Source organism: Hibiscus syriacus, unplaced genomic scaffold (assembly GCF_006381635.1).
Source record: "Hibiscus syriacus cultivar Baekdansim isolate YM2019G1 unplaced genomic scaffold, ASM638163v2 tig00110059_pilon, whole genome shotgun sequence".
Taxonomy (NCBI): Eukaryota; Viridiplantae; Streptophyta; class Magnoliopsida; order Malvales; family Malvaceae; genus Hibiscus; species Hibiscus syriacus.
Window position 1 is genome coordinate 1,044,688 of NW_024062582.1, and position 144,179 is coordinate 1,188,866.

Below are 144,179 nucleotides of genomic sequence, written 5' to 3' on the forward strand. Positions count from 1 at the left end.
AATTAAAAATATTATCTATAAATTATTTATAATATATTTTTTTGAAATATTATATATTTAAATATATTTAAATGTCACTGCCGCTTAAAATTAGACTTTTATTCAAAGCTGAGGCGTTTAGTGGATAAGATTGTCATCCATATTTATAGTCGAACTAGAGCTCGACTTGAGACCTTAACGAGTTGAGTCAAATAAAGTCCACCTCAACTTCCCAAAAATCAAACCTTATTTGTTATTTTAATGTATTTGTGGATTGTTACTTTAGAGCTTAGATCACTTTAAAATTATTTCATACACTCTTTTAAAAAAATGGTAATTTTTTAATTTATATTTATATTAAGTTCTATATAGTATTAGTAAATTTTACCTATAGTTAAGAAAATAATTTAAAAATTTCGGTGAGCTTAACGAACAACGAGACAAGCAATGAACATCAAGCTTAACGAGTAATGAGCTTAACGAGCAATGAGTCGAGCAATGAGTTTTCTTAACGAGCAACAATTTTTTTTAATAAGCACGAGTCAAATAAAATTTTAATGAGCTTAACGATCAACGAATCGAGTCGAACAACAAAATTTTTTAACGAGCACGAGTTGAACAATACTAACTCGTGATCGACTTACTCGATAATCACCCTAATTGGATGCAACCAATCCATGAACAAGAGTCGTAGGCTTTCGTCGATTATAGTAAAAAAAAATCGATTATGATTTATATTTTCCACTTCAAATCTCGAAGGTAACTGTAGAATCAATGGACTTTCAATTTGACAATCCAAATCAAAATCAAAAAGGAAAAAAATGATTTTTCAAAGCAAGGGTTTCATCATGCAAACCCTAAACCAATAAAGGATATATTATTTGACCTGCCTGCTCTTGTCTCATGGTGTTCATCTTAAATGGACCTTTATAAGTTATATATATTACTTTTACACAAACCTTATGGTTATGATTAGCTCATTTCTCTATTTAAGTAGGTATGTGTCGAGTTTTAAAACATTTTATATAATAAATTTATTAATTTATGACGAAATTTTTATATGACATCATAAATAATGTCACAAAATATACTCTAAACGTGACGATTTTTTGTTTTCATCACATTTAGTTATTAATGATATATCATTTATGATTATTTTAAACAATGCCATTGATTTTTGTCACTATATATTTGGAGCCAAAATTTACCTCCAAAAAATTTTGTTGGAAACTTTTCAATGACTTTTAGACAAAAATGTGACGTTATAAAGTCATCTCCAATAAACTAGAAATATTAGAGATGATTTGTTATCATGACAATTCGATTAAAAATAATGACATCACATATGTGTCACAAATAAATTTTATTCGTGACAATTTGAATCGTCATTATCGTTACCGTCCTTTGGGTGGGCCTGGATTTGGATTTCGACTTAAATAAATGTGTTAGAGTCACCACTGATCATTTATTTAAAAAACAAAAATATTAAACAAGTTGATCGGACACCTCAATTTATTCTCTTACCTGATCTACGTTTTACCAGAAATATGTCGAGTTCGGGAGTCGGTTACAGTCAAGGAAGGATTAGCATCCTTGTACTGCCCTTCGGTACTAGTTTAATTTCTCGGTTGTCTTAATTGCGAACAATAAAAGTAAAATTAAAATTCAATCCAAATTTACTTACCATTGAAGAATTAAAAAATGACCTAAAAAGAAATAAATTGAATCAATATTAAATATTAAAGCAAAGCAAAATTAAATTAAGTAATAAAAATAATAAATTTAAACTAAAAGGATTTAACTGCGAAAAAAATTCAAAATTGATGATCAAATTGATATTATTTGAAAAATGCAAGAAAAATAACAAGATATGAGGGATTAATTTGCAAAATATGAAAAATTTAAACATGGATTAAATTGAATAACTTTGAAATACAAGGGAAAATTTATAACAGGTGACCAAAATGAATTACGCATCAAAACTACAGGGACTAAGGAAATAATTTAAATATTTCATAATTACACAATAGCCCTCCTTATAAATAGCCCTTAAAACCCAAAATATCATCAATTTCTCTCATTTCTCAAATTCAAAACCCTCTCTCATCTCTCTAAACTCTCTCCACACTCCCAACCGGTATATGGTCGACCGTCCTCCGGTGAAGCCCTACCACCGCCAGCCGCCAGAGAAAAACCAAACTTCCCCAACATACTCCTCCCGACCTCCTAAACACCATTCTGTAGCCCGATTGCTCAACAAAGTACCAAATCAGCGTATATCTACAAAGAAACGTCAGGGTTCTTATATTTTCGGCGAGACTCTTCTCTTTTCCAATGACCTTTGGCTTTCCCCACCGTGCTTCCTTCAGTGCGATTCCGACATCAAATATATTTTTTTGTGATTTTTTTACTTTCGAATACTTTGCTTTGCTTGCCTTGTTTTCTTTGTTGGCTTGATTATCCCCTTGTTGTTTCTTGTTGTATGCTTCGCTGTATGCTTCATTGTGTTTCGTTATCTCCTTCACTGTGGTTCATCGGTGGCCTTTTATAGCCTCTGGAAACTGGTTGTAACCCCGATTTTGTCAAGATTTGGGTGTGACCTATTCTCTTAACGTGGTGTTCGTGGTTGTTTATGGGTTAACCGAATACCTCGGGATGGTGCAATCCCAGGTTTTTCGGTCGGACATCTCGGTCGATTTCTGTTGTGGTCGGCGGCACTGCTTGCTTGGTGTTGAAAACCCTAATAAACTTGTGGGTTGGGGTCAGGCTTACATGTTCAAACGGGTTCACCTGCTGCATTGTATTTGGATATGGACCCTGCCTAATTGGACCGAAAATAAGAAAAATAAATAAATAAATAAATAAATTATAAATAAGTAAAATAAAATAAAACAGAAAATAAAATAAAATAAAATAATATGTATATTTCAAAAAATATGTTTCCAAAACTATATGTTTTCCAAAAACAATCATTTTAAAAACTATATATTATATGTTTTCAAAAAAAAAACTATATACTACATGTTTTTAAAATATTTTTAAAAACTATATATTATATGTTTTCAAAAAAACGTTTTCAAAAACTATATTATATATACATTTCAAAAATATTTTAAAAACTATATATTATATGTTTTCCAAAACCGATTTTAAAAACTATATATTATATACGTTTTCAAAAATATGTTTTCAAAACTATATATTATACGTTTTCAAAAATGTGTTTTCAAAACCATTTATACATATATTTTCAAAAACTGATTTTTAAAAAAACTATATATGTTTCAAAAAAAATTCTTTCAAAAACTATACTATATTATTATATATATATATTGAAAAAACCCCGAACGAAAATGAGTGTCTACAGCTGCCCCTCTTTGCCCATTATTATGTAACAAAAATAGGGCAAATACAAAAAAGACACAAATTTCGTTCGAAGCGCGTAGACTTGGAATCAAGAATGTTCCTATGAGGGTTGTCGGTCCCTGAGTCTAAATTCCTACTCAGTGTTTTAGTCGACTTTTTATTGAATATCCTCCATTGTGGAGTTAAAGTTCGACTTAAAAATAGAAGATGACTTCCTATTGTTGTTGAATTACGGGCGACTCGTTCGTCATGTAGTTGAGTCGGTCTGGGATGTTTCAAGCATGATATCTTTCACTGTGAAGATGAAATCTAGCCCGAAATCTGAACTGGAAAATGGCTTCTTGTTGCCAAATCATAATCAACCTTGGCCTTCTTCTTGGCTTGAAGATCTTGTTTTGAAAATTTGACTGAAAAGTAATTCCTCACTGCTACTACACGATTAATAGGCCCTCGAGCTGAATGGAATCGAACACGAAAGTTCTCGTTGAAAGATAACCCTTCTCGCCTTGAACTATGTTGTACTAGGCTGGGATATAGCCCCATGTTGTTGCAGATGACTTATTTGCTGTGAAATTAAGTCGATCCATTGGGCATGATATCCTTCTTCGTGAAGTTGAAATCGTGGGTGATTCATTCATTGTGAAGTTGAGTTTTGAGTGTTGAAGTTGAAATCCAATCTCGAGTAAGTTATATCGCTTCATCAAATTAGCTTTAAGTTGGATATTCTTCATTGTAAAGTTGAAATCCAATATTGTGTAAGTTGTATAGTTCCGAGTTCAATATCTTTCACTATGAAGTTGAAATTGACTCTGACAAAAATCTGCAAAACTATGCATATATGCAATTCTATAGATGTAATGCTCTTATGTGTGTCTAAATGCGAAATATGTTATTTTAGGATTTAAAGAGAAAATCTCAATCTATCCCGGTTATTTCGGATAGCTCTTGAATTTCTGATTCTTGATCTTGGATTCATCAATAGACCTTAATCCGGTATACATTCTGTGACCTTGCAAAAGGAAGGTTTATTTTTTGTCTTGATTTAAACAATGCCTTGCAATGTACTAGAACCCATCATCTCGAGTATGGTGCAAAAACCTTTATCAGCTTCCGAACACATATACCTTTCGGAAAACCTTTTTACAGTAATACATAATTATCTTTTCAGTAGTGAATAAATCATTCTCATTTAAACTCAATCTAAGATACTTGAAAGGAATTGATTTTCAGAGAAATGACCATATTTATTCATGAGGAAAAAGATTAAAGAATACATGGTAAGCGTTCTAAAAAGAAATACAAATAGATGCTCTAGATCTCAATGATGTGAACGTCTTTGAACTAACACACCGTTAGATGACTTTTAAGTGCAATTTTTGTCAAAGGGATTTCGAAAATATGACAATACTCGGGAGAGTGCACGGTTCCTTCGAATTATTGAGATTCCCTTACGCGTGTATTGAATTAATATTTAAGCTGCCTTTTCAGGTTTTCAACTTGGATCTATCCTTGGTTTTGAGATTCCCTTTGCAGATTTTCATCTTGGACCCACCTTATTTTTTTCTTCTTTTTCATTTAGAGCGCCCTTTTGGGTTTTCACTCTAAAACTTTTTTTTTAACTTAGGGCGTCCTTTTGGGTTTTCACCCTAAGTGAAATATTTCTTGACTCCGTCCAAATTAACGGGATTATGTAGTTCTGGCCCGTCCATCTCAGTTAAGACTAGTGCTCCTCCGGACAAGGCCTTTTTCAAGACATAAGGCCCTTCCTAATTTGGCATCCATTTTCCTCTGAAGTCTTTTTGAATTGACCAAATCCTCTTTAGCACAAGATCTCCCTCACCGAATACTCTTGGGCGCACTTTCTTATTGTGTGCTCGGATCATTCGTTTTTTATAGAGCTGGCCATGATGAATGACTTTCAACCTCTTTTCTTCTATTAAATTCAATTGATCATATCGAGATTGCATTTATTATGCATCATCTAGTTTAACTTCTACCAAAACCTAAAGTGACAGAATCTCTACTTCGAAGTTCGTATTGAAGTTCGGTAAGCAAACAAAGCAAAAGGAAATTTCTCGTGCCAATCCTTGTATGTCTTGGTCATTTTCTCCACTATTTTCTTGATATTCTTGTTTGCTACTTCTACTACTCCATTCATCTTCATTCTATAAGCAGTAAAGTTGTGATGCTTTATGTTAAACCATTCACAAGCAATGTTCATCATCTTATTGTTCAGGTTTGTAGCATTATCAGTAATGATTCTTTCAGGTAAACCATATCGACATATGATCTCCTTTTTCAAGAAATTACAAATAGTAGACTGAGTGACATTGGCATATGATGCAGCTTCCACCCATTTTGTAAAGTAGTCAATTGCCAAAAGAATAAAACGATGACCATTTGAATCCTTCGGATGGATTTTCCCCGATGACATCCATGCCTCATATAGAAAAGGCACACGATGTCGTCATCACGTGAAGATGGCGAGGCAGAACATTTATTTTATCCCCATATATTTGGCACTTACTGCATCTTTTAGTATAGTTGACGCAATCTCCTTCCAATGTAAACCATAAATATTTGCATTTAATAATTTGCCTTAACACCATATGTCCATTTGCGTCGGTTCCATAAACTCTGTCATGCACCTCTTCCAAGATCATCTTTGCATCTTCTGTATCTACACATCTTAACAAGACTTGATAATGACTTTTCTTGTATAAGACTTCCCCATCAAGATCATATTCAGCCGCCATCCTTCTGATGGTTCTTTTATCAGTTTCGGTGGCTTTCTCTGGATAACTTTGGGTTTTGATGTATTTTAGAATATCATGATATCAGGGCTTAGTGTCTTTTACTTCTTCGATTTGGTAACAATGAGCGGGTACTCATATGACTGCATGTTAATTAGCATCATATCAGACTCCCCGCCAGCCTTGAATGTTGTTACCAAGGTAGCTAAGGAATCGACCATTTGATTCTCTTCTCTAGGCACGTAATGGAAAGTTACTTCATCAAACTCTTCGAGTAGATCCAATATGAGCTTTATGTATTCTACCAACTTTACATATTTTGTTTCCCATTCCTCTTGGAGCTGATAGATTACTAAGACAGAGTCTCCATATACCTACAAGGTCTTTATATTTTGTCCAATAGTAGCTCGAATCCCTAAGACGCAAGTTTCATACTCTGCCATATTGTTGGTGCAATCCAAATTCAATCTACTAGTGAACGGGTAATGATTTCCTTTAGGGGATACCAATATTGCCCAAATGTCATGTCCTAATGCATTTGATGCACCATCAAAATGCATTTTCTAGGAATCACATGTGGAAGTACTCGCTTCTTCTAGAGATATGGCCATCAAGTCTTCATCTGGGAAATCAAAGTCCAGTGGCTCGTAATTTTTAGCCGCTTTGCTTTCCAATAAGTCATATATGGCACTTCCTTTTATAGCTTTATGGCTACGTATTCGATATCAAATTCAGATAATAACATCTGCCATCGGGCTAACTTTTTGGAGAGAGCAGGCGCACCCATCATGTACTTTTGCTGATCTAACTTGGAAATCAACCAAGTGGTATGATATAACATGTATTGTCTGAGCCCTCGTGTAACCCAAACAAAAGCACAATAAACATTTTCAATTGGTGAGTATCTAACTTCACAATCAGTGAACTTCTTGCTCAGGTAGTAAATAGCTTTCTCTTTCCTCCCAGACTCATCATGTTGGCCCAGGACATATCCCATTGAATTCTCAAAGATGGACAAATACAGGAATAAAAGTTTGCCCGGGATGGGAGTCATTAAGACATGAGTATGAGATAAATACTCTTTTATTTTCTTGAATGTAGTCTGGCAGTCCTCATCCCATGTTCCAGAGTTATTTTTTCAAAGCATATGGAAAATTGGGTCGCACTTGTCAGTCAGCTGAGATATGAACTGTGCCATATAATTGAATATGTCTAGAAAACCTCAAACTTCTTTTTATTTTCATGGGGGAGATAAATTCTGGATGGCTGTAACTTTATCTAAATCAATCTTGATGCATTTCCTGCTAACCACAAAGCCTAGACTCTTTCTAGATGTTACTCCAAATATACACTTGTTGGGATTCATTCTCAACTGAAACTTTCTCAATCTCTGGAAGAGTATTCTCAAATTTTGGACATGCGCATCTTCAGTTTGTGCTTTGACAATCATGTCGTCAATATAAACTTCAATCTTCTTATGCATCATGTCATGAAATAAGGTTACCATTGCTATTTGGTATGTTGCCTCATCATTCTTTAATCCGAAGGGCAACACCTTATAGCAGAATGTTCCCTACATTATGACAAATGTGGTTTTTTCCACGTCATCAGGATGCATTTTAATCTGGTTATATCCTGAGAATCTGTCCATGAATAAAAAGAAAGTGTTCCCTGCTGTATTATCCACCAAAGTGTCTATGTTAAACAAAGGAAAGTTATCTTTAGGACTTGCTTTATTAAGGTCACGGTAGTCGACACACAAGCGCATTTTCCCGTCATTCTTTGGAACTGACACAATGTTAGCCACCCACTCCAGATACTTGGCCACCTGAAGAAAGCCGACATTGAACTTCTTCTTTTATTTTAAGGAGCATTTCAGGTCTCATTCTCCTTAGCTTTTGTTGTACAGGTTTGCATTCTGGCTTGATAGGTAGCTTGTGGCCTACCATATTCGTATATAGTCCAGGCATGTCCTGATACAACCATGCAAACACATCATTGTATTCTCAAAGTAAGTCTATCAATTTTTGTCTTGTTTCAGCCGAAAGAGTTGTGCCAATTTTAACCTCCTACCTTTTCTCTTCTGTACCCAAATTCAAAACTTCAATTTCCTCTTCATATGGCAATATTTGTTTGTCTTCTCTTTCTATCATCCTTGACAATTCGGAAGGTAATTTGCAATCTTCTCCATTGTACATTCATCAATTTCTCCAAGATAATTGAACTCTTCAGAATCCACCTCCGGGTTAGAATCATCAATGCCTGCATCATTAATATCTTGGGACTTGAAAGGGGAAGGAGAAAAGAAATGTGTATATGCGAGAAGTAAATATCCCACACAGAATGAAAGAAAATTAAATTCAAAAGGAAATAAAATGAAGTAGGAAGAAACGTTTGCCGGGAAGAAACTGTATCTTTTATTGAATGATAGTGAAAACCATTTATTAACCCTTACAAAAGATCACCTATTGCCCCAAGTACAGGCAAATAAGGAGAGTTTGAGTATTACTCATAAAGACATTTGAAAACCACATGTAGTTCTTCAGCCGTCCATTTGTTAAGCACAAACCCATGTGACAATAGGCGGATTTCGGATCTATCCGCATATTCAATATTCTCTATGATTATGGCATTGATACTTAAATCTTTCAAAGCAACTTCCAAATCTAGTACGGTAGTCTCAAACACATAACCACCAGATTTAAATATGTCATAAAGAGGTGGGAAGCGAAATTCATTCCTGATCAATCTGGCCAACCTTTTTTCATGACACTTCTTAATTTCCTTCCTCTTCTATTATTGATTGGGCTAAAAACCAAGCCCGAATTGGTCTAAATTTGTTATAGGAAGAATGGGGTCGATCATTCATTGCAAAATACTCCTAAATCTTCTTCCTACCTTGGCATATCTTCCCAAAGTCTGCTTGATCTCTATTTTGGTGCATTCAGAGAGCATGGGTTTAGAAATCTTTAATCCTTCAGCCACAAATGTGGTATTCACAAACTCTAGAGAATAAAACGAATACTCTACCGCTTCATCGTTCACTTCTATATAAGGGGCATCAGTGGCCACACTCGCCACTATATCTTCTTTAGCATTAACAATTACAAGAGCCCCATCAATGACAAACTTGAGTTTCTGTGCAGCGTAGATGGTACTGCTCCAACTTGATGGATCCAAGGCCTTCCCAAAAGGCAATTGTAGGAAGGCATAATGTCCATTACCAAGAATTTGTTGTTATAAGTAGCAGGTTTAATGGTTAAAGGTACCTCAATCTCGTCGGTTACCTCCCTCTTAGTTCTATCAAATGGTCGGACCACACTCTGGCATGCTCTTATGTGGAAAGTATCCATTGGAAGCCTTTTCAAAGTAATCATAGGCATCACATTAAGGGCATAACCATTGTCGATTAACATACTAGGTAAGGTGTGCCCCTGGCAATTAGTAGTGATGTGTAATGCCTTAGCTTGACCTCTTCCATCAGACAGAATCTCATCATCAGAAAATGAGATAAGATTATCAGCTTGGATGTTGTTAACCAATTGATCCATCTTGTTGACTAGTATGTCTTATGGAACAAATGTCTTATTTAAAACCTTCAGATGTGCTTCTCTGTGTGCCTCTGAACTCAGCAGTAGTGCCAACATTGAAATACGTGCTGGCAGACTATGTAATTGTTCCATGATATTGTACTTGATGTGTTTAAAAAATTTCAGGAATTCTATAGTTTCTTCCTCTTTTATTGGTTCGTTTATTGCCAGCTCGTCCCCTTTGAATAGTTCAAGTTGTCTCTAGGGTGATTTAGCCTATTGGGAGCAGTATTTCCCCACAGTATGCCCCACTTCGTTGTCATCTTCTTTCAAAGCGCTTACTTTGCATCCGTACTTCCAAGGAACTTACTTGTTATCCTTGTAAGGAAAAGGTCTGGGTGATGTGATTACCACCTTTGTGGGTGCCTTTTCTATTGGTTGCATTGTAAGGGTGATTAATAATGGACGAATCCTTCTATATCCTCTATTGGTTGACTCTACAGTCGCACAAACATCAACTTCTGGAGTGTCTTGGACTTCTTCGTAGAATTCCAGCTCCTTCCTATCCATCATGAGCTGGATCAAAGCTTTAAAATCTGAGCAATATTGTACATCATGCCCTTCTTCATTGTGGTAACAACAGTTGTTACCACCTTTATGTTTTGATGTATCAGAATGGGGTACAAGAAACCCTGCTTTCACTATCTGTCTCCATACCCAGGCTAGGGGAGACGTTATTTCAGCAACACTTGTTTTAACTTTTCTGCCTTTCTATTTAGTGACTGTATTAATCCTAATCTCTTGATGATTAGGCAAAGGATTTTGTGCAACATTTGGTGCTCCTGAGTTGAAGTGGATCCAATTCTTGTTGCACATTCTTTGCACAATCCTATTGAATGCTAGGTAGTTCTCAATAGTGTGCCCTCGAACACCATCATGATATTCGTAATGAGCGTTCTCATCATACCACCTAGGGTATATGGCTTTGTAATGCCCCAAATATTGGATAAGGGACTTTAATGAAAAAGATTTCAAATTTAGGGATTTATTTGTATAAATGCTAAAAGATGAGAAAATGATTTGGAATAGTATTTTGAACTAAATTATATAGATAGATGAATATAGAGGGTATTTTGGTCTTTTAGAGGAAATAAATTTAAAATTCATTTTCTTTGGTATAGTATTAAAGGAAAAAGGGAAAGGGGAAAACTAAGTCATAAAAGCTTTCTCCCTCTTTTCTCTCATTTCCTGTGGAAAAGGCTCTCCCTCATAGCTCAAATGTGAGATTTCAAATGGCTAGTTTATCCTTTCATTTTTGGTTGGTTATTGAAGCCTTGAGTATGATAGAAGCTTGAAGAAGGATTAGATGGGATTAAAACTATGAGATAGAAGATATAATGGAGATTTTAGAAAATGGGTTTTGAAATGATATGTTAATATATGAGTGTTTATTGATGTTTACTGGTAGATTTGACTTGTCAGAAAGGTAAATGAGATATTAGAAGCATTGGATATGATTAGGAACATATTAGAAAAAGTGGTGTGATTCTTAGAATTGAATGTTCTTGGAAGATTTTAGATGTTTTAAGAAGCTAAATGAAAGAAAAATAGTATGGATAGGTAAAGAAGAGTTTAATAGTATTGTTGGGTGTAAACATAACAAAGTTTGACCTCATTTGGGTAATAATCGGGTTAAAAATAGGAAAATATGGGTACAAGTATCGATACTGATATAAAAATACCGATACTATAGGCTTAAAATGAGAAAAATAACGGGGTAATATCAATATTGATTCAAGAGGTATCGATACCGAAATGGGGCATCGATATTTTGAGAAAGGTATCAATACCATTGATAACAGAATGTAAAAATGGTATCGATACCGTATAGTAGTATCGGTACCATGGTATAGTAGTATCGGTTCTATAGTGGGGTATCGGTCTATTGGGCCAGAAATATTAAAAATAGGCTGATATTGTTATAGAAAGTTAATAATTTATAATTTTGAGTATTGTTTAAGTATAATTGTTAGGAAGTATACTAACAATTGACGTTGTACATATCTTTAATGGATGCTTAAGTAGATTGAAATCAAGCTCCCGAGACAAGCAAAATGAAGGGCAAAGGCAAAGTACCTGAGTAATCAACTTTGCATTTTAGATACAGTAGCGAGGAAAGCCATTTGAGTGCATTTAATTGTGTAACTATATATATTGTGTAACTATATGTTATACTAGTCATATATGTATGATGGCTTAATATGTGTGTGGTGATTACCAAACATGCACTAAGTGTGCAATTCACGGAATTCATCATATGTTGATGAATAACCATTTCAGCACTAAGTGTGAAAAGCAGAGAATTCATCATATGTTGATGAATAATCGTTTCGGCACTAAGTGGCACATTCACGAAATTCATTATATGTTTATAAATAACCATTTCGGCACTAAGTGTACAATTCACGGAATTCATAATACGTTGATGAATAACCATTTCGACATTAAGTGTGCAAAGTACGAAATTCATCATATGTTGATGAATAACTGTTTCCGCACTAAGTGTGAAAAACACTAAATTCATCATATGTTGATGAATAACCGTTTCGACACTAAGTGTGCAATTCACGAAATTCATCATATATTGATGAATAACCATTTCAGCACTAAGTGTGCAATTCACAGAATTCATCATATGTTGATGAATAACCATTTCAGCACTAAGTGTACAATTCACAGAATTCATCATATGTTGATGAAAGTACGGAATTCATCATACGTTGATGAATAACCGTTTCAGCACTAAGTGTGCAAAGTACGAAATTCATCATATGTTGATGAATAACCGTTTCGGCACTATGTGTGCAACCCACAGAATTATAATGAGTTTATGAATGACCGTATAGGCACTACGTGTGCATCGTAATGAAAATATATTAACTTGGAATTAATGAATTGGTACTTGATCAATATGAAATAAGGAAATGATATGTTCATTGTATTATTAGTCTTGCCTCACTAAGTAAATACTTAAAGTATGTTTATTTCACGTGTAGGTTATAATACAAGCGGAGTAAGGAGATTATCGGACATCAAAATAAGGGGTCAGTTCGTCAGTAACAGTGTAACATACATGTCTACTTTTTGATTTATTTAGTTGGCATGTAAAATATTTAGGAAAACGCTCTGAAAATATTTGATTTACCATTTTGTAAAATGATGAAATATTCCAATGATACTTTTTTATTATGTAAGTAAGTTTAATGTATGTTTTATATTAGTTTTAATTAAAGTGTTTTATAGAAAGAAATAAAATATTAGGGGTTTTTAAAGGAATAACTGTTTTAAAAGTGATGTGACATCCATATCTCATGTATGGAAAGGTATATGGGAGATGGGTGTTACAGGCTTCATAGGTTCCACCGGGTATGGTGACACTACATGAGTGTCAAAGAGTTGTTGATACAGTTCTTTGTAAGTCATGGGAATATGATCGAAATGTTCTCATTCTCTTTCCTTCCTAAGTTCCCTTGAATCTTGTCTATAAGTACCTGACGATACAACAGCTGTTGATTTTGGGTTGGAGATTGTAACACATTTGTTGTTGTAGGTGTTGATGTTATTAACCTATCCATCCCTCTTCTTCATAGGAGGTTTCTTATTGGTCTCCCCTCCCTCGATCTTGCTTGCTTTATGGCCATTTCTATCATCTCTTCGGCCATAACCAAGTCAGAAAAATTTCCATATGTGATTGCAACGAGGTGCCCAAAGTAAGGAGCCTTCAGTGTTTACACAAAGAGCTTCCTGGTTTCATTGTCATCCAAAGGTGGATGAAGTTGCACAGCTAAATCCCTCTATCTATGTGCATATTATCTAAAAGTTTTGTTATGCTTCTTCTCCATACTCTGCAGCATAACTCGATCTGGTCTCATATTATTTACATGTTTGTATTGTTCCAAGAACGACTTGGCCAAATCCTTCCAGGTCTTGATATGAGATCGGTTAAACTGGTTGTACCACCGGATGGCTGAACCAGACAGACTCTCCTGGAAGCAATGAATTGGAAGTTTGTCGTTTCTTACGTATCCTGTCATCTTTCGACAGAACATGGTAATGTGGGCTGACGGGTAGCTGTTCCCATCGAACTTCTCAAACTCTGGGGATTTGAATTTTGGATGAAGAACCAATTCTGGGACTAAACTTAGTTTCGGACATCGACTCTATAGTAGTCATTATCTCCTTTAACCTCCTTAATTTGGTCTTCCAATTGTTTGATTTTTTCTTCCATTTTCTTTGCCTTGTCATCTTCATCAAAATCCGGTATATGGTAATCACTTGAATTATTCTCAGGGTTGGATACAGAAGGTTTTACTTTTACAGCAGACGAGGCATTCGCTTTTGCAGAGGATGAGTCCCCTTAAAGTCCTGGTAAGATTCCAAGTGAAATAACCACTTATGGGGTAGGTGGCATAGTTACCCTTTCAGATGTTCCTGCCCTAGGTGCACTTGCTTGATTCAGGCCAGATAATTTTGTAACAATTTGGTCAACCAAAGACTCTTGGCTTTTGGTGATCGACTCCAGAGTGTTTTGATTATTCTGACTTTTTTTCTCTTCCAGCTCCTTTTGCAACCTTAACATGTTCTCCTCGAGTTGAGCTATCTTTGCTTCCATCTTCTTCTTTTTTGAATGAGGTGTTATGAAGATGAGGCGTGTCCAATGCTTGGGGTGGTATGTCCAGTGTTTGTTCCTTTTTTTATGAGACATTTTCTGTTAGTTAATGTGAATGTAAAGAAATTAAGAGAAAAAAAATGAAAAATATGTATGAATGCATAATGTATGAAATGTTCGAGGCATTGATAAAAAAACGCGTATGTTATTATAAATAATCTTTATTGGACAAAAGTGTTATTTCTTAAGAGACAAAAAATATTAAAGGTGTATTTTGACTAAGTCCTCTAGACCCCGAACAACTTCTAATAGGTTGACAATTCTTCTTCCTTTATCTTTCACTGGCTGAATACCTTATCGGACCACTCCAGTTTCTCTCGTCAAACCATGCAGGTAATATGCTACTTTCTGTACTTGTTCCAAGAAGTCTCGAATGACCGTGTCTTTGGCTTTTACTCCTTGTTGAGCATGTTCCCAACGAAAATGCCATTGAAATCCTCAATCAAAGGGAACTATCTGAAGCTCACTCGTTTGTTTCTTGAATCCATCCACAATGGCCTCTAACTCATCTATGGTTTTGTTATCCTGTTCTTGTTGTCTTTGAAGAGACTTCCCCAGATCAATTACCTTGGTCTTTAGACGTTTGTTCTGGTGCTGACTGTCTAACAAACGTATTTGGGAAGTCTTTAGTTGTTCTTTTAGGTCTTCTTTTCATCTTGTCATTCTAACTTCCTTTTCAGGCTAAAGTTTCATTTTTCAAGTATTCAAAGATCTTTTCAGGCTGGAATTGTTCTGAACTTGTTCTTGATACCCCTTTCTCAAATCTTCTGATTCAAAGCAATATTTCTTTTGTTCTTTTTCTAATCTGTTTGCCCGATCCTTCTGAGTGTCAGCATTTAATTTTCACTAGAATCTTTTAGCCTCAAGTTCTCTTAGTCTTTATTTCAGTTCCTCCTTTTTAGCTTTGAACTCTTTCTTTACTATCTCAAGTTTGGAGGGAACTGATTTAAGATGCTCTTCGATGGTTCGAGTATCTTCATGCTCTGGTATAGGAACAGAGTCATTTTTCTTACTCTCTGTCACTCCAAATAGTTTGGAGTAAGCATGTCTTTAGAGGCTACGACATCCATACGAAATATCTTCTTCCATGAATCAATTACATCTTTAACCCTTTTCTTGTAGTTATCCTCATGGTATGCGAATTTCGATCCAAATATCCCATGTGTAATTGGGACAAACTGGCGTGCCCCATACTGGTGAAGTGCCAAAAGTGGAGAATATCTTACTCATCCCCATAGTCTAAGTAACATTATGGTTTTTGAGCCTCCACACCGATAAATGATGTCACTATGGGTCAACCAAGAGGCTCTCCAGACAATATCCTTATCTTGAAGATGTGTGAATACCTTCAACCATTTCTCTTTTGGGATGCCTTCTTGCCATTTCAGTGTGAGGAATTCCCCCAAAGGAGAGTAAGTGGTGATGAATCGGCGGTAAGAAATCCCGTCGGTCTTCCAAAAGTGATTATGGATCCAGACCTGAAGAAGCTGTGTGCATCCTATAAATCTTCCTCCACCAGTTTTTCTAGAATGATTGAGTGAACGAAAAGTTTCGGCCAATATTATCGGTGTCAGGTTCACTTGCTTCAGTAGTTATTCGAACAGCTCCACCACATCTGCCTCAATGTATCCTAAAGTTTTTGGGAAAATAACTAAGTCGTAGATACCCAATGCGAAGAGATAAACCACCTTTCATTCGTCAGGAAGATTCTTCATTTATTGTTTGATGTAGGTCCAAGCAATTCTTTCTCCTTTACCCTTGTGTTGAGTCTGGTCAATTACCCACTTTTCATCTACCCCTGCAAACCCATTCTTGAAAGGTTGACTCTTGATGAACTTGGTGTAGACCCGGTCTATTTTGGTTCCTTCACAATGCAGCAAAGTAGTATATTCTTCAATGGTGGGTACCGTGTCTTATTGCTTAAATGTGAAACAACTGTACCCCGGATTCTATAATTGCACTAAGGCTCAAATTAGGGGCTCATCAATCTTGACACGGAGTAGAAGTTTGATATCACCATATCGCTGACATAATTTCTGTTTCTGGTCACTTTTCCAACTGTCCCAAATGCCTAGTAGTTCTTAAACATCATTCTGCTTAAGGCTGAAAGAAGCATAACCAACTAGTTCCGACACATAACTGCCTTGCAAACTGTCTCCCTTTTCCTTTTGAGCCTTCTCTGACCATAGTCGGACATCTACATTTTTCACCTATTGCATTACAATCCCTTTGTCCAATAATGTGAATTATTTGTGTTTAACAAACACTTTCTGTGGATCAACACCTTTTTTATGATGCAAATGATAAGTTAAAGGAAAACAAAAGATGAAAAGAAAACAAGCCAGTAAAATAATAATCAAAATAATACTGAAAGTAAAAAAGAATCCTACCCCGCATGATATCTAACTATCATGCTTTAATTCTTATTCATTCATGATTTCTACCCTGCATGTTAACTTTTTGAGCAAATCCTAACCGCATATTTTCTAGCTCACATGCTTTGAACAGAAAGTAAAACAGGAAATAATTCAAACATCCTAGGTTTTGAAATGGAGTTTCGGGGTGGGCTCTAATTCACTATAGTCTCCCGGTTTAGGTTCTAAAGAAGGGTACCCGAGTTCTCCTTGCTGGTGCCCAATTGGGCTTGCCAGACCCTCTGTCCTAAACCCATTACAAGCTTATGTGGACCAAGTTAAACTCAAGATGATACATTCCCTTATGTCTATACGGAGAATAAATTCACACAAGGACATAAGGTATATGAATCCCGAAGGTTACTTGCCAGGCCTATACAGAGAATAAATTCCCACGAATGCGTCACTTTCACCTCCACTTATAAAAGGGTTTGGAGCTCGGTATAGAGCCTGAGATGAAAAGTTTAAAAAACTGAAATCATTGAAAAAAACGTCAGTACAACTATTTAATTGAAAAATAATAAAAGATAAGTAATAAGGATCGAATAAATAAATTAAAATTTAAACTTATAATTTTCACTTAAAAATACAACCCGAAATTAATTTTAGCTTGGCTCACTTACATGTCCCCAACAGAGTCGCCAAGCTGTCGTTACCATCATTTAGGTGGGCCCTAGAGTAGCCATCAATCATTTATTTTTAAAAAAATAAATAAATAAACAGGTTGATCGGATACCTCGATTTATTCTCTTACCTGATCTACGTTTTACTAGAAATATGTTGGGTTCGGGAGTCGGTTACAGTCAAGGAAGGATTAGCACCCTTGTACTGCCCTTTCGGTACTAGTTTAATTTAACAGTTGTCTTAATTACGAACATTAAAAGTTAAATAAAAAATTAAAATTCAATCCGAATTACTTACCATTGAAGAATTTAAAATTGACCTAAAAAATAAATAAATAAAATCAGTATTAAATATTAAAGCAAAACAAAATTAAATTAAGTAATAAAAAATAAGAATTTTAAACTAAAAGGATTTAACTGTGAAAAAAATTCAAAATTGAGGATCAAATTGATATTATTTGAAAATTGCAAGAAAAATAACAAGTTAGGAGGGGTTAATTTGCAAAATATGACAAATTTAAACATGGATTAAATTGAATAAATTTGAAATACAAGGGTAAATTTATAACAGGTGACCAAAATGAATTACGCATCAAAATTACATGGACTATGGAAATAATTTAAATATTTCTTAATTGCACAATAGCTCTACCTATAAATAGCCCTTAAAACCCAAAATATCATCAATTTCTCTCATTTCTCAAATCCAAAACCCTCTCTCCTCTCTAAACTTTCTCCACACTCCCAACCGACCTATAGCCGACCGTCCTCCGGTGGAGCCCTACCGTCGCTAGCCACCGCTCTGGCAGTCGAAAAAAACCAAACTTCCCCAAAATGTTCCTCCGACCTCCTAAACACCATTCCGTAGCTCGATTGCTCAACAAAGTACCAAATTGGCGTAGATCTACAAATAAACGTTTGGGATCTTACATTTCGCGAGACTCTTTGCTTTTTCGATGACCTTTGGCTTTCCCCACCGTTCTTCCTTCCATGTGGTTCCGACGCCGAATATATTTTTTGTGATTTTTTTACTTTCAAATGCTTTGGTTTGCTTGCCTTGTTGGCTTTGTTGGCTTGATTATCCCCTTGTTGTTTCTTGTTGTATGCTTCGTTATATGCTTCATTGTGTTTCATTGTCTCTTTCATTATGGTTCATCGGTGGCCTTTTATAGCCTCTGGAAATCGGTTGTAACCCCGATTTTATCAGGATTTAGTTGTGGTCGATTCTCTTAGCGTGGTGTAAATGGTTGTTTGTGGGTTGACCGAAAACCCCAGGATAGTGCAATCCCGAGTTTTTCAGTCGAAAATCTCGGCCAATTTCTGTTGTTGTCGGCTGCGCTGCTTGCTTGGTGTAAAAACCCTAATAGACTTATGGGTTGGGTCAGGCCGGCATGTTCAAACGGGTTCACCTGCTGTATTGTATTTGGATCTGGACCCTGCCTAATTGGACCGAAAATAAGAAAAATAAATATAATAAATAATAAATAAAATAATTAAAATAAAATGGAAAATAAAATAATATGTATATTTCAAAAAATATGTTTCCAAGACTATATGTTTTCCAAAAATAATCATTTTAAAAACTATATATTATATGTTTTTTAAAAAACTATATACTATATGTTTTCAAAATATTTTTAAAAACTATATATTATATGTTTTCAAAAAAACGTTTCAAAAACTATATTATATATACGTTTTCAAAATATTTTAAAAACTATATATTATATGTTTTCCAAAACCGATTTTAAAAACAATATATTATATACATTTTCAAAAATATGTTTTCAAAACTATATATTATACTTTTTAAAAACTTGTTTTCAAAATCATATTATACATATATTTTCAAAAAAATCTTTCAAAAACTATACTATATTATTATATATTAAAAAAACTGCAGACGAAAATGAATGTCTACATTCATCTTTTATAAAAAAAATGACATTTTATTATTTTCATAAAAAATAAGTTTAACATGACTAATACAATTATTTGTCACACATTATTATGTCTCTTGCTTTTGTATGACAATTTGATATCATACGCTTATGTCACTTAATGTTTAATAATAAACATAAAAAATAGTCAATTTTTTTAGCAACGTGTTGAATTTGTCACTAATTCAAAATAATATTAATAACAAACTTTAAAATATTTTTAGATTTTAAACTCATAATTCCAATCGTTCCATTTAGTTTTCCACAAATTGTATGCTCTTATATATTTTATAATATATATATATATATATGAAGGATCCAAAAACCCTAATCATATGAATTAAAATTAATTCAATCCTTAAATGTTTTTCACCCAATTGAACCTTTAAACTAAGAAATTAAATTAATTAAGTCATTAATAAAACAATAATTTAATTAAATCATCAAACTATAAAATTAAATTAATTATTATTGTCCCCTTAAACTATATCTCTTTTATAGGGGGTTTTATCGAAATATCACCCTCAGACCCATTAATTACCTATTAGGCACCCTCTCTCCTAATATTATTGATCTAGTATCATTTCTGATAAAGTGACAATAAAGCGCGGATCACCATCCGTGCCTTCGCGTGGTTCTTTCCGAACTAGAACCACGTAAGGATAGACGCGGATCATTATTTGCACCTTCACTGAACCTCTAACATATGCAGAACGCACGGATCATGAAGCGCGCCTTCCGTGGGAAATGTTGACATGACGTCACGTGAGGGAACGTTTCAAGGGGTTCGCCTTCCGAAATACACATCATCCCTTAAAGCATTTAAAAAAAATATTTTTTAAAAAAAATTAAAAAAAAATTATATAGAATAACATCGTAATTTAATACATATTAGTTCCATGAGTTGAAGAGCTTAATGGGGCTAGCTTATATAGACATATTGAAGTGTTTATGTTATGTTTCTTGACAATATGAGATAAAAGCTAAAAGGTGTATTCCTTAACTTTTTTTATCTTTATATCTAATGAATCTACTTATGCACTATTATTAAATTACATTAGGTTAATATTTATTATTAAGGTTTATATTAATTAAGATTATATATTTTTATATGTTAATATATTTAAATAATTATGTTAGGTTAATATTTATTATTAAGGTTTATATTAAATTAAATTTTAAAGTTTGTATATATTAAAGGGGAAATTGTATACTCCTGTAAAATCAAATATAAGATTAATTATATTCGGACGGCTCAAACACCTTAAAATATTGTATGTTCTTTTGTTTTAAATCTAGATTATGAGATAATGGGTAATTTTCATGTAATTTATTTAATTATATGTTTTTGCTATTGTAATTTGAGATGAAATAAGCTACAAGATGTTCTTCCTTATTAAATTGGCAAGCTTAAGAGTCTAACACATCTGTAAGAAGCAATTGGAAATATTTTTTTCACATTATGATAATCAAGATCATTCTTTCCTACTAAATGAAAAATTGATTAGGTATCTGAGCTTCAACAATTTTAAAAGGGAGATCCCGGAGAAGTTAACAATAGTGTATAAGTAGATTCATTGTATATAGAGATAAAAAAAATTATAGAATACACCTTTTAACTTTTATCTCACATTGTCAAGAATCATAATCTAAACACTCTAATATGTCTATATAAACTAACCCCATTAAACTTTTTAACTTATGAAACTAATATGTATTAAATTATGATGTTAATCATTATAGTTTTATTTTTTTTAAAATAACTATTATAATTAATAATATTTATATATTACTAAAATATATTAATCTTAATATTATATATATATAACTATAAAAAATAAAACTTTATGAAAAACGAAAGAGAACCGTTTCCATTCCCAATATAATAATTATCAAAATATAATAATTATTATAATAATTGTTTTATGGGAAAATAGAACTCATTTCATCTTCAAAAGGGAAAACCCTAAACTACCATTTAAGTTTCCATCGTGGCCATCGCCGCTCAGGTGTTTTGCCTAATTTTTTTCGATTTCTTCATCACCAACTTGAGGTCGGTATCTCTTCCCCCCCCCCGGCCCGAAATTTTTACCCTAAACTACCACTTTTCATTCTCGGTTTCTTGGAATTCAAAAGTCGCCGGAGAAAGAGGGGATGTTGTGTCTGTGTGGTTGTTAAAGCCATTCATCATCACCGGAACACACGAAAGGTTGATAACAACTGTTTATTACTATTTTATTTTCAAATATTTGTTATGGGTTCTATGTTGGTTCTGTCGATTTTTGCGTGTGAAGGTTCCTGATGGATACGACGTTCATCGGAAGAGAGATGTGATGCTGGTGACGAGCCTGTTCATTCGTTGGCTGCCTGTCTGGTTGAGGATGCCATAAACTGTGAAGATTGGGAGATTAGGAGGAACATGTGCTGATTGTGAAGCTTTGCTTCAACAAAAGCTTCAACAATACTGAGCATATTGCATTTTATATATTTTTTACTTCACAAGGCTAACGAAAAAGTGTTGGATAAAATATCAAACTATTATTTTGTTCAAATATGTAGTTAGATAGATGCCAATAAAATAACTTTAGCAATATAAGCATGAAAAATAAAATAGCAAAAATCCCAGTATGATTGTACAAAATTTTCTTGTTTCCGACTAATAAAGAGTAATTTTGTTCATGCAGGAAACCCAATATATCATTCGATGTATGATGACTAATATGGATAATTTTTTTGATGTCAAACAGAAACGATGATCAAGAGGGTGTGGTGAAATCGTGGCCAAAATTTGACTGTTGGTTTCGGGTATTTTATAGGGAAGGATCAATTTATAATAATCATATAGTTTTGAAAGTTTATTGTAATTAATAACGATATGGGTTGTTATTGTGTAATTTGTAAAAAGTATGTCATTAGTAATTTATGAGATGTTTTGATATTTATTGTAATTTATAGAAATGTTTGTCTTTTATATCATTTATAAAAAAAAGTGCTGTCCTTAAATGTAATTTACAAAAATATTCTTTTATTGTAATTTATAAAAATTTATAAATTTGTTTATTATATTTTAATTGTCACCTAATATTGTTGAATCGAGGATAAACCAAATATAAAAGAAAATTATTTTTCTAGTGTACTGTAGCATTAATTATTATTGAAGGGACATAAAGTTGATATTTAACCATTTGGGAGGTGGGCATGACCTCTACTAACTCCCTCACTCTAACCCTATATAGATATTTTTCTAATTTTATATTTTTAATGGATCATGTGGAACGATGTGAGGAACATTTGCTTACGAAATCATGAACTACAAACAGAAACGATTTGTTTATTATATTTTAATTGTCACCTAATACTGTTGAATCGAGGATCAAACCGAAAATAAAAGAAAATTATTTTTCTAGTATAATGTAGCATTAATTATTATTGAAGGGGCATAAAGTTGATATTTAATCATTTGGGAGGTGGACATGACCTCTACTAACTCCTCGGCTCTAACCCTGAAAATGATATAGATATTTTTCTAGTTTTATATTTTTAATGGATCATGTGGAACGATGTGAGGAACATTTGCTTACGAAATCATGAACTACAACAATTGCTTCCATCTTCTTTGTGTTCTGTCGGTACAATGTTTCATAGTTTCCTTAGCTGTAGCTGTCAGGAGTCTAATGACCGATCAGTTTGCACTGCTTGAGTTTAAAGATCGCATCATCGATCCTCAAGACGTGTTGGCAAACAATTGGACGACCTCCAACTCTATCTGCAACTGGGTTGGTGTTTCTTGTGGAGTCATCCATGAAAGAGTTGTAGCTTTGGATCTCTCAAACATGAATTTCACGGGTACCATACCCCCACACCTCGGAAACCTTTCGTTTCTACTTTCTCTTAAGTTGAGCAACAACAATTTTCATGGCCATCTGCCAAATGAATTGGGGCACCTGCATCGTTTGAGGCTCATTCAACTAAGTTTCAACGACCTTCATGGGGAAATCCCTCAAACGCTTGCTAACATGTCCAAGCTAGAGATCTTGAACTTGAGACACAATCAACTATCTGGTCGTCTGTCATCTTCCATCTTCAAAATTACAACTTTGAAGCATATTGACTTTCGTGATAATAGCCTTTCTGGTTCTTTGGTCCATGATTTGTGTGTACAGCTTCCTAATCTTGAGCAACTTAGCTTAGGTAGAAATGAATTATCAGGTTCTATTCCATCAAGTATGGGCAAATGCACAAACCTTCAAATCTTGGAATTAACTGATAATAAGTTCAGTGGGGTCATTCCAAAAAGCATTGGGAATTTGACACAACTCACTGAAATATATTTAGGGTTAAATAACCTGGAAGGTACCTACCAATTTTCCCTGGATTCTTTAGTCTAAACATATTTGTGATATATATATATATATATATATAAAATTGGCTAACAACTAGGTTTTTTTGTTTATGTTTGTAGGTAAAATTCCTGAGGAAATGGGCAATCTTACTAGTTTAGAGGAGCTAAATATTCAACTAATTGAAGGTCTTACTGGTCAGATTCCTGCTTCCATCTACAACATTTCTTCTCTGAGGTTTATTGTTCTGGCCAACACTAGTTTATCAGGTGGTTTGCCAAATGATTTGTGTCGTCATCTTTCCAAGCTTGAAGGACTTTATTTGGACACGAATGAATTATCCGGTAGTATTCCTTCGAGTATAGGTGAATGCTACAACCTTCGACTTCTACAATTATCGAAAAATCAATTTTCCGGGACCATTCCAAAAGGTATTTGGAATTCAACCATGCTCCAAGAGATAAATCTAGGTGCAAACAAATTAGAAGGTATGTGCTTTTCCAAGTCCAAATGAAATCTATTTAATTTGTTTACTCCTTTTATTTAAATTCTAAACAAATAAATTCTTATAGATTATATTATTTTAAAATTTACTATTGGATGCAATTTTAACAGGTGATTTACCGCCCATGATCAAGGTTCCAAAGCTTGAGTTGCTTTTGTTATGGAAAAATAAATTTAGTGGAAACATTCTCAACTCTGTCTCCAATGCTTCCATGCTCAAGAGTCTAGACATAGGAGATAACTTCTTCTCTGGCCTAATTCCTGATACGCTCGGAAACTTAAGACAGCTTGAATGGTTCCGAATCTATAACAATTATTTTACGACTAATTTTGAGTGGAGCTTTCTTTCTTCTTTGGCTAATTGTAGGAATTTGAGTCGAATAGGTGTCTCAAAGAATCCATTGAATGGCATTCTTCCCACTTATATTGGGAACCTTTCAACATCCCTTCAATATTTTGATGCCATGAACTGTGAGCTTAAAGGTGATATTCCTATTGAAATAGGCAACTTAAGTGGCATGTACACTTTAGAACTTGGCTTCAATAAATTGAGTGGATTTATTCCAGCATCAATAGGAGGATTGCGGAACCTCCAAAGTCTAGGTCTTTCCTCTAATAGATTAGGAGGGTCCATCCCGGAAAGTATTTGTGGTTTGAGAAGGTTATATGCCTTGTTTTTGGCGCTGAATAAGCTGAATGGATCCATACTCTCATGTTTAGGTAATGTGACTTCTTTGAGACATCTCAACTTATATTCTAACAAATTGAGTTCTGCAATACCCTCAACTTTGTGGAATCTTATAGACATCTTAGAAATGGATTTATCTTCCAATTACCTTAACAACTCACGTGCTCTTGATGTTGGAGGTATGAGGAGTGTGATATATTTGAATTTGTCGACGAATCTGCTCACGGGTGATATATCATCTTTCATTGGTGCTCTTCTAACTTTGATATCATTAGATTTATCCAATAATAAGTTACATGGTCATATCCCTGAATCATTTGGTGGTTTGGTTAGTTTGGAGTTCTTGGACTTATGCAATAATAGTCTTTTTGGAGTCATTCCCAAGTCTTTGGAAAAACTTCCACATCTAAACCATTTTAATGTGTCTTTCAATAGACTGGAAGGAGAAATTCCCACCAATGGATGTTTCCGAAACTTTTCTAGCTCATCTTTCATGAATAATTATGCACTTTGTGGTCCACCTAGATTGCTAGTCTCACAATGCCAGAATAACGTCCACAAAAATCGCAAGATGACAATATTGCATGCCCTAGGGTATGGTATACCAACGATTGGTATTGTATTGGTAATAATAGTCTTGACTATCATGTACAGAAAATGTCGAAATAGGAGTACAACTCTATCAATTAATGATGATTTGTTACCTTTGGAAACATGGAGAAAAATTTCACAAGATGAACTTTCACGCGCAACTGATGGATTTGACGAAAGGAATCTGCTTGGTTCAGGGAGTTTTGGATATGTATATAAAGGGAGGCTTTCAGATGGAATGGAAGTTGCAATAAAAGTTTTCAATTTGCAGAGAGAAGCAGCATTTAGGAGTTTTGATGTTGAATGCGAAGCTTTGCGTAATATAGTTCATCGTAATCTTGTCAAGGTCATTACTTGCTGCTCCAATGTTGATTTTAAAGCCTTGGTGCTTAAGTTCATGTCTAATGGAAGTCTTGAGAAATGGTTACATTCTAAAAAGTGTCCCCTTGATATCTTACAAAGGGTTGACATAATGATAGATGTTGCAGCAGCTCTAGAACATCTCCACACTGGACATCCTACGCCTACAATTCATTGCGACCTAAAACCGAGTAATATTCTACTTGATGAAGACATGGTTGCACATGTGGGAGATTTTGGTATTGCCAAATTGTTGGGAGAAGATGATGGAACGACACAAACCATGACTCTTGCAACTATTGGATATATGGCACCAGGTGAGTCTTTAAAGTTATTTTTTTTATAATCCCCCTCCCCCTTTTTACATTTTAGATATTGGTTCCATAGATATGCGAATATATTTGGATTTTAAAAATATTTGAGGATTTATGATGTTTTAATTATGTTTGAAATGCAGAATTTGGATCAATGGGAATTGTTTCTGTGAAATGTGATGTCTATAGTTATGGGATTGTCTTGATAGAAACTTTCACAAAGAAAAAGCCAACTGATGAAAGCTTTGATGAAGAAATGACCATAAGGCATTGGGTGAAAAGTTCATTATCTAAAGGAATAACAAATATTGTGGATGTTGATTTATTAAGAATAGAGGATGAGTACTTTGCTGATAAAGCAAATTGTATTTCGTCCATCATGGAGTTAGCTTTGGATTTGTCAACTGAGATAGCAGAAGAGAGAAAAGATATGAAGGATGTTGTAGTTGAGCTAAAGAAGATCAAGCAAAGGTTTCTAAACAGCATCAACATGTTGGATAAAGATGGTAAGCAAATAGTATGATTATGGTTGTCTTGATTTTGTCATTAATCCAACCTTTTAATTATTTATTGTAAAACGACCTTAAATTTCTATTGTCACGCTGCCTTCACCATGAAATTTCTACATTTTATACTTTGTAGATACTCATCAGAGGAAGTTTACATTCTGCATTATATGTTTTGTATACATTGTATTTATATAGTTATCCAGTTTATTTTATATGTTCTTATTTTGTTTTTATTTTAAACAAGTGTTTGCATGATGTTCCCCACAACCGAATGATGAGCTTGTATGGGAACGCCATAATAGGGGCTGTTTCAATACAAAATCATGATATAATTGGCTCCCGATACAAGCTGGTATTGAGAGGGATCATCGTCTATTTGGACAACCCTGACAAAACTTCCCACACTCCCCAAGATTAAAATTTTTGGATGAAGAATTGGCCTCGATGCGTTCCTCACAGGATCTCGACTGGATGTTGCTGGGATTGGAAATGGATTATGTCGGATGTGTAAACAAGAAAACGAGACACCCTTGCATGCTCTCAAGGATAGCTCGATGTCCAAGGAAGTCCTCACCCTCTCGGGATTGGACGTTTCAATCATTACAGCTCAAAATTCTTCCTTCAAAGAATGGCTGGAAAGAGTGGCCTGATCACTTGATCGAGAAGGTCTAACCAGGGTATCAAATTGTTGCGGAAGACGGCTATCGGATAAGAAAAATCGCAACTGATAATTTGAGAAAATAAAAATGAAGATAAAAGATACACAAAATTTACGTGAAAAACCCCTAAATAATATAGGATAAAAACCACGGACAACGGTAGAAGAATTTCACTATGAGAAAATAAGAATTGCAACTTCTCTCGATCTACCAAGGAGAAAACAATGATAATTCTCTCTTGATAAATAGGAGAAAACAACTCTCAAGAAACTCTCTAAATTCTCTGTAGTATTGTAAGAAAGCTAGAATGCTTTGGGATGGTTTTGAAGCTAAATGAGCTATGGTATTTATAGTTGAAGCTTAAGAACTAATTTGTAAATACCCTAAATTACAATGACTAAAATTTTTATTTTTCCCTTTCGTTTTTTCAACAAATTCCAGCTTGAATTCGGTGCAATAAATGCACCACTTTCACCGAAAGTTTCCCAACAATTTCCACCGAAATTAGCCTACAAATGTTGACTTTTCAACAATCTCCCACTTGAAGATTTGATTGGAACAATCATATCTTCACACCATTCTTTCTACCTTGTACCTTCATGTTGCTTACGTCTCTGACAGGCCACAAGAGGATCGACACCAGGTAAATTTTTCAGCATTGATTGCCTTTGTCAAGAAATCTGCTATGTTATCTTTGGTATGGATTTTCTACATATCTACCGTTCCTTCTTCCACCTTTTCTCGAATGAAGTGGTATTGTACTCGTATGTGTTTTGTTCTTGAATGAAATGCTGGATTCCTTGCTAGATGCAAGGCGCTTTGACTGTCACAAAATAGAGAGACATACTCTTGATTGTGCCCAAGCTCCTCCAATAGCATCTTCAACCAAATTGCTTCTTTATTGGCTTGTGTAACTGCTACATATTCTGCTTCTGTTGTGGATGTAGCCACAACTGACTGCAACTTAAAAACCCAGCTTACAGCTCCATCAGCAACTTTGAACACATATCTTGTTGTAGATTTGCTTTTATCCAAATCCTCTGCATAGTCAGAATCGACATATCCATTGATAAGTAAGTTTGATCCTCCATAACATAATGCAACATTTGAGGTCCCTTTGATGTATCTCAGGATCCTCTTTACTGTATTCCAATGCTCTTTGCATGGATTCACCATGTACCGACTAACCACTCCCACTGCTTGTGCAATGTCTGGTCTTGTGCATATCATAGCGAACATTACACTTCTCACTGCTGATGCATACGGTACTCGAGACATCTCCATCCTTTCTTCTTCAATGCTAGGACTCATTCTGGAGGATAATTTGAAGTTAATAGGAAGAGGGGTAGAAATTAGCTTACAATCTTGCATGTTGAATCGTGACAAGATCTTCTTCAAGTAATTCTTTTGTGAAAGCCAAATCTTCTTATTATTTCTGTCTCGGTGAATTTGCATCCCTAGAATCTTGTTTGTTGACCCCAAGTCCTTCATTTCAAATTCCCTAGCCAGTTGTGCCTTCAATTATTCAATATGATCTTTGTTGGGTCCTGCAACCAACATGTCATCCACATACAACAGTAATATAACAAAATCGTTATAACCAGACCTCTTGAAATAAGCACAAGGGTCTGAATTAAGTCTGTTGTATCCAAGGCACATAATGAAGGAATCAAATCTCTTATACCAACACCTCGGTACCTGCTTTAGATCGTACAGAGATTTGTTCAACCTGCAAACCAAGTTCTTCTTTTCTTTTTCTTCAAAACCTTCAGGCTGAAGTATATAAATCTCTTCTTCAAGATTTCAATGAAGAAAAGTTGTTTTAACATCTAGTTGCTATAGATGTAAGTTCAATGTAGCACACATTGCCAAAATTACTTGAACTGTTGTTAGTCGAACCACATGAGAAAATATTTCATTGAAATCAATACCTTCTTTTTGAGCATATCCTTTGACCACCAGTCTTGCATAATACCTCTCAACTTGATCGTCGCCATTTTGCTTGATTTTAAAGGCCCATTTGTTACCAATTGGCTTCATTCCTTGTGGTAGTGGCACAAGGTCCCATGTATTATTTTTATGAAGGGCTTCAATTTCTTTTTGTATCGCCATCATCCACAGTGAAGCATCTGAGCTGTTTATTGCCTCCTGATATGTTGATGGCTCACCGTCCTCTGTTCAAAGGCAGTATGCAACATTTCCTTCTATAACATAATCTGAGTGCCAATTGGGACGTCTTCTCACACGATCTGATTGACGAGTTGTTGGAGCTTCATAACTCTCTGGTTCTTGTTCATCATGTGTTGGTTCTGCTTCAGAAGAATCTCCTTGTTCAACCTCCTTTTCCACATCTATCTATGTAGTCTCTGACTTTTCAGCGCTATCATATTCTACAAAGATAACATCCCTGCTGAATGTCACTTTTCGGGTAGTGAGATCCCACAAGTGATACCCCTTTACACCATCAGCATACCCCAAGAATTTGCATTTCCTGGATTTTGGATCCAGCTTTGAAATTTCTTGGGAGTTGTAAATCACGTACACAATACTTCCAAATATATGGAGGTTTGAATAATCAGCTGGTTTACCAGTCCACATCTCCATTGGTGTCTTCAGCTCTATTGTAGTTGATGGAGATTGATTCACCAAATAACAAGCGGTATTGACTGCTTCTGCCCAAAATGATTTATCTAGGCATGCATCCCTCAACATTGCTCTTGTTCTTTCTAACAAGGTTCTGTTCATCCACTCTGCCACTCCATTTTATTGAGGAGTGTTCGTCACTGTGAACTGTCTTTTGATGCCTTATTTCCTGCAAAAGTCATCAAATTCTTCGCTTGTGTATTCTCCTCCATTATCTGTTCTGAAACACTTGATCTTATTTCCAGAATCAAGTTCCACCCGCGCTTTGAAGTTTTTGAAATTTGAAAACACATCTGACTTCTTCTTAATAGGGTACACCCATCATCTCCTAGAGTAGTCATCACTAAATGAGACAAAGTATTTTGCTCCACCTAGGGATGTAACCGGTGCTTGCCATACATCAGAGTGAACCAATTCTAGAACACTTTTACCTCTAGAATTTGACGTGTTGAATTTCAATCGGTGCTGCTTACTTGTTATGCAATGCTCACAGAAGGTAAGTGATACATTTGTTAAGTCTGGAAGTAGCTTTTGCTCCACAAGGACTTTCATTCCTTGTTCTGACATGTGTCCAAGTTTCTGATGCCATAGCATTGCCAAATCTGAACTACATGAGGCAACAGAGGCTTCTGCTTCTACCAAAGTCTCTCCCTTCAGCATGTACAAGTTTGCAGCTATCTTTTCACCTTTCAACACCATAAGCGCTCCACGGAACACCTTCATGATTCCTTTTCGTGTTTCAATCTTGCTTGCATTATTATCAAACAATCCGTAGGATAATAAATTTTTCTTCAAGGCTTTCACGTTCCGCACATCTCGAACAACTTTAATTGTTTCATCATACATATTCAATTTGATGGTTCCCACGCCAATGATCTCTAAGGCATGATCATTGCAACTATACACAGATCCTCCTGAGACAGGTTCATAATGATGGAATCATTCTCTTCTTGAGGTCATGTGATATGTTTCTCCCGAATCAATGATTCATATGTCTACATATCTCTTTCTACCTTCTACGGTGGTTGACGCTTCACAACATAGAGCATCTCCATCATCTGAAGTGTTTGGAGTATTGCCTTATATAGATTGGAGTTTTTATTTAGACTCCAACAATCCTTCTTCAAGTGACCCTTCTTTCCACAGTTGTAGCACTTTAAATTCTTCTTGCTTCTCGACTTCGATCTACCATGTTTGTGACTGCTACTTTGGCCACGTTCTGTTGATCTCCCTCTCATCGTTGTCAACGCTTCTGCTTGTTGCAGATTTACTTATCTGTCTTCCTTGTTCTTGCACCGATTTTCTTCTTGTAGAACAACAGCTGCAACATCATCGACGATTAGAATGGTGACATTACTGTTTGTCAAGTTGATAATGAGTTGATCATACGAATCCAGTAGACTTTGAAGTAGAAGTTCAACACGTTCTTGCTCTACTATTTTACAGCTTAAGGATGTAAGCTGAGAAAATAAAGTGTTCAGTGTGTGTTTAAGTGATCCGTCACTGAAGTAGATTCTGGCATACGAAGAGTGTACAATTTTCTCTTAAGAAAAATTTTATTGTGCAGTGATGTGGCCTCGTACAATTTGGTGAGATGATCTCATGTCTCCTTAGTTGTCTTCTTCTCCTCGATGCTTGACAATAACTCATCTGCTAATGCTAGATGAAAGTTTGCCATAATATTTCCGTCCATTTCGATCTATTTGTTTTCATCTGTGAAATCTACCGGCCTTTCACTGATAGCTGCTACACAACCGTCTATCCTCAGGATGACCTTTATATTCAATTTCCACAATGAGAAATTTATCCCATTGAATTTTTCAATATCAAATTTCGTTGACATAGCTTCTTTACGAATAGCTCCCACTATTTCACTATCGTGAATAGTTCTCTAGAACCTTCAAAGAATGGGTAATAACTTCTTACTTTCTTATGTTGGATGATCCACCTTTTGGTGGTAACCACAAAGACAATAAGCAGATATTACACACTCTAATCTAGCTCTGATACCAATTGTTGCGGAAGACGGCTATCGGATAGAGAAAAATCGCAACTGATAATTTGAGAAAATAAAAAAGAAGATAAAAGATATACAAAATTTACATGGAAAACCCCTAAATAATATAGGGTAAAACCACGGACAACGGTAGAAGAATTTCACTATGAGAAAATAGGAATTACAACTTCTCTCGATCTACCAAGGAGAAAACAATGATAATTCTCTCTTGATAAATAGGAGAAAACAACTCTCAATAAACTCTCTAAATTCTCTCTTGTATTGGAAGAAAGCTAGAATGCTTTGGGATGGTTTTGAAGCTAAATGAGCTAGGGTATTTATAGTTGAAGCTTAAGGACTAATTTGTAAATACCCTAAATTACAATGACTAAAATTTGTATTTTTCCCTTTCATTTTTCAACAAATTCCAACTTGAATTCGGTGCAATAAATGCAACACTTTCACCGAAAGTTTCCCAACAATTTCCACCGAAATTAGCCTACAAATGTTGACTTTTCAATACAAATAGCGTTCCGAAACCGTGATAGCGGCCGTGATATGACGGTTGCGCCACCGTCCGAAACCGATTTTGATGGTTTTTGCGGTGGGTCACAGATTCACACCAATATCAGTTGATTGCGCCCACAATTTAACGGGAAACGGACGATTGCGCCAATAACGGGACGCAACCACCGTGATTCCAAGACAAAATCAAAAACCAACCTCTGCTGCAATCAACTATAAACGAAAACAAAAATGAAAATGAAGGGACTTTGGATTCCCGAGTTAGCTCTGACCAGTTTTGGATAGAAGATGCGCCGGAGAAAGTCCTTCGAGTAGCAGATGATGATCGTCGATTCCTTGATCCACCATGAGCAGTTTGTGGGTTTATGGATCATTTTGAAAGAGGATTTTGTTTTTGAATAGTTTTGAAGTCCACCATTTGCTCCTCTCTTTGGCCTCTATTCTCTCTTATTTGGAAATGAAATGAGTGAAAATTGAAGAATAGTGAAATGGGTGGGGCTGTGGGGTGAAGAAGAGTAAACTGGAGAGTGAAGAATAGTTAAATGAAAAGTCTTCCCTGATTGACGTCCACTTCAAATTAGGAAATTTGATCCCTCGTTTTCACAACACTTAACCCGTGTTTTCTTCTTATTCTTTTCAAGGCTTAATATACCATTTGATTTATGAGTTATATATACATTATTTTAATATTTAAATCATTATTTTATTATAATTACCAAAAAATACTGATATAATATAATATCTGATATTTTTTAACGTCCATAATTTGAATAAAATAAGATATATAACAAAATGAAATAAAAATAAGAAAAGATATATAATTAAGAAGTCAAACCATGAATTAATTATTTAAGTTTTTTAAATAGAATCATTATTTAAATTATGTACTCATTTTAGATATTTAGATGTTAGGGTGATTAAATTTTTGGTAAAAATATGTATTTTTAAAAAAGAGAAAAGTATTATTTTTCCCTTTTTTATATTTTCAGTTGTAACCTTTGTATTTATATTTTAATCTAAATAATATCTAGTAAAAATTAGGAAAAAATGAATAATCACTTTATAAATATTTCACTAATATCATTTTAAGGTTGATTTCATGATTTAATTTGTTAACTTTAATACCTAAATTATGAAAAATTCCATTTTATAAAAAATATAAAAAAAATAAGAAAAGTCCTTTAAATAAATAAATAAATGTCTAAAAAACTATTCAGGGTTTGAGTTTAAGCATACTTGTGTTCCTTAACCCGTGATGGGTTTGATTGCTGCCTTATGGCCTAAGGGTATGTATCTTAAGGTTGAGGATGTAGCAAATGCAACACTCTACCTAGCAAGTGAAGACCAAAGATATGTTAGATTGCATCATTTGTTCATAGACGTGGGCTTTACTGTGCCAATCCGTCGTTCTACATGTTCCAATGCCCGACAACGACCATTCATACAATATTCTAATAAATTTTAATATTTTTTTTTATAAATTTTAAGTTTCTTATTTTTTAAATTTTTTAATTTCTTAGATTTTTATTTTTATCCATTTTAATTTCTTAGATTTTTTTAATCTCATAGTTATAGCAAAGTTTTTTTTATCCATTTTAATTTCTTAATTTTTTCCTATGTTGATTGTTGATAGTCTTATTTCTTTTAAATAATAATGTATTCACAATGTCATCGTTAATTAATTATCTTATCCTATCATCGGATTTATAAAGTTTCTATTTGATTAAACTATATTATATATATGTCAATTTCGCTTAGAAAACATTTTAAAAATCATTAAAAATGATTTCTAATAATTATAATTATTTTTATTATGTTTTAAGATAAATTGTGTAAAATTTAAAAAATTCACGATCTCGACACCCGCAGTGAACGCGATGACATCCGTTATGCCCGCAACCGAGATAAACACGACGTGACCGAAAACGTGACCGCGAACGCTATTTGATACCTTGGATCTAACCAAACTGCTAAACCTTCTCTGGAGTTTATGGAATCATCGTAACACGTGGGTCCACGATGAAAAGCTACAAGATGCAAGAGCAGTTGTAAATGTCTCGTGGGCTCTAGGGTCTTCTTTCAAAGAGGCGAACGAGATTGCAGCCACAACCAGCTCCTCGATGAACAAAAGATCAAAACATCTTTGGACGAAGCCAACCGTGAGGAGAGTCAAAGCTAATGTGGACAACGTCTGGTTGCCTGGGTGCGGTGCTACAGCCGTTGGAGTCGTTGCAAGGGACCATCATGGCATGGTTCTTGGTGGAGTCACATGCAGATCGGAAGGATGTCACACCTTCGAGTTGACTGAGACTGAAGCTTTCACATAGGGTATAAAATTTGCCATCCGAAACGAATGGACCGTTGCAATTATTGAAGGATATGCATATGTGATCATTAACAGATTATCAAATAACCAAGAAGATATTTTGGTGATCGGGCTAATTCTTAATGAAGCTCGTGACGCCCTCAAACATCACCCGAACTTTGTCGAGAATCAGTCTGTTTTGATTTTATTTTGACAAACCGGAATGTATCAAAAACAATGTACTCCTTAATACCATTGGCATATGAAATGAAGTTATCATTATTATCAAAATATATATATAACTCTCGTGTCAACCCTCATGCTTTTAGGTGTTAAAAAACTTTTATGTATTTTTAGTTGAAAACTTAATTAATTTAATTTATCATTATAAGAATTTAATTAATATAAGAAAAATCAATTAATTTTTTTTAAAGAAAATCAAACCGCCAAGGAAAAAAATTCAAATAATAATTTTTTAAAAAGCTTAAAAAGACACGAGGAGCTCTCCCTACAAACAAAATCCGAATTTCATCGAAGACTGTTCTTTTGATATCCTTCCCATTCGATTTTCGTGGTATGAAAACTGCACTGAAAACCCTATTATTAACCAATTCAAGTAAATATTTCACCTCCTACGTTCAAAAATGTGTTTCTTTATTAAAGAATTTCTCAGGCAAAGGCATGGTTACGGGAGGAACAATCCTCCATTGCCATTTACTCAAGAATGGTGTTTTTTTTTTCAGAGAGATTTATAGCTATCAAACTATTAATAATGTACCTTGAATCTAGAAAATCATCTGAAGCTAATCAGATTGTGAAGGAGTTCAATGGGTTTGATTTAGTTGTTCAAAACTGTTTGATTAGTGGACATGTTAGGTGGGGAAATTTGAGTGAAGCACGGAAGATGTTCGACTAAATGCCTAAAAGAAACGAGATTACATGGACATTGATGATTTCGGGTTTAATGAAATGTGGAAAAGTGGAAGAATCAATGTTTTGTTTTGAAAGGAACCCATTTGAAAGTGTGGTTTCGTGGACAGCTGGGATTACTGGGTTGGTGAAAAACGGATCAAGTTTTCATGGTTTGAAGCTTTTTGTAAGGTTTCTTGAACCTGCGATTAAGCCAAATCAAGTTACTTTTATTTCTATAATTAGTGCATGTACAGAAATGGGTGATTTTGACTTGGGACCGAGTGTTTTAGGGGTTGATAATTAAAATCGGGTTTGAGAATTATGTATCTGTTGGTAGAGCACAATGTTCTTAACATTGAGGTCGTGGGATCGAGTCCCACGGAGGGTATTTCATAATTCGGAGGTCTTCTACGGAAGCTGCTCTTAACTTGGTGTTGGGGGCAGCCTACTATCTTACCTCCCCTTACCCCATTACATATGGGAACAAGGAACAACCATTTTTTTGTATATGTTTGCAACTCTTTGATAACATTGTGTTTGAGAATGTACGAATTTGATCTGGCTAGGAAGGTGTTTGATCAAATGGAAACGAGAAATGTCGTTCTTGGACTGCAATACTCGATATGTATTTCGAGATGGGAGACTTGAGAGAGAAAAGGAGGATCTTTGATGAGATGCCAGAAAGAAATCAAGTTTCTTGGACTGCAATCATTGCCAGGTATAATCAGTATGGTGATAATATAGAGGCATTGAAACTCTTTCGACGAATTGTTCGAGAAAGGATTAAGAGGACTATCTCGTGTTTATCTAGCGTTCTTTGTGCATTAGCTAGCCTTGAGAGTTTACAAGCGGGGAAGAACATTCATGCACATGTTACAAAAATTGGGATTGAAGAAGATGTTTTTATTAGTTGCACTCTCATTGATATGTACTGTAAATGCAGAGAAACTAAAGACCCACGGTTCATTTTTGACTCAAATGTTGTTTTGTGGAATTCGATGATAGGTGGCTAAGCATGAATGGTCAAATGGATGAAGCTAAGTACTTGTTCGATAACATACCTTATCGAAATAACGTTTCTTGTTGCTTTGATTGGTGGCTATGTGGAATTTAAGCAATTCGATATGGTGTTTGAAGTTTTCAATGAGATGATTTTGTCGGGGGAAACTCCGATGAAGCCCACATTTTCAAGTGTTCTTTGTGCTTGTGCAAGTGTTGCCTCATTGGAGAAAGGAAAGGATATCCATGGAAAGATCATAAAATCCGGGTTCCAATATGATGTTTACTTGGGCACAGCCTTAACTGATATGTACGCAAAATGTGGAGATATCGAAAGCTCTAAACAGGTCTTTGATAGAATGTCGGAGAGAAACGAGTTCTTAAGGACAATTATGATTCAAGGTCTAGTAGAAAGCGATTTCGCGAAAGAATCTCTCTCCTTGTTCGAATAAATGAAAAGAAATTCCTCTGTTGCTCCTAACGAACTCATGCATTTATCAGTTCTATTTTCATGTTCTCATTGCGGATTAGTCAATAAAGGACTCGATTACATCGGTGCAATGGGGTCGGTATACGGTGTAAGGCCAAAGGGAAGACATTATATGTAATACCCCAAAATTTAGATAATGACCAAAATGAAAATTTGGAAAGTTTGATGGTCAAAGTAGAAAATTGGGAAAAAGTTTAGGGAATTAAGTGGTGATTTTTCCAAAAATAATTTTATTTCATAAATGGATTTATTTAGTGAACAAATTATAAATTTGGTAAAGTTTGATGACTAGAGTATAAACTTTGAAAAGTTTGATGACCAAAATGTAATTTTAAAAAGTTACATATGGGTCACGAAAATAAGTAAATAAAAATATTATTTTCATATTTTTGAAATGTTGGAAAATAATATTTAATGGTTTAATTCCATATTTAACTTGAATTGTTTGATTAAAGTGACTGAATTGAAATTTTTGGAAATTTCAAGGGCAAAATGATAAAGTAGAAAACTAATTTGTTCATCTTTGACTATTGAAAGATGACAAGGCTGATATTTATCTGATTTTGAAGATGATAAGGTATGTATCTAGGTTTTATGGTAATTATAAAGTTATATTAAGGGTATATTGGTATTTTCTCAAGTTAATGATTTAAATAATGTTTTAAAGGATGATAAGCATGATATCAATCAAAAATATCATGCCAAATTGTTCTTCTCCAGCATATTCACGTGAGAAAGCTTTGAAGGTAAGAAAAATATTTTATTTTCAATTTTTGATCTAATTCCTTTGGAATTGGAGTTATGTCGTGAAATAGGAAAATGATCTACATGAAAAACGCTATCATTTGGTACCAATATTACTTTTTAATCTTGCTGGATTTCAAAGTCCCAAATTTAAGGGTTTATGTTCATGATAGGATTCATGAAATTGATGATAAATCTTGATGATTTACATGTAGTAGATTGATATTCAAGTATGTATGATGATTAGAACATGTTTAATCTTTCTAAAACTTATTCTTTAAGTTTTGGCCATGGATTGTTTGAGTAAGAATAATTATGGAAAAATTATATATAGGTTGGAAATGATGAAGGAAATATTCTACAAGTCTTAGAAAAATTGGGGACCATTTCGTAAGTTTTGAAAAGTTGGGGATCAATTTGTAAATTCTAGAAAATTGAGTGGGTTGTTATACAAGTGTTGTATAGTTGATGTACTACACTGGAAAATGATGTTTTGGGATTTAAATGAGTGTTATATGTGAAAAATGACTATTTTGGAAGTTTGAAAAGATTGATGATTTAAGTAAAACATTTGCATAGTTGGGGTACTTAAATTTAAGTATGCCTTTGTAAAGCATTTGAATGATAGTAATTTCAATGCTGGAATTTTGGTATTAAGAATCTAGGTGATAAAATGGTGAATGACCATTTTATGTAAATTGGAAAAGTTGGTTCCAATGTTAAAATGAATTATTAAGTGTTTAATAATTGGTAGAAATGGAGTTGTTATGGGATATGTTTATGTTAGTACAATACTAACATATGTATCATTATGAAATTTTGATTTATACAGATCATGGTTGATTTGCGATTGAAGCAAGTCAAGTATAAAAATGGTTTATTGTGGACAATAGTGAGGCACATATTTTGGAAATTATAAAGTGTCAAGGTGAGTGCAATACATGCATGAAATTATATATGGATGTTTTAAACATCATCAGGAAGACTTGCAATAAGTCGACCTTGTTTAAATCAGCATGATATTATGTCATATTTTTATAAATTAACATGACATTGATATGTCAAAGTATGAAACTAAAGTGCATTGATCACTGATTGTTGCATATGATTTTGATCATGAATGTTATTTCGGGTATGAACTGTCCAATGTTAAATATTGATAATATACTTTGCCATGGATGGGATCAAATAAAACTTACTATATGCCCAAGTATGTTATTGAGGATCAGTGGTATTAATGGCATGCCATAGAGTTTAGCAGCTGCAGAATTAAGTAGTACTATAGTGTCAAATAAGATACATAGTACAAGTCAGGTGGGTAAGACCCGACCTCAGCACTACGGTGCATTATTAGGTGAGCAAAGCTCGACCTCAGCACTTCGGTGCAATAGTTGACTCCTATATCAGGTTCCTCATACAGTTATACTTTGTGTTATGGTTTATAAATGGTAATCATGAAAATAAGCTTACGAGCTTATGGAATAATGACAAGTATAATGGTAAAATAAGCTTACGAGCTTATGGATTAAATGGTAAGTATATTGGATATGCTAGTAACATGATTAAATGGCATTTTGATTTTTACATTGAAAATCATGCATGAATTGTATTGCACTGTTTATTGTTTTAAATTGTCTCACTAAGTATATACTTAGCTTGTGATAATTTTCATGCGTAGGTAAAAAGTCAATAGTAGAATAAAGAGTTCGGAATGATATCAAGCATCGAGGAGTATATTTCAATATCAGTAAGACATCCTATGATGGAATTTGATTTAGATAGTGGCATGTAATTTGATAATGTTTAATTTGTTTTGTTGAATTAATTTGTAAACAAATTGATAAATTGATAGTGATAAAAAGGTTAATTTTTATGAGTTTTATATGTAATTTTTGAAAGTTACTGTAGCAATTACTGAAGCAGTGAACATTACCACGTTTTAAGAAAAATTTCCAGAATGCATTTAGGGAACTGATTCCCTGCTATAGGGGAATCGATACCCCCATTGTTCATGGGTACACTATTCACTATTCATAATTCATGGGTACTGTTCATTATTCATAAAAAAATATTTTGAATTAAATTGGTTACAACGAAATATGATTTATATGATATGATATTTTTATAATATCATTTACCATTTTAAGAAAATAAATTCTTAAATCGATTTTTCTTGCAAATGGTTTTAGAAATTTTGGTGACATCTATAATCTGTATAGGTATAAGTATACAGGTTATGGGTGTTACATTATACATGTGTAGTGGATATGCTGTCCCGGTCTGATGCCTGTATGAAGCTGAAGAGTTGATTAACTCCATGCCTTTTCAGCCCGAAGCTAATGCACTGGCGATATTTTTAAGTGGTTGCAAGACATACAAAAATGAGGAGATAGCAGAGAAAACAACGAGGAAACTCGTCGAACTAGTGGAGAGAAGCTCGGTCGGATTTGTTTTGTTGTCCAACATTTATGCTTCAACGGGGAGATGGAGTGATGTTTCGAAGATTTGGAAACTGATGAGGCAGAAGGGATTGAAAAAGAGTGGTGGGTACAATTGGGTTGAGGTGAGAAGCCATGTACATTGTTTTTATTCGGGATACAGAACACACGTGAAATCAGAAGAGATTTGTGATATCTTGGAGCTCTTGAGATCAGATATGTTCATCTGACAACTCCTGCAACTGGCCCTCAAGATTGCCAAATGAGGAGCCATCAGAATTAAGCTTCAACTAATCTTACTGTTCGGGGAACCCGCATAGACTCGAGTAGCCTTTGTCAAAGGTTGGCATTTGTATGCTTACGTAGTTACGTTTCAAATTGTTATTAAGGCAATCACCATGCAGACGGGGACTACACGAGAGTAGGTCAAGCCACCAAGAGGTGGTTGTAGGGTAATCTCGCAGAATAAAAGGGACAAAGATCAATTAGAGGTATGAACTCCACATTGAAAGTTTCGCTAAAGATGCACAAGATTGTCATTATCCCAAATTTTTAAAATGGCTTTGGCGTTCTGAATTTTTATCATCTTATATTTTATTTAGTTACTACATTTTATTTGTATAAGATAGTATTTGATTACAATCTTTTTATCCTATTAACAAGCGTTAGCATGATGAGTCAGCTGATAATACTGCATGGGATCATTAGCAGTATAGTTAGAAGCTTCCTGAAGTTGTTATAACAGTTAAGGCTGTTAGGATGTTAATTTGGTTAGGTGTTTAGTTAAGGTTGTTACATTAGTTGTTAGAAGTTGTATATAAGCAGCATCAATCTTGTATTCATCAGTGAGTTCCAAGATTCAATATACAAAGCTGTGTTCATTTGTTTACTGCATTCCCAATATGGTATCATTCGCCATTGATCTTGGGATCGTACCTTCTTACTTCCGCTTGTGATCTAAACCTTGTTAAAGTGTTGCTTGATCATGGATTTTACCTCCAACACTCCTCAAGGTTTCACCAACAAGAAGGTTAATGTGGTTCTTGGTGAAACCAACTTCTTCTTGTTAAACAGCAGATCTTGCTCACGGTTCGGAGTCATCGACTGGAGCAGCTGTTAACTGCAGGTGTTTCCCCTCCACCTATGACGATTCTTGATGCAAATGGTAAGACTCAAGCGAATGAAGCATATGAAGACTTCATCGCGCAAGACAGTGCTCTAGCGTCGTGGCTATTGTCAACGGTAAGCACCCATCTTTTACCATAATTTTTAGCGCTGAAACAGCTGCTGCAGTTTGGGAACTGTACTCAAGTTTTTTCCAAATCGCTCAACTATGTCAGTCATGAGTTTGCACTATAAACTACAATCTATAAGAAAAGGGAATGACAACATGCGAATGTATCTAACACGCATTAAAAAGTATGTGATGCCCTTGTCTCATGTGGGAGTGATGTTCCCCCAGTTGAACAAATAGTAAGCATTATGAGAGGTCTTCCTCGAGAATATCATTCATTCATGGTTGTTGTCTTAACAATGAAAGATGCACTCTCCATAGATAACATACATGTAATGTTGTTGGATGCTAAGGTAAAACTTGCTGGATTTGATGAACAGCATGACAACTTGTCTATAAGTGCAAATTATGCACGTGGTGAGGTTGATCGTGTGCCTTCTACTTGTCAAGAGAATAGATCTGGCCGTGGAGCGTCTGGTGCAAGAAATGGTGGTAGAGGGCAAGGTCGAACACGTGTTCAGTGTCAGCTCTGTGGGAAGCTAGGACACTTGGTTGATCGTTGTTGGCATAGGTTTGATGAAGACTTTACTTGTGTCTCAGCCAATAATTATCCTTCCTCCAAGGATAGTTCCTCAAGCAGTTACTCCACGGCTGGTTCCACCTCTGCCAGTGCTAGTCAGGGTTGTGAGTGTTGTTCTCGTATAAAAACAGACTCTCAAGTAAATGTTGCTACTGTAACTTCTTAGCGTTGGGTGGGTGGACTCGGGTCCACTCACTATGTCACCCTTGATAGAACGAATCTAGCAAACACTACCGACTTCCATGGCCCAGGTTAACTCACAGTTGGTAATGGTAACTCTCTAGACATTCGTCTCATTGGTAATTCAAGTTTACCTACTACATCTAGAGTACTGATGTTGCATGATCTGTTACATGTCCCTCATATAACAAAAAACTTGCTTTCGGTCTCGAAGCTTGCTAGGGACAACAATATCTTCTTTGAGTTTCATACAGTAGCTGTTGTGTACGAGATGAGGTTACTAAGCAAGTGCTTTTGACTGGTGAAGAATCTGGAGGGCTTTACTCGTTTGTGACAAGTAAGACAACAAGAGAAAATGTTTGTATTGTTGTTGATGTTAGTTTTGCTGCTAAAGTTGCATCTACTGAGATTGGAGAGCTGTGCAATCGAAGACTTAGTCACCCTTCTAATAACACATTAAGGCAAATTACTAAAGAACTCGATGTAAAAATTACCTCAGATGTAAATAAGACAATGTATTGCTTGCCATATGGGTAAAAGCCACAAATTACCCTTTGAACAATCGAATACATCTTATGAAACTCCATTTCAGCTTATCTTTATTGATTTATGGGGACCTCCACATATATCCTCGAATGGATTTAGATTTTATGCTTCCTTTGTTGATGCATACACTCGACATACATGGGTTTACTTATTAAGACATAAGTCTCAAGCCACTGAAGCTTTCTTGCTGTTTCAAAAAATGGTGGCAACTCAATTCGGTATTTCCATTAAAGCAGTGCAAAGTGACTGGGGTGGTGAGTTTCGCAGTCTCTCACCACTACTAGCCAAAGTTGGAATTGTTCATAGGCTATCATGCCCTTACACATTCGAGCAGAATACCATTGTCAAAAGGAAGCACAAACATCTGGTTGAAATGGAAGTGGTATTGCTGGCACAGGCATTGTTACCAATGGAGTATTGGTCATATGTTGTTATTGTTGTTGTTCAATTGATTAACAAATTACCTACTAAGGTTTTGCAAGGAGTTTCCCCTAGGAGAAGTTGCTCGGGAATAAACCAAACTATAACTACCTGAAGGTGTTTGGTTGTCAATGCTTCCCTCACCTGCAACCTTTTCAAGCTCATAAGCTTGCATTTTGCTCGCAATTATGTTAATATCTTGGTGTCAGCCCCCAACATAGAGGGTTTCAATGCCTGACAGCTGATGGAAGGGTCTACATTTCTAGGCATGTCGTGTTTAATGAAATTGTGTTTCCTTTTGCAGATAGGTCACCTTCATGTAACTCCCAGGAAGTTACAAATCGACAGTTACAATCTTTAGAGATTATGACTAACATGCAACGCGTACCTGCTCAACAACTGGTACAGGTTGTAACTCAAGGTAGTACTGAGTCAGGATCATCTGTACCTCATAACATAGAGGATGCAAGTATGGAAGAAGCTGCAGAAGAATCATCGAGTGTGGTTATGCCTACTGAAGAAACTGTTGAACCTAGCCTCGAGGGTGACCTTGGAGAAGAAGAAGAAGATGTGCAAATGCTTCCAATCTAATTGCACCAAACAGTGATGATGCTTAACCTAGTATTGAAATCTCTCCTATTATTAGTGTACCACGTATGAACAACCATCCTATGCTCACGAGAGGCAAGTGTGGTATTTTTAAACCTAAAGTCTACTCAAGTTACTTTGATGAGGAAGTTCCCTCGACTGTTACTAAAGCATTTCAGTCTCCAAAGTGGGTTATTGCAGTTCAAGAAGAATTTAATGCTCTTAAGAGGAATAGAACCTGGACTCTTGTTAAGCTCCCTCCTGAACGAGTTGCAGTAGGCTGTAAATGGTTGTTCAAAGTGAAATGCAATCCAAATGGCTCGGTTCACAGATACAAGGCACGACTAGTTGCAAAAGGATTTTTTCAAGTGTCTGGGTAAGACTATCTTGACACATTCAGCCCTATTGTAAAATTTACAACTCTAAATGTAGTCTTGTCTATTGTAGTGGCCAATAACTGGGAATTAAGGCATGTTGAAATCAACAATGCCTTTCTTAATGGAGATTTAAGAGAAGCAGTGTTTATGAAACAACCACCATGATTCGAGCAGACAACAGCTGATTGTGTGCCCCTTGTATGTCAATTGCAGAAAGCACTTTATGGCTTGAAGCAAGCTCCACGTAATTGGCATTCCAAGCACTATGATTGCTAATATTGTATGCATGCTGCAGAACACGTTCTCTTAAAAATTTGGGACCTCTTAGTTATTTCATGGGCATTGAAGTAAAACGCAACAATGGCTCTCTGATGCTCAGTCAAAAGAAGTTTATCTTGGAGCTTCTAAAAAAGGTTGGCATGGAGAATGCTTCATCGTGTGCAACACCTATGATTCTTGCACCTAAGTTAACTGAGGATGGTGAATTATTGAGTGATGCAACTGTGTATCGACCCATTGTTGGATCATTATTATATGTTTGCCATACCAGCCCTAAGCTTGTTTTCAGTGTTTGAAATGTTACTCAGTTTATGCATGCACCTCGGGAAAGTCATCTAGTGGCAGTAAAACACATTCTGAGATAATCTTGCAGGAACTGTGGAGTATGGCTTGATGTATCTCCCATCTAAGTCGAATTTACAGTCTCAGCATTTGCTGATGCTGATTGGGGTGCAAGTATCACTGATCTTAGGTCAATCTCAGGATATGGAGTGTTTCTTGACAACCACTTGGTTGCTTGGAGCTCAAAGAAACAAAAATCTGACTCACGTTCAACGATGGAGGCTGAGTACAAAAGCCTAGCTGATGACACTGCTGAAGTTACATGGGTAAGTACCTTGCTAACTGAGCTTGGGTTGAAGCAACATGAGAAATCAGTGATCTGGTGTGATAATACAGGAGTGGTGGTAATGAGTGTCAACCCAATTTATCATGAACAATCAAAACATGTTGACTGTGATGTGCACTTTATCCGTGAGAATGTGGCTACTCAACAACTATGTGTAAACTATGTTCCTGCAGCTCATCAAGTGGTTGATGGTTTTACTAAACCATTGACTAAGGCAGCATTTGAAGTATTTCGAGGGAAGATTGGGGTGAAAGTGTGTTTAAGGTCAGAAGAGGAGAAGAAGAAGAAGAAGAGGGAATGTTAGCATGATGAGTCAGCTGTTAATACTACATGGGATCATTAGCAGTATAGTTAGAAGCTTCCTGAAGTTGTTATAGCAGCTAAGGTTGTTAGTTTGGTTAGTTGTTTAGTTAAGGTTGTTACATTAGTTGTTAGAAGCTGTATATAAGCAGCAACAATCTTGTTTTCATCAATGAGTTCCAAGATTCAATATACAAAGTTGTGTTCATTTGTTTACTGCATTCCCAATAACAAGGTACATAAATTGTACAGACGAAACTATTCGAACTCGAGATCTCTAAAAAAAATACTTCCTCTTATTACTAAGGCCACTTAATGAGTTCGTAAATATGATTATTACATGTGTGTTTCACCCATATAATAAGCCTATTTTATTACTTGCATCATATGTATACTTAAAATAAATCATTACTTTCTAAGTGAAACAAATTAGATTATAATTATTCCTACAGTATTCAGCTCACTCTAAATTAGTTAAAAATAATTTTTGAGATACTCTTAATCATCTTAACCATTTGACATTGAAAGCTCATACACCTAGCATTTTTTGTGCTCAAACCTGGTACTTCAAGGGATAACAACAATTTTTTTTATCACTAAGGTTGTTCATTTCGTGCAATAAAAAAAATTGAATATTAACGATTAAAAGAATACCTTTCATTACACTAACTAAAAATTGAAGAAATATGGTAATCATTATCGGCTTCCTAAAAAATAAATATAAACTGTGATTACAAAAATTTATATAAATGAAGAATATTATATAATTGGCTTAATGCCCAAATAAGTGCTCAAACTATGTCTTTTGTGTCAAATAAGTGTCTACATTTTTTTTTGCTCATCTGGGTGCCTAACGTTACAAACATTAGCACTTTAGGTATCGGGCAGTCAACACCATTAGTTCACCTCGTTAAGTGACACATGTCACAACCTGGTAATTTTGAAATTATTTTTTTATAAAAAATATTATTATATTTATAAAAGAAACTCTAACTTTTCTTATATCATAAAACAACTCCAAAATCCCAAATCCCAAATCCTATCCTTAATCCGCCGTCTCGGCCACGACCAATGTCTTTGACGTAGTCACTGCCATCATCCTAGTTATATGTTGTCGTAGTTATGGCCGATTAACAATCGAAATCGTGTGAGATCACGATTTTCATCCTAGGGTTCATGGGATTTAAAACTTTGATTTATCGTCAATTGGTCACGATTTCATAGGGATTTTGGTCACCGAGGGGAGGGGATGTCGGGTGGAGCTTCTTCGATGGCAAAGGGCGACGGTCTGCGTGAGTTTAGGGGTTGAAATGAAGGTTTTCAAAGTTTAGGGGTTATTTCAAATTTTATGTGTTTTATTTTTTAAAAAATACATAATTTTTTTTTAAATTTATATAAAAATTTTAAAATTACCAAATTATGACACGTGTCATTTACCGGAAAAACTAACGACGTTGACGGTCCAGGCACCTAAAGTGCTAACATTTGTAACGTTAGACACCAAGATGGGCCAAAAAAATATAAGTACTTATTTGACAAAAAAGGCATTTATTTAGGAATTAAGCCTATATAATTATATTATTCCAATTCAAATACTAAAATAGAAAAGTAAATTATGTTGCATAGATTTATTAAAATTGAACTAAAATATTTCAAATTCTATATATTTTCTTAAATATGTGTTGCCTTCAATTTTATCATTTCAAATCAAATCAGGTAAAATTCATTTGTATCAATAAAATCAGATAAAATTCATTTGTATGGTACAACTTAATAATTTCACACAATTTTAATCTTAGTAATCCATTTAGATTCATTCAAGCGTTAGTTTTTTCATGAAAAATTAACGAATTTTACAAAGAGAAAATGATTCATATCCCAAATTATATTCCTACTCAACAATTAAAAATACGTGGCAAATACCTGTGTATTTGGATATAGTTACAGAACCAGAAATTGAAACAAATACAAACAGATATAGGTCTATATATGGATCAGAACGAAAATCAAAACGGCACAATGACAATACCTTACTAATTAATGAAGGATTCAATTCTCCGCTATGTTACAAGTTACAATCACCGCTCTGTTCGATTCGTCGATGAAGCATTCAATCTCTTAATTAATGAACTTAATCTGGTTAGGAGCTTACATATTCTTCACTGTATCTTCAAATTCTCAGATACTATTATTCAAACTATCAAAATCCCTGAGATTAAAGAGTGCTAAACATGTATCATGCATGGCACATGCAAAAGGATGACAAAAATTGAGAAGTTTAAGTCTCAGTGATAATTGCTACCTTGCTGCTGGTTTCCTACCGAGAAAGCTTCCTCAAATCAGACTCATAGGTGAATCTTCTCGATCACCAGAACTTTGTCGAAAATTCAATACCGTTTCAGTCTCCAAAACAAGAATATCCACCAATCACATTTCTCCATCTACAAGAGCGTTATATTCCGAGGAAAGACTGTAAATGTGCTATCATTCTTCATCCACCAAAGTCATGACCGGGATACCTTTACTCGTAAAACTTGAACATTGGACTTGTAATTCATCACCTATGGTAAACTCCCTTTCACCATTGGGCTGCGAGGAAATAGAAATAAGTTACTTCAAAGGCTGAAGCGAAGATCCTCACTGCAGCAACAAATGTGTTCAACAAGAAAAGGAAAAAGAAGACGGATACATACCTCAAACCTATACATGCCACGAATCCCACCACCCAAATCGAGAACTAAACCACGTGCACGAATTTGATAAATCTTGGCAGTAACTTTAGTTCCCAACTTCAGCTTTTGAGGTGTCACGGGAGACTTAACATCACTTTCCTTGTTCTGATCATTCAAATTAGCCTCACCATCATCTTCAGAATCAAATTCTTTCTTCGCTTCCATTCGAGATAAGGATTCCGATAGCATACTGCTGAGGGTCGAAGAACCAGGCTTGTCGCTGGAAGACTGGACTGTTTTCAGTTTACTACCCCTTTTCACCGTGCCCTTTGGTTTAGGAGCACTTTTGGAAGTCTTACTCAAACCAGCAGATTTCTCTTCCTCGTCACACTCCGCAGCACTCCGAATCACTACTGCTGGTTGTAAAGAGGCAGACCGGTTTGTTTCAGTTTTCTCCATTTTGTTCGGGGGCAACTCCTCAAGAGTAGACTTCAGGTGTTCTACTTTTGACACATTCTCAAGTGATGCCCAAATATTAGCTTTTTCTTTAGTAACAGGAGCAGATCCTTCAGTTACACCTTTTTCCTCAGATTCAGGCCGAGGCAAATTTGCTTTACGAGATAATTTTATATTACCACGAACATCCTGCCCTATGCACATCAAAGAGATTTGCTGGCCAACAGACACCACATCTGAAACCCGAGACACCTGATGAAAGATAAATATATATTCTGAGTTCTGCAAATCCTATACAAGATATACTCTAGTTATCGAATTATTCCGAACTTCATAAACCAATTCACATGGCCCAAAAAATGCAGCTAGGACATAGGAATCAGATGGAGTCTACATGACTACACTAACCTACCACTGCTCGTGTTACTTACCGGTTCATGTGACAACTCAGAAATGTGTAGCAGACCTTGCTGTCCACCATTAAACTCTACAAAGGCACCGTATTCTTTGATTGATGTCACAATGCCTTTATAGATTCCTCCAACTTCAATTTCACGGCCAACTATAAAATCAACCTGTAGGGTACAAAGGATTACCCGAGGCACTTAATTATGATAAAATATGCATGTAATGAAATTTCAATTCTATATGTGATGTTTGTTTTAGTAGTGACATAGAGACAGGAATTATTCAAGCTGCATAGCAAAGGTTTCAAGCATTTAAAATTGAAAACGACCCTGATTCCAAAGAAATCAGTGTACTTTTCAGTTAGCCAAAGTGATTACAGGTAATATAGTATGATGAACTAGAGGAATAACAGGTGTTAATTAATATGAATACCTTATCTAGCACTTTCTCCATTATAGCCTGATTCTTAGCAGCTATAGTAATTGTTCCATCACCTACGGAGATCCGAGCACCTGAATTTTGAGAAGCAACAACATGGTTATTGAGCGAATGGAATGCAACTATAATTTGCTGCAATAAAACATTAATCGGAAAAATATGCACAAAACACGTTTGCCAATCATCCATGATTGAAAAGAACTACTTAATCTGCAGCACAATGACATCAATCATCTTCCATGTCCAATATGAAGGGTGAAAACTTATATCCTCACTGTCTTAAAGAAAAGCATAGTTTAAGAAAATTGTTCATACCATTATTCCAGTAACATCGTAATGTAAATAATAATAATAAATCAATCAAATTACATCCCCAATCAAATGTAAAATGTTTCCAAATCCAACACCCACCTGTTTCCTCTTCGATTTTTCTTTTCAGAGCACCTAGAGGCCCAATAAACTTCCGAATAGCATCATTGCTAAACTTCAGTGTAACTGCAACACAAAGCATATATTTTGAGTTGAAGTATAAAATCAACTGTTGAATAGAATCTCAGCTTCTTAAGTACAAAACCGAAATCTCACAAATAAGTCAAGGATTTAAACCTAGTCGAGGAGAATTTCTATCATCTCGACTTCGTGGCACGCTAATCTCTTTCTCCATGTGATCAAGGATTTGAAGGCGTCCTTTACGTGCAGGCTCCAAACACTCGCATATTATATCTAAAGGGATCCCAGCAGGTTTTATGTCCAATTGAATTGCAGTAACTCCATTCCTTGTCCCGGCAATCTTGAAGTCTATGTCTCCCAGATGATCTTCAAGACCCTAGAGAGATCACTGTTTTAATAAACTCTACCAACCAACTTAGCATTAATGAGGTCAAAACTTTGTAAACAAGACCTTGGAACAACATAGCTAATATTTTCGTCTATGCTTCAAAGCGGCAACATGTATCAGATACATAATCAAAGGTAGAATAATGGCTAGGGTTGGTTTCTTTTTTTTTATAGGAATTGCAGGCCTCGTTAAAAACCTCCTTCATGATTAAAGGAGCTTATAGAGAAGCTCCTTAATCAGCGGAAGGAGGAAAAGAGTGCCTTAAGATTTTATTAACCATAGAAAGAACACGATACAACCAGGGAGCCACCCCCAATATGAACAAAACACCAAAAACAACCACCAACAATCCTACCAGAACCAGCCTAATCCAACAAAAGCAACAACAACAGCCTAAAAAAGACTGGCCAAACAAAAAAACCTAAACGAGGCCCGATAGACACTCAATCAAACAAAACAACCAGAAAAAAGCCAAGGGTGACAGCTGACTAAAACCATAAAAGCCAACTTCTAACTCAAAGGCCATGGAGCTTTCACATGAAAAGAAAACAAAAAAAACACGCATATGGCCGCCTTTCCACCACATCACCACGTCTTGTTGGCTAAAGACCATCCGAACTTCCAGCTTCAGACAAAAAGCATGGTGTAGATCACCTGAACCTTCTACTCCTTCCCCCGCCATCGTCTTCCGACAATAGATACACTACTGCGCCATTAGACTCACAACCCAAATCTTTCCCAAAAGGCAAGGAATTGAACGTATCCTTCTGTTGAGACTGCCCCAATGCTGGAAAATCAGATTCATAAGTGAATCTGCCATCAAAAACAGACACCTCTTCCTCCCAATGCACCTTACTCTGATGGCTCTTGCTTCGGGAACCCCTATACTTTCTTTTAGGAGCTGTAAAATTCCCCTGAAAAAATTGTTTAGATCTAAATTTGTTGCCAGAACCCACCTTAGGTCTCATGTATTGCCTTGCGATACCCTTTGGATTTACGAAAGCGTAGTTGTAAGAACAGCCCTCGTGAATCCCTTCCTCCACCTCCCTTATCTCAACCCGACCATCCAACATGGGGAAATCATTAAAATAATCCTTTGAGCCTACAGCCTACAAAAGCACATGCAGACTCACAATTTTTCCTAAAGGCAACTTCATTATTCCTCTCCACGTGAACCAACAGATCCACTTTATCCTTTAGGCTCACATCTTCCAATTCCTTTGACACTAAGAGACCATCCTGTATGGGAGAATTAATTAAAAAATCCTTACTCTCCACAAAACCACGTGCAGGCAAACAAGTGTCCTTAAAGACATCCACTGCTTCTCTCTCCGCATGCACCAGCAATGTCTTGTGTTCCCCCACTCCCTCCATTTGGGAAAGAACCATCCTCTGACCCCCAACGTCGCTCCTCAGACCCATCATCAAAGCCTCTCCTATGTTCCTGTCCTCCACACCCTCACCCGACAGGATGCTGCCTCTAGCACTAGTCCCCAAACAGCAGAAAAAATTTTCTTCATTCTCAGAACACCTCACGGCCGACTGCACCTCCGAAGAGTGAATGGAACTTCCAGCTTCTTCAGAACCCTCTTCCAGCTCAGGAAACTTAACTGGAAAGGCACCAACGAGCTCCCTCACCTTGGATAACGGGGATACGACTGCCTCTTCAAAAGAAGACGACTCTAGCCACTTAATAAAAATTCTGCACCATCCTAACAAACTGTCTTTGAGAGTTGAGAATTTACTGTCGTCAACAGAACCAGCAATGGGAGCCACCATGTGACTAACATCCTTCCTTACATTGTTTCCCTCGACTGAATAAGAACCAGAGAACTTCTTCCTCCAGAAGGTGTATTATTAAATAAAATAATAGCAACCAAAAGCTTTATAGCTAAGCAATATGTTAAATAGGTAACGTAAAACATCTCTCACCAAAATATCCGTCAATATACGATAGTCTGTAATTTCACCAGTTTCTGGGTTAACATCGGTAACAAGGCCCACTGAAACGCCTGCAACATGTTCTTGTAATGGAATCCCAGCATCCATCAAAGCCATACTGCCTGTATTAAAAAATGCCATCAGTCTAAAACATTAGTTTATATTTTAGAGGAAATACTCGTTCCACTAAAGTTGTCAGCTGTTGACTTCTAGTGGTCAATTTTTTTAAACTTTGACTATAATTATTTTAAATAATTAAATGTATAAAATATTTATTTAAAAGCAACTTCATTGAAAGTGTATAAAATATATTTCCTCTAATTTTTATTAATAAACAAATTTTAAATAATAAGTCAAAGTTGAAAATTTTTTACCACCAAAAATAAGTGACAACTTTAGTGGACAGAGAGTAAATATTATTGATCCATCCACATACAGAATTTCCAACCGTGCATATTCTGAGATTGATTTATTAGAGTGAAACAGATACCTGCACAGACAGAGGCCATAGATGTTGAACCATCTGAACCCATGACTTCAGAATTAATACGAACTGTGTATGGAAAATCATCTTCAGGAGGTAATACAGCAACAAGTGCTTTTTCCGCAAGAGTTCCTAAATGTAACAAAAAAGATGAGCGCAAACCTCATATAAGAAGTTTTCATATACACACATATTTTATGATGATTAAGGAAATTGATTTACCATGCCCGACTTCACGTCTGTTCAGGCCAGTTCGTTTACCAACTTCATCGATACAAAATGGTGGAAAACTATAGTGAAGCATGAAACGCTTTGTTGGGGGACCAACCAAGGAATCCAAGCGTTGGGCATCCTGAGGTGATCCAAGTGTCACGGTACAAAGAACCTGAAACAAAACATCAATTATAAGCCCCACTTCAAAGATGGGTCAAACATAAACGAACCTAGAATCTAGAAGTAGAAACAAGAAAAACTGTGTTTTAACCTGAGTATCTCCACGATTGAAAAGAGCAGATCCATGCAATAGAGGCAAACGGCCAGCCTTACAGTATATTGGCCTAACTTCATTAAGATGTCTCCCATCAATTCTACATCCTTCAGAAATAATTCTTTTGCGAACAACCTGATATATTTATTTAACATGAAATATGTCAACTTCAAGATGTTAAAGAACAAGGTAGGCATAAATATAAGGGTGAAGTGACAAAATAATCCAATTTTTAACCCCCTGATTTAAGTTTTGAGGAAGAAACAGTAATTTACCACCTATTTCTTGTCAGAAACTCGTACATTTCTCACGATCACTGAAAATCTATAGTTATATTACTTGTGCAATCAAATCTTTTGTTAAGTAAAAAAAGAAAAAGAAACTAATATTACAGATTTATCCAGAGCTCACCTTTTTCCTGACATTGTCCACAACCTTTGGCAAAGTTCTTAAGCTCTGCTCATCACATTTTTCTTCAAGTGCGCTTTTGACATCTTGTGTTATTCTCTCTAAAGCCTCTCCACGCTCGAACTATATTATTAAAAATTACCACAGCATGAAACCCAAGAATACATAAAAAAAGTAACTCTAAGGATATAATGCACATTTTCATATCTAGAGCGAAAGAAGAAAATAAAGGAAATAATTATTCACCTTGCCATAGGAAGGATCGGTAAAAATGGCATCAATGGGTGCTTCTGCCAGGTTTCTGACTTTTTCAAAGATTTGTTCTGAGACCACGGATAGTTTGTATTCCTTCTTTTGTTTGCCAGCTTTTGCAGCCAGTCTGATTTGAGGTTCAAGATATTTAACCGCCTGAATCGACAAGCCATGTTAATGAGATTTTCCATTAATTGATAGAGACAATAAAGTTTACAGCAAGCCTGCAACTCACTTCTGGATGAGCCAGTCTTAAACCAGCTTCCAAATCCTTCTCGGTGATTTCACGAGCTTGCACATCTATCATCAATGTTTTGTCCCTCATACATGCATATACCAAGTTGAGATCACTTAAACTAAGCTGAAACAAGTCAAATAAGCATAGATGAAAAAACACGGAAAACTGACAGATCAGGTGTCACAATCTGCAGAATTTTAGAGGTTTACAAAGCTTAAAAGCAACTTCAATATATGGATTAGACAAGCTAATAGCAGATTTTCCCTCAAAATAATAATTAACCGTGTATGCAATTCACACAACACATTAACATAGTAGCAAAGGCCCATCAGGGTGAGACCGGAGACCAGAGCATAACAAGGAAAAATAAAAGGAAAATAACAATACAAGTATTCAGAGTAATCTTGAGCCATTCCACGTATTCTTACTGCCCATAAGAGCTTCATTGAAACCACCATCCCACCATACACCAACTAAATTAATAGTGTATCAATCCTCCAGAAGCTAAGAAAAGAAGCAGTATGAGTAAAACTTGAATGAATAAACAAACTATACCGCATCCCACCGAGATCAACCTACCTTTATTTTCCCCCAACAATACCCTTTCTAACTAGCCAGCATTCTGATACGTGTTTTTAGCTATTATCTAGTTTCCAATCTGATGATTTATCTTGAAGGGAGTAGGAGGATGGTAAACACAATGAATAAAAAAGTTAGACAATTAAATAGGTCATACATAAGCAATAACCTTGCAAGGGATATACCTTTATGTATGATTAGCATCTAATGGCTAACTCGTCGCCTTATATTAAAAAATAGAAGGTAAGTTGGCAATTACAAATAAAATCAAATTCTACACTAAGCCAAGACTGCCTGTGATAATAACAGAGTCCAAAATCAGCATTCATAACAAAACAAAAGTTTATGTTTATACCTCATCCATAGTTGGATTAACAACAAACTGCCCACAAATTCTCCCTAGCCGTACCACTCCAATGGGTCCACCCCATGGAATATCTGATAACATAAGAGCAGCAGATGTCGCATTAGCTGCCAACACATCTGGATCTTGTTTTCCATCAGAACAAAGAACGCTTGCCATTACCTATCAAAACCGACAATGTCAATCGATTGAAAAATTGAAATAGATATATATGCGCACATGGTTGAATCTGAAAAGGAACAAAACCTGGATCTCATGGTAAAACCCAGCCGGAAAAAGAGGTCGTATGGGCCTATCAATTAGACGACCACACAGAAGTTCTCGTTCTTTTGGAGCACCTTCCCTCCGCATGAATGTATTTGGGATCACACCCTGAGCAAATTGCTTCTCTTGATAATCAACCTTACAAGGAAAAAAAAATTCAATGAGACCACAAAGTAGCCAACCCTGACAAACACACAAGATGAAAATATAATTGCGAATCATAATTCAATAGTTAATACTTCGTTTTTCATTAGTTTTGTTGTGTCCTTGCTTCCAATATCAAAATAGCAAAAACACGACTGAGATGCAAAATTAGAAAACAAAAGGTTGTACGAATTAAGAAATGAATTTTCTAAAAACGAAATTATAATTTTTTTTTCTAATGTTTACTTTCTATAACAGCTTTAGATAAAACATAAGATTAAAAATAAAAACCAAACACAATTTCACAAAAGCAGATTTCATCACCCTTTACAATGCAATAACTTGCTCTTTCTCCCCTAACTAAAAATACTCTTCAAAAAGTACAAACGTTGATACTTTTTCCTATAATCAAAAAGCACACAGAAAAAAGAAGAAGCAAAAGGACAATCCAAACAGAACTTAACCAGCTAAGCGAGCTTAGAACATGGACATGGAACTAAACACGTTTAAATAACAATGAGTCAAGATTACATTTCAACCAAAATGAAAACTCGAACGTCAATATTGAAATTACCCACACTGGGGGGGAATAAGAATACAAAATTGATCATATTACGTACAGTGAGCGGTAAAAAGTCTCGAATGACGTCGCCTTTACCGGCTGAAACCGTGGACAAAACTTGGGTCCCTTCCACGCCCAAAACAACAGCACCGTTAGCAAAACGAGCCATTTCACCCGTTTCCAGTGAAATTACCCGAGACCCAATCTCGAACTCTTCTCTAAACGACTCAAGAAACTTGGTCCCTGCCACAGGCGGGACAGATAGACCTAAACAGCCGCTGCAGAAGTTGCGGAAATGTAAGGCTCTCCATGTCAGGAGAGGGTTGGGTTTAGCTCGAGCTCTGATTGCTAGTGAGAGCATTGCCATGGTTGAGTAAGGAAGGAGTTCGGTTTTGGGTTTAAGAAGGAGAACGATGGAAAACAAAGGGAAGGTTGTAGGGTTTTAGGTTTTGATTCGGTGTGGTGAGGTGTATTTTAATAATTTTGATTCATTTCAAAAAAGATTGATGGTTACAAAAGTTGATATGATTTTTTAAGGTAAAGTATACAAATTGTTCATTAATGTTCGAAATGCTTACTCTTCTTTCAGGTTTTAACTTTGTTAATTTGTATTTGAAGTAATGGAGTATAGTGTTTTGTTTAGACATCTTTTGATTGTCTAGAGAATGAGTTTGTATATCATCTCTCTAGCGGTTGTATTTCGGTTGGGTCGGAATTGGAATTCGACTTGAATAATTGGGTTAGAGTCGTCACCGATCATTTTAAAATGATATTTAGGTAGATCGGACACCATCTTACATTATCTGCGTTTTACCAGAAATATGTCGGGTTCGAGAGTCGGTTATGGTCAAGGAAGGATTAGCACCCTTGAATCGCCCTTTCGGTACCAATTAATTTTTTCGGTTGTCTTTAATTGCGAAAATTAAACATTTAAATTGAAATTTAAAACATTCGATTCGAATTACTTACCTTTGGTGACCCGAAGTAGATTATTGGCTCCGATGAACAGGCTCCAACCCCGGTTTTGCAAGAGAAAAAAAAAGATGAGTTATTATTTTTTCGAATGGTCTCCCTGGTTTTTTCTGTTTTCTCTTTGAAATATGCCCCCCATTCGTATGATTTCCTCATTAATTTATAGTGCTCCAAAAAACCTATTTTTAGGTTCGGTTTAAAGTCATATTTGGACTGAAATTACTGGTTTGTTGAGAGTTTGATTTGGTTATGGCCGGATTTATAGAGTTGTTTTGTTGCAGGGATATCAAAACACTTAGTGGAGTGCACCGATCAGCCGTGAAACACAGAGCCAAATAATTCCATTCATAGATTCCATTAACTGTAACGAATCTGGACGCCAACTGTAAAGCACAAAGAAATAAACGTGAAGAGGAAGAGAACGTAATGAAATAATGTGGTCATGTAAATAAATAAAATGTATTAATTAAATAAAATAAACCTAATATATATATATAATATATGTGTGATGTACAAAAATTAGTGTCCACAGCTGTCCCTCTTTGTCCTTTTTCGTGGAACGAAAAATAAGACAAAGATAAAAGAACACAATTTTTCGTTTAGTGGAGTTAAAAATTTGACTGTGATACTTCAATTAAGAATAACTCCCTGTCGAATTGAGTTGCAGATGACTCATTCGTCGCGAAGTCGAGTCAGTCTTGAAATGATGTCATAATTGAAGCCATAGTTCGAAATTTGAATCGAAATGTGGCTTCTCTTTGCCAAATTGTAGTCAACTTCGATCTTCTTCTCGGTTTAAAGACCTTGGTTTAAAATTTCGACTAGAAAATAGTTCCTTGACTCCACCATGTGGTTGATAGTCTCTCGAAATCGATCTTAGAAATCTTCGTTGACAGATAGTTTTTCTCGACTTAAGCTATGTTGCACTGAGCTGAGAGATTGTCCCAGTTCTTATTCTTGACTTGAAGACCTCGGCTTCAACTAGAAAGTAGTTCCTCGGTTCTACCATACGGTTGATATGCCATTGAGTTAAATGGAATCAAACTCGAAGGTGTTTGTTGATAGATAACCCTTCTCCCCTTGTGTTATGCTGTAAGTTGGATATGCCTTTGAGCTGAATGTAATCGAACTCGAAGGTCTTTTTGTTGAAAGATAGACCTTCTCGCCTTAAGCTATGTTGTAAACTTTATGTGCCTTTGAGCTGAGTGTAATCGAACTCGAAGGTCTTTTGTTGACAGATATCTCTTCTCGCCTTAAGCTATACTGTAAATTTGATGTGCCTTTGAGCTGAGTGTAATCAAACTCGAAGGTCTTTTGTTGACAGATAACCCTTCTCGCCTTGAGTTATACTGTAAATTTGATATGCCTTTGAGTTGAGTGTAATCGAACTCGAAGGTCTTTTGTTGACAGATAACCCTTCTCGCCTTGAGCTATGTTGTAAACTTGATGTGCCTTTGAGCTGAGTGTAATCGAACTCGAAGGTCTTGGTTGACAGATAACCCTTCTCGCCTTGAGTTAGGTTGTAAATTGTTATGTTGTAAATTGATATTCCTTTGAGCTGAGTGTAATTGAACTCGAAGGTCTTTTGTTGACAGATAACCATTCTCACCTTGAGCTAAGCTGTAAATTTGATGTGCCTTTGAGCTGAGTGTAATCGAACTCGAAGGTCTTGGTTGACAGATAACCCTTCTGGCCTTGAGTTATGTTATAAATTGATATGCCTTTGAGCTAAGTGTAATCGAACTCGAAGGTCTTTTGTTGACAGATAACCCTTCTTGCCTTGATATATTGTAAATTTGATGTGCCTTTGAGATAAGTGTAATCAGACTCGAAGTTATTGGTTGACAGATAACCCTTCTCGCCTTGAGTTATGTTGTAAATTGATATGCCTTTGAGCTGAGTGTAATCGAACTAGAAGGTCTTTGTCGACAGATAGCCCTTCTTGCCTTGAGCTATGTTGTGAATTGGATATGCCTTTGAGCTGAGTGTAATCTAACTCAAATGTCTTTTGTTGACAGATAACCCTTCTCACCTTGAGCTATGATGCAAATAGAAAAAAATGGCTTCCCTTCACATGTCTAAGCCGATCATAATTCTCAGGTGGTTCCCCTGAGCGGGTCTGAACCAGGTGAGATGATCTTTGAATGATTCCCCTTTATGGGAAAGCCCATTGATAAATTCTGTCAACCGGATATCTTCCGTTGTGGAATTAAAATCAGACTTGAAAACTTTAACTGGAAACCTGCTACTCATTGTTGAGCTGAGCTGAACTGGATTCATTTGAATTGGTTCTCGAACCCATTTGAAATTGATTATGAGATCTGTCAATCTTTCAATATATCAAGTCGGTTGAGGTGTAGCTTCTCACTTCTGAGTTAAGCAATACCATTGATCTTTAAATGTGCTTTTGAATCGAGTATCCTTCGTCTTAAAGTTGAAACTTGACTATAAAAGCTACAAAAATTATGTATGCGAAAAATGATAAATGTGATGGTCTTAAGTATGCCTAAGATGCATGACATATGAATCAGTTTTGTTTTATCTTCTAGATGGAGTCTTGTGCTTTGTCTGTCGATCTGGTCCCGGGAATCGATCGTGCCCCATTTTCTTCTCGGGTTTCAGCTTCAAGGACTTTTCATATTTGAGATTGTCCTATTTGAAAATATTTTTATCCTTTCTCTTATTTTAGGAAAAAATAATACAAGAATTTTGTAAAATATTGCCCCTTAATTCAGGCTTTCAATTGAACCAAATCATAAACATGAGTTCAAAGTATATCAAAGGAATTAATAGCTCTTTTAATGCTTTCAGAGTTATAGCTCTTTGACAAATATTCAAATGGATGAGTTGGCTTTAGGTTGGCCTCCTATTTTCTAAGGTTTCAGCCATAAAAAAATGTCATTTTTTCTCTGTTATTGCAACATGCCTTTTTCTCGGCTTGGCATTTTAATCGGATGCGGAAAAAATGACGCAACTACTTTCTATTTTGGTCTTCTAAAATCTTCCGTTTGTTCAAGCTTCGTAGGCTCCTCTAACAAAGGCGGCGCAGAAATATCGGTCTAAAAATGAAATTCCTGAGTGCTGATGTGAAATTGACTATAACATGTGTTCCTTAACTCCCTTAGTCCATCTTTTACCAAAACTCCTTATTTAACTTGTCATTGTCTGGCTAGCAGGATCCATAAAGCTGGGGCATTTAACCAATTGCTCTAGAGGGGCATCTCAATATTATAATTACCTTTATCAGGCTAGCTGAATATCCATAAAGCCGGGGCGTTTAACCAATTGCTTTAGAGGGACAACTCAAGCTTTATTGTATTATAATCACCTTTATCAGGCTAGTTGAATCTTATCAATAAAGCCGGGGCGTTTAACCAATTGCTCTAGAGGGATAGCTCAAGTTTTTGTATACATATAATATTATAATATGAGTATACGAATCCAATTTCTTAAGTTTGTCAAAAAGAACCTGTTATAGTCTAGGTGTTGTTGGAAGTCAATGAATCTCATCTTTAAAGTTCAATTTCCAAGCGACTAACCTAAACTAGATTCACCTACTCGACTATTCCATATGCGAAGATCTTTATCATCACTGAACGTCTTAAACAAAAAGTATAGTAATGTTATATGCAAAAGATGCCTCATGTTGTCCGCACTTATACACATCTAAATACCAAGCCTCTTTTTCAATCCCTTATGAGAGGAGAAGGCTATATTGGTTATTTTTTAGAGAAGGGTACGGTGTTTCAGCGTATCTTCTTGGGTAAGGTCAAAGTCCTTATTTTTCCACTTTTAAATCATGTCACTTTGTCAAAGATCTATAACTGATCATTTACAAAGTTTCTTAACTCAGTTGATATTCAAAGAATTTCAAGTTGTAAATTTGATTCAATGCTCAACATAAATTCATTGAAATATCCTTATAAAATGAAATATAAGAAAGTTCAAAAGCAAGTTACAAAAAGAAATATGAGAAAACAAATAAAACAGGATGCTGCAAAATGGAATAAAGCCTCATTAGGATGCCCTACCTCAGAAGTATTCATTTGATTCAGGCTAGATAACCTTGAAATAATCTGGTCAACCCATGAGTCTTGGTTCCTAGTGATGGAATCCAAGGTATTTTATTGATTTGGACTTATGCTCTCTTCAAGTTGAGCTTTCTTAGCTTCTATTTCCTTTTTGTTTGAACGAGTATTGTAGATGAGGTGCGTCCAACGCTTGAGGTGGAATATCCAATGTTTGTTCCTTCTTTGTGAGACATCTCTTGTTAGTTAGTGTGAATGAAATAATAATGAAAAATGTGAAATATGCAAGAATGCATGAAGCATAAAATGTTCGAGGCATTGATCCAAAAATGTGTATGCTATTATAAATAATTCATATTAGGGACAAAAGTGTTATTTCTTAAGACACAAAACATTTTAAAGGTATAGACCCCGAACAGCTTCTGACAGGTTAATTCGTCTTCCGTTTTTTTTGTCATCGATTGAATACCCTGTCGAACCGTTACGGCTCCTTTGGTTAAACCGTGCAGGTGGCAAGCTGCTTTTTGTACTTGTCCCAAGAAGTCTCGAATGGTTACATCTCTGGTTTTCACTCTCTGCTGAGTATGTTCCCTAACAGAAATGCCATTGGAGCCCTCATTCGTTAAAAGCTATCTGAAGTTCATTTGCTTATTTCTTGAATTCATCAACAATGATCTCCAGCTTAGCTAGGGTTTCGCTATCTTGTTCTTGTTATCTTTTAAGAGACTCTCCAGGTAAGTAACCTTTTTCTTGTCTTCCCTGTAAATTTTGCCAACTCAAAAAGTTGACTTTTGGTGGTGTAAATCTCGGTCCCTTCTGAGCCAGACTTATGTGTTTTTCACCTCTTATATTATAACCTCTTTGTCCATAAATGAAAATTATTTACGTTTAACGAACACGTTTTTGGTGGATCAATACCTCTTTTGAATGATGCAAATGATAAAAATGAAATAGAACAAAAATGAAAAGAGTTAGTGAGGTAAATCAAAACAATAATGAAAATGAAAAAGTCCTACCCCACATGATATCTACCTCACATGCTTAGTATTCCTACCCGGACATGATCTTTATCCCACAAGTTGATTTTAACAAGTCCTAACCGCATAAATTTCTAGTTCACATGCTTTGAACATAAAATAAGGCCAGAAATTAACTCAAAATAGCCTAGGTTTGAAATGAGGTTTCGGGGTGGGCTCTAATTCCTTGTAGTCTCCCGGTTTAGGTTCTAAAGAAAGGTACCCGAGTTCTCCTTGCTGGTGCCCCTTGGGCTTGCTAGACCCTTAGTCCTAAGCCCATTACAAACTCATGTGGACTAAGTTAAACTCGAGAGGATACATTCCATTTTGTCCATACGGAGAATAAATTCACACGAAGACATAATGTATATGAATCCCGAAGGTTACTTGCTATGCCCATACAGAGAATAAATTCCCACGAAAGCGTCGCTTTCACCCCACTTAAAAGGGTTCAGAGCTTGGGTATAGAGCTTGAGATGGTATGAAAGCTTTTTCAAAAATCTGAAATCGTTGAAAAAAACGTCAGTAGAACTATTTATTTGAAAACAATAATCAAAGATAAATAATTGGAATCGAATAAATTAATTAAAATTAAAATTTAATATTTTCTCTTAAAAAGACAACCAAAAATTAATTCTAGCCTGACTCATTTATATGTCCCCAGCGGAGTCGCCAAGCTATCGCGGCCGTCTTTCGGTTGGGCCCAGAATTGGGATTCGACTTGAATAATTGGGTTAGAGTCGCCACCGATCATTTTAAAATGATATTTAGGTAGATCGGACACCATCTTATTAGATCTGCGTTTTACCAGAAATGTGTCGGGTTCGGGAGTCGGTTACAGTCAATGAAGGATTAACACCCTTGAACTGCCCTTTCGGTACTAATTAATTTTGTCGGTTGTCTTTACTTGCGAAAATTAAAAATTTAAATTGAAATTTAAAACATTCGATTCGAATTACTTACCTTTGGTGACCCGAAGTAGATTATTAGCTCCGATGAACAAGCTCCAACCCCATTTTTGCGGAAAAAAAAAGTTAGTTATTATTTTTTCGAATGGAATTCATGGTTTTTTCTGCTTTCTCTCTAAAATATGCCCCCCATTTCGTATGATTTCCTCGTTAATTTATAGTGCTCCAAAAAACCTATTTTTGGTTCGGTTTAGAGTCCTATTTGGACTGAAATTGCTGGTTTGTTGAGAGTTTGACTTGGTTATGGCTGGATTTCTTGGGTTATTTTGTTGCGGGGATATCAAAATACTTAGTGGAGTGCATCGATCAGCCTTGAAACACAGAGCCAAATAAATCCATTCATAGATTCTATTAACTGCAACAAATTTGGACGCTAACTGTAAAACACAAAGAAAGAAACGTGAAGAGGAAGAGAACGTAATAAAATAATGTGGTCCTGTAAATAAATAAAATGTATTAATTAAATAAAATAACCCTAATATATATATATATATATAATATGTGTGATGTACAAAAATTAGTGTCCCCAATCTCTATGTCAAGGTTATAGAGATGGAGGTTGTTCTCCAAGAGCACCATAATCTACTGGCAGCTCGACAGATCCTTGTATGTCTTACAGACAAGTTTAGGGGTGTGAACTTAATAAATTATATAAGAAATTTAAACGATGTGAAATTATAAAATGTCAAAGGTGTAAAATTAGATAATCAATAAATAATACAAAAAATATGAAAAATATAAGATAATTTAAAATTAGATATAGAATAATTGTTTAAGGGCTTACTTAATGTTTTAACAATAGTCTAGGGATAAAAACAAATATTAACTTTTTTGTTAACTCTGTCACATCATCAATTTAATAGGGATGACAGTGAAGTGATTATTTTGTTACAAAATGATAATGTTATATTAGTGACATTTTCGTTATTTTTTAAATTTAGTACGGAAAATGAAAATTTATTCAAATGTTAGTAATCATTTTTTGTAGTTTACCTTTTTTACTCGTAATAACTCTAAAATTTTAATAATTACCCGATTGGTTCTCAAGTTTGATGATACATATATATCACATACGAAATAATATAAAGAAATATATATGTATATCATATATGATTGTAGAAATACATATAAATTAGAATCAATTAGTACCATAATATTACAAATATTTAAATTTAAATATAAATTAGAACAACTCAACTTGAATTTCATAAATTTGATTAGACTCAATTCTTAAAAAATTCAAATAAAAGTAAAATAAAATTCATCAATTCAAAAATTTTCCTCGATTTTATTTGATTATAAACTCACCTCTATCTTCTTTAATTATGTGTTATCTTTTAGTCTTCACCCCCTTTTATATTAATCTAGTGGATGCTCAAATACCGTTGACATACGATGTGTTCAAACTTGACACCTCTAGAGATAACAATAACTCTTCAATCGTTGAATGGTTCGAGTTTTAACCCTTTTTTAACAGCAATGTTTATGTTTTTCTTTCTTTGATTCTCTCCTGAAAAAACATAAATATGTTCTGCAATTTTTAGCCTTTTCAAAAATGATAAAAGACAAAGTATGAATGCATTTTTTATGATTTGATTTCTTTTAACATTTCAATAATTATAAATTAGTATAAATTAGTAGTAGTTGATGCTTCACATACTATGAGTAGGAACGGCAAAAACTGGTATTGTACACGTTCAGATTCGATTAAACAAGAATATTTATTTTATATGTATATAAAAAAATTTAAATTTTATCTTGAGAGTTTTTGTGGAAAAAGCAGAATAAGGTAGGATGACGTAAGATGATTTGGGGGGTAGTGGTACTATCCATCGGTATGTTTTTGATGTAAGCTGATGGTTTTGGTGTTTGCTGTAGCAACTTTATTCTATTTTTTTATGAAATGAAAATTACTTATTTAAAGAAAATTTGAATTTTAAACTAAATAGAATCTAAGTTTAAAAATAATTAATAATCATGTTTTGAATAAGTTACTGTTGAAAGTCATGAACCATGAACCCGTTATGTTATACGTAGTTATTGTCAAGGTGAAATAGTAAAAAGTTTAAGTCAAATATCAACGTCAAGCTTAACTCAAATACTTGACTTGTAATGCCTTAAATCCCAAGTTAGGAACTTCACGCTAACCGGAAAGAACCTTATATAAATTTCATAGCCTGTGGGAAGCCTTAGCCCGAGTTTGAGTGGAATTGGGCTTAATTTGGGCCCAATAGTTGGTAAAAGGATGCTTTTGAAATAGTGACCAAAGCTTGAAGGACCAAGGGAATAATTTACCCAATTTTGTTTCAAAAAACCTAAAAACAAATTAAGATGAGTGATATCACCTCTGAAGCATCTCTGGTATATATTTTTCACCATTCTCCTTGTTTTCTTCTCCATTTCAAAATCCCTTATTTCCTTTAGCATTTCAAAAAAAAAAGGTAAAAGCTTTGTAATATTTCAGACTTCACCCAACAACCTCAAGGTAAAAACTTTAATCTCTTATTTCCAAACTTCATTTCAAGCCCTCTTTTACAAATTTTGGTTAAGATAGTCAAATGCGGGTTTTATGGGGTTTATGAAAAGTCAAGTAATCCAACTCGTTTTCTAGGGATTTAAGTCTTAGAAGTTGTTCTTGGTCTCTCCTCAAGTTCTTAAATAAGTTAGTAACACTTGTGGTTGTTGCATTGTCTAGTGAGAGAAATAGGAGAAATCTCCAAGGCAAAAGTGAAGGAAAAGCTCACCCTTGATTGAGTGAAGAAGCTTCCAACAACTTAGGAACTCAAGGTAACACACTTCTAACTCAACTCTACCGTATGTAAATCACTAGATAAGTTATTAAGTGTGTTCATAGTAGATGCATCTTTTGATGTTTTTCAGTATGTTAAAAGACCTTTTATGCCCCCTCTTAATCCTCATAAAACTTTAATAACGGTTGGGAACCTTAATAGGGCATTTGGGGTAAGAAGTTAGCATTTTTTTCGTGACCAAAACAACGTATTTCTAGGCACAAGTATTGGTACTAGAAGAACAATACTAATATTGTACGTCAGATAGTTCAAAACAAGGGAATTTTAGACTAGGAGTATCGATACTCTTTCATTGGGTATCAATAATAGGTATTGGGTCTCGATACTCTCAGTAGGAGTATCGATACCGATATTACTTAGTAGATTTCCATATGCATTTTTGGTATCGGTACTCATGGGAGTATCGATACTCCTAGTAGGGGTATTGATACTGAGGTATTTTTCAAAACATCAAACCTAAATTCGATATCGATACTCAAGGCAGTATCGATACCCCAACACTAAAGTACAGATACTCCCTCCCCTATCAATATATATATATATATATATATATATCAGTCAATAGGTATTGATACCAGAATGTGAGTATCAATACTTAGGGTCAATATCAATACTGAATGGTTAGTATCGGTACCAATGAATAGTTTTTGGATAAGTAATCAGTGATTACATTATTAGACTTGAAGGACCCAATAACATCAAAATATCAGTATATAAAACTACAAGTAAGAACAATAATTAATTTCAAAATAGCTAGAAACAGTAACAACTAGGACTACATAAAACTAGTCTTGTTTGACGATCGGGAAATAGCTAGGACACCCAAGTCTCCTTAGCAGAATACGACAATTTTAATTGCATATCCTAGTCAGTGCCAAGGCACTTCAATAGCCGACTAGGCGTAGATGCCTCAAGACTGACGAAATAAGTTGGTCAGGTGTACTTTTCTGATGTAGTTCTGGATCTCACCCCAGATACCTAAGGGTATTTAGGAAGGCTAGAGGGGTGTAAGCTCCGAGATACAAAACCCTCAGCCACACCATGATGCCTACCCAACAGTTTATATCAATATTTCACATGTATTCATACCTATGCCACTAACTAGCTCATTTGGTGAATGCATGTAGTACAATACAATTATTAGTGTGACATTAAGCTTGTAAGCTCAACATTCAAATATATGTTTTCATGCATAGGTTCCTAAGTGATCAGTAGGGAGCATTATCGTTGGCAACATTTCCGGTCCAGCAGATGCATTAGAGTACGTCTTGAATTATTTTAAAGGGCATGTACTATTCTAAACCTGTTTGTATTCAAATGCAACTCTATTTTGCTTTAAACTCAATACTGTAATTGATTTGGGTATTTTGGGAGCTTCTCGTATATGTAAATTATTTATTTATTTTTTTACCGTGGATAGATTTTTATCATATGTTTTACAGCCAGTTTTTAAAGAAAATTTGGGATTAGCCACTTTGATAGTCTCGTGTGACATTCTAATCTATCAGTCTTGGGGTAGTACTGGATTAGGGTATTACATGACCTAATTTAGTTTAATTTTATTATTTTTAAAATTTTCGTTCTAACTTAAATAGTACAAAAATAGTATGATTAAACCATAAAGATTTAAAACTTAAATTAGAGAACATAAATTAAATTTAGAACATATAATACAAGTCTTCTATGACTGTTATACGACCTGATGCCTTTGGCTAACTCTTATTCCCATTGGTCATGCTATTGATTTCTGTGGCTGCTCCATTCACAAATGGCTCGATGACAATTTATGTAATATATCTAATACTACTCATCTCTCTTCGATGCCTCCGCCTTAGCTCTGTTTGGGCTCTCCACTTCGCAGATCTCTCCTTCAAGGTGATTGCTCCTCACTAACATCAACATGAGTTCTTTATGCAGGCTCCACATCTCTATCATACTAGATTTGCTTGAACATCGATGTCTCTGTGTATCTGCCACTAGTTTCGACTCTCAGAGGTGTGTTCTGCTCTAGCATGGTGGTTGGATCGTTGAATTTCAAAAAGCTCTCGGCATTGTCATGCCTCTTCAGGGTGAGTTGTGGAGCCTCCACATTGGTCTTCGAGTTGATGAGTCATATTTTATAACTCGGAGTTGATTTGAAATTTTTTCAAATAAAGTCGAGTCAATTTTTCGAATTTTTATTTAATTTAATTGTGAATACTTATAATATTATAATATTATTTTGTTCTAATTTAAGTGACTTTCTATAACCATATATACAATATAAATATGTTTCTTCATTTTTTTTCATATATAATATACATATATCATACAAAGTCTAAGGACTCGACTCAAACTTGAAAATAAATTCACTAATTACTAAAAATTCCGAGTTATTCGAGTTGCATTTTACAACTCGATTTGAACAATTTTTTTTCGAGTCGAGTTTATGAAATTGTAACTCGAAGTCAATTCGAGTCGAGTTTTTTATAGTCGAATCGAGTTGAAAAAAATCAATTTTTCTATTTGAGTCGAGCTTTGCTCACCCCTAATATATATATATATATATATGAACACTTATTATTTAAATTAAGATCGAATTTCAAAATCTAAGATTTAAAAAAATACATAAACTAAAAACGACTAACTTAAAGTAAAAGGACCACAAGAAAAGAATTTGACCTCGAATATTTGTTTCTGGTTGATGTTTATCCGATCAAAATAAAATTATTAATTAATTGGAAAAAGGCAGAAACAATTCGTGGGCTAAAATCCGAAAGGGCCCACCGATACTAATTTGGAATCATATCAACGGTCCAGATCGTTTTGGAAAACCTATCTTCTTCATCATCACTTCCCTTAGCTTTCCCACGAAATCTACGCCTCTTTTCTCTCTCATTTCCCGTTTCACTATAAAGCCCTCAACGCTCTCTCGTTTACTTCAAAGGCTGAGAAGAGAAAAATGGCTTTGCCAAAGGCTAAGGAAATCGTTGATGCCAGTACCGTCGTCGTTTTCAGGTATTAGTAGTTTTATACGTATCATCATCCCTCGTTCGTGTACATTTTTTTCTCCTTGGTATTTTATACGCATGCGTTGATGCAGCAAGTCGTACTGCCCGTTCTGTGTGGATGTGAAGAAGTTGCTTCAACAACTTGGAGCTTCTTTCAAGGCCATCGAGCTAGACAAAGAAAGTTAGTTTTCTTTCTTATTTTATTCATTTGGAACAATTGTGTGATCTGAAATGATGTTTTGATTGCTTGAATTTTGATATTATTAATCTCGTTTGCGTCTTGGAGTTGGTCCCTTCACTAAAATCAAGCAATGCTTTTGCTCCTTCTGTTTGCGGTGAAATCAAAGAGGTTTTGTGATTTAAGATTTGAAATGAAATTTTAGTTGCTTTAATTCTTGTTAGTATTAATTTGATTGGATTCTGCTTGGTTTCTTGAAATTGATGTCTTTCACTACAATCAAACAATGTTTTCTGGGGCTTTATTTTTGTGGATTATAGTTTATGAAAAAAGTTACGGTTTTAGGAAACATGTATAAATTAATTTATTAAAACGTAGGGAAACTATCAAAAGTCTTGTATAGCGGATAAGTCCCAAGCTATAGAAGTTATTCTAAGATTTTTTTTTGTTGGGGGGGGGGGTTAACTAATCCAGATGTCATTGAATTATGCTTAAATAATCGTTTTGGTAATAATTGTAATAGTTCTATAAATTTAATGATCATTTTGTAAGAGTTCCATAAAATTTGGTGATCATTTTGTTATCATTCAATAAATTTAAATGACCACTTTCTAACTTTTAAATACTTATTCTTGGATTTGGTAGAGCCTGTGTCCTTTAAAAACAATTAAATTTATTTTTGGTTGACTGAACTTTGCTTTCTGGTTGAAGTCGATGATTTGCTGATTTCTAATTGTGTTCTTATGTCGAAGTAATCTCAAGTTCATGGCTCCATTAGTTTTTTTTTCTCTTTTGGGTGAGACAGAATCTCTAGTTTGAGAGATGGTTCGACAGTACTATACGAGAATCTGTAGTGTTCTTTTTATCAAATTCCATGGCTCCATCAGTTGGGTTTTATGTGGGATGTAATCTCGAGTTCGAGGGGCAGTTTGAAATTTGAATGGTAATATAGGAGAATCTGTACATTTGTTATCAAATTCTAGGGGCCATTGCATCTAGCAATGGATACCAAGCCTTATCTCTGGTATCCTGAGTTTAGCTTTGAAAGATGACATAATTCAGCTCGGCACAGTTGTCTTCGTTGTCGATTGGGCGGTTCCAATGTTTCAAGATGTCGATTTGGACGACAAGAGTGTATGGTTTTGGTTATAAAAATAATGGACTGTAAGTCCATTACCTTTAATAAAGTCCTCTAAAGAATGCCTCTAAACCGATTGAATGTCTTCTGGCATTGTGAATGATTGGGTACATTATCTTGAATCAGTACTAACAACTCATTGATACACTGAACAGTTTACTTCCTCCGGGATTGTAGCTGTAGATGCTCCCTGCAAAATTTTCTATCTGTCAATACGAGTTGACGGTCGGATTTGCAACTCTGTCTTGTTCAACTTTAGCAAATTATTGGCTTTTGTGTTTTGCTTTTTGCAAGGTGATGGAAGTGAAATTCAAGCAGCTCTGGCTGAGTGGACCGGACAACGAACTGTGCCAAATGTTTTCATTGCCGGGAAACACATCGGTGGCTGTGACAGTATGCCCTTTAAACTCTATGTTGTCATATTTTATTCATATAGGAATTGAAATCCTCTTACCGTCCCTGTTAATTAATTACTGTATTTGTATATCTTGCAGCTACAACAGACATGCACAATGCAGGTAAACTTGTTCCTCTGCTAACCGAAGCTGGTGCTATTGCAAAATCATCCATAACCGAAGCTGGTGCTATTGCAAAATCATCCGTAACCGAAGCTGGTGCTATTGCAAAATCATCCGTTTAGAATATAGTTAAGCTTCCTATCTACCCTAAAACTAATAAATGAATACCGAGTTCGGTTTCATGTCGATTCTGTCCTTTAAGTCGAACTATTAGTACAACAACACAGTGGTATCAAATATGAACTGTGGTTTAATTTCTAGTACTATTTCCGTTTGAGGGGCTTTTAATAGAGATATGAAGTTTAGCTGAATCAGATATCAGATATGTCTTGTTTGTTCCATTGTTGTGACTATTTTCTTCATGAATTCTTTCTTAGATGCCATAATTTTCAGGTTGGACTGTTATCGGGTTTTCCCCCCATTTGGTCCAAGCTTTGAACCCGTAATCAACTTGAAAAATTCAAAATTTGTCTTTGGGTCTGTATTAAATCTGTATTGGTGATGGCCGGTTAGTTTCTTTTATCACCAAAAAAATTGATCAGACCTATTTTGTTATTTGAATCGGCGGTTCTGAAATGAGCCATAGTTTGGAAGAATCTCCGTGAATTACATTAATCATAAGAATGCAAAGTTTGGTTGGCTTCACTGCTAAACTGTGTAGGAGATGAAGCCTGGAAATACTCTCGAAAGAAGGCTTTGTTCTCTTTAATCAACCCTTCTCAAACTGCAAAACAAAAGCAAAGCATCTTAAACAAAGATTCTAAAACATTTAAACAAGATCATGAATACAGAGGGTTTGAGCTAAACAAAAAGCAACTCTACCTGTTGATGAATGGTTCAATCTTGACACGCGATTACGATACGATAAAAATACATTAACATGTAGGGCTGTTTTTCTGTTTTAGTTTAACGAAAAGCAGCTCTACATGTTATAGTAACGAATGGTTCAATGTCGGCGATGCAATCAAATACACAAACACGATACGATGAGAGATTAAGGTAAAAAAAAAGAGTACCAGTTAGGGTGATGGTGGGTTGGATATTGGCATGCTTGGTAAGTGCTTCCACACACTCGTGTCTGCTCATCCGGAAAACCAGACAGCTCTCTATCATGTGTTGAACCTACAAAACAAATAACCAAACCAAACTGAAGAAAAGGGAGGTAAAAGAAATAGGGAGATGAGTGTAATACTAACCTAATGTAGTCGTGGGTGGCAATGCAAACGAGGGAACTGATGTTTTTGGCACATCTTTCTTAGGGTTTGAAAATGTGAGATATTTTTAGGTTAGATATTTAGCTGTGGGGGGTTTTTATGGGCATAAAAGTGGGGTTGTAAACAGAGAAAAACAAAGAAAAGGATTGCTATACACAAGCATAGCCAAGTGAAGGGCCGCAAGGGCATCAGAAATCTTTAGGATTTTGCCTCACTCGCCTTCAATAGATAAGACCTCTATGTATTTAAGAATAGGATCCACTATTATTTTTAATATATTTTTCCTGTTCATATTTAATATCAACTAAATAGACGATGCAGGAATAATATTTTTATTAAAAGAATATCTTAATTAAGTTACGAATTCGATCTCATAATTCTTTTCTCTTACGTAATAAAAAACAATTGATCTCACTAACACTGTCTCTCCCCATCTTCTAAAACGTTTTGAAATTAATTATTTGTTGTTAATCGTTATATATAAGTTCAAGAATCACTTGCATGTAGTATAATTTTTAAATTTATATTTTTTAGGACTAAGTAAAAATAAATTAAAAATCTTAAATCGATGATAACATTTTTTCCGCAAAAATATCTTCATTCTTTATTATTAATTTTATTCATCAAACAATTTTAAAAAAACGTAAAACTTAAAACTTTTACATATAGATCAACAAATCTAACTCTCTATACATGTGAGGTAGGATTTAGATTCATGATATAAAGCTCTTTAATTTTACATTAGATTGAGATTCCGTTTATTTCACGGAAAACAGATTTCGAAAAATGAATTCCGTAAAATGAATTACATTTATTGGAAAATATTTTATGGAAATCATTTTATGTTATTTGAATGATGTTATGTAATTCATTTTTTATTAGTTGATAAATTGATTAAAAATTCTTTATTCTAAACATAGAATACAATAAATAATATTATTTATTAACAAAATAATAATAATATTCAATATTATTATTAAAATGTTATATCTACAACTTTATAAATAAAAATATTAAGGTTATTATATCTTATTAAAATAAAATTATTATAAATTATATTAATTATTTATTAAAATAAGAATAATATATTATTAATTATATTAACTACATATTAAAATATTAAAAATTATAATATTAAAATAAAAATATTATGTTATATTTTAAGGAGTATATTTTAAATATTTAATATTATTATTTTTATGAAATTACAACAACAACAACAATAACAAAACCCTATTCCCATTGTAATGGGGTAAGGGGGAGGTAGGGTAGTAGACTGCCCCCAACGCCAGTTGAGAGCAGCTTCCATGGAAGACCTCTGACAGTCAGAAAATTAAAAATAAAGATAAAATGCAATGCATGTATAAATAAATAAATATGTAACACCCCCAACCCGGATCCGAGTCCGAGGTGTCACATTGACTTTTCAAAACATTTACTTGTATAAAATAGTGAGTAATTTAAAATTTCTATAACATATAACTTATTCAAAACATTTACATAACTATTCAGAGCTTATACAATATATTATTGAATACATACCAACTAAAACTTTATATATTAAAAGACATATTATTCACTTTTTTTCTGATCTGACCTTTGGTAAGGAGAACTGACCTATCTTGCTCCACATTGCTCTTTACTCTTCTCACTTTTGTAACCTACGTGTGAAACAATCACAAGCTAAGTCTATGACTTAGTGAGGCAATAAACATATAATGAAAACTATAACTTGTAATCATGCATGAACAATTACTGCTATCACATCATACCCAAACATATATCCATTCATATATCAAATCCACACATGCATATAATTATCTTCTAATATATCATTATCATTCATTTTTCTATTCTCTTATGTATATGATCTATTATGTTCATATCATATATCTTATAACATATACAATAATCATTAACACACATATATCATATCATATAATTCATGTAACAAAACACATATATATCACATACATTGTATTCAATGTTATCTCTTATTAGCCTATGTACACCTGTGAGAACTGTAGATATGTGAGTCTATTGAGGTTGTGCACTACGTTGTCACCATAACTCGTAAGGGGTCCCACTAGTGCTATGAAATTTTGTCCCGAAGGACCTATGAAATATCCCGAAGGATCACTATATGTCCCGAAGTACCGCGTAGACCCTTGACTCTTGGCATGCCAACTATACCTATAGCTCTCGTATCATTTAACATTGGCATTTTCACTTTATCATTTCACATGTCATATAAGCTCATAGCTTCTTTCACATATACATGTAGTCACATAGCTTCTTTTCATATTCTCATAGGATCACATAGCTCATATCTTATACTTTGTTTTCTCATGTTCACATATAACATGTCATATGGCTCATATCCTTCTCATGCAGTCATATAGTTCAGTTTCCCATATGATTTCTTTTCTTTCGATCGAATCTTAACTTGATAATCGTTCCGTAACTTGTTCGTGCTCTATATCTACACAATCATGTATTTATACTATCAGTATCCAATAGATATACTATAATCTATCATTTCATAGACTGAATAGCGATTTATTCATTTTCCATTGAAGTGCATCGGTACATATTACAGTGCATCGATGCATTCTTTAACATGTGCATCGATGCACTACCCATGCATCGGTACACAATTTACATTCGATGTTTAAATCTTAAGGGGGTGTATCGATGCACTCCTTATGCATCGATGCACTAATGACATTCGATGTTCATTTATTTGAGAGTGCATCGATACACCTTGAAGATGCATCGATGCACACTACCCAGAATTACATTTTAAGCACGAAAATGTCTTGTTTTAACCCCAAATTCTACTTATTAATCCCTCCTTATACCTTAAAAATTATCCATACGTATTTAAACCTTCTTATAATATTATAACACTTCACCATATCTTATAATTCACCATAATTCTTGAATCAAAGAATTTCATCAAATTTTCCATGTGTTTTAAATTCAATTCTATCACCTCTAACTTCTTAATTAATCATTTGACAAGTCAAATCCATCCTTAGAACTTCAAAAACCTCTTTAAATCAATAATTCATTTCTCAACCCTTAATCAAATTTCCTTTCAAATTTTCTCTGCTTAATATTTTAAGCTTATATAAGCTTACCTTAAGCTTATATAATACCCAAATACTCCATCCCAACTTATAAATTCAAGAAATTAATCAACTGAAGCAAATTTACCTTATAGACTTGAGCTTGAACCCACGAGAAGAAGAAAGAAAGCTTACAGATATCTCCATTCCCACGTGTTATCTCCTTAAATAAGGGAGATAAAATATCTTTCAAACTAAATTACCATAATACCCTTATAATCCTTTCATATTTACCCTTTAATCCAATACTGAAATATCCTTATTAAATCCTTAAACTTTTCAATTTTCTTAAATTGATCCCCAAATTTCAAAAATTCTCATTTTAGTCACTAACCCAGATTTGGGATGTTACAAATCTCCCCTCCTTTAAACAAAATTCGCCCTCGAATTTTCAGTATACCCATTGATAAGAATATATCTGTTAATGTTCTCATGTTGCTCCCTCCACTTTAATCCTTACGCAATTGCAATTAATGATTTGCCTTCACTTTCCAAATAACTTAATCCATTTCGATCTTTTCTCTTCTTTAATTATACACTTACTTTTTGCCTCTATTCTCTTCACTTTATATCATAAATCCATCTATTTTTTTCATTAATCTCTAATTACTTATAACAATAACCCAAACTCTTATTCCATCATCATTTGACCAAAACACAACCTTAACTCTTCTTCCAATTTGATTAAACATGCCTTTTACATAATTGAACAATCTTTTCACATCACCTTGCACATTTCTCTTACTTCTACATCAAACTTATCGTCTACTTTTCCATATAATCTTTATCATATCCGATCCTTTAAACTCAATCCTTTTCATTCTTTATTCATTCAGAATCAAAATCTCCTTATACACAAATCGTATATTTCCTTTCATGTTCACATATTCTTTTTCCTATCACTTATACTCATCTCTGATTACGAAACTTTATCATATATTCCTCAGCGATGTTTTACTCAACTTTTCGAACTCATACTCTTACTCATACACAATACTACTCCCTTGTTCCAAACTTAAACGTTATAACTTCCTTTAACTTATAAACTGATCGTCGATATACTCATTCTTAAATTTTTGTATTACTCTGTAATTTCCCTTAAACATACAAATCCTTGCCTCTTTCACTATATCACATAATCTTGTTAGCCAATGCTAACTTTTACCATTTGAAATGCAACCTCTTATCATATCCACACTTTTGCTTATACATAACACTATTCTTCGTTTCAAACTCTTTTACCAATTCTCAATGCATCCTTTGATCTTTTAACGCTCTTATGGTGACACTTGTTCACCATATTCTATCTTATCCACTAAATAACAAAACGACTCCATATTACCTTTCTGATTCAAAACAGTGAAAACTTTCTATCATTATTCAGATATGATTTCAACTTTATGAAATCAACCTTTAATCTTATAAGACACTTTCTGAGGTTTCCGTTATTCATCCTGCCTGGCCAGCGCAGGTGAATTTCTATCACCATCAGATTTGTCGGCTATCGATTCACTTCGACAATTTCTATAATCAATTTCTACTATATCATACAAATCTTATTCTATTAGCAAGACAACATACTCCTTACTCTATCAAATCAGAAATTTTCACTTTGAGTTGACATGTACATTTTTTAAACCTCATTTAACTTCGGTTTAAGCCTAGAATCGGCTAAACCTAGCTCTGATACCATTAAATGTAACCCCCCAACCCGTATCCGACCCGGATCCGAGGTGTCACATTGACTTTTCAAAACATATACTTGCATAAAATAGTGAGTAATTTAAAATTTCTATAACATATAATTTATTCAAAACGTTTACAGAACTATTCAGAGCTTATACAATATATTATTGAATACATACCAACTAAAACTTTATATATTAAAATACATATTATTCAATTTTTTTCTAATCTGACATTCGGTAAGGAGAACTGATCTGTCTTGCTCCACATTGCTCTTTACTCTTCTCACTTCTGTAACCTACGTGTGAAACAATCACACGCTAAGTCTATGACTTGGTAAGGCAATAAACATATAATGAAAACTATAACTTGTAATCATGCATGAACAATTACTGTTATCACATCATACCCAAACATATATCCATTCATATATCAAATCCACACATGCATATAATTATCTTCTAATATATCATTATCATTCATATTTCTATTCTCTTGTTTATATGATCTATTATGTTCATATCATATATCTTATAACATATACAATAATCATTAACACACATATATATCATATCATATAATTCATGTAACAAAACACATATATATATCACATACATTGTATTCAATGTTATCTCTTATTAGCCCATGTACACCTGTGAGAACTATAGATATGTGAGTCTATTGAGGTTGTGCATTATGCTATCACTACAGCTCGTAAGGGGTCCCACTAGGGGCTATGAAATTTTGTCCCGAAGGACCTATGAAATATCCCGAAGGATCACTGTATGTCCCGAAGTATCGTGTAGACCCTCGACTCTTGGCATGCCAACTATACCTATAGCTCTCGTATCAAATAACATGGGCATTTTCACTTTATCATTTCACATGTCATATAAGCTCATAGCTTCTTTCATATATACATGTAGTCACATAGCTTCTTTTCATATTCTCATAGGATCACATAGCTCATATCTTATACTTTGTTTTCTCATGTTCACATATAACATGTCATATGGCTCATATCTTTCTCATGCAGTTATATAGTTCAGTTTCCCATATGTTCATATATATACATCACATAGCACATACCTTCTCATATCATTACATTCAAAAGCATGTTAACACATATAATCAAGCATACATACAATTCATGTCATTCATATACGTATAATCATATATTCTTGCATTCTAAGATAATAAATAGACTTGTCACAAGTCTTGTTTCCATTTAGCACCATAAACTAACTAATATGCACTCACCTTGGTCTCACTAAGTTCCAATCCCCTTTTATGATTTCTTTTCTTTCGATCGAATCTTAACTTGATAATCATTCCGTAACTTGCTCGTGCTCGATATCTACACAATCATGTATTTATACTATTAGTATCCAATAGATATACTATAATCTATCATTTCATAGACTGAATAACGATTTATTCCATTTCCCTTTGAAGTGCATCGGTACATATTACAGTGCATCGATGCATTCTTTAACATGTGCATCGATGCACTACCCATGCATCGGTACACAATTTACATTCGATGTTTAAATCTTAAGGGGGTGCATCGATGCACTCCTTATGCATCGATGCACTAATGGCATTCGATGTTCATTTATTTGAGAGTGCATCGATACACCTTGAAGATACATCGATGCACACTACCCAAAATTACATTTTAAGCACAAAAATATCTTGTTTTAACACTAAATTCTACTTATTAATCCATCCTTATACCTTAAAACTTATCCATACATATTTAAACCTTCTTATAATACTATAACACTTCACATATCTTATAATTCACCATAATTCTTGAATCAAAGAATTTCATCAAATTTTCCATGTGTTTTAAATTCAATTATATCACCTCTAACTTCTTAATTAATCCTTTGACAAGTCAAATACATCCTTAGAACTTCAAAAACCTCTTTAAATCAAGAATTCATTTATCAACCCTTAATTAAATTTTCTTTCAAATTTTCTCTGCTTAATGTTTTAAACTTATATAAGCTTACCTTAAGCTTATATAATACCCAAATTCTCCATCCCAATTTATAAATTCAAGAAATTAATCAACTGAAGCAAACTTACCTTATAGACTTGAGCTTGAACCCACGAGAAAAAGAAAGCAAGAAGAAGAAAGAAAGCTTCCAGATATCTCTATTCCCACGTGTTATCTCCTTAAATAAGGGAGATAAAATATCTTTCAAACTAAATTACTATAATACCCTTATAATCCTTTCATATTTACCCTTTAATCCAATACTAAAATATCTTTATTAAATCCTTAAACTTTTCAATTTTCCTAAATTGATCCCCAAATTTCAAAAATTCTCATTTTAGTCACTAACCCAGATTTGGGATATTACAAAATATTATATTATATTATTAAAATTATCAATAAAAAGAATTAATAATTAATATTTTTATTAATATAATTATATTATTATAATATATAATATATAAAAAAAATGTTTTGAGTATTTATGCTTTAAAGTGAAAAGTTTATAAAATGACTTACGAAAAATCAAACTGTAAGTCATTTTCTAAAAAATGCAAAGGAAATTTAGTTGACCAGAAAAATGAATTACATTGACTATCTGTTTTTCGCCAACCAAACATTGAAAAATTAGGAAATCATTTTCCATAAAACCAATTATATATATATATGATTGAAATATACAATTAAAAATAAAATAGATAATGTAATATAATAATTATAAATAAGTGTGAAATTAAAAAAAATTACACAAGGTATCTTTTCATATATATATATATATATATATATATATATAATACTCCAATGAAACTGCGCAGAGGCCCAAACCTGGTTAGGCTGAAAACCTTATTGGGTCTTAATCTGATGGGTTCATCTCTGATGGAGTTTCAAGTCTACATGAAAATTTATAATAAAAAAGACCTACTTGGTTTACGATGGAAGTCGAAAAAAAAAACTCAGGGTTTTAGCTGCTTGCTTTAATGATCTTTCTTCTTCTTCACTGCCAAATATTACTTCCTGATTCAAAAATGCTTTAGGGTAAGCCTTTTTTCCTCAACTCTCTAGCTGAACTCTCCATGAAACTATTCATATTGTACCTCTCTCTCTCTCTCTCCTCTCTCTCTCTCTCTCTCTCTCTCTCTATATATATATATATATATATATATATATATATATATATATATATATATATATATATATATATTCATGAATTTGGGTATTCCTGGTGATTTATGTGATTCTTTATTCTTGATGAAACTTTGGGTATGTGGTAAAATTTCCTGATAACAATGTACATAGTTGCTTAATTTAAATGTGTTTTTCAGTCTTTTAAGGATGTTGCTTATGGATTCCTCAAAAAAGATATCTTTCAATCTTTGCATTAGAGATGGAGATTTAGTTATTGTTTATGAGAGGTATGATTCTATGAAAGCTGTTAAAGTGTGTGAGAATTCGGTTCTTCAAAATCGTTTTGGCGTGTTTAAGCATTCGGATTGGATCGGGAAGCCATTCAGTTCCAAAGTGTTCAGCAACAAAGGTGGATTCGTGTACATATTGGCTCCGACGCCAGATTTATGGACTTCGGTTCTAAGTCACAGGACTCAGATTCTTTATATTGCCGATATTAGTTTCGTGGTTATGTACTTGGAAGTAGTTCCTGGTTGGTTGGTTCTTGAATCCGGGACCGGTAGTGGGTCACATCACTTGCAAGGGCTGTGCCTCCTACGGGACATGTGTATACTTCTGATTTCCACGAACAGAGGGCTGCCTCAGCCAGGCAAGCCTTATGCTTTTCGTTTGTGAAAGTGCATTGTTATGAAATCTCGGTGTCGGAGATTTGAGTTTCAAAATATGATAACTGCTTAGGTTGAACTTGAATTCTAGTTTATTCTCTCAAGTCGATTCAGGTTAATGTATTCTTAGCTCTACGTTCTGTTGCTTTGATTCTTCACTGTCTCAAATTACTTCAGTTTATGGATATTATCTAGTTTCGTTTGTGAGAGTGCATTCTGATGAAATCTGGGGTTCAAAAGATTGTAGTAATGAAATATGATCTAATATCTGCTTAGCTTGAGCTTGAATTCTATGTCCATTTGTGAAGTCTATTCCTTTTTTGATGGATTCTTGCTGTAATGCTTCATAGTCTCGTAATTATCTCGGTTTATGGATCTTGCTAGTCTTGTTTGTGAGAGTGCAATGTGATGCAATATGAGATTTAATTAACTTCCTGGTTGAGCTTGAATTCTGATTTCAGAAGACTTTTTGGGTTTTGATGTATGCCTAGATCCGCATTTTGTTGGCATGATGCTTCCTAGTATCAACATTAGCTTTTTACAGATCTTTCTAGTTATGTTTGTGAGAGAATGTGTTCCGAAGAAATTCGGTTTCAAAGATTTGAGTTGCAAATATGTACATTCTGTTGCTGAGATGCTTCATAGTCTTGAAATTATCTAGGTTTACGGATCTTTTCGAGTTTTTGTAACTGAAAGATTAAGAATGAACCTTGCCAAAGATGCATTTTCTAGTCGGTTTTACGATTTTTCTCTCCTTTAACAGAGAGGACTTTGAAAGGACCGGAATAAGCAATTTAGTCACTGTGGGAGTCCGAGATATCCAGGGTGAAGAATTTCCCGATCGGTTTTCCAGGTTGGCTGATTCCATACCTTCCGCTCGAAACATGCTGAAACAAGATGGAACTTTGTGTTCCTTCTCACCGTGCATCGAACAAGTGCAGCGCTCATGCGAAACTCTTAGATCAGACTTTACAGGTAATGTGTTCGAATTTTGAGCAGTCTTCCTGCTAAAAGCATCATTAACTTTTCTTGTAACACAGATATAAGGATCTTTGAAATACTGATCCGTACGTACGAAGTCCGCGAATGGAAAATGTATCACTCGAAATTCGAAGATAGTAGTTCCATTGCAGGACCTCCATGCAAGGGGAGGCAGCCTTTAAGTGAAGCAAGTGTGGGGGATGACACAAGTTTTCCGGCAGTCGTGGCTCGGTCAGCCGCTGAAACCCGAGGGCATACGGGATATTTGGCATTCGCAAGACGTAACTGTGTCTCATGAAAAAACTATACCGAGAATTTGAATCCTTGTATTTCGATTGATTCTTAGCTCAGTCAACGACACACTACCGCTCACTCTTCTTACCTAGATTTGTTTATGGGTCGGGTCTAGGTCCGGAAATTTTCCATTTTACTTAATCGCACCCTCATCTTCCGGGCTTCTGGCTTAATTATACAAGATATACTTAATATGATTCGGAATCTAACGCTGTCGTTTTTGGCGAAAGAGGTCAAGTCCGAGGCTGAAAATGTTCACGGTGGATTATCCTTTTTCTAGTCTTTAATATAAAATTATTGACTTTGATAATTTGCATGGATTTTTTAAATGAAATATGATATTAACAGAGATGAAACTATGATGGAACTTTAGAGAACGTTAAGTATAAATAACAATAAAATGTTTGAAATCTAAGATATAACATCTTCTAAATTTATTGAGTGATTTTAGTTATAATAAAATAATATTTTTTATAAAAGATTTTGCAGGATTAATAATTGATTAAGAATAAATATCACTTTATAATTAGGGATATGTTTTTTTGAATTTTTTAAATTCTCTTATATTTTATATATATATATATTTTGTGTATTTTTCTATTGATAATCTATTTTTCCCTTAAAATTTTATAAGTTCGGTTTCCCTTAAATTTTTATAAATTCAATCTTAGTGTGAAATCCTACATCCACATGTGCTTATAATAAGTAATCAACTTATATTTAATTTATCTAGTTTTAAAATTAATAAAAATAAGAGTAAGGTAAACAACTTGTCTGAGATGATCTCAACCCATTTAAGTCAAATGAGATTTTAAAATCAAATTTTATTATATTCCAATCAACAGGTTAACATCCAACTTAAATTATTGTACTTTTAATAGAAAATGACGAGTTTAAAGCATATCAATAATTGAGTGACTATTTTATAACTATTAATAATTCAGATTAAAAAAGAACACTATCTTATATTCAAAAGAGCATTTTATAACTTTAAATATTCACAGGAATTTTATAACTTTTTATAATTAAGAAACTCAATCGAACGAACCACATATTTTACCACTAAATATAACTAGTTAAATATCTACCAAGAAGGGTTGGAAAAATCAAATTAAACATGACCCCATACCTTAAATGAATCTAAAATCAGAATTTTCGGACAAACGAACTAGATAAAGTTACATAAAAATAAAACTATTCTTGTCTTGCTTACATTACATTACATAACATAAAATTACAACTTCGCCTACTTGACTTCTAAAAACACTTGTAAAAAATACCATGGTCATGTAAATCAACAAATAATTCCACTTTAAATGTCAACTTGTGGAGCTTTTAAGCCTTTGCCGATGCCCAACTTGGGCTCTACATATAATAAGACCTGAAATAAAGGCAGCGATATAAACACCAACTGCCTCAACTTGGGGGTTAACGAGATCAATGATCATTGGGAGGTATCGTGCCTTCCTCTGCATCACCAGAACCTATTCGAGGCCCATTCGTAAATCCCGATCTTGCCTGCTTGTGCTGAGAATCACCATACGATCTTCCAGAATTGTCCCTCTCGCGAGAAGGTTTCTGTGGATCCATAAAATGCCTCGGCTCCCATGAATTTTCATTATTTTTAGGGGGCACACGATGTTGCAGTGGGGATGATATATCACGTTTTACCATCACCTCATGGAAACTCCGAGGTGGGGAACGTCCATGACCATTACCATACCTGTCAGCACTACGACTCCGGCTGCGGTCAAGGCCAATATTTTTTTGGCGATCACCCCAGCCAGCAGGACTTCGACTGTGACTATGTCCCTTATCGTAACTATCATGGAAGCCACGAGTATACCTGTTCATGCATTAACAATAAGAATTCTGTAAATAAGGGTGAACTTTAAACAAGTTGCTTTCAACTATCGATATCCAAATACTGCAAAGAAGCATAATGCGAGAACTGACACAAATCAAGAATAAAGAACAGATCATTTTATTACCTATCACGAGACTCGTGATCATAACCACGTCCTCCACTTCTATCATGCCAGCTAGAAGATGAGGTAGAAATTCCATGAACACCCCTTCCACCGTCCCTGCCACCAAACCCCAAATCAGTACGTCCACCACGTCCCCCATTAAAGCCACCAGAGCTGGGAGCCCAACGCCTAGGCCTTCCCATTCCTCCACCACGTGAAGCCATATCACGAAGTTCCGCAGGCACCCCCTGGTTTGCTCCTTCTAAAACTTTGATGAGATCTGATGCATGCTTCGAATCCTGATCAGTAAAGAACGTATATGCCAATCCAGTTGCACCTGCCCTTCCGGTCCTTCCAATCCTATGAACATAATCTTCAACTCCAGTAGGGAAGTCATAGTTGATTACCACCCTACGAAAGATGTTGGACGATGCAATAAATATCATGATACAAAAACTAGCATAGCAGTCGTAATTAAGTCACCGAGAAAACATTAAAGACCTACTTGATATCTTTAATATCCAATCCCCGAGCAGCAACATCAGTAGCGACAAGAACTGGTGACCTCCCGGTTCGAAACTGATTCAGCACATAATCCCTGTCAGCCTGAGATTTGTCTCCATGTATAGCAGCAGCTCCAAAATGTCGACTGAGGTTGCGAGCCAGTTGATCACACATCTTCTTAGTTGAACAAAAAACAATAATTTTCGATCCTGGTTCTTGGGAACGCAGTATCAGCTCCAATCTTCTGTGTTTCTCCATCGGCGATAATACTTCAACATACTGCAAGATAAGAAAATTTTAATTCTATCAGCAACAATATAATAGAAGCGGTCATTCCTTCACAACTGAAGCTACCGAGTAGCAGTCGGATTCTGCTTTAAAATAGATTTCATAGCAATGAAGTAGAAACCTGCGTAATAGACTTGTTTGCCACAAGTTCATCGATACTGCCAATGTTGACCTGAACAGGGTTTACCAGTAGATCTGCTGCAATTTTTCGGACTTCCTTTGGCCATGTTGCTGTGTACATCAGAGTCTGCCTGCAAGTAGGGACCTCTTTCACAATCCTCCGAATTTGAGGTTCAAAACCCATGTCCAACATGCGATCAGCCTCATCTAACACAAGATAAGAAACTTGATGAAGGCTGATTCTCCTCATCTCTAGAATATCATTTAACCGGCCAGGAGTGGCAACGACAATATCTACTCCTCTCTCAATATCTCTCAATTGAGGACCCTTCGGTGCTCCTCCATACAAACACTGCAAAGAAAAATATGGCAACACAAATAAGATATAATAATTGGTGGATCCTCTCAAATAAAAATTATAAATATCATCATTGAGCAAAGAATGGTAACACACCGTGCAACTAATTCTTGAGGACTTCCCAAACTTGAGAGCTTCATCTTGTATTTGAGTAGCCAACTCCCTTGTAGGTGACAACACTAACACGGTAGGACCCATTCGAGGATCTTTACCGCACCGCTTGAGATGCATAAATCCAGGAATTAGGTAACCCAAAGTTTTCCCGGAACCTGTTTTAGCAATGGCCACTATGTCTCTACCTTGCAACGCAATTGGCCACGACTGAGCCTGAATTGGTGTCGGAGCAGAAAACCCAGCATTGTATACCTGTTAAAAGCAACAGAATGAAAAATCCAGGATCCCCTGTGAGCAGACATATTGCCCTCAAGACTTATGGTTGGTTTGTCATACAGGAGTAATTTATGCCACAAGAAGCATCACCCCCATATGCAGGAAGCCAATGCTTGCTGAAGCAAGCTGGAACAGGAGGAGGCCTCTTCTTCCGTTCGGACTGAGTGGCAGACTGAATCATCAGCTACAGCAGTCCCAGCTCCGAACGTGGATCATTCAGAAAGCCCTTCCCAAAATTGGTCCACAATAGAGGGCACCCAAAATTATAAACAAGCCCCCCCACAGAGGGCACCACAGAGTACGACATTAGCTCCTCCAAAGAGCAAATATCGCACCTGCGACAAAGCATAAAGATGGCAAAAGAATTAACACGAGTCTGATGCTCAACATTGGAACTTTAAGCGGTCACAAAACTTTAGACAAGAAATGTTCAACTTGTATCGTTAGATTTAACTTACAAGATCGGAATTTCATTCAAATCCACCAATGTTACACAGACCAAAAGGATATGGAGGAAGCAGAATAGTATACCTCTCTAAGTATCTCAGAAGGAAAGCCAGTTGCTTCAAATGAAGACAAGGGCAGGGGCACTTCATCTCCCTTACAAAATTTAGGGAAAACGTGTCATAAAAATTTAAATATTGGAATCATGAAATATAACAAGGCATCAAGAACAATAAGATTTTCAGAAGCCAATGTCCCCGATTAAACATAGAAAACTAAGATGGTTACATTGCAACTATCATACTCACAGTTACAGTTATCTCATGCTGATGGCGATAAGCATCACCAGACAAATTACTTCCCCCAGCCATCAATCCATTTCCCCTAGCAAATCCTCCAATCACAGAGCCATAAGTCCCATTAGGTGTATTATGGGAATGAACAGGTCCACCACCTGCATTCTATTGCAAATTAAGAACATTAGATTAATCTTAGGTAGAAAAAACTAAAGATATTCATAAATTCCAACTTAATATGCTTTACCTTTTTTTTTTAATTTTGGAAAATCAACGCATCAGGAATTTTGATAGTCTATACAATATGTTACAGGTATAATGTGACAAGATCAAGAATCAAAGTATCAGACACCAGAAAGAAAAAGGGGCATATTTCATTACTCGGAGTTAAGGCATATGTACTAGTTTTGAATTTCAAGTGAGACCAATAAGTAAACCAGTAGAATTAAGTGAAATACTTTTAGGAAACCAGAGAACAATTTACCTGATTATAACGTGATACTGGCTCAAGTTTTGATACATCGTTGCTGCCTCTTCCATGTCGATCATTTTCCTTGTCAGGATTATGTCCATTATGTCCGTCAGAAGATTGCTGAACTTGAATTTGAGAATTTATAGGCACAGAAGAAGACTTTGGAACAGATTCTACGCTTGTAGGCCTTTCATATTGGGTAACATTGGTTACTGGATTCCAAAAGTAGAGATAACCAGTTTTACCATCAACCAAACCTTTCCATGGTTCGGGAAGAGTGGGGTCTGGTGGAGCAAATCTTGGAGCAGCAGAAGAGGCAGCATCTATAGCAGCCATTGAAAGAAATGGCACCAACAAAAATCTGCAAGCACCAAAAACTCCAAAAGGCACAAATGAGAAACTAATAAAAGAATGATAACCACAAACTCGAAAGGTAAATAGCTTGGATAACCAAAACCATGAATTGAACTTTCATTTGAATCATTTTTTCTTTTATAATATCATTCTTTTTGCTTCTTACCTTTTAATATTTGGACTTGTAATATTTTAAAAATTCCTGTACTTAATGCGAGGGGAAATCAATTCCTCGAATATACCATTTTTAAAAATATTAAATGGACCTCGCATTTGCCTTCAAGGGATGGCAAAGTCCAATCAAATTTTGAGCCTTGGCCTTGCCATGAGTTGATGACACGGCCACTTTAACCGCTTAAATAAAGCTGACCTCCCCACCGATGAGTGGAAAGATCAGGATTACATTCAGGAATTGACGGATACCTGATTGAATACAAAATAAAACCGAGATACCTAAATGAATTTAAACGGCCTATTCCAATAATCAATAGGAGTACAAAATTTAAGGCTAAAGCTTCAAATATTTGAACACCCAGATCGGCAAATAAAAAGAGCTCAATGAATGTTAAAATTCAAAAGAAAAAATAACTCCGTCAACTACATACTTCACATTCAACCAGTTCCCAGATTCAAGATCAAAACTAGAAAACTCCAGTTTTCCTCGTCAGATTCTATTAATAACCAATCAAAACCCTGAGCTCAACCTAATCTACATAGAATTTAGAACCCTTAACTTCACAAATTTTAGGGATAGAGATTAGAATCTAAACTATAAGAACGAAATTCAGATATGAGAAAATCAAACAGAATTTATGGAAATCTAAATACCTGAAGGTATCGGCTCGAGGAATATAAAGCGGTAATCGATTTCGAATAGAAATAAAAGAAATTACTGTTTTTAGGGTTTTCTCTCTCTTTCTCCTCGCTATGTCTTCTGAGGATAGAGAGAGAAATTCAAAAGAGGCTGCAGTTCAAAGGAATATACAAATTTATAGGCCTTTCCATACACACGCATTTGGACATCTAGCATTTTTCTGAAATAAAATTTTAAAAGTGTGAGAAAATAGGTAAATTCGGGCCAATAATCCCCTCACCAAAATCAATTGGCCCAATGGCTAGCCCGAAAATTATTTTGCATCTACTACATTTATTATATTATAGGATAAAATCATCATGTCCACATGATGAGTTTATTTAAATATTATTATTTAATGAAGTCAAAACTATGATACTATAAAACTAAATATTTTATAATTTTTCTCATCCACCTATATGACGAGTTCCGTAACCAAAATCAATGCTCATTGCAGTCGAAGAACCGTGGTTTGAAACTGACCATTGAAATCCATAACTTTTAGTAAAACCTATAAAATCCAAATTGATAATCAATTGCATGAATTTTATCCATCCCAATATGTCAAACCATATAAAAAAACAAAGCTAGTTTGATTTCATAGCAAAAACAAGAAATAATCTTTTTTCTCTTAAAAAATTAGCTGACCCCATGGGTAGAATTAAAAATTATTGGCCTAATTTTATGGAAAAAAATATTGTAGAATTAAAAAAAAGAATTTATTTAGTATTTTTTCAATATATATTCTTATTTTAATTTTAATCTTGTAATTGTTCATGATTATTATTGCATTAGTGATATTGACTTGTGACATCAAATTTAATTAAAATTTAATAAATATAAAATTTTTCAAAGATAAAATCATATTACTTTTTTAGAAAATATTATTTTTAATCAGTTTAATAAAAAATATAAATAATAAAATTAAGACATGATAAAATATAAATTCGGGCATTTTACAAGGTTATGGGAGTCGGTCTCTTTAACTTTTGGAATCAGTGTCGAATCTAGCATTTGACATGGAGCGAATTGGTTTTAATTGGAGGGGAAATGTCTGGTTGGGAATTGCCCCTTTCAGAGAATGTGGACCTGTGAAATCTCATTCGGAATTCAGTAAGGTTATGGGAACCTCGATAGAGAAAGTGGAAACATACTTGAGGGATGGAAGTTAGTGTATTTATCTTTTGGAGGGCGAATTGCTTTGATAAGATCAGTGCTATCTAACATGCCCTCCTATTGTTTTGTCTCTCTTTCGATTACCTGCTTCGGTGTACAAGAAGCTCAATGGTTTATTCTCGAGGTTTTTGTGGGGCGGTTCTAAGGATAAGAAGAACATCCATTGGGTTAGATGGGCTGAAGTTTGCAAACGGGTAGACTATGATGGTCTTGGCTTCGTAGATACAAGACAGAAAAATCTTGGTTTCCTTGGTAAGTGGTGCTGGCGTTTCTGCAATGAAAAGTCGACTCCCTGGAAACTTGTGACTACTGTAAAGTACAGTCTAGACTGAAATGCTTTGCTCCCTTCTCGATCTATCTCTCGTGGAGCTTCTTGGATGTGGTGGGGAGTTATTTCTACCTATACAGGGGACGGAGGAAATATGGGCCTCATTGATTTATTTCAAATCCAAGTGGGAGACAGGAGAGGTATTAGATTTTGGCAGGATAAGTGGTTAGGAATTCGACCACTTCAAGATTTGTTTCCGAGGATGTTTGCTCTTGTGGATTAATAAGAAAGGTCCAATATCTGATTTCGGGATTAAGGTTGGGGTAGGGTGGAGATGGAATATCCTGCTTAGGAGGGAGGTTTTTTATTGGAAAAGATTGCAATGGGAAGGTTTGTTGCGTTTGCTCGAAAGTTTTGCGAGTTCGGCTTCTCGATCAGACTGGGTTAAATGGTTGGGTTCGACTGATGGTGTTTATTCGGTGAAATTAGCGTCGAATTTAGCATTTGACAGGGAGCAGATTGGTTTTAATTGGAGGGGAAATGGTTGGTTGGGAATTGGCCCTTTCAGAGTAGAAGCATTTTACAGGGAGCAGATTGGTTTTAATTGGAGGGGAGATGTTTGGTTGGGAATTGGCCCTTTCAGAGTAGAAGCATTTTTATGGAGGGCTCTCCCACTCAGAGTTGCGGTTCAGGACGATCGCTGCCCGATATGTTCAGATCTTCCAGAATCATTCGATCATTTTCTGCAGGTGTGGTGTGAGGCTCTTCCACCAATTCCGCCTTATAAATAATTTGGGGTGTTTTGCCTTTTGCTATCATCTGGTCCACTCGGCTTTTTAGGAATGAAGTGGTTTTTCATGGAAAGAGGTTTGATTGGTTTCAATTGGTCTATTTAGTTAAGTATAGAGTTGCCTGCTGGTTGTCGACCAAGTTTCAATCGGCACCTTTTTATTTGGATAACCTGACTGCGGATCTCTGATTGCGAAGGATGTTCATCTTCTGAAAAAATCTGCTCCACTTTCTTTAGTTTGGATCCCACCTCCGATTGTTTCGTGAAGTTCAATGTGGACGTTTCGATGCGGATAGATGACATCGGTGGAGGTATTGGAGGAATCCTTAAAGATTCCAATGGTTCGATCTTGGTTTCTTTCTCAGTCCCGATTGGTGGGAGTCACCGTTGATGGCTGAGATCTTAGCTGTGGAGTATGCGGTTAAGTTGTTTGCGGATTCTATGCAGACCTTATTTTAGAGTGTGATTGCGGAACAGTGGTGAATTGGGTTAGGGGTCCAAGTTCTATTCCCTCGGAATGGGTGTTGGTTCTTCAGCCGATTGCTGCAATGTTTATCAGTGGAAAATTAAGCGTTAGACATGTCCCTCACAGTCGAAATGTGGCAGTAGATCATTTGGCTAAGCTGGCTTCTGGTTCTCTTGTTGGGTGAGTATTGTATTCGTGTGCCGGTTTTGTTTGTTTGTTGTTTGAGGTCTCGTTGCTGATGTTTTGGTTTTGCTTTTGTGTTGGTTGTTCCTAGATGAATCAATGGATGTATTTGGTGGGTGTTCAGTTTATGTGGTCATTGTCTGGATGTATCTTTTTCGTCCATTTAATTATAGGGTTTTCTTTAAAGAGGCCCAAATAATGATTTTTAGTCTCTATTAATAAATAATATTTTCTTCAAAAAATTATAAAATAGGGAATTTTCACATAGTATAATAATATGTTTAATGTATGTATATAAGAAGATAATTTTATTTAAATTTGACATGTTTTGAACTGATTTTATTTTAGATTAAATTTTAGGTCTAAATCAAGTTAAGTTTTATGAATGATAATGTTGAATCAGTTCGAATTTGAATTTAAAGTAAAAAATCTTTGACCTCTTTATAATGTCCTCTTTATATATATATATATATATATATATTTTTAATAATTTTCTATTTATAATGTCCTCTTTATATTTTTAGGGATAATTATTATAATGTCCTCTATATTTTTTAAATTATTTTCTATTTTACAGAATAAATATTATAATGTCATCTCTCTATTTTTTTATAATAATTTTCTATTTTATACAATAAATAAAAAAAAACTATTAGATCATGTGCAAATTTAACTCTAAAATTTGAATCAAGTTTCGAATCTAACTGAATCTCCTTAAACTCAAGTCAGACTTGATGGAATATAGAAGAATATAAAACTCAAATCAGATTCAAATTAATGAAAAATATGACCCAACATACACACATATATATGAATTTATTAAGGCTCGAGAAAGAGTTTAGCATATATATTTAGGTATAATATCAAAAATTGCTAATAATATTTGATTAAATAATCATAAATATTATATAAATATTGTATAATATAATATGAATATTATATTTATATTAACATCATAAATATGAATATTTTATGCATTATGCATAAATATATATCAAAATTATATTCATAAATAAAAAAGTATTAATTTTTTAGAAAAAAATAACGTTAGTAAAGAAGTGAGTTGAACTATGTAAGAACACGAGATAAGGTGGAGAATGTTAAGTGTACGTATCAGGTACGAATACGGTCCAACACAATTATGTTCAACTTTAAACACTTCATTCTAAGTTAAGTCGGAAGCACTGTTATGTTCAGACAATAACAAAGATGCAAGACAAATTCAATTTGATGCACAAATAAGCCTTCACATGAAATCATTGATTCCTTTGCATAAGTCTAACCAAGTCTAATATACGACAATAATCGTAGAAAAGAGAAGATTCTTTACCCTCGAGTCCGTCTCGATGGTGTCTGTTGCTTCCGTAAGGTTGTTACACGGGCTGCCACCGACAACAAGGTCAAATCCGCCAAATCTACTCATCAATTGCTCCAACCGATCACCATTCAGTTCTTGCACATCTGGTATATCAATTAGAGTCCCCGTTGATTTGTTTGCTCCCACCAACTCCTAACAATGTTTCTGCACACTTCCGACTTCTCAACCGATACAACAGCCTTCAAAGGTATGCCAAGCCTGTAGAGGGCAACCTCTGCACCACCAATCCCAGAGAAAAGAGACAGGACATTGATACCGTCGGGAACATGTCTCTTAAGACTGAAAGATGATAAGCCACTGTGTCGACCTGAAATCAACTATTCTATAAGCATAGCACTGCAAGGATGGATTCATGTATCTCTAAACCATGAATCACATTAGAAGAATCAAACTAATAATGGAGACATTATGACATTCATGTACCATAACCATTATTACTTGGGAATTTGGCAATTACAAGATAAAAAAAAGTAAAAATCACACCTGGAATGAATTACCGAGCGATTTAATCCTCTCTGTCCGACTAGATCCTCCTCCTCGTGTATGGTTTTTAGGAAAACCTAGAAGCATTTCCACCTCATCAGGTTCAAGTGGAGCAACTTTATTCCTTCCAACCCATACAAGATTCCATTTTCTGCACTCATCAAGAACATACTTCTGGACACTCAAAGGTGGCTCATCGTCATAAGCTTCAAGAGCCTTACGGATCCTTCTGTCAATTTGGCACTTCCTGTACAAGTTTGTAAACAGTTCTTTGTTCTTGGATCCAATGGCCACCATTAATGGAAAAGCATCATGTATGGTGCCGGAACAAGAGGAAATCTTTCTCAATTGGCAGTTATGAATATAGCAGCAGCACAAAAATACTTCGAATCTACAAATCTCTACATCGTATAAGTACCGTGACATTTCAGTCCAAACACCAACTGGAGCAAGTGCCACGTTCTCGTAGTAGAAATAAGGAGGCCCAATAGCATCTTCTGGAAGTGTTCTTTGAGTTATCTGATCTGGTTCAGTAGGAACCCCAAAACCAATCATTGGATTTGGAAGATGAACTGCATGATCGTCTTCATTAAGAAGCTTCTTTTCAAGCTTCATTTGCTTCTTCTTTTTCCAAAAATCATAGCCCGAGTTTCGCCTTTTCTTGTAATTGGGATCATTACAGAATGGCTTCTGTTTAATTGGATGGAAGGTGTAAGTGTAACCAAAAATAATAAACGTAAAACTACATCAAATTGGCAAACTCTGTTACAAAAATGCAAATATGCAAGAAAAAACTACAAACATTTACGAAGAGAACTTCAAATCTAAATTCTTTGAAAGGGGAAAGAAACTACCCTATCTTCTACCGGAAGAAGTGCATCAGCAGCTTAGCCATTTGAGCAGCACATATAAAATCTATCAACTCTGCAATTGATGAATCTGGACCTGTAGTATTTAAAGAGTTAATGTTAAGGTACAATCTGAGTGTAAGAACTACATCCCCTTTTAAAAGGCCCATTAACTTTTTGAAAAGCTGAACCCTTATTGAAAGATGTTAACAGGGGAAAAGGCTTCCTATCTCATTTTCCTCATTTTTTCTTCTTCTACCATTCAAGCTTCCTTTGTTTTCCATAACCATTGTAGTTCTCATTCGAAAAAAAAACTCACCACATCTCTCATGGCTATTGAAACCTCAGCCTCTGAGTATCCCATTTCGTCAAGTATAACAGTTTACTCTCCTCATCAGAATCAGAATTCAGGATTTCCTAGAACATAGAAATATGAAAAACAAAAACTCAAATAAATAATCTACAGGTAAAATGAGACAAAATATTTGTTAATGTAATATATGTAATTCGTCAGTAGATAAATTATAGCATCTATAGAAAATGCGAATCAATGACTAAAGGCCACATCATAGCACATCCACTTTGCTAGAAAAATTAAAGCACCATCAATTTTTAGAATTAAATTTCTCATAGTATTAACAGATGGATATTTTAAAAATTTTCAAAATGAACAGATGAAATAATAGATATAACATTAAAGGTTACATACCTCGGTATCAGAAGAACTATCGATATCTGTGAAATCATCCTGAAAGCTCGCTTCATAATCAGATGAGTAGTTATCAGAATCAACATGTTGCATGGGTGCAGACTTTTCAAGAGCCTGCAAATTTAAACTAATCATTCAATGATATAACAAGAGGAGAGTATCCAAAAACTCAAAAAAAACAATTCTTGGGAAGAATTGACAAATATCACCTGTACCACTGTATATGTAGTCTTGCTATTGCATCAAAATCAAGATTATTGTTCATATAAATTGGTTTCTCTCCACAAAAAGTATATTCCAGAAATAGTCTTCACTAAAAACAAGGTTCAGGTGTACAACTTACCGAATACGTCAACAGAGTCTCTAATATCGTATCTGTATTTCCCCTCCTAAAAATAGACAAGATTATAGATAAAGAAGCTGAGATGAACAGTGATGTCTAATAAAACAAGAAAGAACCATACCATTTTCTTTAATTGCTTTGATAACCATATCTTCAGAAACCCCATCCCTACAAATGGTCAATCAACTTGGAATTGGAAGAAACTAGCCAATGAGCTTGCCTTCAAACCAGAACGGGAAATCAAGGATTAATAAATTATGAAATCAACAGGCTAACAAATCAATGATTTAATAGTGAAAATTCAGCCAAGAGCATATGCAGCAACTTTCTAGAATCAGAGTATATGCAAAATAAGAATCATTAGAGTAGGGCATATGCAGTAACTCACAGAGTACTGAAGTAGAGCTTCGAGTATCAAGTTTGAGTTCTCCACCCTGGACAATAGTAAAGCAGAATCATAAATGAGCTTATGATTTAAACTTATTCTCCAAGTAGAAAAGACCTAGAAGCTTTACCATTTTCCTCAATGGCTTTTGCTACAAGTTCCTCGGAAAACCCCATTCCAACAAAATGATCAATTAACTTGGAATTGGAAGAATCAGCAGACGAGCTCACCTTGAGAAGATAAAAGTTAATCATGAGTTAGTTATGAAATTACTTTTCCCTTAACCATAATATTTGTAGAAAAGTTACATATAAAGCGGAGAGAAGATTGTCAGCAAAAAACAGGTATTCGAAGAATAAATGGGGTAGACAATCCTTATATAAGAAGAGTTTAGACTTCAGAAAAAGCATTACATAAGACGGAGATGCAGAATTACAGAAACCTATAGTAGCAAATGTCTTAACGGCCAATGCACCATTTTTCAACTAGTTCCTATAAGATCTCATCCATTAATATCACTAACCAAATGTATATTGTTTCTTTAAAAATTGCAAATGAAAGATAATTCAATAACATAATCCTAATAATCACTAAAAAAATTCTTCTTAAAATCCAAATTAATACAGTAACTGCAATACTATTCCAGAATGTGGCATAAAGTAATTACAGATGAGCATGTACCTCCGTGTACCCAAGACAGCTTCCCCATTGGTAAGTGACACTCCTGAGCGAGAGGAGGAATTATCAATTTCCAGTTCATCTTCAGTATCCCAGTCAAAATTCAGCATCACCACCAGAACTATTTCGATCCTACAAAAGATACAGATAACATCATGGTATCAACAAATTTTCGGTAATGAACTAGGTTCAGTTGTATTTTGGCTGGGTAAAACTAAGGAAAACTAGTATTCTATCATTATTATTATCAATATTATATATATATATTTCAAGAAATACTACAAGAATAAAAACAACAACAAAAAATATAGAAAAAATGATAAAACTAAAGAGTACCATTTCTTTTGAGCTTTAGTACAGCCCAAGAGCAAGTTCTTAACCTGTAAAAGAGACATGAAAACAGATCAGAACCCATGTTTTAAACAATTTATCAACAATCAATCTATGCTCAAGTTAATTAATGTGGCATATATGGAATTTACTCCTATACAGCATTAACAGCAACAAAAAGTACCTAAGTCTTTTTTAAATTGACATAGAAACAACCACGTCCTTAGTAAACATACGAAGTTCAAGATACATTTCCACCAATCTTCACAACCAACAACTAAAAATGCAAGATGCTCAAGTTTCAGTCGCTAGATCAAGTTAAAAGGAGAATAAAAAAGAGAGGCTCGAAAAAATCGGCGTCACCAATAGCTTAAGAATTACCCTGAAAATGACATTATCCACCGCAACAAAAAGTTTATGTTCACTAACCCTATCCTCTAGATTCAGCTTATAATTTTCAGACATAATACTCTCGTCTTGAATCTTAAGAAACATGGCAAATCATTTTCAATCGGAAAAAAAAAAACTAATAAATTTATTAGATTATATTCATAAAAGGGGAAATAATAAAAATTGTTATTATTAAAGTTAAAAAATCAAAAATTAGCATGCAATCTATAGATAAATAAATTGCTCTGAAAAATACACTATGCTTAAATTTAATCTACTCTTTCAAGAGAAAACCGAACCAGGATAAAAAACGCAGACAAAAAAAATTGTTTCTCGGCAGCCAAACAGAAGCGCGAAAAGAAACGCAGCATAAACGCCTAACCAGTACAGAAATAACGGAACAAGAAACTAAATTTCAACTATAATCAATTAGTTAAACGCAGAATAAAAATTCAAAACGAAAACAAAAACCTCAAGATCCGAAGACAATTATGTTAATCTGACACGGAAACCATGTAAAAAATAAATGCAGTTAAAAGATCAACAATTAACAAGAACAACAAAGTGAAGCATGCAAAATATATATGTTACCAAGCAATGTTCTTAAACGACTGATTTGAGTCATTGACAGTAAGATTAAATGAAAATGAGGAGACCAATATAGAGGGAAAGAGTGTTTGGAATGCGGGGATGGGAATTTTATCGGGGACTCTGAAAATAAATTAATTTTTTATTTGGCCTATTAGTGAAAATAAATTAAAAAATAGAAATAAAATATGACGTGTCATATTTTCCCCTTTTATCAGTAGGTAGCACGGAATCGTCGTGCTGCTGCGTGGTAGTTGACGTTTGGGCTTTCTAAACAAACCCACCAATGGCTATCCTTTGTATTTGAATTAAATTGTGTTTTTTATTTTAATAGTTATTATTTTATAATTTCACATTATTTAATTGACCGAATTTTGTTATCAAAAATGATTTCTTAAATTATTTTTATTTAAAATAATAATAAAATATTGTTAACAATTGATTGAATGGAACTAAGAATTTATTGTATATCCATTTAATTAGTAAAATATTAAAAAAAAGTTAAGTTCAGTAAATGATACAAAATACAAATAAAAATATTTTATTGAACTTTTAAAATTATAAAATATCATTGAATTATCATGAAATAATAACGAATTTTCAAATTATTATAAATTATCATTAAATTTTATTAAAATTATTAAAAAAAAACATTAAATTATCAATCTTTTACACTCATTATAACTTGATAGTGATCATTTATAATAATTTGATAAATTTGATGTTATTTTATATTTTTAAAAAATTAATGGCCAAATTAATTATTCAAATATAATTGGCGATCTCTTGTATTTTACCCTATATTATTTATGATCAAATATTATAAATTCTAAAGGTTAGGATTTCAAAATTTTAAGCTGATAACATTATTCTCAAAATATGATTATTAATTAAAAATTTCCACTTTTTAAAAACAATTATTACTTGTTAAGAGAATTTTAACTTAGTTACACCTCCTTAGGTTAATGGTTCGAATGTATTAGAATATATTAAACTTGATTAATAATTGAACGATTATAGGATAATATTTAAAATATATTATACTTGATTTAAAATTACATGAACTAACTCATTTCTTTTCATTTTTTATTCTTATAACTTGTGTCAATTATGATCAATTTAATTTTTTCTTCTTTAATTTGTTTAACCGACAGTGACACCAGTTTTAATGCTGGTTGCCGCCATCGATTATTTTTTCTTTATTTTTTAGATTTTAATAAGAATAATTATGTCTTTGTGGCATGTTATCTACATTATGACACGTTTATCTCTATCTTTGTGGCATGTTTTTCTCTACCTTATAGTAGCTTACTTTTTTTGTCATTGTTTAGGGTTTTTGCCATTGTTTTTTTCAATGTTGAATTTGACATCGCCACGACTTATCAATATGCCACTTATTGTTTTCATGTCGATCTTCCATGCTTTGTACCCTTGGTTTGATTGGATACACGTTTTGTATTGTAGATAATTTTCTCACGTCACTTGACTCTGATTTGCAACTTGTCGATGATCTTTCAATAACTTTATCTCATTTTGTGGTTCGTTTACCAAATCAATCATATTTGTTCGTATCTTATTTTATTCATATTTTGGTTAGATTTTAATATTTTCCTTCTTTGATCTTTATGTGATCTACGTGACTAGTTTTTGTCTCAATGATAATAAAAATATCATAATTATATTTTAGATTTACAGTTATGCTTATAAATCTTCATTGTAATTTTAGATATTTTATATTTTTAATAAAAACTAACGAATTTTATATAAAAAGAATAAATTACACGGATTAAATAATTTGTTACATGGCGGAGCCACAATATATTGAAGGATGTCAATTGACACAATTTTTTTTCTATTTAAATTTATATATGATATAAAAAAAAACAAATGGCACCAATTTTAAAAAAATTGACACGCTTTAAAATAGGGTCCCACATTTATAAAAATTAATAAATAAAAAATTTACTTCTTATAAAAAAAGTCAATAGTCATCTCCATATATTTTACTTTTAAAATTTAACTCTAACCCATTTAACCTTACCTTTTTATTTTATAAAAATTTAATAATAAAAAATTAAAAACCCCTTCCCAAGTTTTAATCAATTATATTCACCCATCTTTTTTTCCAAATTTTCTTTTTTCTACGAACCCTAACCACAATCTTCTTGATAAAATAATATTATATTTTAACAATTATCAAGGGGAAAGACTAATCGAATCAAATTACATTCTAGCATCAAGGTAAAGTTAATTAAATGTCTTATTGTTTTTTTAGTTTCAATGTTTCAATATTTTAAAATTATTATTTGATATTGATAATGAGTTTGTGTTTTTAATGTTTGGAATATTAACGTTATTAGGTTGATTTTAAATTTTGAGATAATTCTTGTTACTGTCTAAGATATGTTAATAAGTTCATTGTTTCGTTCGAATAGTTGCGTTAAAACTATGTAATTTTCTTATTGTAACAATGCATATCCACTATTTTCAATGTTTATTTTTCTATATTTTTATGAATAATGTAAATGTCGCAACGGTCCTTCAGGTGGTCCCAAATTCTTGTATCGACTTGAATTGATGTGATGGTCGTCATCGATCTTTTAAGATTACGTAGATCAGATAACTTAAACTTACCATTTTTACGAATCTACGTCTTACCATAAAATTATCATATTCGGGAGTCGATTACAATTGAGGAAAAATTGTCATTTCGGTACCAACACAATTACATGTTGTCTTAAATAATAAAAATTAAAGTTTATGCCAAAATTTAAAATAACGATCATTTACATTTCTTTTGAGATTTATCACAGTAAAATAAAATAAGAATGGTGTGGAAAAATGTCAAAAAAAAAAATGAAAGTAAATCTAGTCTGCAAAAATAAGGAAACAGGGTCACGAGTACCATATAAAAAAATATAAATCATACATAACATGATGAATTAATAAAAAATTAGGAAAAAAATAATTAAAAAACTTGATTTAAGTAAAATATATTTCAGAAAACACATGTAATAAATTAAGGAAATGAAAAAAATAAAAAATTAAGGAAATGAATAAAATAAAAGGAGAATATTAAGAAGAAGGAACAAAATTGAAAGTAACCTACAGCAGCAATTAAGGAAGAAAAAAAATCAAATAAATGAAAAAAAAAACGAAGTAAGATTAAAAAAAATTAAATTAGAATGTGATTAAAATTGAATAACTCGTACAGTACTGAAGGAAGAGCCACCGCATGGTGTTCTGATTGCTGGGGAAATAACCGGCAGAAGCAAACACAAAACACCTGCAACAGGATGAACAAAAAGTGGAGAGTTGATGGGCAAAACCAAAGAACAGACTACTGCTTAATCCCAGATGATAAATTTCAAGAAAAACTTGCCTTGGTGAAGCGTCCATTGGGAGTAAGTAAATCTTGGAAGATGTTGCATGCAAAATATGAGGCAGAAATAACAATGAAAGCCGCCATGGTAGATTGTGGACACGCTGTTGGTTGAATGTGAGGGGCCCGGAAGATATATGGGAATTTGTGGATTGGTTGTGACGGACGTATGATTTTATGTTATGAGGGAAAATTTTTAAAATTTTAAGAATAGACTAACTAATAAATTTCAGGGACGGCGAAAATAGATTTTCAAAAAATTATAAAAAATATAAAATATGATAATTTTAAAATTTCAAGTGGGTGATTGTCCTTACCCCACCCCCTCCATCCATCCCTGCTTGCTTGAATGAGCAAGTATATGAATTTTTGAGATGTGCTGCTGAGTTTGATGCAAAATTATTGGGAACATATAACAAGTTGCCAAGACACTAACCTTTCTTCAAGGCTCAAAACCAAGCATCTTAAATACAAATTAGGTAGCAATTTACAATTTTTTAGCTTAGTCTAGTGGTCAAGTGTTTGACTACCAATTATTTTAAATCATTTTTTTTCTAAAAAATAACAAGCATAAAGATAAAATCATAATTCAAAAAAAAAAGTTAAGTTTACAAAATATGGAGTTCCAACTAGTTTCTACTGAAAACTCAAAATAAGTTTATAAAATAGAGTTCCGACTAAATACAAGTAAGATATATGATACATGTCTGCTAAAATAATAACGTACTCTAATCAACGGTGTCTAAAACTCAAACATGGCAGTAGTGCTCGTCTACTCTTACCTAAGAACCTGCAAATGGAAACATATTCCAAATGCTGAGCCACAAGCTCAACGACCATAAAATTTTACTACACTACATGCCTTCACAACATAAGTATGCTTACAAGTATATACTTAGAAACTATTATCAACGCCATCAATGTTGTCTAATCTATCCAATGTATAGCCACAACAAATCTCAATCACAACATAATAATAGGATGAGGCTCGGGTCATGGAGAATCAAATTGTAACACCTACGCCTGTATTTATGCCGATCAGGTTAGATGTCACATGAAATTACTTAAAACATTGCTAAACTCAAAAGTGGTTTAAAATTCATTTTCTCCAAATTGTAATTAATAATATAAATATTAAATCACATAAAACTGTTAAAGTATATTTAAAAACATAAATTATCATAAAATACATACCTTTATAATAATAATATTGATTAATACCATCCATAGTGAAATAGAGTAAAACATTTTAGTTTAGCCATTACAAACCAGTTCCAAATATTTCAAACAAAGCAATAAGGACATTCACAAGTACATGCCACTAAGTCAAAATCACATCAAATGATGTCTTACTGATATTTTATATTCTTTGATGCTTGGTGTTGCTCAGTTCTCCTTATACTCCTGATCTTTAAACACGTGAAAATCATATGCTAAGTGTATACTTAGTGAGGCAATTAAAAATAATAAACATGCAGTAAACTCATGCCATGAAATTATATGTCATTTCCAATGTAAAGATCATCTTACCTACATGTCCAATATTTTACCATAATCACATGATAATGATATCATTATAATCATGTTTCCAATAACATAGCCCAAATATAAACATATGAAGACCCTGGGTATTCGAGTAAAATATATATACATCGTAGTGTTAACCTGCACTAAGCTTACACTCTAGTGCTAATCGGTATTCGAGTAAAATATATACATCGTAGTGTTAAACCTGCACTAAGCTTACACTCTAGTGCTAATCCGATATGACACATGGTCGTACCCACACTACACTAGGTTACACTCAAATATTTCAACAAAGCAATAAGGACATTCACAATTACATGCCACTAAGTCAAAATCACATCAAAGGATGTCTTACTAATATTTTAATATATTCTTTGATGCTTGGTGTTGCTCAGTTCTCCTTACTTCTACTCCTGATCTTTAACTACACGTGAAAATCATCATACGCTAAGTGTATACTTAGTAAGGCAATTAAAAATAATAAACAGTGCAGTACAACTCATGCATGAAATTATATGTCATTTCCAATGTAATAAGATCATCTTACCTACATGTCCAATATTTTACCATAATCACATGATAATGATATCATTATAATCATGTTTCCAATAACCATAGCCCAAATATAAACATATGAAGACCCTGGGTATTCGAGTAAAATATATATACATCGTAGTGTTAAACCTGCACTAAGCTTACACTCTAGTGCTAATCCGGATATGACACATATGGTCGTACCCACCACCTACACTAGGTTTACACTCTAGTGTTAATCCATATATGACACATAAGGTCGTGTCCACCACCTACACTTAGTGTCCTTACATACTAGTGCTAATATAAACATACAACTGCTATACTATATGGCATGCTAATTATACCTTGTCCTTCAATGACTTACTTGGGCATATAGTATAATTTATTTCATCCATGACATTGTATATTCATATAATTAACATTAGAGCAGTTCATACCCGATATGACATTCATGGAAAAATATCATATTTATCAGTGATCAATGCATTATGATTTCACACTTTGACATATCAAGGTCATGTCGATATTATGAATAATGACATAATATCATGCTGATATAAACAAGGTAGGCTCATCGCAAGTCTTCCTGATGATGTATAAACATCCATGTATAATGTCATGCATGCATTGTACAAAGTCACAAATTTATATCGATACAATGTTAGTATTGTACTAAAATAAATACATTTCTAAAACAAAATCCATAATTATACTTGAAACTTATTCACCACTTATTAATTCTTTTAATTTTGGCACCAACTTTTCCAACTTATATAAAATGGTCATTTACCATTTTACCATTCAAAGTTTAAATACCAACATTCCAGCATTGAAATAATTACCACCCAAGTACATATACAAAGGCATAATTACAATTAAACACCCCAAACTATTCAAATATTACATATAAATCACCAAACTTTCCAAACTTCCAAAATGATCAAATTTCACATCCTAACACTCATTTCAATTATCAAACAACAATTTCCAGCATAGTTCATCAATTATAAAACAATTACACAGCAATCCATAATTTTCAAAAAATTGTCAATTTGGTCACCAACTTTTCAAAAATTACCAAATGGTCCCCAAATTTTTATAAGGCTTTTAGAATATTTCCTACATCATTTCCAACCCTTAAATAATATTTCCAAAATTTTTCTCATCCATTTATGCCATGACTGAATGTTCCAAAGCTCATAGTCTAGGTTTTTTCATGTTTTTGCTCGATTTGGATTCGATTTAAGCATGAAATCAACTTCCATCCAACCTTACAACATCTATACAATCAAATACATAATATAATTCATCAAACACAAAGTTTCCCAATTATAGTTTTGGTCGAATCATAAAGAACAATTTATGGAAGATTGAACATATTTTAATCATCACAAGCTTGAAAATGAATCTACAGCCTCAAAAACATTAGGATTCATCATCAATTCCATAAACCCTAATATGAACATAAATCCTAGAATTTGGGATCTTTGAATTCAAGAAAGACTAACAAGCATAAATGATACCAAAAGATAACGTTTTTCACATAGAATAATTTTCTATTTCGCGACATAAATCAAAATCCAAAGGAAATTGCTCAAAAATTGAAAAGAAACTTTCTCTCTCCCTAGGAGGAGCTCGACATGTGAGGAGGAATATGAACAAAATAACATGAAATTTTAGATCAATTTCATGTTAATTTACCTTTAATTTAAGCTTAACTGAATATTTCATTCATTTAATGGAGAAAATACCAATTTACCCTTAATAAAACTTCATATTTACCATAAAACCAAGACACTTCAACCTTATTATCTTCCAAAAGTCAAAGATGAACAAATTTTTTCCACTTTATCGATTTTCCCTTGTAATTCCCAAAAATTACAATTGCCACTTTAATCCAACAGTCCAATTTAACATGGAATTAAATCCTCAAATCCAATGGTTTATATTTTTCCATCATTTTAAAATGCGGAATAATATTTTTAAGGATAATTTATCATGCTTCAATTTTCCTGAAATTTCTATTCGATTCGATTTACCAAATTTTTACCAAACTTTAACACTTTCTATTTTTTAACATTTCCATATCAAGATCTGATTTCAATAAAACCCCACTTTCAAGAGTAAACTATCCATTTATGGAATAAAAATTCCTTTTAGGAAAATTACCACTTAGGTCCCTAAACTTTTCCAATACTTTAGCCACTAAACTTTCAAAATTTACATTTTGATTACTAACCAAAATTTGGAGTATTACACAAACACTCATCCATAACACACAAGTAGGCCTTATGGCGTTAGTCTGGGTCATACGCGCATCATAAGACTCAAACCCCTCTAGCTACGAACTAGGTGCTTTGGATGAGACGAGTCACTTGAATCATGAACGTACATTTAGTGATCTCACATAACTTGTACCTCTTGAGTGAGACCTGGGTCAATCTCTCTTCAGGAACGTACACCTGACTAACGTACTCCTCTAGGTAAAAGACGAGTTAGATCACAACAACATTAAGCATCATTTGACTAGCAACCTTCAATGCCTTAGCATGACTCTTAGGATATTCAAATAACATATCATTCATACATCATCACACATTAGACCATCATCATTAATAAATTATTTAGGTGTCATCGTCATTTTTGAGTGTCAACAAAGGCGGTAAGCCTTATGTAATATTGCATCACAAGGTTCTTAGGGCTATCGCTCAATTTAACACATTGTCATCACTATGATATAAGTCTCATGTTTCCTTTAGTATGTAACTAAAACTTATAGATCCACCACCCAAACCCTGATTCAGAGCTAAAACTCACTGAAAACCACCCTTGAACACCATAAAAAAACCTCGACGCTTTGGCTCCCATACCACTGGCCACGGCGAAGTCGGTTCATTTCCCTTCTAAGGTAACTACTAGATATCTTCTCTCTTTTTTTTACTGTAAATAAAATAAAGGAAAAATATACCTTAAGTTTTTTTTGGTATTGCTCTTTGAAATCGGGAAAAATGATCCCTTTTTACAACCAAGATTGGGTTTTTATAACCCATTTATAGATCTAAATAAAATATACAAAAGGGAAACCTAATCTAATGTTGGGTCAATGTTGATGATTATGAATTTTTAATGTCCCTGATTTTTTGGGGTTTGTTGAAATCTCTGACAGCTTTGTTTGGCCAGGCTTAACGACAGCTAATCGACGCGGCTGTGATGGTGGGAAGATGCTGGAAACAGCGACGACGTAGGCTTTGTGATGATGTCGGTGGCTAATAACCATTTAGGGTTAATAATGAAACCCTAAAGTTATAGTTGATATGGGCCATCAAATCATATCTGATCCGACGACTGTGGCTTCTGATGGTTGGGGAGAAAAGCACAAAACCCTAATCTGATTAAGCCTCCTCTTGTGGGCTTTGGGTATTATATTTGGGCCCGGGTTATTGTTTTGTAATATATATTTTTAAATACAAATATAATAATAAATATTTTAAAACGAAAAAATGGTGACTACATAAGTGTAACCGGTTTGGTGAAAAAAATAGGAATAAAGATAGTTAACGTATTTTATCCTTTTATTAGAGTAAATTTTTGTGTCGTTTAGGAAGAACTGTATAAACATAATCTCTTCTTTTATTTTAATCTTATATTGAATTTCTTCTCTTTTGCTTATGATTTTCTTGGTCAAGGATTTTTCATGTACAATTTAGATATATATTTTACTGTCCGACAATGAATGTGTATTTTTATTAATAGTTTACTCAAAATTTCTAAAAAAATAATAATTTAAGCTCACGGAACATTCAAATTTGACTCCTATCATATATAAGTCATGTTTAAATTGACTCTAGATTTTATTATGGTTTAAATATTTCAAACTTATTTTAGATTTATTTTGATTTAATTCTAAATATATTTCAATTATTAATTTAATTATGATTTGTAACGATTAAAACTAATCTAATATATTCAACTACATTATATCTAGTAGTGATTGTATTTTGTACTTGAAAAAGTAATTATATAGTTTAAAGTAGGTGTGTGCAAATCCGGATACCTGGATTTTCGGGTACCCGATTTCCGGGTACCTAGAACTTCAGGGTCGACGATTTCTCAGCCTGTGTCCCAACCCGGATGTTACGGGTATCTGGTAATCGGGTACCCAGATTTTGCGGGTACCCGGTAATCGGGTACCCGATACCCGGTTTTTAATTTTTTATATTCAAATTATTAATTTTAAAAAATATATACACAAATTTAAATGTTCGAAACTTCGAATTACATACTCTAATATCCGAACATAAAATTTAAAAGTTCGAAATACAAAATATAATAAATCCATAATATAAATAATTCATTTTATTTTATATAATTATATATAAAAAAATAAAAACTAACTGGGTACTCGGGTAACCGGGTACTCGGAAAAACTAGATTTTGTGACCTGTGCCCGACCCGGGAAATGTCGGGCCGGGTACCCGACCCGGCCGGGTAATATTTTTAAAGAATTACCTTGTTTTTTAGATTCGGGTCGACGAGTCAGATCAATTAGATCGAATAATTTTGCACACCCCTAACTTAAAGTAGGGAATTGAGGTGTATCCATGTGACAAAAAGTTGGGTTTACTTTGCAATTTGCATACAAACAGCATTGATCCAATAGGTTGTGTTGTTTTCCATCTACTTTTTCATGTGTTGGAGCATCCTAATCCAAATAATAGGAAATAGCCATAAACTTCATGTGGCTGAGATTTAATCATTTTTATTCAATTTAAGCAATTTGGTTGGCCACTAAAGCGAGGTTATGGGTTATTTTTTTATTATTTTTGACGTGTGTTGTCATGAATTAAGAAAAATTATGAACAAATATTATCTTATAATCGTCTTATATTATTCAAAAAATGTTTAAAATAATAAAATTATTTTTATGTAGATATATTAGTATTGTATTTGAATTTTAAATAATAAATTTTTATTTTATTTAAAAATTATTGTTAAGGGATATGCTTTTATCTCTTGAGATTCTGAGTTCGAGCATCGTGTATACATGGGTATAAATGTTTATTAGTAAATGGTTGAAAATCTTTGATTATATATTATTTTGTATTCATCCAAATTTATAAAATACATTTTATTTCAATAAGTTAATATAAAATATTATTTTATGCATGTTCATATTCAACTAAACAATGTGCATTGCACATGTAATAAACTAATTTAATTATAAAATCATGTGAATGTTAATATAAAATACCTTTAGATTTTATTTATAAATAGTAAATCAATATTTCAAAATGACTTAAAAAAGTTATCAAATTGATAAATAATCCAAACAACTTTTTTTGTTTTAAAAATAAAATAATTCCCAATAAAGGAAGAGAATTTTTTTAATTAATATATAAATTAATCAGATTAATGAGTGGCTAAAATTTCTTTGAGTAATTATTTTTTTGAAAGATTATTTGAATAATTAATTCAGTTAGGAATGTGTCCTTTTAATTAAAAAAAAGTTTTTTTTATACTTCGTTATGTGAACGGAGAGTTTATTCATAAACTATAACTTAAAATGATTTGAATATCAGATTTTATCATATCTTAGTCAAAAGGTTAAAGTTTAGCTCAGATACTAGTAAACTTTTTAATAGAAAAATGAGGAGTCTGGAATATATGAACAATCAAATTATCATTTTATAATTTTTAATAGTTGATGGATTTAACAAAATAAAATCATACAATTGTGAGACTATTTCATAATCTTTAATAATCAAGAGACTCAATAAAGTAACGTCCTAGAATAGGGACATGTGTACTTTAACTTTTAAAAAATTACAATTCCAGACCTTTTGATCTGAATCAAATAAGAGGTTATGTCGATTAATTAAACCAAACGTTCCTAAATTATAACTTAAATTCTTAAACTAATCCCAAGAATCAAACATTCTAATTAAAATAAAATAATATTATTTAACTAATTAAGATATATAAATAATTTGATAATTGTTAATATTACAATAAAAGAATTCTAAATCTCAATTAAAGGCTTTGTATACTATTAATAAAGTAGATATATTGATAAATTGACATAATTGTAATCAATGTGAATATATAATTCAATTGGGATATAAGGAGTTTGTACATATAATAGTAATAATTTTTAGGATGATTCTTCTGCGTTCAACGAGTAGCGATAAGTACCACAAACGACGAGTACCACTAACGACGAGCAAACTTAATTTAATTTATAAAAAAATTAAATTATAAAGGAATCAACGTATAATTATAAATTAGTTCAAAAATTTAAAGATAAATTATTTAAAATAAAGGGTAAACTATACCAGTGACTACCTAACTATTGTCCTTTTTCATTTTGACCAATATTTTTAAAAATTTTGTCAATCAAGCCACTCAACTAATTACATACATTCAATTAAGCCACTTGCAGTTAATATTTAACGAAGAAGCTAATGTGATAGTTAAAATATTTGGTATAATTACACATTTGGTCATTATTACTTATATATTCTATCAAATTGGTCCTAATTTTAATAAATTAAAATAAACTTAACCCTCAAATAAAATGGTGTCATGTATAGTGACCCAAAATTCAACTTTTTTATTTTAATTTATTTTAATTTTAAAAGTTATGAAACATTCTATGTCTATAACTAAACAAAATTTATAACAAAACATTTTACTAAAAAATTGAATAAGTAGAGCAATAATTTATGATATTAAATTTAAAGCAAACTATATTTATCGCCATTTCGATATAGGTTAATCTCTTAGTGCAAAATTTTTCATGCTAAGTCCATCGTGGATCTTATCAGTATAAACTTTTATTAAATATTAACAAAAAATTAATGATAGGAGATGAATTTTTAAAATTTTAAAGGAAGACTGTGTCAAACGTGAAAGAAAAATATGTCACATTTTTCTATTAGAAATTTAATGGATAAAAATTTCTTAGTTTTACAGGTTAGACTATCACATTTTTCTAGTAGAATATCATTTATACATTGTAACACCCATATCCCGTATACCTTTCCGTACACAAGATACAGAGGTCACATCACTTTATAAAAATGTTTGTCATTTGAAAACCCATAAAAATTTGTTTCAATTTGTTCAACTACAAAATATGATATTTCTAAAATCAATATACTAAAACTATCACTTAATTACATTACAAAAATATTTACCATAGTTTAATTACATGCTAACTAAGTTCTTAAATTGAATAAGATTGTCATAATATTACTGACGAGTCAGCCTTTAATTGATGAAAGCTGCTGCTACTGCTACACTCTTTACTCACTAATCTTTGCCTTTACCTACGCATGAAATAAACACACGTTAAGTATTTACTTATTGAGACTTAATACTGTAAGGACATTACAATTATACGACAATATCTTATAAATACTGAATAATAGTTTAATTTCATCATTCATAAGGACCAGTTAATCCCTCATCAGTTGAACAATAATTCTTTCATAACATCATGAAAATTATTCTTAGTATGTCCATCATACTTATCCTTTCATATATTTCCCCCCTTTATTCTTTATTTTCCCTGCATACATTAAATATGGAAGTACTATATATGTATTGCACCAAGATGCTAATTGATCATATATCTTTTATAATCATTACGGCGACACCTTAAATATTGTTAATACACCGTTTTGAATTTTCCTTCGGTATCCTTTCATGCCCATTATGTTATGTTTACGTATTCTTTTATAACATCCATTCATACTAGTTATGCATCGTGGTACATTTTATATATAAATATATACCATCCCTTCATATCATTTATATACCATTCATATCACAATACATGATAATTCATTTATTCTTTTACCAAAAGGTATTTAGATTTTCATCTAACTTGCATATTTGACATCTTTCTGTCAATTGCACAGCTAGTCCATTATTCTTTTACTCAACAGTGTTTAACCGTTCATCTTTTACTCAACAGTGTTTCACCGTTCATCTAACTAGCATAATTAACACCTTTTTGCCAATCGCTCAGTTAGGCCTCAAAGGCACTTAGCCTTTCATCTAACTGACATAATTGACACCTTTCTGTCAAATGCACAGTTAGGCCTCAAATGCACTTAGCCTTTCATATAACTGGTATAATTGACACCTTTCTGTCAAATGCACAGTTAGGCCTCAAAGGCACTGAGCCTTTCATCTAACTGGCATAATTGACACATTTGCGTCAAATGCACAGTTAGGCCTCAAAGACACTTAGCCTTTCATCTAACTAGTATAATTGACACCTTTCTGCCAATTGCTCAGTTAGACAATTAATCTTGTATTTTAGAACAATTTCTAGTATACTAATTATTCTTAATATAAATGAACTCTTACAACTCATCATAAACTCTATAGTTTACATTGGTAGTGTTAATACTGTCATTTCTTAACCCTTACTGTAATTTAGATGAATTGCATACCCACTACTAATACGAAAATTCATAAACTTGTTATGAATTTCTTAGTTTTTTAACTATTTTGTATCATCCATATGGATTAGATAAATCCTTATTGTTGAAACCAAACTTCTTTTTATAAATCTTATCATAAATATCCTTAGTATGATCAACATATTTTTCTTTCTTATACATTTTTCTATAGTTATTATTCGTTAAATTTCATTTTATTTATGGCATACTTTCATGCCTTAATGCATCATACTTTCATGCCTTAATGCATCCTTTCATGCCTTAATGCATCATTTCATACATTTTATTTATGGCATCTTCCATGCCTTAATGCATCCTTTCATGCATTTTATTTATGGCATCCTTTCATGCCTTAATGCATCATTTCATGCATTTTATTGATGGCATCCTTTCACGCCTTAATACATCCTTTCATGCATTTTATTTATGGCATCCTTTCATGCCTTAATGCCTCCTTTTATGCATTTTATTTATGACATCCTTTCATGCCAATCTAATTATGAATTCTATTTAGAGCAGTTCTGTAATTATGGTCATTTGCAAGGAATAATTAAATTTGTTTATGGATATATATTAACCCACGTGGAGGAAAGGAAGCAAAACTTCAAGCTTCTAAAATTCTATTCTTCTCCTTTCTTCTTCGTGTGTGAGAGCTTAAGGCAAAGGTGAGTTTCTTGTTAGTTAATTTCTTGTTGAATTTAAGGTTGGGTTATGATCATCAGATGATAATTAAGCTTAAGGAAAGCTTAATTTGTCTTAAAACCATAAGATGATGGAGTTAGGAGAGATTAAAGATTAAGAGTTTTTGTATGAAAACTTGGAATAGAGTTGATAAGTGGAATTTGAAACTAAATTTGACTTGTCAATGGTTGAATTAAGAGATATGAAGTGTTATAATTGGATTTAGAACATGTTGGAAATTTAGTATGGTTTTTGAATTTCATGTGGTGGATAGGATTTTGAAGTTTAAGATGTGATAAATGGATATTAATGAGTTTAAGCATACATATATGAGTTAAGAATATGATAGGGGATGAACTATGAAGTGTTTAAGTAGAATTGGAGTGATTTTCGGGCTTAAATGTGAATTATGGGCTGGTGTGTATCGGTACACATTCAACAGGTACCGATACACTAAGACCAATTTTGAAGAACATCTTTAAGGTGTATCGATACATTAAGGAGTGTATCGATATACTCCTTGGAACGAAAATTTCGAATATAATTTATGTACCGATACATAGGTAGTGTACCGATACACTTCAAAGGGAAAATGGAAATATATCTTTCTTTTAGTTTAAGAAATGAAAATCTGAGTATGCTATTTAGAATACTGATATGTATAATGTATGATTATGTAGATATCAATCGAGAGCAAGTCCAGATCATTCGACAAGTATTGAGTATCGAAGAAAAGTTAAGAGAACGATTTTGACCAGTGAGGCCAAGTGAGTGCATACTAGTGTTATATGGTGTTAATGGAAATATGACTTGCGATGAGTCTATTTCCTATAATAGAATGTATGAGTTCATAAATATAAGCATGTGTTTGTTATGATTTATGTGTGTTGACATGTTGTTGTATATTACATGATTTATGTAAACATATGTTAGTGGGATAAACCAGTTCGAATAGTATAAATGATTTATGTGATTATATAAGAATATGAAATAAGAGATAAAATAAGGACATAAGGAATGATAGAAACATGTGACATAAGCTATAAGAATTATGTAATATATTTAGGTGAACATAAGATAATTAAATGGTAAGCTATATGATATGGTATAAGGGATTTCTCAAGGAAGGTTAGAACTCAATGAGATGCGACTTATGTGATCTACGTGAACATAAGAGAATAAAATATAAACTATGTGATATATGAGAATTATACGTGAACAAGATAAGACATACATGTTTATATAAACACATGAGAAATGCTATAAGCTATGTGCGATATGGATATGAGATCATATGAAAAGTGATTACATGTATATGTGAATGTGCCTATGTGACATTTGAACATGTGATATGAGACTCCATGAGAGTATTACATGATATGTGCATATGTGAATGACATAAGTGACAATGCCCATGTTATGTGTTATGAGAGCTAGGGTATTATTGGCATGCCAAGAGTCGAGGGTTCTACGTGGTCCTTCGGGACATATGTGAGATGTGTTATATGTGGTCCTTCGGGACATAGTGGTTATTCGAGACAAATTCTACGCGCCCTTAGTGGGAATTATATGAGCTATAGTGACATCATAGTGTATAACCTCTATGTACTCACATACCTTAAGTTCTCAGTATTGTACATGGGAAAATAGAAGACAATATAAATAAACTTGATATGATAATGCATTGAGTTTTGTGTGAAGTGGTATATGCGATATATGATGTGCATGAATATGATTGGCATATGAATGGTTATATGATAATTGTATTAAGTTAATATTTGAAATATGATTGTTAATCATATGAATAATTATAAGAATAATGATAAGAATAATTAATTGATATGTATATGTATATGTATATGTATATGTATATGTATGTGTTTATGTTTATGTTTTGATGCATAATACATTCTATAGCTTATGAGGATTATATGAAATTTGCATAGTAGAGACTAATAATGATATGTCATAAAACGTTTATTTATGCCTCACTAAGTCATCGACTTAGTGTGTGAGTGTTTCACACGTAAGTTTCGAGAAGCAAGAAGAGGAGTAAAGCAATAGTAGGTAAGGCAAGACAGGTCAGCCTCTCATTCCTGATTATCAGATCAAAAAAGTCTTTTATTAATATGTGTTTTGATATCTGAAAATTTAGTTGGCATGTAAGATAGATGATTTGAATTGTATACGCTCTGATAAATTGTGTAAAACCATATGTTTTGTATAATAGAACTTATTTGGTTTTATTGGAAATGTCAAACTGGATTTTTGTATTTTGTAAAAGTAAATGATTTGGAAAAGTCAATGTGACACCTCAGACTCGTATCCGAGTCGAGTATGGGTTGGGGGTGTTACATTTAATGGTATCAGATCCAATGTTTAACCGATTCTAGGCTTAAACCGAAGGTAAAAGAGTTTTAAATTGTGTGTATGCCAACACAGAGTGAATTTTTTTTTGATATAATAGTGTAAGGAGTATACTATCTTGCTAATAGAATAAGATTAGTACGAGATAGTTATGAGAATGGTCAAAGTAAATCGAGAGGCAATATACCTGATGGTGGTAGTAATTCACCTGCCCTGGCCAGGAAGAATGAAAAGCATACACCTCAGGAAGTACCTCATAAGATTAAATGTTGATTTCAGAAGATTGAAATCATATTCGAATAGTGATAGAAGGTTTTCACTGTTTTGAATCAGAAAAGTGATATGGAGAAGTTTTGTTATAACGTAGATAAGATAGAATATGGTGAACAAGTGTCACCATAAGGACGTTAAAAGATCAAATAATGCAGTGAGAATTGGTAGAAGAGTTCAAGAATAAGTGTATCAGTGACAAGCGTATAAGATATATAAAGCTAGAGCTTATGAGTTTGAAATGAATGGATAATATTGTGTATAAGCAAGAGTGTGGATATGATAAGTGTTTGCATTTAAGATGGAAAGAGTTAGCGTTGGCTAACAAGATTAGGTGATGAAAAAGGTATTGGAGTTATAAGATTTTAAGATATTCTCAGGTTATGATATCCAAATATGAAGTGCATCTGGATATAATTGTATATCTTGATCATAGTAATGTGATATAGTAAAGGAGGTGACGATTCATATGTTTGAGTAACGCTAAGGATTTATAAGAAGAGTTTAAGAATTGGTACATTTAGTGATCAGTTTATAAGACAAAGGAAGTTAGAATGTTGAGTTTGAACAACGAAAATTACATGGTGTATGTGTATGAATGTGGATTTGATAAGTTAAGTAAACCATTGTTGAGATAATTCTGATTGGTAAGGATGTATATGATTGGTTGATTAGGGCTTATGCCCTAGATTGAATATTTGCTATCGACTAGTTGTAATAGTAAATTGATAGAGTTGTAATTTATGGAAAGATATAAGACTAAGTTAATCAAGTATGATGTGGATTTGGAAAATGTGGTGTATTCTGATTATGTAAAGGTGTTATAGTTAAGAAGATAGGGATTTGTGTATCCAAAAGAAGCTAAAGATAGTAGTAGAATATGTATATTGTAAATAGAATAAGGATTTTGTATAAGAACAAGATTTTGAGCAATTTATATGGATTATAAGAGTTATGAAGAGGTAATAAAGAGAGGTAATCAGGGATAAATATAAGTGATATGAAAAGAGTATGAAAACAGGGGTGAAAGATATGGTTAAGTTATACTATAAGGAGATCTTGATTTATGGAATAAGGAAATGAAAGGATAAAGTTTAAAGAATCAGATATGATAAAGGTTATGTTTATTGGTTAAGCAGACTTAGTCAAAGAAATAAAGAATGATTTACATGTATTAAGGAAGTTTAAGAAGTAGTCAAGGGATGATGGAATAAAGGCTGGTTATTATTCCAAGGTAATTAAAGACTGATAAGGAATTTGATTAAATTATGATTTTGAGTGATAAGAACTGATGCTACTGTTTACATGACAAGTAACATGATATGGATGTATAAAGGAAAAATATAGTTGAAGAATTGAAGTGATGAAAGTTAAGTTATTAATGATAATACGAAAGATTAAATTGAGAAGGTAACATAAGAATATGAATATGATATGTGTAAACAATATTTTCATCTATTAATGCAGTGAAAATCCGAGGAAGAATTTTCTTAAAAGATGGGAAATTTGTAACATCATCAATACCGGGCTAGTGACTAAATTGAAAGATTTTAGAATTTGGTAATTAAAGTAGAATAATTAAATAGTACAAGGACTTATATGAGAAATTTTGTATAGGATAAATATCAAAGAAGAAGGAAGTGAAGGACAAAATGGTCATTTGAAAGGAATAATTAAATTGTTTTATGGTTATATATTAACCCACGTGGAGGAAATGAAGCAAAACTTCAAGCTTCCAGAATTCTCTTCTTCTCCTTTCTTCTTCGTGCGTGAGAGCTTAAGGAAAATGTGAGTTTCTTGTTAGTTAATTTCTTGTTGAATTTAAGGTTGGGTTATGATCATTAGATGATAATTAAGCTTAAGGAAAGCTTAATTTTCCTTAAAACTATAAGATGAAGGAGTTAGGCGAGATTAAAGATTAAGAGTTTTTGTATGAAAACTTGGAATAGAGTTGATAAGTGGAATTTGAAACTAAATTTAACTTGTCAATGGTTGAATTAAGAGATATGCAGTGTTAGAATTGGATTTAGAACATGTTGGAAATTTAGTATGATTTTTGAATTTCATGTGGTGAATAGAATTTTGAAGTTTAAGATGTGATAAATGGATATTAATGAGTTTAAGCATACGTATGTGAGTTAAGAATATGATAGGGGATGAAATATGAAGTGTTTAAGTAGAATTGGAGTGATTTTCGAGCTTAAATGTGAATTATGGGCTGGTGTGTATTGGTACACATTCAACAGGTACCGATACACTAAGATCAATTTTGAAGAACTTCTTCAAGTTGTATCGATACATTAAGGAGTGTATCGATACACTCATTAGAACAAAAATTTCATATGTAATTTATGTACTGATACACTTCAAAGGGAAAGTGGAAATAGATATTTCTTTTAGTTTAAGAAATGAAAATTTGAGTATGGTATTTAGAATACTGATATGTATAATGTATGATTATGTAGATATCAATTGAGAGCAAGTCCAAATTAGTCGACAAGTATTGGGTATCGAAGAAAAGTTAAGAGAATGATTTCGACTAGTGAGGCCAGGTGAGTGCATACTAGTGTTATTTGGTGTTAATGGAAATATGACTTACGATGAGTCTATTTCCTATAGTAGAATGTATGAGTTCATAAATATAAGCATGTGTTTGTTATGATTTATGTGTGTTGACATATTGTTGTATATTACATGATTTATATAAACATATGTTAGTGGGATAAGCTAGGTCGAATAGTATAAATGATTTATGTGATTATATAAGAATATGAAATAAGAGATAAAATAAGGACATAAGGAATGATAGGAACATATGACATAAGCTATAAGAATTATGTAATATATTTAGGTGAACATAAGATAATTAAATGGTAAGCTATATGATATGGTATAAGGGATTTCTCAAGGAAGGTTAGGAACTCAATGAGATATGAATTTTGTGATCTAGGTGAACATAAGAGAATAAAATATAAACTATGTGATATATGAGAATTATACGTGAATAAGATAAGACATACATGTTTATATGAACACATGAGAAATGTTATAAGCTATGTGAGACATAGATATGAGATCATATGAAAAGTGATTACATATATATGTGAATGTGCCTATGTGACATGTGAACATGTGATATTAGACTCCATGAGAGCATTACATGATGTGTATCATCCTCAATACCGGGTTAGTGATTAAAGCGTAAGATTTTAAAATTCACTGATCAGATTAGATAAATTGAAAAGTAAAGAACTTAATTGAAATGAATTGTGTAGGATGAATTAACAAATGAATGAGAAGTAAAAGGGTAAAAGGGTCATTGAAAAAATGAAAGAATAAAATATTATTTGGGTTTATCTTATAACCCATGTGGAACACATTTGAGGGAAATAAATGTTTCCAGACAATTCTCTTCTTCTCTCTTCTTCTCCTTCGTGAAGCACTCCAAGCCAAGGTGAGTTTGATTTCTTTTGGTTAATCCTTAAGATTAAAGTATGGTTTTGATTAAGGAAGACTTAGGAAACATGATGGAGATGAAAAATGTCATAGAAACTCAAAGATGAAGAAGTTATGAAAGATTAAAGAGAATAGGTTTCAAAGTGAATTTTTGAAAAAGAGTTAATAAATGAACTTTGAGATGGAATTTGACTTGTCATAGGTGTGAATAAGAAGTTATAAGTGTTAGAAGTAAGTTTGGATTACATGGAAAATTTAGTAAGATTCTTAGTTTTAAGAATCTGAATGAAATATGGGAGATTTTAACATGTTAGAATGATAAAAATTAGTTAAAGTTATTATAGATGAGTTTAGTAGCATAATAAGGGTTGTATACATGAGAATCTGGGTGAAGTGTATATGATTTTCGAGTGAAATCAGTCTATTCTGAATAGGTGTATCGGTACACTATGAATAGGCACCAATGTACTAAGACCAAATTTTGAAGAACAACTTTAAGGTGCATCGATAAATTTAGGGGTGTATCGATACACACAGGCAGACATCGATGCATAGAAATTTTGAATCTATTTTAGGTACTGATGCACCCATAGTGCATCGATACCCCCCTAAAGGAAAAATTGAATATTAATTCATTAAATTTGTTTAAGCTATTAGTATCAAATTACAAGGTTTAGGCATCTGATAATTTCCTTAAATTTTATATTTATATAGATAATGAGCCTAAATTAGTTCCGGAACATTTGGGAAGTAAGAACAATCGATGGAAAAGAAAAGAGATCTAGATGAGTGCATATGCATAGCATGAATATAATAGTATATTCAGTTCTAGACTTGTGATAAGTCTAGATGTAATATCTTGATACATGATTACATTCCATATTATGATACATGACATGAATTCATATTATATGCATTATGTGACAATGTTCTAAGTGAATATGTTTGAAAAGTTACACGAGCTACGTGATAAAGGTAAGAATTTGTATGCTTACGAGATATAAACTATGTGAATTGTGAAAACCCATGTTATGTAGATGAGAACTATAGGTAAAGTTGGCATGCCAAGAGTAGGGGGTCTACGCGGTCCTTCGGGACATATATGTATTCTTTGGAACATGTATGAGGTCTTTTGAGACACTTACTTGATCCTTGGTATATGTATATGATTCTTAAGGAATTTCTATGTGGTCCTTATGGACAAAATTTATATGGCACTACGATGCAATTCTACGCGGCACTTCGGTGCAATTCTACGCGGCACTTCGGTGCAATTTATACGAGCTATGGTGACAGTATAGTGCACAACCTCACAGTACTCACATACCTCGGGTTCTCAGTATGATATCATGGGCTAGTAAACTTATTAATATGAATTCATGATGGTTAATTTGATGAGATTATTGGTAAGATACATTGTTATGCATCTTACATGGATTGCATTTATGATTTCATTACACTTTATCTTATTATAGCATCATCATTATATTTCATTGTTATTATTATTATGTCTCACTAAGTCAATGACTTAGCGTGTGAGTGTTTCACACGTAGAATTAGAGAAGATAGACAAGCAAGGTTAGACAGCTAGGACAACATTACTTCTACAACTACCAGATCAGAAGAAACTTAAATAATATCTATTATTATGTGATAAATAGATTAACATGTAAACAAAGTCGTTAAATTAAGTATGCATGCTCTGATTGAGTTTGGTAATGTTTTAAACGTATTTATGTAAATGGTAACTTTATAGTGACGAAAGCTTAAATTTTTATGAGTTTTGTATAAGTTGAGCTGAAGTTACTGTAGCAGTGCATCGGTACACTGTAGTAGTGCATCGATACACAATTTATATTCGATGTTTTTGTGCATCAGTACATTGTAGCAATGTATGGGTATACTATAACACTGTTCATAGTACTGTTCAGTACTGTTTATGGTAATATTTGCACAATAATGATACTATTCGTACAGTATATTACTATTCATGAAAATATTTTTTTACCTTAAATTTGTTATATTGAAACATAATTCAATAGTATATTATTGTATTTTCTTAATATGAGTCCAAATATTCTGTTATTTTGTAAGAATATTATTTTAAAAAGTCAATGTGACATCTCAGACTCATATCCAGATTGGGTACGGGTTGGGGGTGTTACAATATGTGTATATGTGAATGACATAATTGACATTGCCCATGTTATGTGTTATGAGAGCTAGGGTATAATTGGCATGCCAAGAGTCGAGGGTTCTATATAGTCCTTCGGAACATATGTGATATGTGTTATATGTGGTCATTCGGGACATAGTGGTCCTTTGGGACAAATTATACGCGCCCCTAGTGGGAATTATACGAGCTGTGGTGACAGCATAGTGCACAACCTCTATGTACTCACATACCTTAAGTTCTCAGTATTGTACATGGGCAAATAAAAGACAATATAAATAAACTAGATATGATAATGCGTTGAGTTTTGTGTGAAGTGGTATATGTGATATATGATGTGCATGAATATGGTTGGCATATGAATGGTTATATGATAATTGTATTAAGTTAATATTTGAAATATGATTGTTAATCATATGAATAATGATAAGAATAATAAGAATAATGAAATGATATATATATGTATGTGTTTATGTTTTGATGCATAATGCATTCTATAGTTTATGAGGATTATATGAAATGTGCATAGTAGAGACTAATAATGATATGTCATAAAACATTTATTTATGCCTTACTAAGTCATCGACTTAGCGTGTGAGTGTTTCACACGTAGGTTTCGAGAAGCAAGAAGATGAGTAAAACAAGAGTAGGGAAGGCAAGATAGGTCAGCCTCTCCTTCCTGATTATCAGATCAGAAAAGTCTTTTATTAATATGTGTTTTGATATTTGAAATTGTTGTTGGCATGTAAGATAGATGATTTGAATTGTATACGCTCTGATAAATTTTGAAAACCCATATGTTTTATATAATAGAACTTATTTGGTTTTATTGGAAATGTCAAACTGGATTTTTGTATTTTGTAAAAGCAAATGATTTGGAAAAGTCAATGTGACACCTCAGACTCGTATCCGGGTCGGGTACAGGTTGGGGGTGTTACAAGTTCATACTCTAAAATTCATTCATAATATTCTTTTCATACATATAAAAATAACGTAATCAATATTAAAAAACATATATATATATATATATATATATATATATATATATATATAAATTTAAACATTCTAATTTGAATGTTCTTCCTCTTATATACTTACAACAAGATACTCACATGGTAATCCCCGCTAATAAAGTGTAGAGACTTTTGACTAATTAGAAACTTTATCTTTCTCCCTTTGCTTGCTAGATTCAGGAGCTTGGTTCTGATCTACACAAGTATCCATTAAGTACACATAACATACAAATGTTGGTATACTCCTTAACCTTGTACTTTAAGAATATTCAAAATATCATTATCTCAATTTCTATAACAATTTCAAACTAATTGGCCAAGCTCAATAGTATCGATACCACTACCATAGTACCGATACTTCTATACTATAGTACCGATACCCCCTTTTGGTATCAATACCAATTTTAGTTTCGATGTTGCGTAGTATCGATACCCTTACCATGGTATCGATACTACCATACTATGGTATTGATACCCCTTCCGGTACCGATACCCCTTCCGGTATCGATACCAGTTTTAGATTCGATGTTTTCCTGGTATCGATACCCTTACCATGATATCGATACTACCTCTTCGGTATCGATACTGATTCAATCAATATCGATACTACTCAGTAATTTCATCATATTTTAGCCTATAATATCGGTACTGTTCTATCAGTACCGATACCCTTGCCTAGATTTTCTAGTTTTTACCTCGATTATTACACAAATGAGGTAAAGTTTTGTTAGGATTACCTCCCATAATGCTACTAAACTCTTCATTACTTATGCAAACTAACCTTCCTTCATTTAGTTACTTAAAACATCTAGCATCCTTCAATATCATTTGATTCTATGAATCACACCACATTTTCTAACTTGTTTTTAAACTCATCCATTGCTTCTAATCTCTCATTTACCTCTTTGACAAGTCAAAACTACTAACAAACATCAATAAACACTCATATCTTAACATATCATTTCAAACTCCATTTTCTATATTCTCCATTATTTCCCTTATCTCATAGTTTTAATCTCATCTAATCCTTCCTTAAGTTTCTATTATGCTCAAGGCTTCATTAACTAACCAAAAAATACAAGAATAAACCATCAAATTGAAACCTCACATTTGCTATGGGGAAGAGTTTTTCCTTAGGGAAGAAGAAGAAAAGAGAGAGATGGCTTTTGGTAATTTCTTTTTCCATTTCCCCCATTTTTCTTTAATATCTTATTACAATTGAATTTTAAATTCATTTTCTCTTAAAAGGACCAAATGCCCTCTTAATTCATCTATTGATACAATTTAGTTCAACACACTATTCCAAATCATTTCCTCATCTTTTACCATTTATTCAAATAAATCTTCAAATTTCAAATGTTTTCAACGTATTCCCTAACCTAATATTTGGGATATTACATAAATAGTAGTATGATAAAAATTTTGTCCAGTGAACTTTATATACATAGGCTAATCAACTATATTTTCCTTAAAATTGAAAGGGGTTATGGTCTCATTGACGGGATGCTTCTGAGAACCATAAATAAAATTTCTAGTAAAAATTTTATTTTGTTATAAATATAGAATATGTTGTTACTTTGAAAATCTTTTAGAATTACAGATTTGATGATTCATTTTAATTTATCAAAATTAAGACAAAATTGATAGAGTATATAAGTAACAGTGACCAGTGTAATTATACCAAATTTTAACTGCCACATCAGTTTCTTCGTTGAATATTAAAGGGAAGTGGCTTAATTGAATGTATTTAAATAGTTGAGTGACCTGATTGGCAAAATTTCAAAAATATTGGACAAAATAAAAAGGGACAATAGTTAGGTAGTCACTGGTATAGTTTACCCTTTATTTTAAATAATTTATCTTTAAATTTTTAACTAATTTATAATTATACGTTGAGTCACTAGTAAAGTTGATATAGTTGTAGACACATGTTTTCGTCCGGACTTAATTAATTTATACTTATGTATATTATATCATTTTATATTATTATTATTGGGTATCATATATTATACTAGATTTTATTTTATTATATAGTATTATTATCTAATTATTATTATTTATTTTGTAGGTCTAATGTGATCAATTCAAGACTAGATCCAAAATGCAAACTCAACAACCCATTAGTTGAAACCCAATAGAAAATAAGGCTTGCATGTGGATCCATAGAGCTAGGGTTTCATTTTTCCCTTCAGCCGTTATCATCTACACCGTTGGATCAAAATAAGATCGAACATCTCATAGTGGGTCATCATTTAGGGTTTTGAGAAAACCTTAACTTCAATCTACACAACCATTAATCAGTCAAAGATCGCTGCATAATCCCATTTTTGTGGATGCATTTTCGAAGATGTTATCTCTTAATGGGAAATAGATTCCGAGAAAAACAAGGAAAATAAAAAAGAGTGTTTTAGTCTAGATGAAACTCTAAACAAAACGGGATCCCTAAGTCTATAAATCCTTGCAAAATAAAAAAGAAAGGTTAAGTTAGATTGGAAGCAAAAAATACTTGTAATCTTGAAAGAAACATCAATAGAAGAGGTATTCTTTTACTAACTTTCTTGATTTTGTTCTTGTGTATTTGCATGTTCAACAGTTTGGTCTTTTTTTTTCTTTGACTCCAAAAACCACCAGGGATAGAGGAAGCCGATGATCAGAAGAGGATGATTGCGAAAGATCTTTCTTAGATCTTGCTTTCCTCGAGATTTTCTGATGAAAATAGCGGTGAGATTCTAAAAGAGGGAGAAAATGACTTTCCAACGGTGTAAAAAATGTTCGATTTCACCGCCTATGAACAGTTACCGGCACCTGTGCACGGCGGCCGACGAGGCGGAGCATGGCCAGAATCTGGGTTTCTTTTGATTTCCAGTTGAATGTTCTTCGAAAATGAAGAATATGAAGAACATTTTCAGAGAAAATATGAGAGCAAGGTTTGATATGTTTTAGTAGGAATGTGAAAAATGAGATTTGTTTATGAATTTTGTGCTTTATACTCGACCCGAGGACCCGTTTGGAACCCCTAGGATCCGCGCATTTTCTTAATGGGTAGGGTGTAATTCTCTTCTCCATCCCTATATGCTTTCTTCAAAATTCACTTTGGCCCTTTTTTCACTCGATTTCACCTAATTTTATTCTTTGTACGATTTAGTCCCCATTTGGTTTAATTTATTATAAAATCTTTTAATTTTTGGTGTATTTCTTACGTTTCTTCATTCATTTTATTAATTTTTGAAACTTGCCCTTTTTTTCGTGGTTTTCAAATTTGTTCCAATGCACTTTAATTTGTTTTTTTCCTTCCCTTCAATTTCCGTAAATTTGAACCTTTTTTTTGCTGATACTATATAGAGCTGGGTATACGGGCTACCCGCCTGTTTAGCCCGCGGATTTTGACGGTGCGGACTTAAACGGAGCAGTTTAAAAAGTCCGCATTCATAAACAGTTTTTAATTTTAAGACCTTGGCCCGTCCATTTAACCCGCGGGCTAAACGGGCTTACCCGTGGCCCGTTAAATAACAACAATTGCAAATGCTTTTAATGCAATAAAAAATAATGTTCTAACTTGCTACACCTTTAAAAATGTTACAGCAACTTGAAAAGGAAGGTAACACCGTTAAAATAATAAATAATATTTAAATTTTATTTTAAATAGCCGGATATGATTATAAAATAATATTTTTTTTTAATTTTTTAATCATTAATATATATATAACGATATAATTACTTAAACTCAAATTAAAAAAACAATATTCACTTATATCACCAAATTGAAAAACAAATAAAACAATAACCACATTATACTTTTATAAAACACGATTATTCAAGGCTATAATATGAAGATACAGAAGTGTCTGTAAGCATAAATTTAAACATAAAAATTCAACAAAGTCAAACATTATACAATTCTAACAAGAAAGTTGTCAAGTGGTCATAATAATTGTATTTTATGTATACTTTAGAAAAAAGACTAAAACATAATATGAAAATATAAAATAAAATACTTACGATATAAGAGTAAATTTGAAAGATACGATTATATTAAAATTGATAAAATATAAGTCATTAATTTGTTAAAATATATTTATTTTGTAAAAACCTTTAAAAGTCTTTAAAAGTTGAAAAGTATGTTTTCAATTTTTTCTTTTACTTTTCTTTCTTATTTTTAATCTAAATATTACGTGTCATGTGATATATTATTAGAATATCACGTGACTTTTTATAATTAAAGAACGAAATGGATAACATACTTCATGAAAAAAAATAAAGGTCAAAATTAAATAAAAAAAATCTTTAAATACCAAAGTGATAATGATGTAAATTTTATAAGACTAAAATACTATATAAATATTTTTATTTTTATTTTTTAAAATGAAGAATAATTTGATACATTGTAAATGAAAAAAAAATCAAGCAGCGGTAGAATTATGACAAACACCCTAATAAATTTAAGAACTACAATGGTTATAAGTAACATCATATTTATAGGTAATTTATTTTCTTTTTCTATAAAATTTTTTAAGTTTATTTTCTCTAAAATTTTATAAATTTTAAATGAAGCAGGCTATTGCGGGCTTCGCGGACTACTTACGGTTATACCTATTAAATCCGCGAGTTTAACAATCCGGGCTAAAAAACCCGCAATTTAAATAAGCTTTAGTTTTTGAGGTCCGAAGCCCACACGAACCGCGAGTTAAACGGATAACCCACGGACTAAACGGGTAACCCGTAGACCTTAACCCATATACCTATCTCTAATCCTATATCCGTGTGGTATTCAATTTCCCATTGAAAGAGATTTAATTGCCGGCCATTTAATTTATTAGAGTGTCCTTTTAAATTTATTGCACTGTGAAACTTGTGTGACCATGCTTTTGTCTTTTCCTATTTCACTTTGATTGTGTTTTTTTTTACTTTTAGTCCATTCCCTGTATTCAATTTGCATTTCGACATTTATGATGATTACTTTTCTTATTACATTTCACCAAAATTATTGCTGCTCTTATCTATTTGTTTTTATTTCGATCTCTGCTTCCATGTTTGTTTAATTGATTCCTAAGTTTAAGATTTGACTTAGAGTGGACATCTTAGAATTTCTTTTAATTAGGTTTTAATTTAGATTAATTAGGAGAATTTTTTAAATAGTCGTTGCTTATACTCAGGGTTTTGTTTTTAATTATTCGATTAAAACATTAAATTTTACTTAGGCTAATATTTAGAGCCTCAATTTTAGATTTAGATTCTTTAAATAAATAATTTACTCTTGACCTAGATGAAGCCTTTATTTTAGGTTTAGCCTCTTGTAAATTTTTAATTAATTTAACTAATCAAATAAAATATTTAGATCTTTAGGTTTAATATTAGAGCTTCAATTTAGGTAGTCTTATATGATCCTTTAAAATCCATAATTTGACACTTTAGTTAGATGTAGCCTTAATTAACCCATTAGCATAATTAGGTCAATAGTTGGTTGTTTGATTGCATAATTTGGTTTCAAAAAATAAGGCAATGTTGGTTTATTTGGGTTTTAATAATGTATTGTTCGCTTATACTCGGGGTGACCATTATTATCTTCCGAAATAAATTGACATCCTTTTCAAATTCTTTCATTATGATTTCAAAATTAAGGCAATTTTATGCAATGAGATTAATGGTAAACCTCATCTCGTGTCAGGAGCAATTATTATTAATTCCTAATTACAAAATACTCTTTTTAAATTTGCATAACGGGTCAAAAATTAAATAAATCTCGAACTCGTAATTTTCAATTTTAGAACCATGGATAATAATTAGGTACCAATTTTGGGCGTTGTGGGGTGCTAATCATTCCTCACATGTAATCAACTCTAGAACCCATTTTTTGATTTCGCAGAGCAAAATTTGATATTTATTTTAAATAAAATATTTTATTCAAATTACCTAATTTTATGTGGCTCAATCCCACTTTAAAAATTATTGGTGGCAACTTCCATTTTTTACAAGCCTTTTCAAAACTTATCATAGGCCCAAAAAAGTCGCTGACAATAGTTTATCCTTTATTTTAAATAATTTATCTTTAAAATTTTAACTAATTTATAATTATACTTTGAGTCCTTTAAAATTTAAAATTTTATAAATTAAGTGTGTGATGCTTACCGCTGTTTGTCGAGCTCTGTATAATTTTCTTAATTTTATTAATAACTAATTAAATTTAATTAAAAAAAGAACTTACGAAGACATCAGTTAAACATGTAATTGTTTTTCTCTTAATATTTAGATCATTAATTATTCTACATCATTTTAATTCATTTAATGGTTTAAAAATATTCCATTAAGTTTATTTAAATGATGTTTTCCTGATCTTTTTAGTAAATACATAATCCATTATTTATAAAAATATTATCTTTATTTTTCGGATAGATTCCTCATATTCCTATTAAATAGACAGTTACTTCATTTAAAATTATGTCAACGAATCCAAATTTTTATTTTTTTAATTTATACAATTATTTTAATTGAGATAGGAATTATTTTAATTGAGTTAGGAATTATTTTATTCTAAGATCTGAATTAACAAAAACATATTCTAATTACTAAAAAATTCTATTTAAATCTATCTTTTATACCTATTTTACATTAATTCATACATTTAAAGATCGAAGATTAATTTAGATTTTTTTTTAAATAGTATACAATGATTATTAGTAATTATTCAAAAAATTTCTTAGTCATTGACAATACTTATATATTGTCGAAATGGTCCTTAAGCTTTTTAGGGCTATGGCAGGGAGCGATCCAACTTAATCTTGGGAAAAAGTTGGGTTTCAAAATAAAACAAATAAATATTTTCGGAGTCGCCATCGATCTTTGGGTTAGGTAGGTCGAATACCTAAAAATACATTTTAAAATAATTTTAAGAAAAATAATTTTAAAAGATAAAAAATGATATGTGTTTAACCATAAATTTATTTTGAAAAAGGGTTCGGGAGTCGATTACGTGTGGGGAAGGATTAGCACCCAACAACGCCTGAAATCAGTACATAAATGATTATACGTCATATAAATATTGAAATTGGCAAATTTGAATATATATTTAAATTATGATCATTTTTAGAAAAATATAAGGGGTAATATTTTGCACGAACAATTCTTGGAAACACAGTCCTTGTCAGTTAAGACGCGTTTCTATGGATTCCCCATACAAAAGAATATTGCCCAAAATTTTATATAAGATACATACATTAATTACAAATTCAATCGAATATAAAAGGTATTATTTTATCCGAACAATTCTTGAAAACGCACTCCTTGTCAGTTAAGGTGTGTTTCTATAAATTCCTCGAATAAAATAACATTTAAAAATATTACAACTAGCGAGTAATTAACAAAATTGCAAATGATGGATCAAAATAATAAAAATATTAATTTTAAGGATTAAACTATACAACCAACGAGAAATCAAGGCAACCATAACAAATATTTCACAGATTAGCCGTTGCAATCGTAAATAAACCAAATTTAATCATTCATGACCAAGATGGAATTCATTAAAAGTAAGGCATTCAAATGAAAATATTCCTAAAAATAAGATAACAAGCAGGAAGAGACTAAAATGAAATAAAGATAAATACAATATCCAAATCATAAAACAATAGTGACTAAAATGCATAAATTAAAAATATCGTAACTAAATTGTAATTAAATAATAAACAAAATACAAACAGTGGCTAAATTAAATAAAAATAAAAAGAAGTGAGTAATTTCGAATAAATCAAGTGACTAAATTAAAACAAGCAAAAAATAGCACAAAATTAATAATTAAAAAAACAGGGAACCAGTTACTGAAATATAAAACCCACATAAAGTAGAAGGACTTGTAAGAAATAAACCAAAAGTTTGCTAAGAAATAAAAAGGTAAAATCACTAATCAGTCCCTAAATATTTATAAAAATTAAACAGCCACTACACATGATCAAAATGTAAAACACGCCTAAAAGTGAAGGGACCAAACAAAAATTAAACCAAAAATATATAACATGCATCTGAAATGGGTAAATTACAAAAACAACCCCTTTAGATAACCATTTTGTAAAAAATCCAAACTTAAGGGACCTAAGTGCAATTTACCCCTAAAATTTTCTATTAAATATCAAAGTTTTTTATAATTTTCATTTCTATAAATATCTCTAGAATTTTGGTCGGTTGTCGCCGTTCAAGCGCCGCCATCGTTGGCCACCAAATTTCACCAGGAGGTTTGCCTTGACCTTCTCGTCTTCGATCTGGCCTTCATTTTGAGAGAATCAGCGCCATTTGTCGTAAAAAAGTTGAAAACCTCTCAGCTTTCCAGAACTCCGATTGCCGTCGTTTGCCTTTGGATCGGGCCGATTCCGGAGTATGTTGGTCTCCTCAGCCTCCTCTTTCAGTTAACTGTTTGGATTTGCCAGCCATCTTTCCGATCACCAGGAAAACGATGATGACCAGAGGTAAGGTTCTTCTCCCTTTTTTTTTCTTCGATTTTTTTGCTTCTTTTTTTCTTCTGATTTTTCGGGTTTTATTTTCCCTTGTTTTTTAGACTGGTTCGAAACCCCTCTGCGAATACTCTTTACTCAGGCGACAAACTTTGACGAATATAAAGGTAAATCGACTCTTCTCTATTTTTATTTAGTTTCGAATCCCATTGAGAAAGAAAAAAAAACTACTGTAAATGTATGAATGTGTTTATATATATATCAAATAAAAAGAAAGATTTCTAAAAATTTCTTCAAACTTTTTTTTTATTTCTCTTCGAAAAATGGGGGAATACTCTCTTTTACATTGCTTTTCTTTGTATCGAACAAATCCCCTGCCCAAACCAAAAAAATTGAGACCCTCTGCTCTCTCTTTCGAAACTGAAGACCCCCTTTTTACATGACTTCCCTTCAATTTTATCCCCCCAGTTCCCCCTGTTTTCCCCAATTTACATCAAATTATATCAATAAAATTGATTGATTTGCTGATGGCTTTGTTGATTTGGAAATGGAGTGTTGCAGTGATTATGTAGAGAGTGGCAGGGTATGGGTAGCTGGTGCTTCACGTGGGTGATGGGATTGCACAGTGATGACATGCAACAACAACCGAGTCTGGGTCAGGTCGGTTGAAATGGGTCAGGATTAGGGATTTTTTTATAGACCTTGTAATTTGGGTCGAATTTGGGTTATTGGGCCTGATCGGGCCTGTTTGTAATTTGGGCCCGGGTGGGCTCGTTATACTAGCCTGCAAAGGAAATAAACGTTAATAATAATAATAATAATAATAATAATAATAATAATAATAATAATAATAATAATAATAATAATGAGTATCAGGACTAAAACAAGTATCGATAGATGCCCCTCTTTGCCCATTCTTGTGTTAACAACAATAGGACAAAGATATAAAGACAATGTGTTTTTGTCCGGGTCCATCTCCATCCTTTGAAATTTGGTAATGAATCTACTCCACTGTTTCTATAGGGTAGATTAGATCGAAAAATGTTGATTCATCCCACTTTTGTTCATGGAATATTGAATCGGAATCGATTTGCTTCACTACTCTTCGGGAAGATCAAATCTGAAAGAAGAAGAATATGCTCCACTACTCTTTAAGGGAGATCAGACTCGATAAAACTTTGATCCACTTCACTGCTCTTTAGGGAATATTGAATCAGAATCGATTTGCTTCACTACTCTTCAAGAAGACCAAATCTGAAAGAAGAAGAATCTGTTTCACTACTCTTTAAGGGAGACCAGACTCGAGAAAATTTTGATTCACTTTGTTGCTCTTTAGGGAAGATTAAATCATAATCGATTTCCTTCACTGCTCTTCATGAAGGCCAAATCTGAAAGAAGAAGAATCTGCTCCACTACTCTTAAGGGGAGATCAGACTCGAGAAAATTTTGATCCACTTTGCTGCTTTTCAGGGAAGATTGAATTAGAATCGATTTGCTTCACTGCTCTTCTGGAAGACCAAATCTCAAAGAAGAAGAATCTGCTCCACTATTCTTTAGGGGAGATCAGACTTGAGAAAATTATGATCCACTTCACTATTCTTCAGGGAAGATTTAATTGAACCTGATTTGCTTCTCTTGTTTTCAAGAAAATCGAATCTGAAAATCAAACACTACCAATCATTAGCGTAAGTTTGAGAATTTGAAAACATCATACTCGAAAGTTTAGATTTTAAGAGAATCTTTAAGAATCCATTTCTCTTGTAGGAACTTGTCTCGCAGCTACCAGATATGGGAATCTACCTTGACTCTAATGCCATTTGAACCTCTCCCTTCTTGGGACTTTGGATTGGGTGATGACTTCTGCTGATCATAAAACTTTAGTTTTCTTGAAAAACCTATAAAATATTCATCTTGAAAGTGCAATGAATCTGAAAAAAGAATACAATAATGTAATTCATTTATCATTAATCTTTTGAAAAAGAGAAAAGGTCTTTAAGAAAGACAAAATTAGAACTTTCACGGAAGTGACCCAAAATAGACAAAGGTAAATTTCTAGAGTCCTATGGAAGATAAGGTTGAGGCTTCTTGGGAAACGATCTCAAAAAAGACTAAAGTGAACTTTCTAGAACACAAGTCCTAAGAGAGTCAGGATTGAAGACCATATTACAGAAAGACTGACTCCTTTATACGAGAGAGTCAAGTTGAGGAAATATACTACTAAAATATTGACTCTTCTTCGTGAGAAAGTCAAGAAGGACAACACTAAAAGATCGACTTTTCTTTGCGAGAAAGTAAGAAAGGACAACACTAAAATATTGACTCCTCTTCACGAGAAAGTCAAGGAAAATAATACCAAAAGATTGACTCATCTTCGCGAGAAAGTCAAGAAGAACAATACTAAAAGATTGACTCATCTTCACGAGAAAGTCAAGGAAGACAACACTTAAAGATTGACTTCTATTCGCGAGAAAGTCAAGAATGACAATACTGAGAGATTGACTTCTCTTCATGAGAAAGTCAAGAATAACACTAAAAGATTGATTCATCTTCACGAGGAAGTCAAGAATAATAAAGATCGAATTCTCTTCATGAGGAAGTCAAGAATAACATTGAAAGATTGACTCTTCTTTGCGAGGGAGTCAGGAATAATAAAGATTGACTTCTCTTAACGAGGAAGTCAAAAGTAACAAAGATTGACTTCTCTTCACGAGGAAGTCAAGAATAACAAAGATCGACTTCTCTTCATGAGGAATTCAAGAATAACATTGAAAGATTGACACCTCTTCGCGAGGGACCAAGAATAACAAAGATTGACTTCTCTTTACGAGGAAGTCAAGAGTAATAAAGATTGACTTCTTTTCACGAGGAAGTTAAGAATAAAAAAGATTGATTTCTCTTAACGAGGAAGTCAAGAATAACATTGAAAGATTGACTCATATTCGCAAGGGAATCAGGAATAACAAAGATTGACTTCTATTCACGATGAAGTCAATAGTAACAAAGATTGACTTCTCTTCACGAGGAAGTCAAGAATAAAAAAGATCGAATTCTCTTCACGAGGAAGTCAAGAGTAACAAAGATTGATCTCTCTTCACGAGGAAGTCAAGAATAACAAAGATTGACTTCTCTTCACGAGGAAGTCAAGAATAACAAATATTGACTTCTCTTCACGAGAAAGTCAAGAATAACAAAGATTGACTCCTCTTCACGAGAGAGTCAAGAATAAAAAAAGTTGACTTCTTTTCACGAGGAAGTCAAGAATAACAAATATCGACTTCTCTTCACGAAGAAGTCAAGAAGGAAAAAGATTAACTTATCTTCAAGAGGAAGTCAAGAATAACAAATATCAACTGAAGTTTCTAGGGAAACCGTCTTAATAGAGACAAAAATTTCTCAAAACAAATTTTAACAGACATACTCATGAGGAAGATCAAAATTTATCATGTATGTATGAAATAATGTATGATGCAATGGCATAAATTCATGTATCATGTATAAATGCATGTTTTCTTGATCTGTGGTGGGAACGACTGCAAGAGCGATCTTCACTCTCTTCTTAATTAAGTGTCTTCACTTTTTGTTTGCACTAGAGTGCACTCTTGCAATTCTTGAGTTGTGTCAATTTCTTCTTACCCCCAACAAATTTTTCCCCTGATAAGATTGGCTTTCTACACCTGATTTTGTGTAGAAATCCAATAGAGCTTTCATCTTTGAAAAGATAATCCAATATTTCAAGCTTTGGAGACTGTATATGTGTTGTTGCCTTATAGCGGGAAATCAAGAGTCATTGCATGGAGCTGACCATCGCAGCAATTGATGGAATATCAGACTGCCTAGGAGAGCCATGTGACACATCCATTGCAAGGATGATGGTTGAAACCTTAGCAACAACTGGAATTGAAGGTGTTTGCTCAATTGCTAACCTCGAACTTAACCTTCTAAATTTTGCATTAATTTTTAGAAGCAAATTCATTATTTCACCATTTTCATTCTTCACACCTTCATGTTTCATCGAAAATAAATGTTTGTCAATTAAATGATCTTGTATTCCTGGATGACATGGATCTTCAAAAATGCCCCAACATTTATCATTTTCTTGCTCCAACACTGATTCTAAGCATGACCAAGACCTACTCTAGAGAGATTGCCTTGTTTGAAAATGTTTCTCTTCTTCATTTTATTTTCAGAATTTGAAAACGTTTGATAAAGAATTTTTTGAAAAATGATATCCTATACAATAGGCTCGCAATTGAAGTAAATTTTAAAACAAGAGTTTAATGAATATCAAACAAGTCAACTACTCTTTTAATCTTTCAAAAATCATAGCCCATTGGCAAGTGTCAAAATTAATGAAAAATTTAAGGTGTAGGTTGATTCTGAAAAGGTAAGGTCTCTCAGGTTGGCCTTTTTATTATATAATATATGTCTCTTTGGCGTCCACTGATTTGAAGAATTGGTTGTTATGCTCATCTTCTAGATATACTTATTGATTCCAAACTCTCAGGAACACCTTTGGGATGTGTGGTACTTCATCAAGAGCTTTGTAAGACCGTCTCTTATGTCATCGTTGCACAATTTAATATTCGAATCACCTTTTCAAGTTTTCAACTCGAATCCTCATTTGGCTTCAAGACGTTATTCAAAATTTTATGTCTTGAACCCCCTTAATTATTTTTCCTATCATGCATTAAAGATTTTAGAAAACCAATTTTTACAAATAAAAATTAATCATGAGAAGCGAAATGAAATATGAAGATAGTCTTTCACTTAGAAATCCATGTATAAATATAATGGACTTTTCAGGGACGTAACATAGGTCAGGGCTCACGGTTACGAAATAAATGGATAAATAGGCCCAAACAAGTGTTTATGAGTAATTCAACCAAGGATTAATTCATTCTGAGGCCTTCAATATTGTCTTGAATGACTTGGATCTGCTTGCTACTTGTCTTTTATTTTCTTTACTTTTTCTGGATCCATCTAGACCGCCCGTTTTTGGGTTTTCACCCTAGAGTTCATCTCCATTTTCTTACATCTTCATCATTTCTCTCTCTCTTCTTGTTGAATCTGAATCTTTGAAATGATTGCATTTGATCAACCTCGTGGCTTGAGGCTCAATGAGTCGCTTATCTTGAAATACTTAATTTTTTTTTCTCTTTCCTCTTTTTCTTTTTCTTTTTCTCTTTTCTCTTTTTTATTTCCTATCTTTTCTCTTTTCTCTTTTTTCCTTCTTCTTTTTCTATATTTTCTCTCTCTCTCTCTCTTTATATATTTTTATAAATTTATTGGATTGGTATAGTACTCCGATTGCTTTGAGCACCTTCTTGTCCTCTTTGTTTCTTGTATTTGAAAATTCTTTCGTTGTTCTCGACTAGATTTGATCTCCAAGCACTTTGCATTTGATCTATCTTGTGGTTCCTTGTTATTCCTCTTTATTTCATAGAGACTTGCCCTTGTAATAAAATTGGATTGAATATCTTTACTCCTGCGAGTAGATATCCTTCACATTGCCGCCCAATATGTAGGGTGATACTTGGTTAGGTTTGAATTGAAAGAAAAATAATTCAGGCTCAAATGGGGACAAGAATGGATATATTTTTTCCTTTTTGTGAATGGATAAATGAAATAATGTCGTTCATCTTTTCATACACAGATGTCCTTGTAAAAAGAGGTATCCGTAGGGGGATGAATATTCAGGATTAACTTTTATTTACATGAAAACAATGTAATTAATGCATGATAGAATTATTTGAATCATTCCCTTTATTTATTCTTCTTCTTGCTTCGAGTATGCCCCAATTACTCGAGCTTCTCTTCAACAAGTTGATCAATGATGCCCCATCTCGTCTCTTCTTGCAGGAAGATTCACAGACAAATGAAAGTTTTGCACTTTGAGGCCTTTCGGTTTCACTGGTATAAAGAAAAATGATGGTTTTGTATCTAAAAAGACAAAGGTGTGACTTTGAAGTCGTGTAGTGTTATAAAAAGATTGGTTATTCCCGAGAATGTAAAAGTATGGATTTGTTGTCTCGAAAAACGTAAAGGTATGTCTTTGGAGTCTCAATTAAATATAGTGTCAAATTTTGGTTTTGATAACGACCATGAATTATGTAAGGTAAAAAAAGATCGAGTAATTGTGTTTTTGGCTTTGAAAGAGATATGAAATGTCTAATTTTATCACTTGCCAAAGATCTATAATTCTTGAAAAATTAAAAGAATCTTTAATTAATTTGATACTCAAAGAACTAACAGATTAAAAATTTGATTCATTGTTCATAGCCTTAAAAGTAGCATAAGTTCAATAAAAAACATTTTTACAAAATATTTAGTAAATAAAGAAAGGAAGAACAAAAACAAAAAGGAAGAACAAAAGCAAACTCAAACAAGACCCTGTAAGTGAAATAGAGCTTCATGGTGAATGAAATGACCTTTTCCTAATTAGGATGCCCTATTACTCATCAGAAATTTGGGTGCTTGGCTGGATATTCAGGGTTATTACAATCTAATGCCCCACTTGCTCATTAAAAAACATGCTTTTGAATCAATCATATTTTGTAAATTGCTTCTCAGTACCCCGTAGTTCTTATTGGCATGCCCCAAGCTTTATATCCCCGGCTCTCCAATCTTCTCTAGGCACGAATGTGGTGGCCTCAATTTACTTTTAATATTTCTTAAACAAGATTCTCCGCGAGTTACCACCAGGATCTGTGATTAATGTATGTTAAGATGCAATATATATTATTCAATGTAATATGTATAGATGCGAATGTAAAGATGCAAAAACACACATATGAAAGTACAGAAATGGGAATGCAAAATATGCAATGCAAATGCATACATACAAGATGTGTCATTCCAAAGTGACCATTTTAAAACAATTTTCATTTAACACAAGGGTTTCGATATGCCAAACAAACTTTACACATAAGGGATAGATTTAACTCCTAACTTCTCTATCTATCTCAAAAGCCAAGTTAACTTTCACTCATACTCGAGTGTTGAGTTGTCGATCTGATTTAATTCTCTTAAAAACCCAGCTAAATCAATCAACTTGTGAGCCACATTGCTTGCTTGGGTAACAACTTCTTGCATGACGTCGTCTTATTCTGTGTTAACTCTTGGAGTTGTAGACACTATTGTTCATCTTTCCTTGTACGAAAGTCTTTGTGGTTATGAAACATTATAATCCTCATCAATGTCTTATTAGCTCTAGTGGCTTTTAGCTCGGTATTTTCATCTTGTGACGTTGATATGAAGCTTCCATATTGGCTATGAACATATTCAACATATGATTTTTGACTTGGCATCTTTCCAAGTCATCTATGGTTATATTGTGTCTTCTTTTCGCAATCTGTAAATCATGAGAGGGCTTCTTGGCTTGACCTTAATGTGTCTTGCAATTCTTTTTCCATTGTTCAACATCATTTTTCAGCTCAGTGACCACCCCTTTTGTTTACTCCTCAAGGGACGTACTAGAGCTTCGTACCTTAGAAACCTTCTTCCTCTTGGATGCCCCCACTGACACCCTTATCTTCGAATGTTTTTGGGTCCAACCTAACAGGACAATAAGTTACCAAACTAGGCCGACTTTTATCCCGAACTCCATGATCTAAAAGTTGATGGACTCAATGCTTGAAGGCGGTGCAATTCTCAATGATATGTCCTTGAGTTCCTCTCGACTTGGATTAAACTGGAGTCTTCAAGTTTATTTCTCCTGACGTTGGGAGCAGACTCTCAAATAATTATGAGTTCTGATTGCAGTGCTTCTTTTCATCTTTCTGAACTTCTACAGTTGTCACCATTTCCTTGGGGTCTCCATAAAACTTGTTGATACGAATGGTGATTGTGCGTGACTTCTCAGATTGGCTAGGATTAGCTTTCTCTAAAGTAGTCCCTTAGTATTAACGTAGGATCGTTTTCATCGAGTTCTTTCCTTTCTTTTGCAGAAGTCTCTTTTCCCTTGGCCAAAACAGCTAATTTATCCATCCTCTAAAACATTTTCTCTCTTATATCTTTTATCATCTATTACTCTTCGTCGGATATACGATATTTGGGTGCATAACTCTCCACTATCCTTAGTGTATCCTCAAGATGTTATTTCCTAGATGTGTTATAGTTTACTTGACCTTAAAACCCTATGTCCATCATGAAAACCTTTTACTCTGATGACCGCTCATAAATCAACACCTTGATTATGTCATGCTCATGCGATGGAAAAAACCACGCTAATATAAAATAACAAGAACTACTAGAAAAATAATCAAAATAAATTAATAAGCTAATGCAAAACCATAATGCAAATGCGAATACAAATGCAAATGCGAATACAAATGCAAATGCAGAATGTGTTAATTCCAAAAGTGATCACCATAGAACAACCTTCATCAGACCATAAGTGCTCCTTACACTAGACAGACGAGCTTCACTTTCTTCATTTACCTCGATCTAGGCCTTCCTCACATTTTGGGTGATCTTATAGTTGTTGAACTTCTCAAAATGTTGATCCACCTTTCTTCATTTTACTTCACTTACCGTGATTGCTAGACCTCTAGACTTCCATTTTTTGGGATTCTCCAAAAGAAAAATGGTCTTAATATGTAACCCCCATAGACCGGTAAGGGTAACCAGATCCGATCCGGGGTGTCACATTTGGGCCACCGGAGCGACCCACTTTAAAAATAACGAAAAATTTAAAACTTTTTATCAGCACATGTAAACTAATAAAATCAGTTGTCGCTATTTAAAAATAAAACAGATTTCCAGACTCATATATAAATCAAAATACAATTACATGCCCCCTAATCACATGTACCATACTCTGCAACAACGCCTGAAGAACTCCCTTACTGAAGTCGATAGATGCACTAGTACAATTCTTTTAACCTGAAAAGATGAGTAATTGAGTGAGCTTCGAAAAGCTCAGTAATACAGAACTACCAGATGATGCTGAAAAACGTGCAGATACAGATAAACATACATATCCTTATTATTTTCAAAATTTACAGATTTTTATGCTGAGCAGAGATCCTACTGATATTTCAGTGGTAACGACAATGAGCATTCAGTGAGCATTCAGTTCAGAAATATTTCGGATGACTGAGTTCAGGAGATCAGAATAGGTTATCTAGTGTGTTCTCGCAAAACCTGTGAGAAGATGCATATCTTTTCTTTTAAAACTGTGGCAATTCAAAAATATTTTTATTCAAAACCATATTAATCCATCCAACCAAACACCATAATGTGTAGGTTCCCCAGAACCATACACCACCAACACACCAAGTAAGGCCCTGAGCACAAAGCAGAGCCTGCAGTAACGGTAACGATAACTTCCTCCAACAACACCCCTCCATAAACATTTATCAAAAACCATAGTAATCCCTCCAACCGAACACACCATAATGTGTAGGTTTCCCAGAACCATACACCCACCAACACACCATAATGTGTAGGTTCCCCAGAACCATACACCCACCAACACACCAAGTAAGGCCCCGAGCATAAAGCCGAGGAACCTACATATATAGTAAACTCCAACAATACCCCCAAATAAAACATGTTCCGTCCGTAAACGGATATATCAAAAATCAAAACATAATTCATGTCAAGTATCATATCAAAATCCAGGTCAAGTATCATATCAGAATCCAAGTCAAGTATCAGATTAGAATCCATGTCAGATATCAGATCAGAATCCATCTCAAGTATCAGATCAGAATTCAAATCGAAAATCAGATAAAATATTCATGTGGGTAGGGAACACACCAGAGTTTACAGATATTATTCATAAGTATAGAATAATCTTATCATGCAGAAAAACACGGATCTTCAATATATCGATAGAATGTTGGGATTTATAATCACTATTGGAAGAGTTCAATAACTGATGGAATCATAAGTTATTCAGATTGAGACTTATCGAGATCATATCTTATTCATAAATTTTTTTTGAAAGCTCTACATAATCAAAAGGGTATTCAGAATCCTTTACATCTGAGCTACTTATATTTTCAGATATAACCTAACTAATTTGAGCTGGTAAGGGAGAACAACGATTCAGAAATTTTACAATCTTTGTCGATTGATCAGATTAACGACTTACTCGATATGAATAATTCCCATAACTAATGCTCATCGACTGGTCAATTCTTTGTCCTTCCAGGGTATTTATTTATTTTATACCTAACATTCTTATCCATAGATATTCCAATGCTCTTTATTTCATTTTCACGCTTCCACATTATCATGAAATGCTGACGTGCTTGATTTATAGTTCATGAACCATAAAAAACATTTCATTATGTATGTTCGTTAACATTTCCAGACTCATCCAAATCACTTATTTAATCATCAGTCATTGAGGTTACTTATTTCATTTAACAGTCAAGTCTATCCCGGTTACTTAAGAGTTTTCCAGAGTAAATCAGACATTTTTTGAATTTCGGATACATATTATACTTTTGTTTAGTTCAATATTCGTGGTTGATTTGTCGAACAAATATCCAATTCCAGTAATATCTATATCGTTTAGGTATTGACATAGCTTTAGGATTGATCTACTCACTTAAGTTTTGTTCCATAACTTTTAAAGGTAGTCCAACACCTATGCTTATTTGGATTCCTTAATTAATCCAAAACATTTACTTAATATAGGCCATAAGGGTATTTTGGTAATTTTGGTGTTCAGTTTTATTCCATTCATTTCAGACCTCGAGGATATCCAATCATTCTTGAGCTTGGTGGTATTCTTGGTCATTGTACAGATTTAGTGTACTTTAATCATTTCCTTCCGTCTGATCTTACTATTAAATTCAATCTTATCATTTATTTCAGTCATTTCGAACAATTTTGACAACAGAACAACCCCGACAAATTTTTCTTCAGGTATTTACTCAAAACTCGGATATTTCTAGGTCATGTGCCTTCTCAGATTTTACAAACGGAATATCAGGAATTTTCCTACACTAAGTCAGGATCTTAACAATTAAATCTGTACTTAATCGAGTTAAGTACGAATCCCCTAAGTATTTTCTCATTCAGAGTCAACTCAAACTATTCTCCTCTTGGGCATTTTTGTAATTTCTTAACCATAATTTCGATATTAGCTCTTAACGAAAATAATATAATTTAGAGATCCTATGATTAATTGCTTTCTTGAACACTCTCTGATCTGAAACGGTTCTTTTAACAAACTTCTAGTATCCTTCACAAACTCTCATAGGATTAAACAGTTATCCATAATTTCCAAATAAAACTAACATTTCTTATGCACATCAATATTTTTATCAGATATAATTTCGATATTAGCTCTTAACGAAATAATATAATTTAGAGATCCTATGATTAATTGCTTTCTTGAACACTCTCTGATCTTGAAACGGTTCTTTTAACAAACTTCTAGTATCCTTCACAAACTCTCATAGGATTAAAACAGGTTATCCATAATTTCCAAATAAAACTAACATTTCTTATGCACATCAATATTTTTATCAGATCAATATGTCTGTAAAATCCTCTTATCTAACTTTTATATTCAAATATTGTCTTTTAATAACATAAGGGTATTTTTGTAATTTTACCCTACCGGAGTATTCTCATAATTTCTCATCCAAGTACCTTTAACAATTAACCTTTGATGAAATAAATTATAAGTTGCAGATACAGGGCTAATTTCTTTATCACTAATCACAAACTTGTAATTTAATCTAACAATTCCTCAATCTCTTATATTTGTCATTCGATCCGTAATTAGTTACATAATTTCTAACACATCATAATTTCTAACACATCATACCGAGTGTATAAATTATTCAACTCCACCAAAGTGACAAACATTATCTTGTCCATGCATTTATCAATATAAATATGTTCCATAAAGCATAAAGAGGTAGTAAAGTATTACCTCGATTTTTGTGCAATACTGATCGACTATAAAAATTCCATTCGAACGCCTTTGATCTTCAATTCAACTTCCAATAATTCCTCAGATACATATCAACATAAATTATATCAGAAACAGAGCTTAATTGCGATAAACGGATCGAATCGGATGATAAATCAGTGAAAGACAGCTTACCGGGTTCGAATTTGGCGAAACGGACTTCGGATTCGGATTCAGGACGTCGAAAGCATAAATTATAACATTTCAAAAATTTGGAATTTTCGGTCAAAATCAAAGTTAACGGGTTTGACCAGAAATTTCGAGGCCTTCGAGTTCGAATTTCGAGAAACAGACTGCAAAATCGGATTTGGAATGTCGAAAAATGTCATGATAGGTATACTCGGTCAAAGTCAAAGGTCGTTTAATACCCGGTCAAAGCCAGTCAAAGTTTTGGTCAACAGTGGTCAACGTCGGTCAACGGGTCGGGTCAGGTTGTGACCGGTCAAACCGGTCAACTGTGCACTAAAACCGGTCAAACCGGTCACTTTTGTCTTCCCCACGCGCAGTTGCGTCGCATGGGGGCGCGTGAACATCGCCCTGATATCGAAAAATTCCCAGAAAAATTCTTAAAAATTATTTTAAGCGTTTTCGAGATACTTACAAAGCTCGATTCAAATTTTTGAACGGCAGAGAGCTCGATTTCAATGAATCGGAAACTTTGACCGCTTCACCTCCACATGCGTCGCTGCCGCCGGAGAAAAGGGAGGACACCGTTGGACTCGAAATGGCACAAGGAATACGATGGTGCGGGAGGTGTCGTAAACGGATGACCCGATCGTCGTGAATCAATGAAAAACCAACTAAAATCGGGTTATTACCGACGATATTTCCGGTATTTACTCATAACTCGGATATTTCCGGGTCAGGTGCCTTCTCATATTTTACAAACAGAATATCAGGAATTTTCCTACACTAAGTCAGGATCTTAACAATTAAATCCGTACTTAATCGAGTTAAGTACAAATCCCCTAAGTATTTTCTCATTCAGACTCAACTCAGACTATTCTACCTCTTAAGGGCATTTTCGTAATTTCTTAACCAGATAATTTCGATATTAGCTCTTAACGAAATAATATAATTTAAAGATCCTATGATTAATTGCTTTCTTGAACACTCTCTGATCTTGAAACGGTTCTTTTAACAAACTTCTAGTATCCTTCACAAGCTCTCATAGGATTAAAACCGGTTATCCATAATTTCCAAATAAAACTACCATTTCTTATGAACATTAATATTTTTATCAGATCAATATGTCTGTAAAATCCTCTTATCTAACTTTCATATTCAAATCTTGTCTTTTTTATAACATAAGGGTATTTTCGTAATTTTACCCTACCGGAGTATTCTCGTAATTTCTCATCAAAGTACCTTTAACATTTAACCTTTAATGAAATAAATTATAAGTTGCAGATACATGGCTGATTTCTTTATCACAAATCACAAACTTGTAATTTAATCTAACAATTCCTCAATCTCTTATATTAGTCATTCGATCCGTAATTAGTTACAGAATTTCTATCACATCATACCGAGTGTATAAATTATTCAACTCCACCAAAGGCACCAACATTATCTTGTTCATACATTTATCAATATAAACATGTTCCATAAAGCATAACGAGGTAGTAAAGTATTACCTCGATTTTTGTGCAATACTGATTGACCATAAAAATTCCATTCGAACGCCTTTGATCTTCAATTCAACTTCTAATAATTCCTCAGATACATATCAACATAAATTATATCAGAAACGGAGCTTAATTGCGATAAACGGATCGAATCAGGTGATAAATCAGTGAAAGACAGCTTACCGAGTTTGAATTTAGCGAAACGGACTTCGGATTCGGATTCAAGACGTCGAAAGCATAAATTATGACTTTTCAGAAATTTGGAATTTTCGGTCAAAATCAAAGTTAACGGGTTTGACCAGAAATTTTGAGGCCTTCGGGTTCGAATTTCGAGAAACAGACTGCAGAATCGGATTTGGAATTTCGAAAAATGTCATGATAGGTATACTCGGTCAAAGTCATAGGTCGTTTAATGCCCGGTCAAAGCCAATCAAAGTTTTGGTCAACAGTGGTCAACGTCGGTCAACGGGTCGGGTCAGGTTGTGACCGGTCAAACCGGTCAACTATGCACTAAAACCGGTCAAACCGATCACTTTTGTCTTCCCCACGCGCAGTTGCGTCGCATGGGGGCGCGTGAACAGCGCCCTGATATCGAAAAATTCCCAGAAAAATTCCTAAAAATTATTTTAAGCGTTTTCGAGATACTTACAAAGCTCGATTCAAATTTTTGAACGGCAGAGAGCTCGATTTCAATGAATCAGAAACTTTGACCGCTTCACCTCCACATGCGCCGCTGCCGCCGGAGAAAAGGGAGGACACCGTTGGACTCGAAATGGCACAAGGAATACGATGGTGGGGGAGGTGTCGTAAACGGATGACCCGATCGTCGTGAATCAATGAAAAACCAACTAAAATCGGGTTATTACCGACGATATTTCCGATATTTACTCATAACTCGGATATTTCCGGGTCAGGTGCCTTCTCATATTTTACAAACAGAATATCAGGAATTTTCCTACACTAAGTCAGGATCTTAACAATTAAATCTGTACTTAATCGAGTTAAGTACGAATCCCCTAAGTATTTTCTCATTCAGAGTCAACTCAGACTATTCTACCTCTTAAGGGCATTTTCGTAATTTCTTAACCAGATAATTTCGATATTAGCTCTTAACGAAATAATATAATTTAAAGATCCTATGATTAATTGCTTTCTTGAACACTCTCTGATCTTGAAACGGTTCTTTTAACAAACTTCTAGTATCCTTCACAAACTCTCATAGGATTAAAACCGGTTATCCATAATTTCCAAATAAAACTAACATTTCTTATGAACATTAATATTTTTATCAGATCAATATGTCTGTAAAATCCTCTTATCTAACTTTCATATTCAAATCTTGTCTTTTTATAACATAAGGGTATTTTCGTAATTTTACCCTACCGGAGTATTCTCATAATTTCTCATCAAAGTACCTTTAACATTTAACCTTTAATGAAATAAATTATAAGTTGCAGATACAGGGTTGATTTCTTTATCACAAATCACAAACTTGTA

General features: G+C 33.5%; 5 protein-coding genes, 3 long non-coding RNA genes and 2 pseudogenes across 9 annotated transcripts; 5 read left to right on the top strand and 5 right to left on the bottom strand.

Annotated features, from left to right (window-relative positions):
- Positions 1-22,921: 22,921 nt before the first annotated feature.
- LOC120214365 (probable LRR receptor-like serine/threonine-protein kinase At3g47570) lies at positions 22,922-27,290 on the top strand. Its single transcript, XM_039212278.1, has 5 exons — positions 22,922-23,687; positions 23,797-24,162; positions 24,290-26,134; positions 26,275-26,637; positions 27,100-27,290. The coding sequence occupies exons 1-5, from the start codon at positions 22,922-22,924 to the stop codon at positions 27,288-27,290; spliced, it is 3,531 nt and encodes a 1,176-aa protein (XP_039068209.1).
- An 8,003-nt stretch (positions 27,291-35,293) lies between these two features.
- Positions 35,294-40,581, top strand: LOC120214366 (annotated as a pseudogene).
- A 6,957-nt stretch (positions 40,582-47,538) lies between these two features.
- LOC120214399 (polyribonucleotide nucleotidyltransferase 2, mitochondrial-like) lies at positions 47,539-56,412 on the bottom strand. Its single transcript, XM_039212305.1, has 16 exons — positions 56,077-56,412; positions 55,295-55,450; positions 55,040-55,210; positions 54,103-54,228; positions 53,862-54,023; positions 53,619-53,738; positions 53,205-53,342; positions 52,943-53,105; positions 52,727-52,852; positions 52,228-52,358; positions 50,064-50,283; positions 49,869-49,952; positions 49,452-49,531; positions 49,043-49,186; positions 48,177-48,863; positions 47,539-48,072 (listed from the first exon to the last, which is right to left on the bottom strand). The coding sequence occupies exons 1-16, from the start codon at positions 56,383-56,385 to the stop codon at positions 47,968-47,970; spliced, it is 2,922 nt and encodes a 973-aa protein (XP_039068236.1). The 5' UTR covers positions 56,386-56,412; the 3' UTR covers positions 47,539-47,967.
- Positions 56,413-68,685: 12,273 nt separating this feature from the next.
- On the top strand, positions 68,686-70,896 carry LOC120214400 (glutaredoxin-C6-like). The gene is made up of 5 exons (XM_039212306.1): positions 68,686-68,809; positions 68,895-68,983; positions 70,413-70,511; positions 70,613-70,666; positions 70,733-70,896. Exons 1-5 carry the CDS (start codon positions 68,754-68,756, stop codon positions 70,756-70,758), a joined length of 324 nt encoding a protein of 107 aa, XP_039068237.1. The 5' UTR covers positions 68,686-68,753; the 3' UTR covers positions 70,759-70,896.
- An 8,714-nt stretch (positions 70,897-79,610) lies between these two features.
- Positions 79,611-81,810, top strand: LOC120214402 (annotated as a pseudogene).
- Positions 81,811-83,025: 1,215 nt separating this feature from the next.
- On the bottom strand, positions 83,026-87,883 carry LOC120214401 (DEAD-box ATP-dependent RNA helicase 46-like). 2 transcript variants are annotated; one of them, XM_039212307.1, is made up of 9 exons: positions 87,762-87,883; positions 86,592-86,940; positions 86,120-86,272; positions 85,899-85,967; positions 85,074-85,343; positions 84,621-84,971; positions 84,213-84,490; positions 83,729-84,118; positions 83,026-83,583 (listed from the first exon to the last, which is right to left on the bottom strand). In XM_039212307.1, the coding sequence occupies exons 2-9, from the start codon at positions 86,913-86,915 to the stop codon at positions 83,175-83,177; spliced, it is 2,244 nt and encodes a 747-aa protein (XP_039068238.1). In that variant the 5' UTR covers positions 86,916-86,940; positions 87,762-87,883; the 3' UTR covers positions 83,026-83,174. The 2 variants fall into 2 exon arrangements, with proteins under 2 accessions (XP_039068238.1, XP_039068240.1); XM_039212309.1 differs by lacking the exon at positions 87,762-87,883 and adding an exon at positions 87,387-87,419.
- A 922-nt stretch (positions 87,884-88,805) lies between these two features.
- LOC120214367 lies at positions 88,806-90,021 on the top strand. The gene is made up of 4 exons (XM_039212279.1): positions 88,806-88,904; positions 89,001-89,273; positions 89,371-89,430; positions 89,518-90,021. Exons 1-4 carry the CDS (start codon positions 88,806-88,808, stop codon positions 90,019-90,021), a joined length of 936 nt encoding a protein of 311 aa, XP_039068210.1.
- A 1,739-nt stretch (positions 90,022-91,760) lies between these two features.
- LOC120214403 lies at positions 91,761-92,646 on the bottom strand. The gene is made up of 2 exons (XR_005524861.1): positions 92,531-92,646; positions 91,761-92,354 (listed from the first exon to the last, which is right to left on the bottom strand). It is a non-coding gene; the product is annotated as an uncharacterized LOC120214403 (long non-coding RNA).
- Positions 92,647-94,164: 1,518 nt separating this feature from the next.
- On the bottom strand, positions 94,165-94,587 carry LOC120214378. The gene is made up of 3 exons (XR_005524856.1): positions 94,552-94,587; positions 94,431-94,476; positions 94,165-94,201 (listed from the first exon to the last, which is right to left on the bottom strand). It is a non-coding gene; the product is annotated as an uncharacterized LOC120214378 (long non-coding RNA).
- A 285-nt stretch (positions 94,588-94,872) lies between these two features.
- LOC120214377 lies at positions 94,873-96,902 on the bottom strand. Its single transcript, XR_005524855.1, has 4 exons — positions 96,805-96,902; positions 95,830-95,873; positions 95,497-95,625; positions 94,873-95,045 (listed from the first exon to the last, which is right to left on the bottom strand). It is a non-coding gene; the product is annotated as an uncharacterized LOC120214377 (long non-coding RNA).
- Positions 96,903-144,179: the final 47,277 nt, after the last annotated feature.

What these genes read in the sequence shown, in the direction of transcription:
- LOC120214365 (XM_039212278.1), top strand. Translation starts at nt 22,922, where the DNA reads ATGAACTACAACAATTGCTTCCATCTTCTTTGTGTTCTGTCGGTACAA. An exon ending in AGGGTTAAATAACCTGGAAG is followed by an intron (nt 23,688 to 23,796) that starts GTACCTACCAAT and finishes TTATGTTTGTAG; the next exon opens with GTAAAATTCCTGAGGAAATG. An exon ending in TATTGGATATATGGCACCAG is followed by an intron (nt 26,135 to 26,274) that starts GTGAGTCTTTAA and finishes TTTGAAATGCAG; the next exon opens with AATTTGGATCAATGGGAATT.
- LOC120214400 (XM_039212306.1), top strand. Translation starts at nt 68,754, where the DNA reads ATGGCTTTGCCAAAGGCTAAGGAAATCGTTGATGCCAGTACCGTCGTC. An exon ending in ACACATCGGTGGCTGTGACA is followed by an intron (nt 70,512 to 70,612) that starts GTATGCCCTTTA and finishes TATATCTTGCAG; the next exon opens with CTACAACAGACATGCACAAT. An exon ending in TCCTCTGCTAACCGAAGCTG is followed by an intron (nt 70,667 to 70,732) that starts GTGCTATTGCAA and finishes TAACCGAAGCTG; the next exon opens with GTGCTATTGCAAAATCATCC.
- LOC120214401 (XM_039212307.1), bottom strand. Translation starts at nt 86,915, where the DNA reads ATGGCTGCTATAGATGCTGCCTCTTCTGCTGCTCCAAGATTTGCTCCA. An exon ending in AGCATGAGATAACTGTAACT is followed by an intron (nt 85,968 to 86,119) that starts GTGAGTATGATA and finishes AAATTTTGTAAG; the next exon opens with GGAGATGAAGTGCCCCTGCC. An exon ending in GATCACGAGTCTCGTGATAG is followed by an intron (nt 83,584 to 83,728) that starts GTAATAAAATGA and finishes ATGCATGAACAG; the next exon opens with GTATACTCGTGGCTTCCATG.
- LOC120214399 (XM_039212305.1), bottom strand. Translation starts at nt 56,385, where the DNA reads ATGGCAATGCTCTCACTAGCAATCAGAGCTCGAGCTAAACCCAACCCT. An exon ending in TTAATCCAACTATGGATGAG is followed by an intron (nt 54,229 to 55,039) that starts GTATAAACATAA and finishes GACTTGTTTCAG; the next exon opens with CTTAGTTTAAGTGATCTCAA. An exon ending in TAAGACTGGCTCATCCAGAA is followed by an intron (nt 54,024 to 54,102) that starts GTGAGTTGCAGG and finishes TTGTCGATTCAG; the next exon opens with GCGGTTAAATATCTTGAACC.
- LOC120214367 (XM_039212279.1), top strand. Translation starts at nt 88,806, where the DNA reads ATGGAGCGAATTGGTTTTAATTGGAGGGGAAATGTCTGGTTGGGAATT. An exon ending in CTCATTCGGAATTCAGTAAG is followed by an intron (nt 88,905 to 89,000) that starts GTTATGGGAACC and finishes TGATAAGATCAG; the next exon opens with TGCTATCTAACATGCCCTCC. An exon ending in CCAAGTGGGAGACAGGAGAG is followed by an intron (nt 89,431 to 89,517) that starts GTATTAGATTTT and finishes TGGATTAATAAG; the next exon opens with AAAGGTCCAATATCTGATTT.